The sequence below is a fragment of the Puma concolor genome, chromosome C1 (genome assembly GCF_028749965.1).
Source record: "Puma concolor isolate L17-30 chromosome C1, mPumCon1.1.hap2, whole genome shotgun sequence".
Taxonomy (NCBI): Eukaryota; Metazoa; Chordata; class Mammalia; order Carnivora; family Felidae; genus Puma; species Puma concolor.
In genome coordinates, this window is record NC_141674.1 from 17,388,524 (window position 1) to 17,509,607 (window position 121,084).

At 50.3% G+C, this 121,084-nt stretch overlaps 3 protein-coding genes, 1 long non-coding RNA gene and 2 other non-coding genes across 7 annotated transcripts in view; 2 read left to right on the forward strand and 4 right to left on the reverse strand.

Moving 5' to 3' along the window:
* Positions 1-4,193, reverse strand: part of ZNF436 (zinc finger protein 436) — an 8,119-nt gene extending 3,926 nt beyond the window's left edge. The window contains exons 1-2 of the mRNA XM_025912529.2: positions 3,282-4,193; positions 2,345-2,471 (exon numbers count right to left, since the gene is read on the reverse strand). Coding sequence (XP_025768314.1) covers positions 2,345-2,471; positions 3,282-3,314 — 160 coding nt within the window. The 5' untranslated portion in view covers positions 3,315-4,193. The remainder of the gene's footprint in view (positions 1-2,344; positions 2,472-3,281) is intronic.
* A 4,082-nt stretch (positions 4,194-8,275) lies between these two features.
* LOC112849101 (U6 spliceosomal RNA) lies at positions 8,276-8,378 on the forward strand. Its single transcript, XR_003222541.1, has one exon. It is a non-coding gene; the product is annotated as a U6 spliceosomal RNA (small nuclear RNA).
* Positions 8,379-13,955: 5,577 nt separating this feature from the next.
* Positions 13,956-51,572, reverse strand: TCEA3 (transcription elongation factor A3). 2 transcript variants are annotated; one of them, XM_086716012.1, is made up of 11 exons: positions 51,375-51,572; positions 46,001-46,063; positions 45,134-45,239; positions 44,518-44,656; positions 35,876-35,938; positions 26,450-26,613; positions 26,215-26,276; positions 22,714-22,863; positions 18,087-18,233; positions 16,300-16,371; positions 13,956-14,069 (listed from the first exon to the last, which is right to left on the reverse strand). In XM_086716012.1, exons 1-11 carry the CDS (start codon positions 51,441-51,443, stop codon positions 14,061-14,063), a joined length of 1,044 nt encoding a protein of 347 aa, XP_086572138.1. In that variant the 5' UTR covers positions 51,444-51,572; the 3' UTR covers positions 13,956-14,060. The 2 variants fall into 2 exon arrangements, with proteins under 2 accessions (XP_086572138.1, XP_086572139.1); XM_086716013.1 differs by lacking the exon at positions 46,001-46,063.
* On the forward strand, positions 18,229-24,051 carry LOC147577836 (uncharacterized). Its single transcript, XR_015254531.1, has 2 exons — positions 18,229-18,966; positions 23,219-24,051. It is a non-coding gene; the product is annotated as an uncharacterized LOC147577836 (long non-coding RNA).
* A 3,295-nt stretch (positions 51,573-54,867) lies between the features above and the next one.
* ASAP3 (ArfGAP with SH3 domain, ankyrin repeat and PH domain 3) lies at positions 54,868-104,365 on the reverse strand. The gene is given in 27 exon segments (XM_086716014.1): positions 54,868-56,217; positions 56,220-56,247; positions 57,442-57,501; positions 57,503-57,533; positions 58,059-58,287; positions 59,150-59,345; positions 59,481-59,588; positions 59,683-59,750; positions 60,343-60,458; positions 60,614-60,699; positions 61,642-61,819; positions 62,053-62,147; positions 62,375-62,508; positions 62,602-62,792; positions 62,915-62,963; positions 64,098-64,185; positions 64,500-64,569; positions 65,508-65,617; positions 65,794-65,880; positions 66,062-66,137; positions 66,609-66,694; positions 66,896-67,007; positions 73,790-73,839; positions 75,266-75,340; positions 77,707-77,852; positions 77,952-78,024; positions 104,073-104,365. Coding segments are annotated over 27 exon segments (2,715 nt in total). The 5' UTR covers positions 104,202-104,365; the 3' UTR covers positions 54,868-56,173.
* Positions 104,366-115,407: 11,042 nt separating this feature from the next.
* Positions 115,408-115,480, reverse strand: TRNAK-CUU (transfer RNA lysine (anticodon CUU)). The gene has a single exon. It is a non-coding gene; the product is annotated as a tRNA-Lys (tRNA).
* Positions 115,481-121,084: the final 5,604 nt, after the last annotated feature.

Sequence of the window (121,084 nt, forward strand, 5' to 3'; positions counted from 1 at the left end):
ATAGTAAATTCTAGACCCCGAGAAGTGACTTGCAAAAAGTTCACAGAGTAGTAAGTGGTGGGACTAAGATTCAAATCCAGGTTTGTCTGATAACAGTTCATGCTCTGAACCATTACCGTTAATGGTTCTTTATGAAAATTGTATATGCTCCTGGTGTTTTCAAAGAACCAGAACAGAAAACATAAAAGACTGTATATTAGAATGCCTAGAAGCCAAGAACCTAGATGTTTTACATGTGATCGCATTGTGTGTACGTTCTTAAACTTTCCAAGCCTTCATCATTATCATTAGATGATATTTACTATGAATCTACTGGGTTAGGATGGAAAAAACATTTTTGTCTAGCTATATCAAGTCTTAGTTGACAGGAAAAGTGACTGCCAAATGTTACTTGCTTCCTTCCAGTGGCCTTTAAAAATTTTTTTTTAATTTTTATTTATTTTTGACAGAGAGAGAGAGACAGACAGACAGAGCATGAGAGGGGGAGGGGCACAGAGAGAGAGAGACAGAATCCGAAGCCGGCTCCAGGCTCTGAGCTGTCAGCACAGAGCCCAACGCGGGGTTCGAACTCACAGACCAAGAGATCATGACCTGAGCCAAAGTTTGACGCTCAACCGACTGAGCCACCCAGGCACCCCAAGCGGCCTTTAAATGTGAATAGAGGAGGGAAGGTTGGAGAATGCACAAATGATGCCTGGCTCAGAACATCCCTGACATTACCTAAACACAGCCTTCAAATGAAAATGAAAAAGAAAATATACAACCACTATCTATAAGCAACTTTCTACCAGACACTGTTTTTCCAAGTTGTGTTACTTAGCACACTCATCAACCTAGAGGTTACTATGTATGCTGGGAGAAAAGGGTCTATGGATAAACTACTTTGGTAAATGGTGCATTCAACATCTCTTCTTAGAAATGGGCACGCCATTTAACACATTAAAGGTTCTGAAGAGTCCTGAGGTTAAGAAGCCTTGTAAATTTTAATTATTTACTAAATTTTTTTTAAATTTTTCAGAGAGAGAGAAAAAGAGGGCACATACATGAGTGGGCAAGGAGCAGAGAGAGAGGGAGACAGAGGATCTGAAGCAGACTCTGTGCTGTCAGCAGACAGACTGATGTGGGGCTCAAACTAGGGAACCATGAGATCATGAGCTGAACCGAAGCTGGACACTCAACTGACTGAGCCACCCAGGTGCCCTGTAGATATTATTTACCAATAATACTGGTATTTACCAGTATCAAACTTATTTGAGAAAAGAACTTATTTTTCTGTGTGTATGTGTGTGTGTGTGTGTGTGTGTGTGTGTGTGTGTGTGTCCGTCCTTCCATGCTTCCGTCCTTCTAACAAGTACTCCTTGGGCTGGCAGAGCCATACAAATTCACATTTCTTTAAGACTCTCACTGCTTGCTTTTGTTGGATTGGGGTGAACATTTGGATGAGAGACTGCACTACATCTAGGTAAATAAATTTTAGTTGCTTTTCTAAAGGAAAGATCCAAGAATCTTGGAACATCAGGGAGAGCCCAAGGTAAAAAGGAAACCCCTCCTATTTGCCTTTTGTCCTGGAAAAGGCTATAGAAATAAAGATTTCAAAATAAGAATTAGTCCTAATGAAGGGCAGATGACCTAGTGAACCATATATGATTGCTAAGTTCTATCAAGTCTTACTAGGAGGCAAAGTGAGTCAAAAGACTGTTCAGCTCAAGAATATACTGTTAATTCTAGTTACGCCCAGACCAAAAGATAGCTAAGAGAAGACAGGTTTACAAACCATCAAAACAATTACTTCTCTTCCTAATAGAATTTGTGATCTCGTTGAGTTCAGGATTTTTCTGGAACATTTGACACACTCAAAATTTACGATCAACTCTGAAACATCTCTAGACAGGTACCTGCTCCAGATAAATAAAGGAGCTCTGGCAAAGCTAAGGCTCTGAAGACAAAACAAACACAAAGACGTGGCTTTTGCCCTCCCATGAACCTGAGTCAGAACCCTCCTCATCTTCTAGTAAAACGACCATTTACGTGGGCATTTATATCCTGGCAAGCACCATTATGTCAGACCTGTTTGGTCAGTGATCTGTACAAACAGGCTGGAGAATGGTAGATGACTCAGGGCACAAGAAATCTGAATGTTTCTAAAATGGGCAGAAACGGTCTTTCCTTTTAGACAACATGACCTTGATGTTCCCACACTCCAAGATCTGCCTGAGGACTCAACTCAAACCAATATCTGATTCAATGCTTTAAAAATCACACAACTTGGTTGTGTTGAAAGAGCTAAGCCATTTTTGAGTCTCAAAAACGTGGGAGCGAAGAAAGGCAGAGAATCCTTACTTACCTAGTGAGACAACGTTTCCGTAATTCTCCTGCATGACATCCCTGTAAAGGTCCCTCTGTGTAGGATCCAGAGGTCTCCATTCTTCCCGAGTGAGGTACATGGCCATATCTTCAAATGTCACAGGTGCCTGAAATCACACAATGCTTCCTCATTACTGGGTATCCAGAAGGTTAATACTAATTCCTCCTTTTGAAATTAGAGACATGGCTAGAACTGTTGCGAAGGCAAAAGGTATCAAGTCTGATCTGAAGAGTCCAAAGAAGAAATAAACAGGCAAAAAAAAAAAAAAAAAGAGAGATGTGGGAGAAAAGGGATCCATTTACCAGCTGACTGCTCTGGTCCCATGGCCAGATAGTCCTGTCCACTCCAGAACTTTATCTTCTAGCGGTACTTTTCTCAGAACACACGTAGCACCTACATCCCTACATACCTTTTACTCGCTGTCCCTCTATTCCTGTAGTATGTCTCAGACTAGTGAAAATTTACAATTCTTTAAGGCCCTGTTCCAGTACAGACAGTTCTTCAGTGTCCCCTGGCCCCCTGCTCCGCTCCACTCCTCCCTTAGGCTCCTTAGAATTAATCACCCCAACTTCTTGGTTCCCACACCACAGCACTTTGTTTCTACGACAAATAAAGCTGTTATCACGTTGTATCACAGTTCAACGAATGCGTCTGTCTCCCTACAGATTGTGAGCAGGCGGGGAGGGACCGTTCCATCCATCTTTTGCCTTCCTAGGATTTAAAGGCATACAGCAGGTGTTCAATAAATGCTTGTTCGTGGCTATACTGGCCTGGTACTGAGGTTTCTCGAGGCAGAATACCGAAGCGAGCGAATTACTAATCCCAGGGAATTTCCAACAGGGATTTGCACAGCGAAGAAACGCCGGGACAAGGTGGGTAAGCAGAGGCAGGGTCCGAGAAGCCACCCCCGGCTTACCTGGGACCCAGCCATGAGCAGGGTGGCTGCCATCTCGGGCTCAAGGATTCGCCTCCCAGAAGAGAGAGCAGGAAAAGCAGCTAGCAGACAGCGCTAAAGGAGGCGAAAAGCAGGGCGTGAGGCACAGAAGATAGGCCCTGCCCACTCCCCAGGGCTGGAGTTCTGGCCGCCAGGCGGGTGGGGAGGGCCCGGGAGCCGGGCCGGGTCACTCTCCTTCCTGACCCTCGAGTGCGACCCGCCCTCTGTGTCTCCGCCACCGGAGGGTGGAGGCACTGCCGGAATTTACTAAGACAACCCCCTAGCTCGGGCCCTCCGGGGCCGGGGGTCAAGTCGATGCTGTCTCGGGGAGGAGGCTCTCAGCCCAGCCCACAGAACGCCTCCGCTCTCCCATCTCGAGGCTGGCCCTTTCCGGCAGCTATCTCAGCCAATCAGCGAGCGAAGGTTGCAAAACGCTTTGCCAATTAGATGCTGAACACTAGGCCCGCCTCTTGTAGCGTGGCTGAGCACCTCGATCACGCCTGCGCCTGCTCCCGTGGCCTGTCGGGAGTTGGAGTTCCATTCCCGCGTACAAAGGCCAGTCAGAGGCCAAAAACCAAGGAGGGAAAAGAACAAAAGGGTGAAGAAGGAAGGGCGTCCTCCTAGCCAGGGAGGAGTATCTTCCGCTTTCGTCTCTTGGAGACCACGGCCCGATTAAGCCAGAGGGATTGCCCTGCATCTCCTCACGACCTTATGCTTGTCTTGAGTCAGGCCTTAACTTCGACGTCGGGCCTAATATAGGCGCTGGCTTGTGTTGAGTTCTGCTGGGATTAGCCCTAATTTGACAGCCGGGACCTGAGAGAAAAGCGGCAGCCGCCCACTCCCCAGGGGAGACTCGGCGGCCGCGCTGGAACTTTGAGCTCCGCCCACGCACTACGTCTCCCAGCAGTGCCTGCGGCACTCTCACCCGGCTACTCAGACTACAACTCCCAGGAGGCCCCGCGCCTCCAGTGCGCTGGCTAGTGGAGTCCGCGGCTCGGCCAGGCGGTGTCCCGGCCCTTTTGCTATTAACCCTGTACGGGCAGCCAACCTTGTCCTTCTAAAGAGGGCGCCGCTTGATGGGCGGGCTGAGCTGCGTCCAGCAGAGAAGAGAAAACCCGAGGGAAATCAAAAGCGAGGGTGGAGGATAGGGCGCATAAGAAGGAGCAAGTCAAGCCCCAGGGCTGAAAAAACCCGTCCTGATCATCCCTGGGGGCTTGTCTACTAAGAGGATTTCTGACGGTTTCCTGCACGGATGGGCTCTTGGGCCTCTGAGGGCCTGAGCTGGGCGGGCCCTCAGGATGCTAGTAGTCCCTGACCCGCTGAAGGTGGGAAACCGAAAAACCAAGCTGGGAAAGAACAGACTTACCGCCTGCCCCGAAGATCCACTAGATCGCCGGCTCCAAGATCTGAGAGGCCTCAAACAGATTCCAAATCCGCAGAGTTCTCTGAGACTTCGAGTGTTTGGAAGGATTCTAGAAATCACTGGCAGATCCCGGATATCTCAGACCCGCAGGTAGATCTCAAACCCGTAGACTTGCAGGCAAAGCCCAGAGATCGTAGGCGGATCCCAAAGACTCACAGACTCTCAAGCAGCTTAGGGAAACCACACACTCATAGGCAGATCCCTGAGACCACAGCAGCTAGCCAAGAAACACCAGCAGCGGCTAAGCTGCATTCAACTGGAGTTCTTCCGAACGGAAGGACTTGCAGCCTTTCCTTTCCCCAGCCAGGATGAGAAAATTAGACAATGGAAGCCGAACATTGGGGAAAGCAGGCATTCTGCGTGGGGAAGAGCTCTGAGCTCGCTGTAGCCTTGGAGAGGGAAGTGATGGAAAAAGAATATAGCAGCTTATTAGGGACTCCCACCCTCTTCAAGTTATAAATATCCCCAGAACCTTGGCTACGTGCCCAGAAGCCTGTTGTCTCTAACTTTACAGGAGATTTCTCTGCCTGGGCTGGGAAAGGGGCTTTTCTTTTGTTTTGCAGATACATCCACCCACTGAGTGACTTGAATTCTACCCCCCCCCCCAACATGACTCCAGGCTATGCTTTTATTAGTGAGTGTCCTGTTCCCAGTGCCCAGTTATTTATGGTTAAATTACTCAAGTGTCTAAAAAGAACTAGGACCCTACCCAGCCATGAGGCAGACTCCCACTCCCACTGCTCTTCCCATCCCCAGCTGTGAGGTTAGGAATTCTTTAGATAGCTCAGAATTGTACCATCCTACCCCATCTGAAATTTATTTGGGTACCACAAAAAAAAAAAAAAAAAAAAAAAAGAAAGAAAGAAAGAAGAATTGTAGAGGATTCCCAAGAGACAATATCCATAGAGCGAAGAGGGTGGGCAGCGAGGTCAAATAGACCTGAGTTGGAATCCAGGCTGTCTATCCTCTAGATAGTCATTCAATCTCTCCAGGCCCATTTCCCTTTATGTAAAACAGGGCAATCATACCTAAGGCGGTGGTGGGCACTAAGTGAGATGGGGTAAAGCCCTCCACACAGAATGAACACTCAGATGGTAGCCGTTATTATTATTAATCCTGCCTTTGGTGGCAGGGGAGACTTCCAGAAAGGCCTTGTGGATATTTTCACCGGCTCAGAAAATCTGGGAAGTCAGACTGCTGGTGACCTTCACCCACATAGTGTTTCTGTCGGAAATCCAGAGGGAATTGGAAGTTGGGCCAGTTTGGTGGGTTCAAGCAAACTGGTGTATTGAGCCTATTAGAGCAGAGGTGTTTGAGGTTGCCAGAACCCGGCCAGTGGAGGCCTCGCTCGTGTTCTGGGAAGCTCCTGGGAGGACTTGGGCTGAGTAAACGCACATCTCTAACTGGGCCTAAGGTGAGTAGAGCGCCTGCGCCACTCAGCCCAGCAGGGCTCCCTTTTCAGCCCTTCTCTGACAGATTGCTTTGTAAACTTCCTTAGGCCTCTCTCCCCCTTGCTCCGGTGCTTTAAGTCCTTCTTTGTCCTCCCTCTGTTTCTTTTATTCCTCAGGCCTGCCTGGGGGCAGGACAACTTTCCTCTCCCAGCCCAGCTTGGCTGCTTGCCTCCTTCTGAGTGCTTTTCTCTCTCTTCACCTGGGACCCTCAAGAGGGTGGAGGAGAAGAGAGGCGAGAACAGAAGCTGCGTTTGGTGCCCTTGAGGAGGAAGGGTAGGAAAGACAGTGGGTGAGGGGTTTCCTGCTGCAGTCTTCAGCTGGACTCAGGTTGGGGTTACTGGAGAAGGAGGTGGCTTCCTGCCCCATTGTTCAGGACTTCATTGTTTCTCAGGAATACTTACTGTGCGTGAATTTTCAATAATTAACTTGCAAAGCTGTACGTGTGCCAATCATTCAGCAAACAGTGAGCACCTACTGCGTACAGAGGTGGCAGCACAGCCTATCAGCACAGAAAGGGGCCAGAAGAACCTTCTGGCCAGGGTCTCCAAATCAGGCTTTTGACACAATCTCCAAACGGGGTTTCACATTATGGCAGATCCACTGACCGGTTTGATCAAAGACCCTCCGTCTGTGTCCCTAAACTTGTTTCTCATTAACAGACCGCTAGGCCTGTGGTGCATTATAAATTATTATATTTCAATAAATCCTATCATTATCTTGTGAACAGCACAATTATGTTGTATTTTTTTGTATTCATAGAAGCATTAATTTATTAAACATGGAAAAACTTGCCTCAGTATTTGCGAACTTGTTTTGCCATCTCCTCATTTTCAAAAATACCAGGCACATCAAAAAATCAAAGTGCCCCGGGCTCCTCTTGACCCGCCCCCCACCCCCACCAGGAGCAGAGAGGAAGCCTCATCACAGCACAAGGAGCTGGGGACACGGGGACACTTGTAGTGACTAGGAGTCCCTGCAGTCCAACTGCTGTAGTACATGATGAGCAAGTCTGTGCCGAGGAGGGGGTGGACTGAGAGCAGAGGGCAGGGGAGGAGGCTTCAGAGAGGAGGTGACATCTGAGCTGGCTTGCAAAGACTGTAGGAGTCTCGGAGGTGGAGAAGAGAGGGGAGGGAAAGCATTCCAGTCTTGCAGAACAGCATGTGCGAAGTCACGGAGGCGTGAAAGGACAAAGCTTGTTCCAGGATAGCCAGGACTGTGCATGGCTAGAAGGAAGGGTGTGGAGGTGGAGTGGCAGGAGGAGGAAGCCGAGCAGGGACAGTCTCTTGTGTCCCCTTGCCTGACTGTCTCTGCCTTTGGCTGTGGATCAGCAGAGCCGGTGATGAGGTACAGATGGGGGGGTGGGGGGAGGTGGGTGCAGCCTGGGGGCTGGCCTGGGGTGAGAAGAGCAGATTGACTCTGCAGAAGGAGCGGGGAGTGGAAAGGATAGGGAAGTTCTTTAGGAACCCATGCATTTCAGCTAGTTTTCTCCCGAGAGGATCAACATTTTCCAAAAATGTAAACAATTGCATTAAAAAATGTACAACAAGCTTACTTAGCATTATTGAGCCTACTTAAAGGCATTGCGAGGCCCACAGTCACTGAACATGTCTCTATTCTGTACCAGACACTGCGGGGAGATAGGACACCGCCCTCACGGTGACTGCAGGGCTGTCGTGAGGATTACATTTGAGAATGGCTACAAAACATGGGCACAGAGAGGGCCTGGCCACACGGCGGCCATGACTGTTATGAGGGAAGTAAAACACATCACAGATGCTCTGTGAGATGAAGCCGTATTTCAAAGCAGCTTAGCGCGTGAACAAGGACCCGGGTTCAAGTCCAGATTCTGTCTCCTAGAAGCAAATTGCTCTCTGGACTTTGGTATCCTCAGTTTTGTAAAAAGAGTGTAGTAATAACAATTCAGAGAGACAGAAAGTAGAACAGTGCTTGCCAGGGCCTCAAGGAGGAGGGAATGGGGAACCGTTCAACAGGTATAGAGGTTCAGTTTTGCAAGATGAAAAACGGTCTGGAGATTGGCTGCACAACGATGTGGATGTACTTAACACTACTGAACTGTACGTACTTAAAAATGGTTCAGACGGGGGCTCACTTTGGCAGCACATATACGAAAATTGGAACAACACGGAGATTAGCATGGCCCTGTGCAAGGATGACACACAACTCCGTGAAGCAGTCCATTAGAAAAAAAAGAAAAACAACCCACCTCACACTTGTCAGAATGGCTAAAATCGGCAACACAGGAAACAACAGATGTTGGCAAGGATGTGGAGAAAGGGGAAGCCTTTTACACTGTGGGTGGGAAGGCACACTGGTGCAGCCATTCTGGAAAACAGTATGGAGGCTCCGCAAGGCATTAAAAATGGAACGACCCTACGACCAGCGACCAGTGACTGCATTGCTAGGTAGTTACCCAAAGGATACAAAAATACTGATTCGAAGGGGCACATGCACCCCAATATTTACAGCAGCATTATCCACAATAGCCAAATTATGGAAAGAGCCCAGATGTCCATCGACTGAAGAATGGACAAAGAAGATGTGGTATATTACTCAGCCGTCAAAAAGAATGAACTCTTGCCATTTGCAATGACGTGGATAGAACTATAGTGTATTATGCTAAGCGAAATAAGTCAGGGAAAGACAAACACCATATGATTTCACCCATATGTGGAATTTAAGAAACAAAAGAGATGACCATAGGGGAAAGGGGGAAAAAAGAGAGAGGGAAACAAACCACAAGAGACTCTTAACTATAGAGAACAAACAGAGGGTTGACGGAGGGAGGTGGGCGAGGGATGGGCTAAATGGGTGATGGGCATTAACTTGTGATGAGCACTGGGTGTTATGTGTAAGTGATAAATCACTAAATTCGACACCTGAAACCAGTTTTACCATGTATGTTAACTAGAATTTAAATAAAAACTTGAAAAAATGCAAAAAAAATCCCCCCAAAAGGTTAAAATTGTAAATTTGATGTTATATATATGTTATCCCAATTTTAAAAAAGAGAGTATAATAACAGTAAGCAGTTCATGGGTCTGAGGGTGAGTTGAGACAATGTAAATTACGCCCCTATTACACTAGCTAATGTTTCCTAACCAAGTACTTTGTGTCAGGTATGATCCTAATGAGTCCTCAAAACCCTCTGAACCAGGTGCCGTGATCATCACCATTTTACAGATGAAAAATGGAGGCATACATAATGTGTCCAAGATACCCAGTTAGCAAATGCTCAATAATTATTAGATATTATTGATACTGTGATACAAAGAAATCATCACCATCATCTTCATGGTAGAATGCAGTGTAATTATGACAGTCTCACAGCACTGTGCAAGTTCTGAGGAATATCCCTTGTGGCCAGGGGTTAGAGAAGACTTCACAGAAGATGTGCATCTGGGGAGGGGTGAAGTGGGTGAATAGGATTAAGAGGTACAAACTTCCAGTTATAAAATGTCACAGTGATGAAAAGTACAGCATCGGGATTATAGTCAATAACATAATGCTGTATGGTGACAGACGGTGGGTACATACTTCTCTCACTGTGATGAGCACTGAGTAATGTATGGAATTGTCAAATCACTATGCTATACACCTGAAACTAACATAACGCTGCGTGTCAACTGTACTTAAAAAAAAAAAAAAAAAGATGGGGGCACCTGGTGGCTCAGTCGGTCAAGCATCCGGCTCTCAATCTCAGCTCAGGTCTTGATCTCAGGGTTGTGAGTTCAAGCCTCGTGTCAGGCTCCACACCCAGTGTGGAGAGACGGGTGCCTTGGGTGGCTCAGTCAGCTAAGTGTCCGACTCAGTTTCAACTCAGGTCATGATCTCACAGCTTCATGGGTTCGAGCCCCTCATTGGGGTCTGCTCTGGCAGTGTGGATGGAGCCTGCTTGGGATTCTCTCTCTCGGTCTCTCTGCCCCTCCCCCACTTATGCTGTCTCTGTCTCTGTCAAAATACATAAACTTAAAAAAAAAAAACACGCATCTCAAGTGAGCCGCTGAAGATTGGTAAGATTAGGGTGAAGGTGGGGGGGGGGAGCAGTAATCAGAACAGGCATAGTTTGGAAGGTCCATCAGGTTTTCAAGGGCAAATACGTCCCTTAGGCTGGAGCAAAGGGGCAGTGGAGGTGGAAGATAAGCCACCCAAGACAGGAGACGAGCTCTGAAAGTGAAACCAAGGAGTTTGAGTTTGACGGCTTGTGGAAGTCCAGTGGAGGTGACTGGGAAAACAATGCTCAGAGCCATGCAAGGCACATGCAGGTAAGGGAAGGATGCTTTGAGTCGGGAGATCAGTAAAAGGTCTTTGCATCGGTGCAAGAAAGAGAAAACCTGAAAGACCGTGTTGCAAGCGATGGCAATAGAGACAAGGGTTGGACAAGGGAGGGACTATAGGATCCGTAACTGACAAGTAAAGAGAGCAAGGGGAAAGCGTCAGAGATGCTTCTAGGTAGTGAACCAGCTGACAAATACACAAGACAGAAGAAGGCGTTTAAGAACGTGAATATGTGAGTTCAGTTTCAGATTAATTGTATTGAGAGGGCCAGTGTACTGAGAGGAGAAATCTAGATAAATACTTAGTGACATTAAGTTTTAAGCTCCAGGAATCCAGGGCTAAAGACGGAGATTTGGTAGTCTGGATATAGTCTACGAAAGACTTCTCACCGGATATAGTCTTTGAGGGATCCTGTAACCTTCTGAAAATATCTTCTAACTTGGTCATAAGATCTTGAAAGTACTTTGTTTTCAAGGTCTCTGGGCCATAACATCACTGGTGAGACGCTCTCTCCCCCATCCCAAGCGTGTCGCCTCAGTGTTCCACCTTACCTGACCTGGTCTTCTTCCTCCTGTAAGGTAGCAATCTCCACCCCCCCCCCGACACACACCCCCAGGAAGACTTCCTGGTAGCAGAAGTTCATGCTAACTCCCTTGCCGCTCGCCCCCTCTTTGTCTCTTACATGAAGGAGGAGATGGGGTTAAATCATGAGTCCCAGCCAACAGTCTGCGCGAAGACAGCATGACAAGGAGGAACACAGCACGGCCAGTGTGGCTGGAGCACAAAGTGTGGGGGCAGGGCAGAGGCCAGCCCCGCAGGGCCTTGTGGACCCTGCCAAACGCAGTGGGGGAAAATGGAAGGTCTGGAATGGGGGTGGGGGAGTGGGGGGACTCTAACATGACCAGAGTTGCGATTCTGAAAAGCCCATTCTGGTCAGCGCAGTGGAGGGCCTGAATTGGAGCGGGTCCAGAGCAGACACAGGAAGACCAGTTGGGAGGGTACTGATGTCTGGTGATGAACACAGTCTGAGGCCTATTCATGCTTTTCTGGGTCCTTTTGTGAATGTAGATGTGTACTGTATAGATGTGCAGACTGGAGCTGACTTGTTTTTTTGCTGTTTAATCTGATTCATCTCCTTTGTAAACAGTAAGGTCATTGAGGGTGGAGATTCGGTTTTTTGTATTTTTTCCTGTGCTGTAACTCCCTGGGACACTGGGAGCACAATGGATACGGACACCGTGACTACTGAAACCCCCCCCCCAACAGTGCCACTTTAAACAGCCCAAAGTAACATTTATTGACCTGAATGTATTGATAATTGTTGCTTCTGGTTTCTAGGCATTTGGATGGAGGATTAGATCATGCAAAGAAAAATCTGGATATCTAAACCTTTACTACTCAAACTGTGTTCTATAGACCAGCAGCAACAACATCACCCGGGACATTGTTAGAAATGAAAAATCTGGGGGCGCCGGGGGGGGCTCAGTCGGTTGAGCATCCGACTTCGGCTCAGGCCATGATCTTGTGGTTCGTGAGTTCGTGCCCCGCATCAGGCTCTGTGCTGATGGCTCGGAGCCTGGAGCCCTTTTCGGTTTCTGCGTCTCCCTCTCTCTCTGCCCCTCCCCCGCTCATGCTCTGTCTCTCTCTCTGTCCCTCAACAATAAACGTTTTTAAAAATTTTTAACTAGGGGTGCCTGGGTGGCGCAGTCGGTTAAGCGTCCGACTTCAGCCAGGTCACGATCTCGCGGTCCATGAGTTCGAGCCCCGCGTCAGGCTCTGGGCTGATGGCTCGGAGCCTGGAGCCTGTTTCTGATTCTGTGTCTCCCTCTCTCTCTGCCCCTCCCCCGTTCATGCTCTGTCTCTCTCTGTCCCAAAAATAAATAAACGTTGAAAAAAAAAATTAAAAAAAAATAAATAAAAATTTTTAACTAAAAAAAAAATAAATAAATAAAAAATCTCACCCTCCCCCCAGACCGACTGAATCAGAATCTGCATTTTTAACATGATCCCCAGGGGGTTCCCATCCACACGGAACTTTCAGAAGCACCTGGCTCTGGAGGCAACACCAGCCCATACTTCCATGGGTAATATGCCTCCCTCAGGTACAGCTCTTATCACATCCTGTCGGGCATGGAAGACTGCTTATGGTTTCTTTCCCTGCCAGGCCTGGAATTCCTGGCAGGTAGGGGCTGAGCACTGTGTAGGACTCTGGGGTTTTCATAGCATTGAGCACAGTGACAGGAAGCAGAAGACCAGGGTTTTGGTCCTGGTTCTGCCACTTACAAGCTCTGTCTTTTATCTTCCGTGAGAAGACTTTCAGTCCCTCCAAAGGACCTACCCCAAATCTGGCTGTTGCAAAGCTGAAGGTGGTGGCAGATTTCCACGCACGGTTTATTTACAGGGCTCATCTATACAAGGAGGCGCTTGATGGATGGAAGGAGGAAGGCAATGAACAATCCCTGGATGATGCCAGGGCATATAAGGAGCTTGGGCTGAAGTTACTCCCAACAGCTGCTCTAACACTGAACCCAGGCAGATGGAAACCAGTGGCCTCTGCACAATGACCCTGTGAAGTAGGCACTCATGCCACTCCTACTTTTACAGGTAAGAAAGAGGCCCAGAGAGGCTAAGTGACCTTCCCAAGCTCTCATGAATTCACAGACCCCTGTACTTTGGCTATTTGAGGAAACACAGGGTCTAGGAGGCTCAGCCTGGGGCTGTCAGAAGGCCAGAGATAGCCAGAGACTGAGACCCTGGATGCGCTCACCAGACCTGCTCACAAGGTTCTTCCAGAAGGTTCCAGCTTTGCCTAAAGTTCCTATCAGCATAAAATGCAAGCCAATATCATTGCAGGAGGAGCACTCCAAGGTGCCTTGTGCCCTGTAAGCTGTGAAGAGTGCATTGCCAGGGCCCAGGCAGGCTCCAAGCCTCCAGATCTCCCAGGGACTGCAGAACTCAAAGGCATTGCTGTACCTTTCACTCAGAAAGCCTGAGCTCAAGATGATCTGCTCCCTGCCTAGAGGGACTGGGTCTGGAGTCCTTAGAGGTGCCCAAAGCCAGCATAAACAGGGTATCGCAGAGAGTCTGGGAAGAGATGAGAAGTAAAAATCTTTCTACACGGCACGGGAGTCCCATCTGCCTACACCAAACTGTGTGCGTGCTGTTCCACACATTTGTTCCCCTCTGGGGGGCTGGGGGGGGGGGTGGTGGTGGTAAGATTTGTGTCCGGTTGGTATTTTTCAATTTTGAAAAAGCTGAGAGGTTGGGATGTGAGGGAGGCGCCTCAAAGCAAAGGACTGCCAGCCCACATTCTAAGACAGGACACCTCGGGCATGAAGCCTCTAAGCTCCTGCAAGAGGTTTGTCAACACAGACTCTTAGCGTCGCACCCCAATTATGCTACCCCATTAGCGTATATTAATAACTGATTATTAACATGCAAAAGACTTCTCCCTCTGATCCCTAAGACCCCATTCAGAGTTCAGCATTTTTCTTCATCTTAATTTTTATTTTTTTCTCCAGCTAGATTGGCTTAGTGCTTTCTCTTTGTTCTTCCTCACCTTGTTCACTGAAATCCTGGCTGGCGGTTCCATCAGCAGAACTACAAAATCAAAAAGGCAGTAACATTTTAGAGCTTTCCCTGTGTCACCCAAGGAGGCCAGGGGGCAGACGGAGGGGACATGAAAAAGAAGGTAGTATCTGGAGCCGCACAGACCAGAATCCAAATCCCAGCTCTGCCATTATTAGCTGTGTGGCCTTGAACAAATCACTCGTCTGTAAAATGGGATCAGAGCGCTGGCCAATGCAAGAAGATAGCAGGTAATAAATGAGTGGAAATCTGATGCCAGGTATGTGGTGGGCTTTTAATTCATGGTCAAAAACATCGCTGTGATTACTATTAAGCCTCCCACATGGCAATGGACACTACCTGAAAATCAGAAGTCATGTAGCTACTACCTCTAGTGAGCCCTGCCTCTCCAACTAAGAGATGAGGGCGGGGAGCTGGATTCACAGCATGCAGAATGTCCTTTTCCCAACTGTAAAAATTATAAGAGCTACCATTTGTTGAGCACTTCCTCTGGGATAGGCAATATTACATCCTCACCATCACTGTATGAGGTAGACACTATATATCACTCCCATTTTTGTAGGTAAGGGAGCAATTCAGACAGGTTAAGTGACTTACTGAAACTCCCATAATACCAGTAGGTAACAAACGGACCATAATAAGAGTGGTGGTTTCTATGTGTCAGCACATATGTGCTCAGGGCTTTTTTTTTTTTTTTTTTTTTTTTTTTTTTTTTTTTTTTGGTATAGTTGTACAGGTTGTTCACTGCACAAGAGAGCCTGGCCACAGGGCAAATTGGGGCTGAAACTTAGCTCCTGCCCCGTCTGCCTAGTTCTGTATCCTGGTGCAAGGCTGGGTTCACTTGGAGGCAGAGAGACCCTTTTCCGATTTGACAAAGATACCATATGTGCTATCAGAAGCCCTGTTAATGTTGTATTTGTATTACCTTCTCTAATCCTCAAAACAGCTCTGTGGACTAGATATTAATACCCGCATTTTATAAATGACGAAATTCAGGCCTGGCAAGTTCAGGTCACTTAGCAAAGTCGCTTTGTAAGTGATAAACCTAGAATCTGAAATTGATATCAAAGCCCATGCTCTAAACCCCAAGGCCACTACACTGGCCCCATCCCTAAGTGTTCAATAAGTGAATAAAGGAAAAATACATAATCATCTGACTTTCACTTTAAAAAATAATAGCGGTTCTAATGAGGCCCCAGGGCTATCAAGGCCTTTAGTAAGGTTGCAGAAAACTCAATCGATCAGGAATTTAGAGTACTGTCTTTCAGTGCTCCAAACTGTGCCGGCTTTATGCTCGCTAAGTATTTTTCAGTGGCTCAATTTCCTCGCCTGAGAGCGAGAGGAATATTTCTCATAGTTGTTTGCAAAGCGTGTATGCATACGTGATGATCTTCGCATCAACCATGGGAGAAATGCATCACCATCACCCTTTTGCTCAGGGAGGTGCATGGCATGCTCAGGGCCACACAGTGGGTAGGGCAGAGGGGGACCTAAAACCAGGGCTCCCAACTCCCAGTCAGTCTTGGGCTCCTTGCCAAGTACCTGAGAACTTTCGGGGCACCTGCAGCCTGCCTGGTGGCCCAGGCTGCACACAGTGCACGTGCAAGTCAGACGGTACTGGAAACTGACATGAATCACATGACCACACTGAGTCTTTTCAGAAGACATGGCAGGAAGGAGCACTCTGGTAGGAGTCTTTGCTTGGTTCCCATGCCCTAAAACAAAACCTCTGCCTTGCAGGGACTGGAGCAGCCCAGATTACAGTCTTGGGTAATTTAGGGCTTTTCCAGAGCTGCCTTATGAAGGGCAGATGACCTGGGAGCACTTGGTGGCAACGCCCCCTGACAGGGCTCAGCCTTGCGTTCACCCCTGGCTGTGCTGGGCAGGGTTCAAAGGAAATTGCATCTGCGAAAGAACTCTGCAAAGAGGTGTGGCCCAAATGCAGAGTGCTATTGTTTTTCCTCCCCTCTGTGGATCTCAGGAGGCTGATTGCATCTGTGCTCAAATGACAGACTTGCCCATCCTGTGATAAAATGTGGGCGGCTGCTCCCACCCCAGCCGGGTGGCTTCCCCAACAAAAACATGCACATGCACTCTCTCCCCGCCTCCCCAGCAACCACCCGCCACTATCTCCAGCTCTGCAGGCTGGGAAGCCCCCTTCCTTGGCTGTGGGTATACTACTCCTTATGTGGGGCAGCAGCTGTGGATGACAGGGGAGGGAGAAAGTTACAGACATACAGACCTTCCAGCGATTGCCACATTCATTGCATAAGACAAAGGTAGTCATGGGCTCATCAGCACTGCGTGTCTGCACCTGAGAGAGAACAGAGCCGCTCAGGAATTCACTCCTGTGCTCTAGGACCTGCCGTAGCTCCCACTGTCTGTAGCAGAAGGTCCAAATCCCAGAGCTTGGCACCTGTTATTCCCGCCCCACTTTGGCAATTCCCTCATCACTGAGAGCAGCATATCCTTGTCTCTCCTCTCTCAGGTCCATCAGTTCACCTCTAGTGCCTCTCTGGCTCACCCAGCCCTCTGCACTTTCACTTTTGGCCTCAATCCTTCTGAACTGACCTCTCTTCTCTTGCCTCAAGGCTCAGCTCCTACAGGAATGATTCCCTGACTCACCTCTGGACACACCCTCGTGGCTGTGCTCCACTGATCAGAACTTGAGTGAGCTGGGAGCACCCTTAAAGACCATCGAGTTCGTTCCTCATTTTAGAGTTGCAAGAATTGAGGCCCAGAGAGGAACAGGAATTTGAAGATCATTGGATCACGGGGACTAGTTAATACCATGTTTTCTGGTTTCTCATCCCCTTACCCAAACCATGCAGATGCAGGCACCGGGCTTCTCGGCAAATCTGTTGAATTTCCAGATTTAACAATTGCTGTTCTGATTTTCTACAGCTGACCCTGGATGACCACGCCATGTCCCTCTGCCAACACTCGCCTGTGAATGTGATGTGAGCTGGGAGTCTGTGCGGTGGGAGGTGGTTGCCCGGCTCACGAGGGAGCCCAGCAGCGGGCCAGGAGGACCCAGCTTAGCCCAGCCTCGTTACTAGAGAGCGGTAACACCTGAAGGAGGGTAACACTGGGGTTTCTCTGTGCAGGGAGAGCTCTGCTGATGGGCCGTTTACTTCTTTCTGGTAGGGAGGTAATCACTCCACAGGAAGCACATCACTCCGCGTGGAAATGTGCTTGGAAGGAAGCAGGAGGCTTACAAAAACACCTCTGAATTCCTGAACGGGAATTCTTTGAGAGACTTCTCCCGAATGGCAAGGCCGGCTGTATTTCTGCTGCAGCCAAAGATTCCCGTGGGCAAGGCGTTCTTGCTAAATCTTGGCATGTCCAGCAGACGGAGAGATGAGTGGAGTTCTAACATGACTAGGTACAAGTTAGAATCCAGGAATATTGGTGTCCCAAGAACAGAACACGTACAACCCAGAAACGGAAGGCAGTTTTCGGGCATTAAGTCTTTCAGAGAAGGGGGTTCCCCAGCCTTCTAAATTCCCTGTGCCAGGATAGGGGTCTTCACCCTTAGGGCTTGGGGCCGAATCCCTTAAGCTTTACTGGCCAAGTTGGCCGTATCGAAGGCAGAAAAGTCTGGATCTGGGTTTAACACCATGTCTGCCACTTAGGACCACGTTGGCCATCTTGGACAGAGCTGCGGAGCTTGACCCCTGTCGGGCCTCCGTTTCCCCATGTATAAAGAGGGAGCTAAGTTTTCAATTGCTCAGTTTCTTTCCAACCATCCCATCCGTGACTCTACACGAGTCTACGCCTGGTGAGTCTGCTTCCTCCTCTTCTGGCTTCAGGGCAGGCCAGAGCCTCATAAACACGAATCTAGGCGAGTCTCCGTGCAGCAGAACATTTTCTAGAAGCCACGGCGCATCATGTTGATGTACTGAGAGGTGCCCTTCTCTCTGCAGCCTGGGGTGTTAGCCCTTTCTCCCCCGGGCTCTCCCCGAGGCTCCCTCTGGCTCCCCCCCCACAACCCCCCTCCCTGTGCCCCCACAGCCTCCTCTCCCGCACCTGGTTGTAGGTACAGTTCTTCTTCTTGCACTTGTTGCACTGGAAGAGGTCAGTGGTGGTGCCGCCAGTCTTGGCCATCTGGTGCTCACGGATAGCCTCCTGGGTCATGGCATTCCTCAATTCCCTCAGCTCATCACTGGCCATTTCCTGGAAAGAAATGAGTCTGCCCTTCAGGGATAAAGAGTCCCAGGAGCCCTGCCCCCCAACCAGTTTCTAGGGAGCCTGAACAGAGGAGAGGGGAACATGCTGGCTTGAGGACAAGGAGCTGGAGGGAGGCCTGCAGTCCTGGCCTTGGCCCAGCTGAGGAAAGGCCATTCCCAAAGAGCCCCCATTCTGCTTCGGGTGGACGGGCAAACCTGAGCGGGCTCTGAGCGGGCCACGAGCGGTAGGGCGCGTGCCGGAGAGCAGAAGGCAGATAGCTTCCAGCCCGGGGTCAACATCTTGTATACATTTCCTCAGATCTGACGCTCACCCTGCCGGCCAGGACCTCGGGTACCTGCCTAAACCTTCCTGCTTGAACTGGCTGGACCGTGACCACCTGATCTGTCATGCTCCCCTCATCCTTCCAGTTCGGACTTGACCCAGGGCCCTTGATCCAAACTGTGATCACTGCCTAGTCCATTCTGCCTGCTGGGGACCTTGACCTCAACTGTCCACGACTTGCGGCTGCTACCCTGACCCAAGTGGGACCTGAAGCTCCTGGGTGCACGAGCTTAACCGCTCACCTGCATCACAGAACATCTTTGTCTTTAAGCTCCCACAGAACAGAGTCTCCTGTCTCCCATCAGCTTACTGCAGACACTCAGTGTTTGCATTATCCTGCCTTGATCCACCTGCCTGGCCGTTCTGACTCCTCCACTCAAAGTGGAGAGAGCTCTAGGTAAGTTTGGTTTGGGGGGAGGGAGGGCCGCCGGAGCTAACGTTAAAATGAGGCCTTGGTACTGGCTAAACATTGTCATTGTTGCTGTCTATCCTGACTCCTTAAACCACGGAAAACAGAGCCGGCCCAAAGGTCAAGTGATTTTGGTGTGCCGACCACTGCGTTATCACCACTTGGGCCTCCTGATGAAATGCACATTCCTATGAATCCAAAATTCTAAGGGCGGGCCTGGGAATTTTACTAGTGCCCTCAAGTTATTCCGGTGGGTGCAGATGTTTAAGTCCTACCGTATTAAGTTCAAGGACCAGGTCCTAACCATTGGCAGGGGTATACAGGAAAACAAGTCAACCCGGGGCGATACAAGCAAAAAGCAGCTGACTTTAATTTGGAGGGACATCCAGAGCTCAATGCATGCATTCATTCAAAATGTATTGGATGTCAATTTATTGAATGCCTTTAGCTGCATTTTGTGTGCTCATGAACGGGCCTTAGCCAGAGGGGTGACCAATTTCCATAGTGTAAATACTCCTACCATGGCCGATTGGCAGCTGCTAATGCGATGTGACTGAGCGCAGAGCTGGGAATAGCTACGCATAATCACCTCTCTTGAGCTGATAAACGCTGGCCCCAGCAGACCACTGCCCCTGAGCCCTAAGGATTCAGATACCAAGGTCTGGTTCCTGTCCCCAGGCAATGCTAATCTGGTAGTGTAGCCAAGTGTTTAGACAGGATTGTAGGACAGCATATGAAGTACTTAAAGCCAAGGTATACAAAGTAGGGGGGCCGGGGGAGCCCAGAGTACGGTGGCTGACTGCTTGGGGGCAGGGGAGGCTCACTAAAGAAGACACCTTAACCAGTCTTGAAAGATAAGCAGGAGTACCCAAGGGAGATGGCAGCTATAGAGAAAGAGAACAGCAGACGCAAAAGATCAGACCGGAATAACACATCTGGGGAAGGGTGTCTGGGTGTGTTCAAGGTGAGGAGTGTGGCAGATGTGGCTGGGGGCGCGGATTGTGGAAAGAGGGTCTTGTGTGAGAGAGAACAGAGAAACACCCACTCACCAGTCCATTGGCCTATCTCTGCCCTGCCTCGCCTAGGAGGAGGCAACGTCAAGGCCACAGGGAGGAAGTACAGCGCTACGGAAAATAAGGTAGGAAGTGAGGAAAGTACGGTGGGAGAGGACACTGATCCTCGCGTGTATGCATCGTTAGAGGAGGACCCCGAATATGAACCCAACGTGTGGCGCAGCTATGACAGGTCAGGCATGGGTCTCAGTGCCGGCTGAGCAGAGAACAGACAAAACCCGTCTCCTCGTGGTGCTGACAGCAGATCCACTCACCAGCTCTAAAGAACATCTCAGAATTGACCCCATTCTGTGATGTGTCTGGGTAGAGGGGAGAAGAGAAAAGGAAGAATGAGGAAGAATCAGAGAGACACAGGATGCAGTGAGGGACACCCGTGCAGCAGGCATCCGCTGTCCCAGGCTCTTCCTGATGGCAACTCCCTGTCCCCTGAGCCACAGCACAACGGATAGCCCAACCCGGAACCGTTATTTTTCTTATTGGAGCAAAAGTGGTCTTCTATTTCTTATAGAAACTTCCTGCCTGGGGCAAAAGATGACCCCAAGATGAAGGTCTCCTCTGATTCAGCACTTGGGTTACTGGCAGGGGACAGGGTCCTTGGTGGCTGGCCCTGTGGAGGGCCTGCTAAGTTCTTGGCTTGCTCCTCTTGGTCTGGTCAGCCTCTTCTTGGGCCTGGGTTGACCACCTGATTCTCTCACTCTGTTCTAGTGAACAGTCCTTGGGTGGGGCTAGACCATCCATATGTCTGGCTTGGTCAGTTGCTGTGCTGGGACTTCTGGAGCCTGCCTTGGCCTTAACCCAGACACAGCTCCATTCTGACCTCTAGCTTCTGCGATCTTGCTGGGTTTGGCTCAAACCTGTGTCTACACCTTGCTCTTGGTTCTCCTGGGCCTGATTTCCCAATGCCTTGGATTGCCCGGAAGAGTCTCTTGATAGCATTCCTACAATGCGTACACAAAGAAGAAGAGGGACCCCAGAGGCATAGAGTGAGGGCCAGGGAGGAGGAAACACAAGGCTCGGCTTTCACGAAAAGTCCCAGCTCCTCCTCGCAAGGAAAGAGAATACACCGTAAAGCCAAGTTGCGATTTGTAACTCTGGGCATGTGTTGCTGTTTGCCTAAAAAGATCAGATATTTTGAATTAAGCAGAAAGATAATCCTGGTCTACCTGTGCCAAGCTCCCCATTTTATCGTAAAACCAGGGCCCTCTCTTATTTGAGATATTTGAGGAAGCCAACGAACAGAAAAATGTACACGCGCCCACTACATTTCACACACACACACACAGAGGCACACCCTTGCCACCAGTTTCAGAGGGTTCTCAGAGATCCTGAGGCGCACCCGGAACGCCAGGATCCCAGTGCATTTCCCCTCCCCTTGTCTAGGCCACTTGGATTGAGAGGTGCTTCAGCAGTGCAATCCGAGTGCTTGCGGGAAACCCCCTCTATCAACGCTGGCAACAGGGAGCTGCTCATACCTAAGGGTGTACAAAAGGTGTTCCCAAGGCGCGGGCTCTGAAATAAACAGATCTGGGCTCAAACTCTCATCTGTCACTAGTAAAGTTGTGTGTGGCCTCAGTTTTCTCAGCCATACAGTGGGCATAATATTTCCTCTTCCACAGCATGGTGCTGGGGGTTACACGAAATGGTCGATGAATGAGCTTATCGTATACAAATTCTGGGGAACACTCTACACATATTAACTTGAACACTTCACATATATTGACTCCTCAGTCCTTCCCGAGATAGCGATTCTTCTTATTATTCCTGTTTCGCAAATGAGAAAACTGAGGCACAGAGGGGTTAAGTAGCTTGTCTAAGACCACCCAGCTAAGTGCGAGAAGCAGAACTCAAACTCATGCACTTTGGCACAGTTCTGAAGCTGCTAAACACTGCACAGACTTCCTCGAACAGGCTTGTTTCCTTTTCCTTCCCTTAATGACCCCTTTAAGCTGGGTCAATCCTTCCCTCCTGTAAGTTCCCCTGGTGGCTCTATTGCGGCTCTTACCACCTCCGTATGTATAAATTTGAAAATACATCTGTCTCCCCACCTAGGGCTGTGCTCCATGGGGATAGGGACTGCTATTCTGGCTTGCGCCCAGAGCTGCATAATGGGATATAGAACTGAACGAGGCAGAAGAAGGAGGTAGACAACAAAGCAGTAAAGAGTGGGTGCTCTGGGGCCAGGTAGCTTGGACATTTTCTTTTTCTTAAAGATTTAATTTTTTTTCAAAGAAAACCCTACGCCCAACGCGGGGCTCGAACTCACAACCCTGAGATCAAGAGTCACTTGCTCTACCGACAGAGACAGTCAGGTGCCCCTGGCTTTGACATGTTCTAGCCGTGTGCATGGCCAACTCAGCGAACTCCTCGGAGCCTCCGCGTCCTCCTCTGTAAAATGAGGACAATAAACAACTTCTACCTAGTGTGAAGATACAATCAGCCGATGAGCCCAAAGCACTGAGCGCAGTGCTTAATTCATACGAGCTGTGTTCGCTATCCTGATGGCCCAGAAGCCTGGAAGGAAGGGGAGTCTGCAGTGGTCTGGCTGAAAAAGCCCCCCGGCTCATCTCCACTGAGTCACAAGCCGCTGCCTCTCAGGCGTGGGCCAAGCCGGCGGGGCCTGGCCTCCTGCCCCACCATGCAGAGGCCCCAGCCCCACTCTCACCTCTGCCGTCATCTTGGCAATGAGCCCAGCAGAGATGGCCCCGCTGAGCACATTCCTCCTCAGGCTGGGGTTCCTGGGGTCCTTGAGGTTGCTGATCCGGCTGCGCACCCGGTTCCGGTACTTCATGTCCGTGCTCTTGAGCTCCTGGTAGATATGTGACACAGTCAAGGGCCAGCGAGCCACTCGTGGAGGGGCACAGAAGGTTGGGGAGCCACTCCCCAAAGCCCGAGGAGCCCCAGGACCGTCGGTTCCTCTCCTTGGACTAGTACAGGGGTTGGGCACCCGTGTGGCCTCTGACTCCCACAGTGGCGATCTCGCTTAGGGCATTTGGGGTCAGCTACGCATCCCGAACGAGAGACGGTCTCTCTGGTGAGATCAGGCCACAGCAAGCACTGTGGTGTCGGGACCCCAGGGATGGGCATCCTGCGTTTGTCGAGCCTTTTGTGTGACTCAGGTGAGTCACGTGACTTCTTTGTGTCTCTGTTTCCTAATTTATAAAATACAGGGCTGTGCCGAGCATTCAGCAAGCCGTACCGCGTGATGCACCAGCCTGGTGTCTGGGACATCAAGTGCTCAACACGTAGGGGCTGTGAAGATGAGGACACTGATAAAGACATCCCCCCGTTTTGAAGGGCCTCTGGACGTTATGAGTCCGGCTACCGGAGGAAAACGTAAGATTGGGAGGCACAGGTTGAAGGCTCTAAGAGGTATTGCAATAAACACATCATTGTGTTTAACCTGGTGTTTCCAACATATTACAGGATAGAGACAGCTCCCCGCTTCCCCCCTTTCTTTCTAGGAATACCGACCACCATGCCATGGGACCCACTTTGGGAATTGCTGGTCAGAGTTACTTCTCTCATGAACAGATAAGGAAGCTAAAGGCTTAGAAAGGATGTGGGCCCTTGCTCAAGGTCACGTGGCAAATTCCCGGCAGAGACAGGGCTGGAAGCCAGACCCCCTCCTGACGGTAATGCTCTCTCCGCTCACTCAGCAGGAAGTCGCCCCTGACCACCGACCACGGTGAGTTCTCTGTCCAGACGCTGCCTCCCAGACAGGCCGCCCGCCCCCTCCTCCCTTCTCCATCCTCTGGAGGAGCGCAGGGAGCACAGCGGCGTGTTCTCCGTCTCCCACGCCAAGCAGAGTCAGGAAGGCAAGCCCTCTGCTGGGAAGAGCCACATACGAGAAAGAGACTGTGGGGACTACGGACACATGCAAACAGCTGACTTGCTACAAGCAGTGGGAGGAAAGGTGCTGTTATCTATTTTTTCCTGTTCCTGCTGTGTTCATGCTGCTTGTACAGTAACAGCCTGAAAAGAAAGAACGTGCCATAATGCATTTGAAAGTCGAAAGATTTGTTTAAAAATGTGCGTTTGGGATTCCTGGAGGCGTGCATCTGCTTGATATGGGGGGACAGGAGGGCCGGCAGCACTGTCATCAGCCTCTCCCTGACTCTGTCTCCGTTTCCTGAGATCACAGGGCAGCAGGATGAGGTGGAGCACGGGCCTGGGGGTCACTGACCCCTTCAGAGGAGCACGGCCCTACACTGCCGTGTCAGTGCAAGGTCACTCCAAAGAGAACAGACCTTTTTAGGACACAGAGCATTCAAGGCCCCGAACTTATCCTCCTCCTTACCTCCCATCTTCTTTTTTTTTTAAAAATTTTTAACGTTTATTTATTATTGAGAAAGAGAGAGACAGAGCATGAGTGGGGGAGGGGCAGAGAGAGGGGGAGACACAGAACCCGAAGCGGGCTCCAGGCTTTGAGCCGTCAGCACAGAGCCCAACGCGGGGCTTGAACTCACGGACCGCGAGATCATGACCTGAGGCGATGTCGGTCGCTTAACCAACTGAGCCACCCAGGCGCCCCCTTACCTCCCATCTTCTAAGAACAAAGGGCTCGATGCAGCTCTGATTTCCTATCCTTCAGGAGAGGGACATTCAGTGAAGGAAGAGGAGGAGGAAAGGCCAGGTGTGGAACTATGAACCGGATCGCCTACCTTTGTTTCAATTTTTTTTTAACGTTTATTATTTTTGAGAGAGAGAGAAAGACAGACAGACAGAGAGCAAGCAGTAGAGGGGCAGAGAGAGGGCGTCTACAGAATTGAAAGCAGGCTCCAGGCTCTGAGCTGTCAGCACAGAGCCTGAAGAGGGGCTCGAACTCACAGAACTCGAAATCACGACCTGAGCTGAAGTCGGCCGCTTAACCGGCTGAGTCACCCAGGTGCCCCAACCCACCTTTGTTTCAAACTGAGCCTGAAGGTAGAAGGGACCTGTCTGAAGGGACAACTGTTTGGAGGAAACAAAGACAAAGCTCAGAGATCTGATACCTGGTGCTCTATGCTCCTGGATCAACTGGGATTTATGACAATGTATCTGGTGAGGTGCTGGACAGCTCGGGACATGCCCGTTCATAATTAAATCATGGTGGAGGGGAACTCCCAGAAAATATGTCAGAGGATATAAAGGTAGGACTCAGGCAGGAAGTGGCAACAGGCAAGCTTGTTGACCATGGTCAGCCCAGACTGACCAGGGACCCTCCCCAACAGACTGAGCTCCCTAGGTAGCCCAGTCACAGTCAGAACCCCTCTCCCCTGGGGATTCTGTCCCCTTCCCTCTTTGATAGGCAAAGCTTTGTCTCTCCAGTAAAAGATAGCCCGTGCATTCATTGGGGCACATTGTCGGATTTTCTTTCCCAAGACAACAATCTTTCGGTGCAATGAGCCCACATCCCTCCAGCGGTCACCTCCTCTGTCCATACAGCCCCCCCCTCAAAAAGGGGGAGAACGGGCCATGTGCAAAGAACTCAGGACATGGAATCCAAAGGCCAAGGTTTTTAGTCAAGCTGTGACACCCAGTAGTTCTCGAGCCTCGGTTTCCTCATCCGTAAAATGGGAACAACAGCCCCTGCCTCACAGAGATTGTGACAATTGGCGGAAGTAGGAAGTATCAACTGCCCATCACGGTGCCTGGTATATAGTAGGGAATCAAAAATGGGAGCTGTTACCTTCAGAGGACGGAAGAGGGGAGAAGGCTGAGCATGAGAAACGCTGTCCTCCCCACCTGCTCTGACACTTGACATTGCAACCCAGCCATATGATGACACGACCTGTTTAGCACAGCAGTTGAACCCTCCGCTTCTAGAGTCACACTCTCTGGGTTCAAATCCCAAGTCTACCACTACTATTAGCTGTAGGAGCTTTGGCAAGTGACTTAACCTCTCTGAGCCTGTTACCTCACACTTGTAAAATGGGATTAATCGGTGAACCTACCTTGCGGGATTGTTCTCAACCTTGAACGAGGTACTGCTCATACACAGCTGAGCAAGAGGCTGGCAGGTGCAAGACTTAATAAATGGTAGCTAGAATGAAGAACTCCAGTTCAGAGGCAGAGCAGGGGGCTGGCCCCGAGCCCTTCCCCTCCCCCTCACTGTCCTGGGTCCCTTGCACTTGGGAGACCTGCTCCTGGCGTCCGGGCACCCACAGCCCTGGCACAGCTCAAGGATATGATCTTCGATTTCTGATGCCATCTTGTCACAATTGACTCCATAATCCTTGTAATCATCTAAAAGAGATTCAGGAAGCACAGGCATTAGCCAGACATGACCTTGGCAGTGGAGCCTGCCCATACAGGGGACTGTAGCATCCTGTTCCACTCCCATGGCACTGAGAAAGACCGCATCTCATTTGCCCTTGGGAGGCCCTTCCCTCCCCTGCCCCTGGCCCAGGCCCTCTCACCTTCGGCCTTCAAGGCTGCTGAGAGCATCTCCACACACTTGTCCCGCACCGAGTCCCCTGTGAGATAGCAGGGTGCCAGGAGGCAGATGGAGGGGGCAAAGGTGGGGGTCGAGGGGCTGGTGGGTGTTTTGGGGGTCTCTGCTTTCGATTTGCTGCTGTTTGATCTGAGGATGACAAACAGTAATAGACATTTTGACATCAAGCGAATAAAGCATCCACTGAGCACACTCTGGATGTTTCTGTGGGCGATCTCCCTTACTCCTCATGACAGCCCTCTGAGGTAGGTGCTATTTTTAGGCGCTTGACATGGATCATCTCATTTAATCCTCACGACACCCCCATGAGGCTGGTGCTATTCTTATCTCCATTTTCGAGTTGCACTTTAAAGTGAATTGCAGAGGTGGCTGCATTTGAAATAATTTGACTCTGGTCACACACGTGGGGGGACCAGAACTAAAACCCACCGGAGTTGAAATCCGGTGCCTAGGCTCCTAACCAACCACTCTGCTCTGCTGGTTACAGGGAAGCTTAACAGGGTTGGAAATCATACTACAGTCCATTCGATACCATGCGAGGTGCTCTATCTTCTTACTGAACCATTTACTCACTCATCCAGTAAATACTTACTAGACACTTATTCCACAGGCCTGGAGAAAGCAGACAAGTTAGGAGAGCTCCCTTCCTCAAGGAGCCGGCAGCCTCTTGAATGGTGAATTTACCACCATTGAAGAGGGCTGGCCTTACCAGGTGCCAGGCAACTTTCGGAATATTTTCTAATTTAATCTTCACAGCAGCTCTAGGAATCAGATACTCTTCTCTTCCTTGTCTGCAGATGAGGAACCGGTTACATCATTGCTACCTGAACCCAAGTCCGTCTGATTGCAAAGTCTCCACTCTTAACTCCTAAGATTCACTCACTGCCTAAGAATGATCTCATTTTGGTTTGGGCTTAAAAACCCACAAATATATACACAGGGGGCGCCTGGGTGGCTCGGTCGGTTTAGCGCCCAACTTCAGCTCAGGTCATGATCTCATGGGTCGTGAGTTCGAGCCCCGTGTTGGGCTCTGTGCTGACAGTGCAGATTCTCTCTCTGCACCTCTCCTGTTTGCTCTTTTCTCTCAAATAAATAAGCATTAAAAGGAAAACATTTGAGAATCATGAGTGGTCACTCTAACCGGATGGCTCAGACAGGCTTCCTGTCTTCCTGCTGTCAAGGAGCTGCCAACAAAGGAGGAAGCAACCCATGTGCCCAGTGACGGATGGATGGATAAGCAGAATGTAGTATATAACACAATGGAATATTACTCAGCCACAGAAAGGAGTGGAATCCATATAAAGGAATGAAATTCCAACACCTCGTACAACGTGGATGAATGTCCATGAATGGAAGACATTATAAGTGAAATAAACCAGATACAAAAGGACGAAAATATTGGGGGCGCCTGGGTGGCTCAGTCGGTTGAGCATGTGACTTCGGCTCAGTCATGATCTCAGGGCTTGTGAGTTCAAGCCCCGCACTGAGCTCACTGCTGTCAGCACGGAGCCTGCTTTGGATCTTCTGTCCCCCACCACCCACCCCCCGCCCTCTGCCCCTCCCTTGCTTGCATGCTCTCTCTCTCTCTCAAATAAAAATAAAATCTTTAAAAAAAAAAAAAAGGACAAATTTTGTATGATTCCACTTACGTGAAGTACCTGGAATAGTTAAATGCATAGAGACAGAAAGGGGAATGGTGGATGCGGGGGCTGGAGGAGGGGGAAATGGGGCGATAATGTTTAATGGGAACACAGTTTCAGTTTGGGAAGATGAGAATGTTCTGGTGATGGCTGCACAACAATGTGAATGTACTTAATACCACTATACACTTAAAAAATGGTTAAAATGAGGGGTGCCTGGGTGGCTCCGTTGGTTAAATGTCCAACTTCGGATCAGGTGATGAGCTCACAGTTCGTGGGTTTGAGCCCCTCAATTGGGCTCTGTGCTGACAGCTCGGAGCCTGGGGTCTGCTTCAGATTCTGTGTCTCCCTCTCTCTCTGCCCCTCTCCTGCTCGCTCTCTCTCTCAAAAATAAATAAACATTAAAAAAAATGTTTAATGGTTAAAATGGCTACATTTTATGGTATGTTTATTTTGACACAATAAAAAATCTGGGGCGCCTGGGTGACTCAGTTAAGTCTCTGACTTTGGCTCAGGTCATGATCTCACGATTTGTGGGTTCAAGCCCCACATCGGGCTCTGTGCTGACAGCTCAGAGCCTGGAGCCTGATTCGGATTCTGTGTCTCCCTCTCTCTCTCTGCCCCTCCCCTGCTCCCATTCTGTCTCTTTCTGTCTTTCGAAAATGAATAAACGTTAAGAATTTTTTTTAAATAATAAAATAAATCTATATAGGAACTTCACTGAGTAAGAATAACCATCAAATGTGAAATACACAACGATCACTCGTCTGTCTTACGTATTTGGTAAACCTTACTCCACTCAGCCTGATGAAACCTCTTTTCTCTTACGCTGAAAAAAAGGCTAAAATGGCACATGTTGTTACACACTATATTCTCACAATAAAAGAAAGTTAGACGAAAAGAACAAAGTGCTGACACAGGTACAGGTGAGAGGCTGGAGCGATAGTGGCACGAATTCCTCCCTTTCAGAGCTGCTTCCGCACTACCCTTGGGGTGGGGCCAGGCAGTCGAGACGCCTCCGACCGCCCTCAGGCCTCCGAGGAAAACCGGACTCATGAGAGTTGAAGAAATTTGAGTCCCTTCCTCCGCTCCAGGGTCTTACCACACCGAACTCTTGTGGAAGGTCCTCAAGGGCTGCTGCATTTCTTAATTCCAGGGAGTTCCATTCACACGGTCAGCTGGGTACCTCCCGGAGTTGTACAGAGCACAACCTGGGCAGCTGCACCAGGCAGCTCTGGAGGTATGGATGCACTTCTTACCTTCAGGAAGACGATGCTGGGCTTCTGAAAAGCCAGGCCCAAGGAATTGTGCCTGAGAGTGAGGCTGACCAAGTAGCCTAGGCTTTGCCGTGTTAAAAATATGGGGTTACGAGATCCTACATCCGACATCCTGCTGAGCCCTCTTCCACGTAGATTCTGCCAGAGACCTCTTCGTTCCTCAACCCTTGCTGTTTGCCTTGACCTTGGATGCCCTCCGTCACCACAGACACCGTTGGACCACTGGGATTCTTGTGTTCTCTGGAGCCTTGAGGTTCCTCAAAGGTGCCTCAGTGCTGCCTCAGGAGTGAGGTGGGCTGGGAAGGGAAGCCTCTGCTCTTCTAAGGTTTATATTTGGAATTCCCAAAAATTTGGTCCAAAGGGATTTCCTGGCCTTTATTTTTTAAATGCAGTTTGAACCTTTCTGTTCCAGGTCAACTTACCCTGGATTCGACCCAACCCTGCCTGACAACTGAGTGGCCTGGCAGTGGGCACAGGGGATGGGGAACGTGAGCCCCAACCTGCTGTCTGTTGGGGTCAGATTTCAGTGGGAGGGAAAGGTGTGGGGGAGGGAAGGCTGGGAAGGGTGTAAACTCTAGAGCTTAAGGGGCTGCCTGCAACCGGAACGAATCTCCCCACGCCCAACCCTAGTCCTGGCCACGGGGCTCTCACCTGCGCAGCCACAGTAGCCCTGAAGCTGGTCTCTCGACATCCTCTTGCCCCCCTTACAACCCATTTGCCACACAGAAGCCCAGGGGAACCCTTTCAAAAACTCACAGCTGATATCATAGCTCCCCGCTTCTGACCCTCTAATGGCTTCCAATCACTTTCAGTATAAAGCCAAACTCCTCACTCTGGCCTCCCAGCCCCCCACCCTGCCACATCGGCCCCTGCCTTCCTTCTGACCTAATATCATGCCACACTCCAGTTCACTGAAGCCCCCCACTGCACAGCTTCTTTCTCTTCCTTAAATACACCTGTCACTCCCACCACAGTGCCTTTGCACTGGCCGCTCCCTCCTCCTGGAAGGCTCTTCCTCCTCCAGATTGTCTTACAACTGGTCCTTTTCCCCACCAGTCAGGCCCGGCTCACATATCACATCCTCAGGAAGGCCTCCCCTGACCAGCCCAGCCCCGCAGCTTGTCCCTGCCCTGTAACTCTCTGGCGCGTGACCTGATTTCTTTCATTCATAGCACTTATCCAAGTCTATAATTAACTTGTTTGTGTGTTTATAAACACTGTCTGCCTCCATCTCCAGACGATAGATTTCAGAGTATAGGGACCCCTTTGGCCGGTTCACCACTGTTTTCCAGCACCTGGAACAGTGCTCTGGGCCAACACTTGATGAACCTTTGTTGAATGAATGAATGTGAGTTGAGGGAGTCGCCCACAAAGAGATGAAAGGCACACCCACAGGGCCTAGATAGAGCTGAATTGGGTGGGCGACAGGTCCTCTTGGAAGGCTGGTGACCCTGCCCCCTGAGATCGAGAGAGGGAGCTGAGTCAGTGCCTGTCAACTCCCACAACCCAGGCCAACTCACCTCCAGTCATGATGGAGCCCCAGATTCTTCCTGGTGCCCCTCAGTAACCTGCAAACCCCACCACCACATCCTCGGTGTCTATAGGACTCATTAGTAGGGAACCGACACAGGGGAGCCTGGCGCATGCTGCGTGGAAGGAGTCACGATAACAACAGTTTTCACTTGGGGATGCCCACACTGAGTGGCATACTTATTAAGAACAAGCTGCTCCAGAGCCACACTCCGGGGTCAAGGCCTGACACCACCCCTCTGTAGCTATGTGACCTTGGGCTAGTAATAGGGATGGCAACAGTACCCATCTCAGAAAGTTTCTGAGAGGATTAAAGCACCTAAGAGAATTCTAGTAATGCAGTGTTAGGTAATTTACATAGCTTGCACAGTAAGTGTCAGAATTATCACCAAGCATTATGCATTTATTGTGCATTTATATGGGTTAGGAACAGCGTTAAGCATTTTGTTACCACATTTATGTGTTTAAAAGTTTCTTTGGAGAGGGGCGCCTGGGTGGCGCAGTCGGTTAAGCGTCCGACTTCAGCCAGGTCACGATCTCGCGGTCCGTGAGTTCGAGCCCCGTGTCAGGCTCTGGGCTGATGGCTCAGAGCCTGGAGCCTGTTTCCGATTCTGTGTCTCCCTCTCTCTCTGCCCCTCCCCCGTTCATGCTCTGTCTCTCTCTGTCCCAAAAATAAAATAAACGTTGAAAACAAAAAATTAAAAAAAAAAAAAAAGTTTCTTTGGAGAGAGAACAGGGGAGGGGCAGAGACAGAGGGAGAGAGAGAATCTCAAGCAGGCTCCGTGCTGTCAGTACTGAGCCTGCAGCCTGGCTCGAGCTCACGAACCATGGGATCATGACCTGAGCCGAAATCAAGAGTTGGACACTGAACTGACTCAGCCATCCAGGCGCCCCTTATTACCCCATTTAATTCTTATAAGGACCTTGAAAGGGGGTCATAATTATCCCCATCTTACAGATCAACAGATTGAGGTTCAGAGAGCTGAACTGACTTGCGCAAGGTCATCCAACTAGCAAGTGGTAGAATTACACCACAAACCTAGATCTGCCTGCCTTCCAAATTCTTTTCAACACATCTCACTGTGTCCCTAAAAGGCAGAGAGTTTTCCAGAGTCCCCTTACTCAGGTTAGATTAGGCTGCTTGTTGCATACCTACTGCCCCTTCCTGGCAGGGCGCTCCCAGCCCGCGTCCCTCCCCTCCGCTAGGAGCCGGCTGGCTGGCTGGAATTCACGCGTCGGTGGCATTTCAGGCAGCCAGGCTCATTTTGCTTTCAGCGCACACGAGTGGGAACTGCGACAAATTGCAGAGAAGGCATCACTGGCGGAGGTGGGGGTGGGGCGTCGGATTTATCAACAGCTTCCTTCTGCTCCCCGGATGTGCCAGCGCCAGACCCAGTCTGTGATCTGACATCACCAAGCCCTTAGAAAAATTCTCCCGCCCCAGGTAGGAGCAGAGGCACCGGGAGGCCTGCTCATTGCTCCTGCGCGCCACCTCGAGGGCACTGCCGTTACTACACCGCCAGGCAAGCCCGACTGTTCCGCTAAAAGTCAATCCAGACACCCGGGTTCTAAGGGCAGCTGGTAAAGTGCAACCTTCCTCACTGTCACAGTGGTGCCCTTTGTGCCCCCTGATGCCCCAGCTACAGTTCCCAGAGCACCATGCTCACTTACGTTACCACACCTTCGCATGTTCCATTCCCACTGCCCGGGATACTTGGCTTGTCTACCAGGCAAACTCCTTTTTATTTTTCAGTTCTGAGCACAAATACACTTTCTTCCATGAGGTCTTCTTTGACTTCTCAAGTCATATTGAGACACTCTTCCTATGTTCCCATCGAATGTTATAGCTTTGAAAAACATTTTTTGAAAAAAAAAAAGCACTTGGAAAATAAAAACAAAGTATTTTAGTGTCTGCCTCCATGCTAAGTGATTAGCTCTATAAAGGCAGAGGTCATGAGTTTAAATCTTTGCCTGGGCTTAGAGGCCACAACTGGTGGGCTCCAGATGTGTTTTCTTTGCCCTACTGTGTCTTAGAAAAACAGGAATATGTTGTCAATATTTAAAATTGGGAGTTTCATATGAAAATTGAGATGTCCCGCTTTCCTTAAAAAATCAGAAGACATGGCACACAGAGCCTGCGTTTCCATAAAGCAACAAATAGTTGGGCTGGGCAGTGAGCGCCCCCTTCAGACAGGCAGGTGCTTTCCAGTCTGCCATGGTCTCCACTAGTCACCCACTGGGTGAACACGACCTTGACTCCCCGAGGATGCTAACTTTGCAAGGAAGTGCTCAACAAACGTGCTGGATGGGTGGATCGATGGATGGATTAAAGGGAAAGACGAAATAGAGAGGAAGAGAGTGCAGAAAACAGTCCTGGTAGTGGACAAGGTGGATTTACAAGACTCGCTTCTGTCCCTCTGGATTCCCCACCCCCAATACGGAACCAGCAGGAAATAGTGCAACTGCTCTAAAGACAAACATGGTCTGCTTGACTGACCTTCAAAAAAAGAGTGCATTATGGGAGGGAGTCAGGAGACTTCAAGGTCACCAGACAAAGTCAGGGGAGGAGTATGGAGGTATAAATCCTTATACAAACATGAACTGTTTTTATTATAACATCACACCCAGAGCTAGACTAATGATCAGTGTTTCCTTTGGGGATAGAACAATCAATCCTTCATTATGCAAGGCTGTCCTTCGTGTTCTAGGACACTTAACATCTTTGGCTCCTGCCTACAAAATGCCGCGGCACTCCTCCCTCTCTCCCATTGCAGACTGAATGTTTGTGTCCTCCATAAATTCGCATGTTGATGCCCTAACCCCCAACGTGATAGAATTTGGAGGGGAGGCCTTTGAGAAGTAATTAGGTTTAGATGAGGGTGGGGGCCCCACGATAGGATCACTGTCCTTACAAGAAGGAGGGAAATCAGAGCTCCCTGTGTGTGTGTGTGTGTGTGTGTGGTGCAGAGGCAGTGAGAAGGTGGCCGTCTGCAAGCCAGGAATAGGGCCCTCATCAGTAACTGAGTTGGCCCACACCTTGATCTTGGTCTTCCCTTCCTCCAGAATTGTGAGGGATACATGTCTGTTGCTTAAGCCACCTAGTCCATGACGTCCTGTTACAGCACCCTGAACTGAGACCCCCTCCAAGTCAGAGTGACAAAAGTGTTCCACAAGTTTCTAAATGACTCTCCACCGAGAACCACTGGTGTAGAACCAGGATGGCGCCGGAGCCTCCGTTCTTAGACCTCACTCATGGAAGACAATGCCAGGGAACCACACGACTCTTCTCTTCAGAGGCAGGATGGGGCCTCAGACACACTCCCAAGCAGCACTCACCAGAGCCTCCACTCATCAGCTGGCCCCCGGCAGCCATTTTGGAACAGAGCAAACAGCAGCCCCATCAACATCTCGGGTCTGTTTAATCTTCAGAAAGCCTTAAATGACCTAATTTTTGTGCCTCTTTTCTTTCCAGTGTCAGTCTGACTGGTCCATTAGGTCTAAAATAACGGAGCGGCTCCCCATAGCCTCCTAGGAGCCAACACCCTTACCATCCTAACCCGGTTGCCCCAGCATCCAGTATGGCCCCTGGACACTAATCATTTGCTTTGATCCACCTCTAAGCCACCTCTCCCTGCTCTGACCCCAGACCTCTCCCCAGAACACAGCTCACACTCCCTCTTTTAGCCAGTCTCTCCTTAGCAATCTCATTCAGGTTTGTGGCTTCAGATACTAGATACATGCTAATTACTCTGAAACTTAGATTTCTAGCCCAAGACATTCTTCCTGAATTCTAGCTTAGTATAACCTAACTGCCCATTCAACTTCTCCACCTAAATGACTAGGACACCCCTCAAACCCAGCGCATCCAAACCTGAGCCCTGCATCTCCCGCCGTAGCCTGATTTACACACCGTCTTCCCCGTTCCAGCTAAGGGCAATTCCGTCCTCGCAGGTGCTCAAGCGAAAAGTCTTGGAGTCATCTTGACTCTTCATATTCTCTTGTACCCCTCCCCAGTCTGTCAGAGAATCCTGCCAGCTCTCTCTTCAAAATATACCCGGAGTCCTTTACTTCTCTCCTCACTGCTGCCGTGCTGGTCCAAGCCACCATCATATCTTGCCTGATTTACTGAATGGCCCCCTGGCTGGTCTCTGCTCCTGACCTTGGCCCTGACAATCCACACTCAGTACAGCAGCCAAAGGCATGCCGGTAAGTTACCTCCTGTGGCTCCTGTGCCACTCTGTCCCCCAATTCTCCCACCTCGCTTACTTGCTCCAGCCCTGGCCCCCTCACTGCTTCTTGCCCCTGCCACACAGGGTCCTCAGCTTGGAATGACCCTGATATCTACATGGCTAATTCCTTCATCTCTTTGAAGGGTTTGCTCGTGAGGACTCTCCTGACCACCTTGATGACCATCCTTCTCAACCTCCCTCACTCTGCTGTTTTCCATAGCGCCGGTCACATATTTATTTATGTATTACCTGTCACTCCTTATTAGAACATAGGCCTCATGACCACAGCGATTTTCCTTTTGCTCACAGCTATATCCATGGACAGGAACCTAGAACAGTTCCTGGTACATAGTCACCCCTCAATAAATATTTGATGAATAAATAACTGGATGATTTATGCTATTTTGGGTAACCAAACCCAGAGATCACACTCCAGTTATAGACTTTCAAGACCCCTGTCCTCACTGGGTTCAATTTGACCTTGAGAATGTTCCCCAGGCAGTGATGGGGCAACAGTGACTGGTCAGCCACCCCAGTGAAGGAGCCCTATCTCTGATTCAGGGGCCCACTTGCTGCGTGGGTCCTAGAATTTGGAAGCAACATAATGTATGAAGTTTCCTCCTTTCTCCTGCCCTGGGCTTCCTCCATGGAAGCAGAGAGAGGGACACATGCTGAACAGAACCTCTGGGATGGAGAAACCCACGGCTTCCTTTACCTTTCCATCGATGGCCTTTTTGGAGAGGAGGTGGCTGATGACTTGGAGTCCACAGAGTCTCTCCTGAAAGAACAGAAATTGGAGATGAGATTCTCTTGAAGGCTAGCCCCACTACTGAGCTAGAGAGCTCAGAGGCTGGGGAGAAAGCTTCCGGAAGCCAGGCCTGCCGGGATGAGGATGATGGAACACACCTGGATCCCAGCTGCCTGGAGAGGAAGCTCCAGGTGGTGTGGGTTGGTGACCTGCACCTACCCTCCATCAAACGAAGCAATCAAGGGAAGGAAGCCTAGTATGTACCAGATACGTTACTGTGTTATGCCATGTATTACTAATAATTAAAAAGATTTTAGGGGTGTCTGGGTGGCTTAGTCGGTTGAGCGTCTAACTCTTGGTTTTGGCTCAAGTTGTGATCCCAGGGCCACGGGATCAAGCCCCGCTTGAGATTCTCTCTCCCTCTTCCCCTCTCCCCCATTCACGTGTGCTCTCTCTAAAAAAATAAATAAGTAAACACTTTTTAGTTTTAAGCAATCTCTATATCCAAAGTGGAGTCTGAACTCACAACCCCGAGGTCTACAGTCCCATGTTCTACAGACTGAGCCGCCCAGGTGCCCCACCCCCCTTTTTTGGTATTACTAATTATTAATAAGTAATTCTCAGCAGGCTCCCTTCCTTCTTGCTATCAGGCAGGCAGGCCTTGGCTGGCTGCAGTCCACGGACACTGGAATTCCCGGGATTGCCTATTCTCACGAGGAGCTGGATCAGCTTCAGACTCCCCTGTGGGCACCTTACTTAGGAGAAGGAGAGGAGGGGCACATGGGCCTTGGAGACAGAAGAGCTGTGTTAAAATGGCAAGTGAAAAAGGGCACAAAATTAGGTGTATACTGTTTCTAAAGTCACACAGGAAAACCAATGCCTAGGAGAAAAAAAAAATTGAAAGAAAATACAACTTTGGCTGGCTCAGTGGGTACAGCATGCGACTCGACCTCGGGGCTGTGAGTTCAAGCCCCTTGTTGGGTGTAGAGATTACTTAAAAAATAAATAAATATCAGGGTGCCTGGGTGGCTCAGTCGGTTAAGGGGTTAACTTCCGCTCAGGTCACGATCTCACGGTTTGTGCGTTTGAGCCCTGCATCAGGCTCTGTGCTGACAGCTCAGAGCCTGGAGCCTGCTTCGGATTCTGTGTCTCTTCTCTCTGTTCCTCCCCCCCGCTCGCATCCTCTTTCTCTCTTTCTCTCAAAAATAAATAAAGATAAAAACACGTCTTTAAAAAAAGAAAGAAAATACAACCAGGGTTATGTTAGGCTGATGGGACCAGAGGTGAAAATTTGTTTCTATTTTCCAAAATGCATGTAGCTACATTCTTTTTATGATGTCTAATATATTTCCCCCTTTTATTGGTTTTATATAAAAAATTTTAACATTTATTTATTTTTGAGAGAGAGAGAGACAGAGAGCGAGTGGGGGAGGGGCAGAGAGAGAGGGAGACACAGAACCCAAAGCAGGTTCCGGGCCTCCGAGCTGTCAGCACAGGGCCCGATGTGGGGCTTGAACTCACGAACTGCGAGATCATGACCTGAGACGAAGTTGGCTGCTTAACCAACTGAGCCACCCAGGTGCCCTGCTTTTATTGGCTTTATAAAATTAATCTGTCTGAAATTGGAACTCCCACTGCCCATTTCACTTACTCACACTTCCTTTTTTTTCTTTTTAAAGTAATATCTACACCCAACGTGGGGCTGCAACTCTCCACCCACAGATCAAGAGTCACATGCTCTTCTGACTGAGCCAGCCAGGTGACCCCTCTCCAGCCTTTTCCTTGTAGGTCCAATGCACACATCCCCTTCTAACATACTATGTAATTGGCTTGCTTATCACGTAGAGTATCTCACCAGCTCCCATGTAAGTTCTGCAAGCACAAAGTTGGCAGGGGAGTTTGTTCACTGTGGGGGACACTGTTGGTGCCCAGCCCACGTCCCCTCAGGCACTCACTCTCCCAGTGCACTGGGACCCCAGAGCTTCCTGCTGGGTGTCTGCCCGAGGGAGTTCTCTGTGCCAGCCAGTGCCAGGAGCAACCTTCAACCAGACACGTAGGAACTGGTGGATAAAAGCCCTAGCAACCTCAGCCCTCCATTGGGTCTGTTGCCCACCGTCACCCAGAGCTCCCAGCAGGATTTAAGCCCTGGCTGCCCGCAGCAGTAGCCTGCCCACCAACAGACCCTGGGCCGGTGTCCTTCCCTTCCTTGTCTCACTCCCTCATTCCTTGGTCTGCATTTCCTGAAACCACTTCCCAAGTAAGCCCCTTGCACTTGAATCTGTCTCAGGCTCTGCTCCTGGGGAATCCAATCTCATCTATTCACTGGGTTATCCCAAGCGAATAAGAGAGTGCCTAGCACAGAGTGGGTGCTCTATCAATATTTGTTGCCAGATAACGTGAAGTCAAACAATACAGAAATATAAAAACTAAAAGTGGGAAAAGAAAGCTCCCCCGAGGTAACAAGTATTAAGTTTAGCGTCATTCCCTGCAGTTCATTTTCCATGTGCATAAAGCCTATACAACAGTTATCGTTCTGAAAAGGGAGGCAATGACATGAGTTGCAATCCCAATCTTCTCTGAGTATAGGTTCCCTCCCCTGTCAAACGGGGAGGAAAGCATCTGCGCCCCGGGGCTGGCTGGGAAGAGGACATTTATGTCCCGACAGCAGCTTCCAGAACAAAGAAGTCCTGGGGCGCCTGAGTGGCTCAGTTGGTTAAGTGCACGACTCTTGGTTTTGGTTCAGGTCATGATCTCATGGTTTATGAGTTCAAGCCCTGCACTGGGCTCCGTGCTGACAGCATGGAGCCTGCTTGGGATTCTCTCTCTCCCTCCCTCTCTCTCTCTGCCCCTCCCCTTGCTTGCACCGTCTCTCTCTCTCTCTCAAAAGAAATAAATAAACATAAAGAAGAAGAGGAACAAAGAAGCCCTCCATGCTCCATAGTCCTAGGCTGTCTGATTTCTCGTTTTCCAGAGGGTGCAATGTTCCTGCATGGATTTACAGCTTCCTCCTCGTCCTCCAGGTGGTGTGGGAGACAGTGTATGAGGCAGCTTCAGGGGCTGGGTCTAATTATCCCGTGGACAAGACCCATCCAGCTCCAGACCTTCACCCCTGCTTAAACATGGGGGGAAGAGGTAGAGAGAGAGAGGAGAGACCCTTCTTCACACGCCCCTCCGGTCCCTCACTGAGCCCCGGAAGTTCCTCTCTGGCGTTCCTCCCCGAATGCCCATAGGGATGGACAGGTGCAGGCCAGACCGGGAAGCTGGAATTCGAAAGAAGGGAAGCCATGAGCCTCAACCTCCAAGACTCCTCCCATTCTGGCCCTTCTTCATCGCTTCATTTTGAGAGCAAATGCTCGAAATTGCTTCTTTTTTAGAGAAACATTCTGCAGTTATGGCAAATGACCGTTATGAAAAGTATTCAGGAACAAGAAAAATGCTTAGGATACAATAGGAAGGGAAATAAACAGGGAGGTCATAGTTTGTACACTTTCCCTACAGGAACGGAAAAACAATGCGTGCAAATAGCTCGGGACCGGGAGAGAAGATGTTTTGTTGATGGAAGAGGCACACTGTGGACAAATATTTTCCATTTTTCTTTTAAACGTCACCAATGTGGTTAGTGTTTACATAATAATCAGAATGAATCCTCATTAAGGAAACTAAAACAAAAAAGTTCACCAATAGAGTTGAAATTGGACCCCTGCCGACTTAATTTTCCCCACAAGGTGGGGAGACCACCTCCCCATTTCCCGCTCAGCCTCAGCGGCGGCTTCATTCACAGCGAAAAGTGAACCAGCATTAACAGCTTAACGTCCCAGGAAAGTGGTCAAGATGTTGTCAAATGGAAAATGCTGGTTACAAAACTGTCTATGTAGTGCCCTTCCAATGTACATTTATAGGTTCAAAAGATGAGAAAGATACACATCAAAATGTTAATGGTGGTTATTTCTGTTCTTTTGTGTTTGAGTTTCTAAACTTTTTTTTTTTTACTGTTTATTTTTGAGAGAGAAAGAGAGAGCAAGTGGGGAAGGGGCAGAGAGAGAGGGAGACACAGAATCCAAAGCAGGTTCAGGCTCTGAGCTGTCAGCACAGAGCCTGACGCGAAGCTTGAACTCACAAGCCATGAGATCATGACCTGAGCTGAAGTCAGATGTTCAACCAACTGAGCCACCCTAGTTTCTAAACTTTTTACAGTACACATGCCTTCCTGTTGAAATAAATATATGTAGGCAGAAAGGTTACAAAATAATATACAGAGCATACTTCCATGTTATTGATATAATAAGTCTTTTATGGGTAGTGATGACCCATACAAAAAAGTCTGGTGGCTCAGTCGGTTGAGCGTCCAACTTTGGCTCAGGTCATGATCTCACGGTCCGTGAGTTTGGGCCCCACGTCAGCTCTTGTGCTGACAGCTCAGAGCCTGGAGCCTGCTTCGGATTCTGTGTCTCCCTCTCTCTCTGCCCCTGCCCCGCTCATTCTCTCTCTCTCTCTCTCTCTCTCTCTCTCTCTCTCTCTCGCTGTCAAAAAAAAAAAACATTAAAAAAAAACTTTTTAAGTCTGGAAGGATACAAATGATTACATAAATGATATTTGTATTTAAACACATGATGATTATACATAATTATATGTGCTTGTCTCTAGACGATGGATTTTTTACTTTCTTACTTGAATTTTTAAAACTTTCTACAGTGAGCAAGTAAAAACCTATATAATAAAATAAATATAATACAAAATAGTTAAATTAAAATATTAAATATAATTAGAATGTATTACAAATAAAACATTTTATTGTTAAGAAGAAAAAACACCTGAGAAAATAATGCCTATTTTTCAGGTCACACTACTCCGTCTCAGAGACTGGGTGGGGGGGAGGGGTGTAAGTGACCAAGTCCACTTGGTCTTTAAAAAAGATCGATGTAATGATCTTTAGTGGGATTCAGGGATAGAGCAAAGGAAACACATGTGCTCAGGCTGCTATCTTTACCCAGATGTTTTCATGGCCTATTCTACAGGTTAGTCCCATATCCCATTTGGTATCCTTTCCCAATGGTCCAGCCCCTAGTCGTTCAATTTCATCCCATAAGACCCCTCTCCGTCCTGGTCCTTCATTAGCTAAGGTGCTAAGAACCACATGTGACCAGACCAGCCCGAGCGTGAACACAGGAAGTGCTGATACAGCTGGCCTAGCAATATGCAGTCAGCGTTAACTCCGCACTGGGCACCGTGGGGCTCAGGGGGTCCCTGCCAGCCAAACTTGTAGCCCCTTTGCAAAAACAGAACACGCCATATGAAAAGTTAAATGTCAGGATTTCTCCAAGTGGCACAAAATTGCAAAATGAGCAAAATGAAAGTAACAAACATAAAAAAGTTTACAGAAACATCTGACAAGTATTTCACTTTAGAAAGACCAGAGGGGCGCTTGGGTGGCCTAGTTGGTTAAGCGTCCGGCTTCGGCTCAGGTCATGATCTCACAGCTCAGGAGTTCAAGCCCCCTGTCAGGCTCTGCGCTGACGGCTCAGAGCCTGGAGCCTGCTTCAGATTCTGTGTGTGTGTGTGTGTGTGTGTGTGTGTGTGTGTGTGTGTGTCTGCCCCTCCCCCACTTGCTCTGTCTCTCTGTCTCTCTCAAAAATAAAAACACACACAAAAAAAAAAAATTTAAAAAACCCATACACCAAAATATCGAGCAATTATCTTTAGGTGGGGGGAATGTGGGTGATTTTTCCCTTACTTCTCTATATTTTCCATTATTTCCACGACAGATTTTTATCACTCTTACTTGTTTACTTTTTTAAATGCTATTATTTGTTTTGATCTCAAAAGCGATATGGGATCATTGTGAAAAGAAACCCAACAATACAGATTTTACAATTTTATTGTGCAAAGTAGACTATGAGGCTCTTCTTCATTATAATCACAGATATATTTTTGTGTTTAAAAAAATTTTTTTAATGTTTTTATTTATTTTTGAGACAGAGAGAGACAGAGCATGAGCGGGGGAGGGGCAGAGAGAGAAGGAGTCACAAATTCCAAAGCAGGCTCCAGGCTCTGAGCTGTCAACACAGAGCCCGACGCGGGGCTCAAACTCACGGACTGTGAGATCATGACCTGAGCCAAAGTCGGATGCTCAACCGACTGAGCCACCCCGGCACCCCTAAAAAAATTTTTTTAAATGCTTACTTATTTGAGAGAGGGAGAGGAGACAGAGAGTGCGCACAAGCAGGGGAGGGGCAGAGACAGAGGGAGATAAAGTATCGTAGGCAGGCTCTGCAATGTCCGCAGCGCCCATTGCGGGCCTTGAACCCACAAACTGTGAGATCATGACCTGAGCCAAAATCAAGAGTCAGACGCTTAGCCGACTGAGCCACCCAGGCACCCTGATATATTTTTGTTTTTTAAAAAATAGTTTGGGGTACCTGAGTGGCTCAGTCGGTTAAGCGTCTGACTCTTGGTTTCGGCTCAGGTCATAACCTCACAACTCGTGAGGCCGAGGTCCACATCGGGCTCTGCACTGGCGCCATGGAGTGTGCTTGGGATTCTCTGTCTCTCTCTCTCAGCTTCTCTCTCGCTTGTTTTGTCTCTCTCTTTCAAAGGTAAATTAAAAAAATCTTAAAAAAATTTTTTTTTCAGTTTCATTTTTTTTCTTCTGTAAAAATTAGTACGTATTTATTGGAAAAAATGAGAAAGACAGAAATTAACAAGAAGGAAAAAAACCTCTCAATCCTACCACCCAGATATAATCACTATTAGCATCCTAGTATATATCCTTCCCGTCTTTGTTCCTATCCATGCACACAAAATTCACTTAATTTTTTTAACTTTTTTTTTTTTAAGTAAACTCTACACCCAATGTAGGGCTCAAAGTCACGACCCCGAGATCAAGAGTCACATGCTCTTCTCACTGAGCCAGCCAGGTGCCTCTCACTTTCTTAATTTTTATAAAAATGGGATCATACTATATATACTATGTCATACACACAGATTCTCGTAATACTTAGTGAACATTTTCCCACGTCATTAAATATTTTTCTATCCAGCACTGCCTCTCCATGGGCTTTTTGAACACAGTAGGTGGTTTTTCAGTCTGTGGGATTCTTCTGTGCACGGAGGACATCTTGCCCCACAGCTGTTTTCACAACCCAAACTGGGAGTAACCTGGAGGAGGTATGTCTCCCTCTGGGTGAGATCTTCTTTCCATAGCATCATTCCCTAAAGTGTTTTCTGTGAAACACTTGTTTTATAGGATTATAATAAACATTCATTTAAAAGGGGTTCAGAGATTAAAGATGTTTCAGAAAGGACAGTAAAAAATATTACACATATATAGTGTTTATGCTTTAATCTGGTTCCTTTTTTTTTTTAGTAATGTCTACACCCAGTGTGGGGCTTGAATTCACCACCCAAGATCAAGAATTGCATGCTCTTCGACTGAGCCAGCTAGGAGCCCCTAATCTGGTTAATTCCTTAAAATGATTCCTTATAGTGGCTAGCCTGGGTCAAAGGTGTGTTCATTAAAGATGTTGATAAATCACAGATGGTGTTATCCATATTACCTACTATTATCTAGTACTACCAGAGACTGTTCAGTATCATCTAATATTGCCTTCTCATCTCTTAGGTGAACACAGGTAGACCCCCCACCCCACCCAAGGAATTAAGTGGTCCGGTCAGACAGGGAACAGGTAGGATTTATTTCTACATTGATGAAGGCTTTTATCTACTGTCACGGGTAAGGCATCTGGGTCTATCTGAAAGTCATGCAGTTTGGGGGACCCTGGCTAGGTGGGCAAGGGGGAAGGGGCACAGAGTGGAGAAAAACAACTATTCCTCTCAGCAGAGGTCTGGGGAGGTCTGACAAAGACCGGACTCCCACTGAGCCACATAACAGCTGTGTGATCTTGGGGAAGTCTCTGCTCCCCAACCTTCAGCTTCCTTGTCACGAGATGGAAATGTTGAACAAAATGTTTGTTGAACAAAGAGCCAACAAAACACCTTTCTTTCTCTATGGTTAAGTAAGCTCCTAACCCCATTTCCCTGGAACTCTGACAAGGGTGGGATGGCAGCTGTGTTTCTAGGTAACACTGTTTCTAGCAAGTGAGCCCTGGTTGGTAAATGACATGTAGACAGGAAGGGCTGTGAATGAAATATAAATAATAGGTAGAAAAGCATAGCTTTTGGGCTGCCCCAAGTACGGTGAATCTTGGAGCTGGTCATTGCCCTTGCTGGGATCCTGGCAGCTTTGTCTTCTAACCAAGACCCCCCAACATTGTGGTGTGCGTCATCACCCTGTACCTGGGGAGGCGAGTCTAGGTCTGGACACTGTGTGGTTGGTTCCCTAGTAGACGAGAAACGCCTGGGCCGACCCTGCTGGCACACTGCGTCTCCTGCCCCTGCAGCCCTCTAGGTGAGGCCAGTGCCAGGGATGGCCCGTTTGGGTCTTCTGAGTCTGTCTGATCGAGCCAAACAAGACCCACGGAGGGGCACTGCAGGAGATGAGAACAACAGCCACCTCCCAGGAGCGTGAGGATCAAATGAGTTATATACACAGAGATGCTGGCAGAGAACGTGACACATGCCGGCCTCCTTCTCTCCACCCCAGGAAAAAATACCTGTCTTTGGGATCTTCCCGTTTTTTCCTTGGTGGAGAAAGGCCTGCCTCTGGCTTCCAATCAGAACAGTTAAGCCCTTTTTCTTTCTTCGCTTTGTCTCTCTCCTCTCTTTTTTCTCCTTTGGGGGGTCCAGGGGAGTCTGGAAATGAAAGCACGACATTGTTCTCAAAGTCACCTCTGCCTCAGCAGATCCCCGCGGGATTTGGGGGAGGGAGGAGCAAAGGGCAGGGACAGGAACAGTCGCTCGTGCCTCCAACACACATGCACACACGCAAGAATACATTTATACCACATGCCATCTGTGTGCAAATCCACGCTCACACAGCGAGACAGAAAGACGTCTGCACACAAATGTGTGTTTGTAGACATGTGCTGTATACATCCACACGCAAGCACACAGAAATACATACACAGATAAGCACACGTACACAAAAACTCACACGTCTACAAATGTTGCATTTGTGTAGACAAACACGGGCATTCCCCACTTACAAGGTCACCTGTCATTTGTCAAGTCATTCAACAAACATACAGAGTGCCTGCTATACGCCAGGCATGGTCCCCTCCCAGGGACTGGGAGCAAAACACAGACAGAGTCAAACTTGTCCCCTCTCACCCAGCAGCCGCTTCCAGTTTTTGATGAGGACTTTGGCCAAAGACACCACCTCCTTGTCTGAGCAGTGCTTGCGGACCCCGTTAACGGCGACTCCAATCCTGGTTGTCTGCAAAGCGAGAGGGTCGGGGGCTGGTCTTGGCACGGACACACAGGATGGGCTGCCCTAGCTGGCAAGTCCTGCCCTGGCTTCGCACCCTCTTTCCCCAGCCCCGGCCCCAGCCTCTCCGGGGCCTCAGCCCTAACCCGTGGCTGAGGTCACAGCCCTGGTCCTGTACCTGAGGCCCTGACCTGTGGCCCTCCGTGAGGTCCGGTGCCCAAGGCCCAGCCCTGTGCACTGACGGATGACTGCAGCTTCGGTGAAAAGCTGCGGCAGTGGTGGTTTGGGCTGCTGCTGATGACCCCTCACCATTTCCACCTCCTGGTGTCTTTGAGTTCAAGCTTCAACTTAAGACACAGCTCTGGCTACTACAGCTTGGATCTGTGTTGATTTTTTTCAGGGCCAAGAGCTTCTGGTAATGCTTGGGGGCTGTGGGGGTGACACGGGGAGGATCTAAAACTGGGTGACTTTTCCTTCTCCCTGCATCACTGGCCCCTTGGATCCCACAGCCCCAGGGCCTGAGGAATTGGGGTATTCAAGGAAAGCAAACCGATCTTTCTCACAGACCCAGAGGACCCCCTCTGCGTGAAAGGTGCCCTGCCCCCATCTAAATGCCAGAGTCTCCACCCTCAGAGCTCAAGACCTCCGCTGCCCCTGGTCCTCCCCTTAGAAACTCCTCCCAGACTCCACCTTGAAGGTCTTCCCCCCGCCCCGTCTTTTACTTCCCCATCCCCAGGCACTGCCCCCGAGGCTTCCCACCCCCGCCCCACCTGGAGTAGCTGGATGGACATCTGACAGCTGTTCAGCTTCTTCAGAAGGTCGAGGGCCCCTTCCTGTGGGAGGCCACAAGGTGAGGACGGAGGACATAGGTTCTGCGCCAGGCCCCTTTCTGACATTGTGTGGTGTCGGTGGGAAAGAGGGGTGCAGGAGGTAGGGGAGATTGTCCCAGCAAACAGGATATAGGGAGACAAGTGGCTGAAGGCCAGGCAAGGGACAGAAAGAGACAGAGAGACCGAGGCAAAAGATTCTGCCCCAGACCAGCTCTCTAACGTCACCTCCCACCACCCAGCTGGCCTCTCGCCCTTCGGAACGGGGCCCAGCCCTAACCGCTCACCCTGACCCCTGCCATTCGTTCTGCTGTTCCTTCTACTGGCCATGCATGCCCATCTCGCCTCGAAGATTAATCACTTTGTGGCTACTTGTTACTGCTTCTGTGTCTGCCTCCTCATCCTCCCGCTTCCTAACTGGGAGCTTCTGCACAGTGAGGGCCATGGCTTTTTTTTTTTTTTTTTTTACAGCTTTATTGAGGTGTAAGTGACATGAAACGAACCGCACGTTTGCCGTTTGTGTATGCCCAGGGAACCACCACCACAATCAAGATAAGAACATAACCATCACCCCCCAGTTTCCTTGTGCCCCCTTGTAACCTACCCTCCCTGTACCCCAACCCAGGCCCAGGCCACCATGATTCTGTTTTCTGTCACCTAGAAGCACTTGCATTTTAAAGAATTTCATATAAAGAGTACTGCGATGGGCCTTCCCATCTGGCTTCCTCCACTCAGGGTAACTGAGATTTACCCACGTTGCTGTATAGATCGATAGCTCTTTTTATTACTGAGTTGTTTTCCATTGTAGAGACGCACCACAATTTGCTTATCCATTCACCTGTTTGTTTTAACTTAAAACGATTTTTTAAAGTTTATTTATCTAAGTGATCTCTACACCCAACATGGGGCTCGAACTCACAGCCCTGAGATCAAGAATCGCACACTCCTTCGACTGAGTCAGCCAGGCTCCGCCATCCATCCACCTGTTGATGGGACTTGGGCTAGCCTCCAGTTGGGCCTACCACAAATAAAGCTGCCAGGAACATTCATGTACAAGTCCTTGTGTGGACATACGCTCTCATTTCATTTCTCTTGGGTAAGGAGGACTGTTTTAATCTCTGAAACGTCAGGGTTTAGCACACAGCCCAGTGTTTCCTGAGTGAATGAATAAAGCAGAGAGCGGAAGGTGGGAAGGGAGGGGGTGACAGGAGAAAAGGAGCCTCAGATCTGAAAATCTGCTGGCTGCCAGGCCCTGGGCCACCCATGCCCCATTTCAGCCTTCTCTTTCCTGCACCCACTTCCTAGAGGCCAGCCCCGCCCCCTGGCCTGAGATGGGTTCCCTGGGGAGCACCAGCTGACTGTGTCCTGTATGCCCCTTGCCCTGGTCTCACTGTGTGGTTCCAGCAGCCAACGCCCGCCCTGCCAGGCTTCCTTGCCAGGACCACATCCCAAGGGGTGCCCTCTGTCAGCCCTCAGCCTCCCTTGGAACGTGGGTTAGCAATATGTTTCTGGAGGCGTGACCTGTGGATGTGCACGCCTGCGTGTAACCCTGCAGGCATGGACCACCAATGAAAGGCTTGCTCTGTGCTGGGCACCGCTCCAAGTATCTCACCTGCATTAGTTCCTTTAACTCTCACACTGGCCCTGCGAGGTAGGTACTGTTACTACTCTCATTCTTACTGAATTATTACCCCATTTTCACAGAGGAGCCACCCAAGAAACAGGGAGATTAAATAATTTGCCCAAAGTTACAAGGCATCGAGCTGGGATTCAAACTCAGGCCTTTCAGCTCTAACCTGTGTAGGTATGGACGAAAAGCTGTCTAGACGTGTGTAGTTATGGAATATCAACGTAAGTGTGGTGCCATGTTGGTCAACATTCAACACCCAGCTCTCAAAGGAAAAAAAAAAAAAAAAACCCGCCTGATTTGTAGGTCAATTTCAAGTTACCAATATGCTGTCACTGAACTAAAAGGAGGCACTGGGAAGAAATGTACACTATCATGCCGTTATACTAGGATTTCCACCATATTGATATAACAGAACCTCTAGACCATGGAGAGTGAAATGTAGTAAAATAATTAGAAGTGATGACTTTGGAGTGTGTATTACCTTTGTTTTTATTTTTTTAATTTTTAAATGTCCTTTGTTTTTAATACAATTTATTTAATTGGAAGCATATCATTTAATTTTTAAAATAATGGCTCTACACAGGGAACATAGTCAATGGTATTTTTAAATTTTTTTATGTTTTATTTTCTATTTGAGAGAGAGAGAGAGACAGAGCATGAGCAGGGGAGGGGCAGAGACAGAGAGACAGAGACAAAGACAGAATCTGAAGCAGGCTCCAGGCTCCAAGCTATCAGCACAGAGCCCGACGTGGGGCTCAAACTCACGAGCAGTGAGATCATGACGTGAGCCAAAGTTGGATCACCTTTGCCTAAGGTGCCTGACGCCTAAGCCACCAGGTGCCCCTAGTCAATGGTATTTTAACAGCATTTGTATGGTGACAGATGGTAGGTAGCCACACCCATGGTAAGCACAGCATAGCGTATAGAGTTGATGAATCACTATGTTGTACACCTGAAACCAAAGTGGCAATGCGCATCAACGCTAGTCAACTAAAAAAATAAAATAAAATAATGGCCGTATTTAACAACCAGCTTGCAAAATTCCTGAAAAAATCAACAATGGACATTAAGCGGATTCCAGCTCACCATGGGGTGTGCATCTCTGAATGTCACGCTGTACAACTGGGTCATGTTGGAGAATAGCCAGGAGCCTCAGTGCAGCCGGGCTTGCGAAGCCGTGTGCAAGAGCTGACTTGGGTGTCTGTCTGTGTACAGGGATGGGACGTGCAGCCAGCAGTATCTTTAGTCCGTGTGTAGAGCTGTGTAAATGCAGCTCGAAGCACCGTGTGTCTGTCTCTGTGGGAGATGCCTGTGGTGTGAAACTGTGGCTGTTTGCTAAGTCCGTAACTTTGCAAGTATGGGGGTAGCTGTGCTGTGCACGCGTGCGAGTCTTTCTGTAAACATACGGGTCGGTGTATCTATCATGTCAGTACCAGTGCCGCGACTCACATGCAGTTATGTGTATAGATGCTTGTCTAGCTATTGCTGTGTGTGGCTGTGCGTGTGTGTGGCTATGTTTGTTGCGTGTAATTATGTGTATGCGTAGCTGTGACTGTTTGGTGTATGTCTGAAGCTGCTCCAGTTGGTGCACACGCACAGCGTCTGACAAAAGCCCTGAGAAAGTTGCTGGGACTTCAGTAATTGGCAGTGAACCCCAGGCCTGAGCTGCAACGTGGAGGATCCGTCTTCTTACAGGAAGTGTGTCCTCCTCTCCCTAACCACTGCTGGGCGGGCCCACGTTTGCTCCCAGAGCAGTCTCCACCTCCGTCGGCCACAGGCCCAGAGCTCTGTGCCCACCCAGATGCTGCCAAGAGCCCAGGCGCAGACGTGGCTGCAGACGAGCTCTGTGCTACAGAGACCCTGTGGCCAGGCTTGCCTCTTTCCGGGAGACAGCTCTGGGTACTTCCTCAGGAATCCATCCCCCAGGGACACAGTTTCCTCTTCCCATTTCACAGAAGAGGGAATCGAGGTCCAGAGAGGGAAGCAAGAGTGGTGAGCATAGGGCCATAGAAGGAGCGAGAAGGAACTCAGGGCAGGTTGGCTTCCTCCTCAGCCAGAGCTCTACTCCCCAAAACTGCCTTTCCTCAGGTGTCCCGGCCTCCCCCACCCCGCCCCGGAGCCCAGAATCTCATGGCTCAAGTCTGGAGTCAGCAAGGGACAGGACTGTGATGTGGAATTGAGCTCAGAAGACTCGGGCTGAGCTCTGTCACCCCCAGTTGGGAAAGTGCCCTCTGACTTGAGGCTCAGTTGCACTGGTTTTGGAGGATCCCGGCATGGGGGGGCGGGTGGAGGCTGGGAATGTGTGGGTGAGGGGGTTCTCAGCACTCGGCAGGTTTCTGTGTCCGTCCTGGCTGTGCAAAAGCAGGCGTCATTCTCTAACTCTTACCCAGCACTAGTTCAAGTACTCCAGGAGGTTTTACATCTCTCCACCCTCACCACTGCCAGCAGAGGCACTCCTGCCCAGGAGACAGATATTCTCATATCTTTCTTACAGATGAGGAAACTGGTAACTCTGGCCTTTGTATGGACACCAACTCATTGTCTACACCAGGGTAGCTTGACGCTCCATGGGACTCTTCCATCTTCCCTGCTCTAAAACTTCTCTTAGGTCCATCCCTTCCCCCAAGCTCCTAGAGTCACATCTAGAATGGGCTGGAAAGGCAGGTCCTGTTCCAGCACCTGGCTATGAAAGATGGGACTGGGAGGGCCCTGGTACAGGGTGAGGTGGGGGGACAGTCCCATGGGCTACCCTCTCCTCTCTTCCCTCTCTGGGTGTGCCCAGACCCTCGCAGACCCAAGGCCAAGTTTGCTCTGGCCAGGCAACCCGGTGGCCTCCAGCTTGAGGCAAAGATCAGGGAGAGGATCAAACATTAACTTCAAGTCGGCCTGAGAGTCCAGGTACCCGCAGGTAGGGCCCTCAGTCCTGATTCCCCTCTGGGTCCGGCTCCCCCTCCCCCGGCCCCGACAGCCCAGGCCTCCAGCCCGTCCCCCCTTCCCCCCCCCCCCCCCCCCCCAGGGCGCAGCGGCTGCCCAGCACCTGTTCGGCCCCCGCCTGCCCGGGGCCCCACCCTGCGGCCAAGTTAAGGGAAAGTTGCAAATAGAACCGCTCCTGGCGCCCCAAGCTGTGAGGCTGTGGGATCGGAGGTCCCTTACTGCTCTCCTCCAGATCCGCTACCGGGGTGAGGGATAGAGGCGGCTCAGCACCCCACATCAGCTCAAGTTTCTTTGCCCCTTCTCGGGCCATCCAGGATTTTGTAAACCATCCTCCCTCCCCCGTTCCCCTTTCTCCCCCGCCCCGCTGTCGCCGCCGCTCCCCTGGCTTTGCACACGCCGCCGTGAGTCCCCGGACTCTGAAAGTCCTTTTCCAGGTCCTGGTCTCTTAGCTTGCTTTCCCGGGCCCTGCAGAAGCTACCCAGCGCCCTCGAACCCTACTTGTCCAGAGGGGCATGCACAAGTCTCGTCTTTGCGGTCCCGCAAGATCCTGCCCAGCTCCCTGGGCCGTGCACACACCCACCCTGGGGTCCCCAGCAGTCCCCAAGGGGCGCTGAGCCCTGCGTCAGCCGCGCCTCCCTCGAGTCCCGCACGCGCCTCCCGGGCGCGCCGCCAACACGCGCCCCCGGGACACCAGGCTCGCACGCGCCGCGCCTCCTGGGGGCGGGGGCTGTGGCCCAAACTCTGCAGCCTCACCGTGTTCTTCCTGGCCACCATCTTCTCCAGCTTTCTGGCGATCCTCAGCAGCTCCTCTTCCTGGCCCATGCTGGCGCACGACGCCCGGCGGGGCGAGGGGCGCCGGGGCTGCGGGAGGCGCAAAGGCCGAGGGCGCGCGCAACCGCGCGGGGCCCCAAACCCACACGACACACACGCCTGCGGGGGCGGGGCTCTCCCCCCACACCCCTCTCGGCCCGCCCGCCTCTCGACCGCAGGGGGAGGGGTGACGTGCACTAAATATAGACTTCAAGGACTCGCCCGGGCAAAGTTTGCCAGCGCCGGCGGGCCTGGCCTGCCGAGAGGGACGAGGCTTCGAGAGAGCGCCCGCCACCTGGGCCCTTCTGCCGAAGGGAGATTTGGGAAGGAGTGCTCTCTGGCAAGTGGGGAGGCCGTGGTCCCCGGACCCAGGAGGCAGTCGCGGCGCGGAGGGCGCCTGAGGGTGCCCCGGGCGCTCTAGGAGGAGTCCTGGCTCCCGCGTCGGTGCACAATCGCAGCTCAAAGCGGGACCTAGCTCCGCGCCTATGCCCAGGTGCAAGCATCTTGGTGCCCTTGGATTATATTTCGTGCACGATCGTTAAATCCAACTCTGCTGTACCCCCTGCTCACTCATTCGTGCACATGGCCTGGGGACACGCGTGTATCCAGGCCCTCTGTTTCTATTTTGTTTGTTGCAGTGAGGTTTTTGCATTTCTAACAAGCTCCCTGGAGCGCAACGGGCGGAGCGGCCTCCAGGACTGCTCTCTGAGTAGCAAGGGTTTGGGAGATACTTAGATACACCCGGCTTTGAGAAATCCTGACCCAGGTGCGTGGATGCCCTTTATTCAGGGTCAGGCCACTGCCTCCCTACTGGGATTGGGTCTGGAAGGGTCATCTCGGGTGAAGGGAAGGAAGCAGAATTGTGCCCCCACAGCTGTGCACACATCTGGATTCCAGTGGAGGGACCTTCCAAGTATCCCCAGCAGACCCAGGAAAAGTCCTAAACTAGTGAGCTTAATTGACACAAAGTGATCCTTGTGCGGGAGAGAGGCTTTAAGGGACCTGAGAGGGAATCATGAAAAGTGGTTCATAGTGTGTACAGAGTAGGGCACTGTGGCATGGGGTGTTCAGTGACATCTCCAGACTTTCTTGAGAAAACTCTAGAGAACCCTGACCCAGCCTTGGTCACAACTCATGGGCTTCTGACTGCTGCTGTGTGGCCTGGGACTTCGGTAGGAACGGGCAGGTTTTTCTTTCATTCAACAAATGCTTTTTGAGTGTCCAAGCAACAAACAAGACAGACTAGTCCCAGCAAGTTTGAGATTGAGTCTATGGGCAAGAGAAAGCCTAAGCACATTTGGACACAATCAATTCCATATGATCACAACTGGGGCGAGGGTCAGGAAGAAGGGGAGGATACTTGAAGAACACATTTGAGGGGAACTGCACCAGTTGAGGTGTCATCTGCTCTGAAGCAGTGAAGTTTAAACTTTGGGCAGAAGTGCAGGGTGGGAGTTGAGAGGAGGAGGAAGGGAGTGTTTGTGTAAGAGATGGAGAGACATTCATTCATTCAATGTGTATTTATTGAGCACCTGCTATGTGCCAGGCAGTTCTAGCCCTGAGCATCCAGAGAGGAACAAGACAGTCCTCCTGGAGTTCTGAACATGCAAAGCTTAGCGATGGGGGTGTGCTTGGCATGTCAGGGTTGGAGGAACTGAAAAATTGCTGGGGCTGTAGCACAGAGGTAGGGTGGGGGCAAACGGGGCAGGAAGCCAGAGGTGGGTGGGGTCTGACTACATTAGCAATGTGGACCACTTTGAGGTTAGACTTTTATCAGTTTGGTATGTGGGACAGTCTCTTGGCCAATTCCCAACCAACCTCTGGGTTGAAGGGACAGCCATCTAGTTATTTAGGATTACCCTTTTTTTTTTTTAAGTTTATTTATTTATCGAGAGAGAGAACAAGCAGGAGAAGGGCAGAAAGAGAGGGGGACAGAGGATCGGAAGCGGGTTCCGTGATGACAGCAGAGAGCCAGCACAGAGCCCTATGCAGGGCTTGACCTCATGAACCGCGAGGTCACGACCTGAGCCCAAGTCTGACGCTTAACGGACTGAGCCACCCAGGCGCCCCAGGATTGCCTTTTTAAAACTTTTTTTTTCAACGTTTTTTATTTATTTTTGGGACAGAGAGAGACAGAGCATGAACGGGGGAGGGGCAGAGAGAGAGGGAGACACAGAATCGGAAACAGGCTCCAGGCTCCGAGCCATCAGCCCAGAGCCTGACGCGGGGCTCGAACTCACGGACCGCGAGATCGTGACCTGGCTGAAGTCGGACGCTTAACCGACTGCGCCACCCAGGCGCCCCAGGATTGCCTTTCTAAAAACAACATTTGATTTTCCTCAAACTTCCACACAGTTCCCACCCTGAGTTGTATGACATCAAAAGAAGCCAAGATTACTACATCATCGGGACTCAAAGGACCCTAAGAAAACATCAAGTGCAACCTTTTCATTGTATGGGTGGGAAGCCTGAGGCTTAGAGGAGCCCAGGGTTGCACTGCTCAGCCATATTAGACACTGTCGGTACCCACCATATTCCCTCTGTCTACCTATCCTCACTTGGAGGTCGCAGCAGGCAATTCCTGGACGCACATCCAACACTTTCCCACGTGCCCTGAATGAGGGTTCAGAGCAGGCTTGGGAATGGACACCCCCCAGGAAGGACCCCGCAACCAGTGAGAGACCAGACTTGGTGGTAAACACACCAATATTTTCACTTTCAGTGGGACAACTTGAAGACATGTTCTTATATATTTATTTACTTTTTAAGTAATCTCTATGCCCAACACGGGCCTCGAACTCTCGGCCCTGAGATCAAGAGTCACACACTCCACTGATCGAGCCAGCCAGGCGCCTGAAGATATGTTCTAATCAATACAGTCCCCAAGATAAGTCCTAGTTGTTCCCGGTGGTAGCCCCTCATTAATACAACTTCTACTGCGTTTGACCTACGGTTCCACTCCCTACTTCCTTATTATGTTTCCTAGGGTCACCTTACAATAAACTATTGGTCCCCAAAGCTTTTGTCTCAGGGAAGGTCAAATTGAGACAAGGGCTGTGGCAGACCTCAACTACGAGTCTCCTGACTCCCCGTCCAACAGGCTTTCTCTGAACAAGTGTTTCTTAACCTGGGCACCACTAGCATTCTGGATGGGATAATGCATTGTTGTGGGGCTGACCTGTATATTGCAGGATGGTGACCAGTATCTCTGACCTCTAGCCACTAGATGCCAGCAGCGCCTTCCAGTTGGGAACAGTCAAAAAAAAAAAAAAAAAAAAAAAAGTCTCTGCATTGCCAAACGTCCCTTGGGGCAAAATCATCCCTGTTCTACACCAGGCCCAGCTCCCTTAGCAGGTCCAGAGAAAGAGTTCCAGGCCCTAGAATTCCCACCCCCTTCCCTAATGCTCTTCAGATCACATAAATGAAACCACCGGAATTTAATAAAACAAAAATCTTTTATTAGAGATGAGTGAAATAACAAGTCTGAGATGAACAAAACCAGACACTGGAGGCTCAGAAGACAACCCTGTTCCTGTGGGATCCCAGACCAGTCAGGTCTCCATCCAGGGTAAACAGTTCAGCCTCCTGGGCCAGACTGCTTCGTTGGCCATTGGCACCCTCCAGCCTCTTCTGTTTGGCCTGGCCCATCCTTGCCAGGGCCTCATGCCCAGTGCCCATAAAGCTGTTAGAGATTGATGATGGCTTAAGTGTACCTGTTTTCTAACATGGGGCTGAAAGTCATGGTGGAATTTCTGGCAAGGGGAAGGAGAAACTTTATTTCCTGCTCTCCCTTCCTATTATTTTCCTTCCTCCTTTCTTAGCTCTTTCCTCCCCCAAGACTGGAAGGCTCCTGAGTTGACCGAAGAAAAAGGAGAGAAGTAAAGATCGATCACCTCCGACCATTCCTTTTCTTCCTGCTAAATCAAGGAGAGTAGGCAAATGGGGGTTACTCCTAGTGTACCTCCCAGCTGGGGAATATAACAGAGGTGCCCGGGAAGGCTGCGCTGTCCCTTGAAAGGAGTACTCTTCAGAGTATTTACTTAACAGCCAGTTCATCATGAGCACTGGCCAAGCAGAAGGCACGCAAGCTATAGACAACTGCAGGGTCTCATCGGTGTAAGCCAGCCGACTGTCTGCCCCTGGGCCGAGGACCATCCCCTGGGATCTAGCCCTGCCCATTCCCAAGCCCAGCCTTGGGGACCAGCTTCCCAGCAAGGGACCACATCTGCAAGACCCTTGTCTTACTTGTGTGACATCTGGACATAGAGAGAAACTCAGGAAAGGAGTCCTAGACTAATGAATGTCCAAGAAGGCAGCCCTTTGTCTGGTAGAATCCCTGGTCTGGACATGAAGCATGAGGGTAAGCCGGTCTTACTCTTACGGAGCCCCCAGACTGATAGAAGAAGCAGAGGTCTGGTCTGATGAGAGACTGAGAATTCTCAAGATGGAGAGTAGCTCAAGAATCTCAGACCCAGCCCTCTGGCTCCCTGGCCTCTGGGCAGTGGTGGGATAGAGGGGAAGGAGCCACCATTAGCCCTAACATGGAAGGGCCCAGTGTCCTGGGCAAGGGGTATGGGTCCACGGCAGGGAGGAAGGCCAGCCACGGAGGCACAAGGGACAGAGACAGCAAGACCCAAGGGAATGGACGCCTCAGTTCCCCAGTCTTGCGGGTTCGAGTCCTAGCTCTGAACACTGGGGCCCAAACATGGGGGTAGTTCAGGCATGCAAAGGCCAGCAAGGAGCTAGTCTTGCAAAAGCTGCGCAGAGTTTCCAGGAGAACCCCCCTTCTTGAGCCCTCTCCTTCAGTGAAGCCAACCTGGGGATAGAAGAATGAAAATTGATAGTTTCTAAGTACCTATATTATATATTTTTAAAATTTTTTAATGTTTATTTATTTTTGAGAGACAGAGAGCGAGAGAGCGTGCAAGTGGGGCAGCGGCAGGGGCAGAGGGAGACACAGAATCCTAGGCAGACTCCGGGCTCTGAGTATCAGCACAGAGCCTGACGCAGGGCTCGAACTCATGAACCGCAAGATCATGACCTTTGCTGAAGTTGGACACTTAACCAACTGAGTCGCCCAGGTGCCCCGTCTAAGTACTTTTATTATATACCAGCTGTTTATCTCACTCAGTTTCACCACCATCCTGTCATGGATAGATGAAATTATCCCCATTTAACAGACAATGAAACTGAGGCTTAAAGAAGTGAAGCCACTTTTCCAAGGCCTCCACACTCTGAAGCCTGGCCTCTTCTTAGCATGCACGTCTCAACGACAAGTATCGGCTAAATGCTGGGTGACAGATACCTGGTTGTGGACACAGATTTGTGTCTGGTGCCTGACTTTGATACAGTGAGGGTGGCAATTCCTCAGAGAGACCCGGTTCCTGCCCCTGCTGCCTCCCGCTCCCAGCACTGACACCCACGACCACCCCTGAGGAATCCCCGGGGGAACAAGGAACAAACAGTTTTATTCTCAGCCCAACTGGCTCTGTCCTGTGCCCACTCCCAGTTCCTCAACTAACTATGGGTAGCTGAGAGAGGCTTCGTGATCCAGCAGAGAGAAGTCGGATTAAGGATGAGAGCCCTTGCCTGGTCCCTGTCACATGCCTCTGTGCCTGGGAGTTGGCAGTCTCAGCAGATTCCTACAAGGGGACAGTCGGGCACACTGAAGACTGGTACACAGCCACCCTAATCCTGCCTCATCTGCAGGGAGGTGAGACCTTCTCTGAGCCTCCAGCCTGGGTGACAGGGGTTCGCTCAGCCTCCCCGGAGAGAAGCCAGGGCTTGGGCATCACCACCTCTGCCATCCCTCAAGGCCTGGGCTCTCCCCAGCTGCATGTGTCCTGGGCTGTGGTGGGAAGGGCAGGCACTGACCAAACTGCGGCCACCTGCTCTCATATGTACCCCAGTCATGGGGAGAGGTCCCCCACCCCAACCACCTCCCGTTGACCCCCTTGGCCTCCCACGTGTCCTGCCACCGCCCCTCAAACCATGGTCCCAGAGCTCATACCAGCGTGTTCCTTCTGCACAGAGGCTGTCTGGCTGAGGGACAGTCTTCCAGGCTCCGGCCCACCCCGCCGGTAGGAGCGGGTGCTCTCGGAGCTGGAAGGCAGGGAAAGGCCAATGTGACCTCACACTGAGAGCCCCTTAGTGTGGGGGAAAAGAGCTCAGGTATAGGCTGGGGCCTAAGCAGGTGGGTAGAGAACCCCTCGAGGCCCCCAGGCTTAGAACTGACTCCCGAGGGCTCTGGAGATTTCCCCGTACCTACCCCCCAGACTGCAAACTGAAAGGGCTTGTTTCCAGGGAAGGGAGGACTGGATCCTGCGCTGGAGGTGGGAACACAGCAGAGATCCCACTGAGAGCCTCTAGACTCCGGCCTCTAGACAGGAGGGACTAAGCCTTCACTTGGCCTCCAGCAGTCTGGGTCTCAGGCTCCTTCCCAGACTCAGGAGCAGGTGTGTGAGGGGCAGGGGGCCCACTCACCCTCCACTCAAGGGCTAGCATTCTGTGTTAGTCATGGGCCTCAGAGCAGGGAGGTATCCCAGGCCTTAGGTAGGCACCACTGACAGGTGGGGAAATACATGATGTGCAGAGGGATGGGGGAGACTTGCCCAGCAGGGCCCTCACCTGAACTTGACCGGGGGATACATCTCCGTGGGGGTGGTTCCAGATGTCAGGCTGGGGCGGGAGGGGCCCGGGGGCTCCCAGAGGCCCTCCTCAGAGCTCGGTGGGGGGGTTTGGCTGGGACCTCCAGCTTCCCCAGGGCTTGAGAGGCTGGAAGGGGTGGAGGCTGGACTGCCCAGGCTCTCAGGGGCCCCAGAAGGCTCTAAGCTCAGGCTGGGGACTTCGGAACGATCTAGAATCAGAAATGATAAAGCCTGTCTTTATCACTTACTCTGTTCTCAATTCAAAGCAGTCCTTGGCCTCAAGGATCTATGGCTGTCCCCACTCCCAGATGCCACCCACCTCCCCGGCGGTCCCCTTCAGCTCCTCCCCCCCATGCCCAGTCTCATTTGCTATGATGGCCAGGCCACACTGATGCAGTTTTGGCTTCTACCCCTCCTGCCCCTCAGTCTGGACTCTTCTGCTCATTCCCCAGGCTCAACGCAGATGCTACCCAGACAGGATGCCTTCCTCAACCACTCCCCAGTCCCAACAGGACACGCTCCCTCCCTCCCCTGAGCTCCCAGAACAAGGCTGTTCGTTCTTTCAACAAACAGTTCTTGAGAAGAGCCAGGTGCTGTGCTAGGCGCAGGAGAAATACTAGTCAACGGAACACTCCTGTCGTCTTGAGATTTACATTCTTTGTGGGGGGTGGGGGGGCGGGGATTTACGTTCTATACCATTGTGTCTATTATTGTAATGAACTGCATTCCAGCTTCTATCTCCCCCACTAGACTGTGTCTCAGTAGCTCCCCAAATACTGGAGACACAGTGGATGGTCAATAAATGCTTCTCTCTCTTTTTATTTAAGGAAAGCATTGAAGAATTTGGAATAAGACAGACCTGGGTTTGAATCCCACATCGGGGACGTATTAGCTGTGGGATTTGGGGGATGCTACTCCACATCTCTGCCCCTTTACCTGTAAGGGGGACGTGATGACCTCTGCCTGACAAGAGACTGTGAGGGTGATATGAGCTCACACACGCACCCTTAACTCAATGCGCTGGTGACAGTGAATGGTATGATGAGCATTTTCCTGGGCAGCCAGTCATACCTCCACTGGTATGTCCCACACGCCCTTGGACCATGGTCCGAGAAGGGTTTTTGACCGGCAAGGGCGGGGGGCAGGCCTCACTCTCGCTCTGAGGGGCAGCTGGTCCCAGGGTGGCGATGGCCTCGTACGTCTTGTTGCTGAGGTCGACCCTCCCACTGGCCCAGCGGGTCTGGGCTGGGGGCTTCAGAGGGCAGCGCTGCAGGGGCAAAGGTATGGGAGAAAGGATGGTGTGGTTCCTCCAGTTCAGCCCTGCCCCTCCCCACAGCAGGTCCGATCTGGCTCTTTCCATCTGCTCTCTCACGAAGGCCCGAGAGATGGGGTGAGGACCCACCTTCTCTTCTTCCTCCTCGTCACTGTCGGAGCCAGGCTCTGTGGAGAGTCCCCAGGAGTAGTCCACGTGCAGAGGGAAGGCGAGAGTCCCCGCCTGGGCCTTCTCCAGCTGCCGAAAACAAAGCCTTGGCAGTTCAGAGGGTCAGGGGCTCAGCAGAGAAAGAGGAAGGGTCAGGGGCTTCCCCTCCTTTCCTAGACCTCACCAGCTCCTCACACTCCTTGTGCTGCTTCTTCCTGGCTATGTCCAGAGCTGTCTCTCCTGCCTCGTTCACTGTGAGGGGTAAAGTTAGGGGTCAGGGTCAAAAGACATTATAGATTAGAGGTTAAGATGGGCCTCTGGAATCAGACTGCGTTTGAATCTCGGCTCTGCTACTTCCTGGCTGTGTGATCTTGGGCAAGTCACTTAGCCTCTCTGGGCCTTGATTTGCTCATCTACAAAATGAGTAGAATGCTCATACCTTTCTGATGAGGTTGTTGCGAGGCTCTTGTGCCAAGAGCACTTGGCACCTTACCAGGCACATGTTAAACAGTAAATAGTGACTACTATAATCACTATTATTTGAACTCAGCTAATATTCATTTGCTTAAATACTTTCAGACACATTCTCTTTATCTTCTCAGCAGTTCTACTTGGTCTGTGGTATTATACCCATTTTGCACATGAGGAAGCTGAGGTTCAACAGATGAATAGACAGATCCCAAGGTCACAGAGGTGGTCAGAGGCAAGCTGGGATTAGGACCCAAGTCTGTCTGCAAAGCCCACGCTTGTTACCAGTGCTCTCCATCTGGGAAGAAGGCAGGAAGTGCCACACGAGGGTTAGTAAGGAACCGGGAGTCTGGTAGAGGAGGCGTCGGGGCCCCACCTGTGCCAACCGAAGCTCTCCCTTTCAGCAGCAGCTTGAGGCAGTCGGGCTGATTGTAGAGAGCAGCGCAGTGCAGGGGACTGTTCCCGTCAGCAGCCTTGGTGTCCAGGTGACCTCTGGGGGTGGGGGGCCGGGGAGGAAGGAAGGGGAACAGACAGGCAAAGGGGTCAAAGTCAGGGGGGGAAAAGAGGGAAGGGGGAAGGGGAACGGAGAAGAGAAAGGAACAAGGGGGAATATGAGGAGGTGGGCAGATGGGCAGGGAGGTTCTCACCCATTTTGGATGATGAAATCCACCAGGGGCAGGGAGGCCTGGGTGGCGACTCTGATAGCCAAGTGCAGGGCAAGTTCTCCAGGTGCCTGGGTACACAGCCACACCTCTGAGTTTCCCCCAGTTCACCTGCCCCCAATCCAGTATCACCCTCCTGAACTCTCGCTGCCCTGGACACCTCCCGACATAAAGCTGCCAGGACCCTGAGAGAGGAGACCACAGGGATGGAACGTGCTTGGGAGGGAGGTGAGAGACCATTCGTCCGCTGCTTCCTTCATTGGCTCTGCCTCCTCTTACCCCCACTAACGGGTGCTTCCCAGCCTTGGTTCTTAGCCCTGGGCTCTCTCTGCTCCTCTCTCACTGGCCCCTTGAGACCTCAGCTAACCTCACACTTTCAGCCATATCACTCTTGTGTAGGCTGTTCCAAATTCTTACCTCACCTAAGTGCTGCACCCTCGCTGCCCACTGGGAAGCCCCACCCACAAAGACATGACATTCGATTTTTTTCACGTACAGTCAGCAACTCCTGTCAATTTATCCATTCACATGTCTCTGATACCCTTCCCCTCTGACTCACCCCCTCCCGGCTCACTGGAGTCGCCAGTGCAATAGCCTTCCCTGATCTACTCTGACGCACCCTTACCCATTTCCAAGGCTAGTCGAGGAAACAGAAAGATACTAATATTCACTGCACACATATTATATGCCTGGCCCTTTATATACACATAACTTAATTCTCACTTCTACCCTGTGGGTGCTATCATCAACTCATTTTACAAATGAGAAAACGAGACTCAGAGAAGTTAAGTAACCTGATCTAGATCACACAGCTTGGAAAAGCCAGACAGCCAGGAGTCTGGCCCAGGTCTGCTCGACTGAAGTGCTCGGTCCCATTTACCCCTCTGCCGGGTGGGATTTGAGCAGATGTCAGAGGCGGGGCAGGGGGTGAGGGGAATAGCTGATCCTGGAGAAAGGCTGGGGAGTATGAGAGAGCAGGTGGGGTCTAAGTGGCCCTTGGAGGTGGTTCTCACCTGGCCGTCAGGCCCAGGCAGCAGCTGTCCAAAGTCCTGCCCGTTAGCGAAGGCCTCTAGTACTGACAGGAGGTCCCGGTTGCAAATGGCCGTCCTCAGTCTCTGAGGCTCGGGTGCGGACCGGCGGGCAAACCTGTGTTCCACGTACTTGGCCACAATATAGTCCCTACGCGAGCTCCTGCCGAAGTCAACCACAACCTCAGAGCAAGGGCCGTTTCCACCCAGCTGACCCCTGGAACCCTCCCACAGGAGATACGGATCTCCTTTTCCCCAGAACCATGCCCTAGACCTTCCAGATCTGAGGCTCCCTTCACCCCAGACTTCTGGTCCAAGATCCTCCTGAGACCACGGGAGCTGGAAAAGCAGAATCCCCAGCCAGGACGTCCCCCCTCCACCGGATAATCCCCTTACATGTCACTCTCAGCGGAGGGCTTAGGGCCTCCATGTGAGGGCAGCTGGGCCTCCATAACCTCATTGAAGCGAGTGTTTCCGATGTTCAAGGCCAGCTGGGGTCGCAGGAAAGTGGTGGGGGTAAGACCGGTGGTTAGGACAGCGCCCCCTGGAGGACTGAGCCTCCGGAAGCCCCCCCCCCCCACATCACCCCCTTCCCAGCCCGTCAGGATCCTGCCCCACCTCTCCAGGGCCCACAATCTCAGGTTGAGCCAGTGGACCCAGTCCAGCCTCCGACCAGGCCCCGCCCCCAATGTCACCGCTGGCCCCGCCCCACCCTCACCAGCAGCTCGGAGGGGCCCAGCAGGTCCAAGGTGAGGGACTGCATGCGCGAGAAGCGCACACCCAGCTCGCGGTGGACGCCGGAGCACTGGATGCAGGTGAGCACGCCCAGGTTGGTGCTGAGCCACGTGGGGTCTGCAAGGTGGAGAAGCTTGAGCCTGGCGGTGGGGGCCCCTCCCCCCCTCCCCTCCCCTGCCCCCTCCCTCCCTGCCCCGTCCACTGGCTGACCTGCAGCTCCGCAGTCGCAGCACTGGCCATTTCCGGGCCTGCTCTTCACCTCCGCGATGAGCAGCTTCGTGAGGTCCTGGGGCTCCCCATCCAGCCCAGCGCCCCCCCAGGGCCCCGGGCCGCCGCTGGGCTCCCCGAGGAAGGCACTGCTCAAGGCCTCGTCCTTGCTGTTCTGTAGCACTGACACCCACCTGCGGAGAGCATGCCGGGGGGGCCCGGGAGTGACACCCGCAGGGGTGGGATCCCCAGAGGCTGGGAGGTACCTGGGGCTCCGCTGACCCCACCCCCAGGCTGGCCGTGGGGAGTCACTCACGCCTCACACTCATGTTCATCCTCTGCCTGGAAGTGGTATGTCCTGTTGTCTGTGGGGAGACCGACGTGTGTCTGGTCCACAGAAATCCTGTGGACCTTCCCTGGGCCCAGGGAGCCCTCAACCAAACAGCTGGGCCCGGGTGGGGGGACGGGGGCGCTTTTGTCCCTGAAGAGCCAGGCTCTGCAGAGCTGGGGTGGGGAGGGTAATGACAGTGGCCAGTAGCACAGGCAGTTTCTCAGAAGTCACAACAAGAAGCCTCTGTGTGAAACCCCAGTTACGGGGTCCAGGGAACAAGACCCCACCCAGCTCAGAGGCAGAGTATCCTCCGAACCTACTGCCATCACCCCACTTGGGCCCTCAGCCTCCTCCTGTCTGGTCTCCTTGCTCCCCAACTCCCCCTTCCCCCAACCTGTACCGGCTGCCAGATTGTTGTGCCCAAGGTTCCAATCTAATCATGACACCCCCTGCTCCAGGACACCCCGTGGCTCCCTATTACCAGGAAATCAGGCCGAAACCTTTAAGAGGCATTTCCCGGGTCTCATCTCCCAACGCTCTCCTCTGTGAACCCTACACTCTGGCCAGACTGGTCAGATCCATTGTCCTGCCCCCATGTCTTTCATCATGCCAGTCCCGTCCCCTGAAATGTCTGCCCCCAAACTCTGTGTTGTGTGTTCTTCAAGGCTGCACTCAAATGCTCTCTGGCCCAAACAGCCTTTCCTGATTCCTCACAGCAGGGCAGGGCTTCCGCTCCCTAATCTTTGACAGTGCTGTATCTGCACCTCTCTTCTGGATACATCCCTGCCAGAGAGAGCTCCCTAGGATGAGATCTGGGTCTTTCTCAGCCTGCACTGGTCCCCATGTAAAGCCTGGCATCAAAGCCTCCAAAGGATGGAGACTGAAACTTCTAAAGAAATGATAATTTTGAAAGCCCAATTACCCCAATCCATTCAAATATACTTTGCAGAAATAATCGTATTTAATGTGGGATGTGGGTACATTTTAATGTTTAATGGGATGTGGGGTGTACCCTCTAAAAAGAGCATCCAGGGCCTAAGGAGTCTGATGGTCGCAGCAGACACACGTGGGATTGGACAGAGACCCCTAACTGAAGCCTCCTGGGAGCTGACAGGTCTCTTCGAGAAGCCCTAGGCAGTTGTTGGGAGAGGAGACAGGGACTACTCACGGGTCACCAGGTCAAAGCACTTTTTCTCCTCAGCATTTGGCCTCACTTGGCACGTCAGCAGGGTCAGCTTCACGGGGGGCCTGTTTATCTGTGGGAATTGGGGGACAGAGGATTTACATGTTACCCTCTGGGCCTCCCAAATCCTTAGGCCTCTATTTCCCAATCTGTTAAATGGCTATAATAGTCCTGTTCCAGTTCACATCTCCTCTCTCCCAGCACCTCATGGATTGTGGAGTGTGGGCCAAGACCACGTTGGGAGCTTTCAATCCCATCCTTCCTCCCACAGGGGGTCTCCAGCCACCTGGATCCAGGTTTGGGGGCCAGTGCTAGAGGGAGGGCTTGTTCTGACCAGTGAAGAGAGCACCTATTGAGCCCTGAGACCCCCTCTCCTCCAGGCCTCACCGTGCTGTGTGAGATGGTCAGGCAGCCGTACTTGACTCCACACTTCCTTTTCTGCCAGACTCTTCGAATTCTAGAGCCCAGAGGGACAGAGAGACACTGACCCAAGGCTCACGCCCAACTCCCCCGTATCAGAAAACACAGCCCTGGACCAGGTCTCCAGCCCCACCTGTATGACCTCCAGCCACACCTCTTCACCTCTTCCATCCCCTGACTCCTACACCCCTCACTTTCTGGGGCTCCCTTCTGATGGAGGAGACCTAGTCCTGCCCTGAGGAAGCTCCCAGTCTGATGGGGGAAACACAGCCCCCATTCTCTGGGAATCCTTATTCTAAAGGGGAACATGTGACCCTGGCCCTCTGAGAGCTTCTAGTCTGATGAAGGAGACACTTCTCCCAACCCTTAGGGAGCTCCTAGTCTGACAGGAGCATCAGGCCCTTGACCACACCGATGCATTATGATTAAGGATAAAGCAAGATAGATATTGAGACCCCCAAGACAGAAATTAGCAAACCCACAATCCAAAGCTACTTAGTACTTCTTTAAGAGGTGAATATTAATTGGTATAACAAAGCTATTCTTCTCTGATAAAAGCTGATTAGTAAACAGAAACATGAATACATCCCCCGGAGCCTTTGCCTTTCACAGACTGATTTTTTTTTTTTTTTTTACACCAGGGAGCAAGGCACAGTCAACGCTTTCATTTCCAGGCATATTCCGTATATTAGAGAGGTTAAGGGTGAAGGCACGGGGACAGCGTAGGGCCTAATAAGTGTTCAGTAAGGGCTAGCTGCTACTATTATTCTTTTTCAAGTTAAGAACAACCAGTAAGTTCCAGCAGGAGTTCATGTGCCTAGGATTCTGAAGATATTGCACTGCTAGAGCGGAGGGTGCTGGAACCCTCAGAGTCTATGCAAATGATGAGAACAGTCCCCCGGGGCGGCTCCCCCAACCATTGTTTACTGGCCGTGTGGCTTTGGGCAAGTTACTTGAGCTCTCTGAGTGACTTACCCGTCACTTTTCTTGTACAGAAAGCCCACCTTCTCCGTCCCAAACTGCTTGTTGCCTTGGTGCTGATGGATGCTGTAGCCACCTCCTGAGTTCTTCCGGCTCAGATTCTCCTGTTCCTCGGACACGCAAAGGACACCTTAGGGCGTCTGGGAAGAGCCTCACTGCGCAGGGGTCTCACTCAGGGAGACTTCTCAAGGGCCCCTTGAAGTGGGATCTTCCTTCTCTCCCTCCCTCCACGGCCGACCTTGGGAGAAGGCATTCATGTGGGCATGACTGAGGGGCTGACCTCTCTGCTCTCAAGCTGCAGTGTCCCTCGGAGGGAGTCCCGGAGCTGGGTCAGCTTCTGTAGCTCCTCCTCCTGGGCTTGACGCAGCTATGGGACAGAAGGCAGGACCCCGCTGTCAGCCCACAGATGTGCCGGGTGCACAGCCCGGACCAAGACTTGCAGGGCACCAGCCTTGCTCTCTGGGCAGGGGCCAGCTCTTCCACACCCCCAGATTCTCCCGGGAAGACAGAGGACTTGACCGTGTGCCCAAGGGTGAGGCCCGACTTACTGCATGTACAGAGGCTGCCAGCTTCTCGATGAAGGGGGACAGGCTCTGAGCGGCCTTCCAGCCATCTTGGAAAAAGCTAAGAGGCGTGAGGCCAAACGGGGGACAAGAAAGGCGGGGAGAATGAGGGAGGCAGGAAGGGTGAGAGAAGGTGCTCCAAGGATCACAGGGCCCCTGGGGGCAGTACAGCCTGCCTGTCAGGAGCAAGCTCTCTGGAGTCAAAGTTGTCTGGGTCCAGATCCCGCGTGCCAGCTGCGTGATGTTAGTAAATCTGAGCTGCAGTTTTCTGAGGACGAATGGGGGTTTCTCCTGGCTCACGGGGCTGTTGGGGGACTGAGTGAGCGCAAACGTGTAAAAGTACCTAGTGCCTGATACATGGGGAGCCCCCAGTAAAGAGGAGCCCTAGAAAGCATTCCCTAGAAAGGCACAGGCGGAGTCCTCGAGGGCCTGCCAGATCCTGGGGATGGGCCTTGTTTTGTGTTGTCTGAAGGGTTAATGGTGAGGGCCACGGGGTGGGGGTGGGGGTGAGGACAAGGGAGAAGAAACCTACTTGTGCTGGGCGTGGAAGAACTTGATGAGGCTCTGCAGGAAATCAGGACCCTGCTTCATCTGGCTCTCCCCGGCTCTCAGCAGATACTGGGGAAAGAGCAGGGCTAAGTGTGCAGCGTGTGCAGAAGCTGAATCCTGGGGGCAAGGGGCTGCTGTCGCCACCCCGGGCTAACCTTGGCCATGACTGAACCTCGGTGATATCTCAAGTGCCATCTGGATAGGACCCCGGGGGTTCAGGAGGCGAAGAGACACATCCCAACCTCCCCTCACCCCTGCAGCGCCCCTTACCTCACACATGTGCAGCTGGAAGACGCGCCGTTCTCTCTGTGTGTCCTGGGCCACCTCCCCAGGGCTCCCTCCTGTCACTCTGGCCCGGTCCCTTTCCTTCTCCAGCCTGGCCCTAGGCCCCAAGGAAAGAGAGGCCCGAACAACTCTTGCCATAGCCCCTTTCACGACCCACCACCTCCACATGCCCCTCTCTGCAACGGGCACACGAGAGTGAGGGGGCCCTCCTGGGTGCCAGCTGTGTGGTAGGGCTGGGGTACAATGGTGAACAAGGAGGATCCAGGTGGGGGAGAAAGACGTGAATCAAATCGCAGCCGCGAAGACTAAAATGGGGGATCCGACCTCGCCCGGCTGCTCAGGGAGTGCTGTTTGAGGTGAGATCTGAAAGGCTGAGAGGTTGCCTTGGAGGAAGCTAGGAGCATCAGACCACGTGGTAGCCGGAGGCAGGGGGCATCAGGGCTCAGGGACGGAGATGGAGAGGAAGGGGCTCCAGGTGAGGCACAGAGGGGCCAGATCACGCGGGGCCTAATTCAGATCATTGCTCCCAAGAGCGATGGGAAGGAGCTGAAGGCTTTTATGCAGGAAGGCGACAGGCTTAGATTAGGGCCAGGTGGGGTTTGGGGTGACCAGTCTGATTTTGCTGGAAGGATCAGTGGCTCAGAGGATCAGTAGGTACCTTCATACTTCTGAACCATGGAGCTTCCCATCTAAAGCTTAGAAAACCTTTGTCCTTTTCTTTGTGAGCAAAGACAGCTTGTAGCTAAGAGTAACCTGGGCCTTCCCCCTACAGATCTCAAGGGTTGGCTGTTTTCCCTCTTTGGGGGTGGCTGGATCTGTTTGTAAATGATTTCCTGGAAATCCCACGCCCATCAGACCACCCACTCTCAGCCGGGAGAGTTTCCACATCTGGGGCTGGGCACATGTAACCACAAATCCTCTGTAAAGGAGATGTCTTGCTTGTCAGTTTTGCTTCCAAGTAGGTACCAGCCCTGAGCAAAGATGACAACTGTGGGATACATTACAAGTATCACTACCCCTCCCCAAGCCTCAGTCTCCTCAGCTGGGAAATGGGGATCCTTATCTGTACCCAGAGGAGACAAAGTATGCAGAAGACTCAGCACACGGACGACCCTACAGCTATTATTATCATAGGTCCCTCCAGGCCTCGGTTTTCCTGTCTGTAAACTAGGGAAGCAAAGGCCTAGGCAGAGTCCTCAGGTCCATTCTGGCCTTAAAGTTCCAGGCCCTACTGAGGTCAGTGTTTACACGCAGGATCTGTCCCTGGAGACCTGTTGAGCCATTCCTCAACCGTGGAACTACGGATGTTCTGACCAGATAATTCCTTGATATGGAGCCGTTCAGTAGATGCAGGATGTTTAGCGGCACCCCTGACCTCTACCCACTAGATGCCAGTAGCACCTCCCAGTTGCGACAGCCAGAAATGTCTACTGGGGGGGGGGTGCCCCTGAGTGAGCCCCACTACTCCAGAGTGGGGGTCTGTAGGTTTAAAAATTTTTTTTCTCGGGAGTGGTTATTTTTCCTTCCCCTAAAGCTTTATGATACCCCGAGAGGGAGTCTGTGGCAGGCTGGTGGAGTTAGGGTGGGGACTGACCCTGTGAACTGGGCCGGGGGGGGGGGAGGGGGTCATGGCAGATGCTATTTCAGGGGATCAGAAGATGAGCAGCAGGGAGGGGCAATGGCTAAGGCTGTGGTGTGCCCGCAGTGAGCCTGGCAGCTTGCTAAGAGGGCAGGAGACAAAGCAGGCAGAGCGGCTGGGAGGGGTGGGGGCATCTCCCATGCACACTGCTAACCTCATCTTTCACTAGTAAAAGTGAAAAATAAGCTAGATGGCTATCAGTGGGAAATAGATACATTATGCTCTGGCCATCTGTAGGAATACTATGCGGCCGTTAAAAAGGATAAGGAAGATCTATTCGTACTGGCATGGAAAGACGTCTGCTCAAGGGTAAATGGGCGAAAAGGAAGCACAACATGGGACAGTGGCTAGAAATATGTGTTCTAGATTTGAATAGCAGCTCTCTCACTTAACCTTTATAAATCTAAGCTTTATTTGTTTGTTTTTAGCACGGGGTACTTCCTTATTTATTTAATATTTTTCGTACAGGCTCTAGTGGAGATTAAAGGACAGAGGCTAGTTAGCTCAGGATAGAGACAAGCTGTAAAGTGTAAATGGCTTCACAAATTACCACAGCTCTGTCCGTGCCTCAGCTAAGGTAATCTACAGAGCCATACCCTACCAGGTCTGACATGACCTCAGACTACTAGCTGGGGACTTGCTTTTTATTCCACCACACCCTTCCCAGAAAAGAGCAACTCCTATTCCCTCCCTGTCCTCAAAGGATCACCAATGTTGTAGAAGCATTTCCCATGCTGGGAATATTTTATTTCCTTTGAATGGAGTTGCAGCGGAAGGAGTGAAATGAATATTGAGTGAAAAGCAGCGAAATGCTAGTTACTGAGAAGACCAAGGGAACTGAAGAAGGGGACTTTGGGGAGCAGTGTAGCATTCAGACGGGAGCAGGCACTCCCGGTGGAGTGAGGGGGTCAGTGAGGAGGATGGAGGAGAGGAAAGGAATCAAAACGAACCATGCACCCGCTGACCTGATGCCTTGGAATCGCCTCTCCTGTGATGCCTCCCCCTACCACCCTTCCCTCCACCCGATCGAAACCACCTGTCTCGTCTGCCGCCTCAATGCCGACACTATTCTTACGGCACCGTCGCTTTGTATCTTCATTATTTATCCACCCACCTCTCGCTTACGAACCAGTGGGATCCACTAGGGCAGGGATTGGGGTGGCACTCTCTTCCTTATTTCTTACCTATAAATTGGGGATAATAACAGCCCCTTTCCCTGCCAAGGGGAATAAATACATCAGATAACAGATGTAAAGAGCTTATCATGGTACCTAAGGTAAAAGAAGCTTATAAGTAAGTATACGTACCAGCTGCTATTATTACTAATTATTATTTTTAAGCACTGATATTGTGTTGGGCACTCTGCTAGACTCTTCACATGCTAAAGTGATAACCCCAGGAGGCAGGAATCATCACCCCCATTTTATAGGTGAGGAGCCTGAGGCTGAGACAAGTCACATGTCCAAACCTCTCAGCTAGTAACTGCTGGAGCTAGGATTTGAATGCAGCATCTGGATTCAAGCCACCATCCAGTTTGTCGGATGCTCGAGGCTTGGGGACGGCACTGGTAACCAACGCTGTGTCCCAGATTTGCCCCATCCCTCCTTCCCTGTCTGGTTCCCTCTGCTGGTGACAGGCACAGTGTCTCTCTTTTTTTTTTTTCCTTCTTTAAAAAAAATTGTATTTATTTTATTAACTTTAAAATTTTAATTCCAGTGTGGTTAACGCATGGTGTTCTATTAGTTTCAGGTGTGTAACACACTGTTCGACAGTTCTAGACATTACTCTCTGCTCATCACCGTAAGTGCACTCATTAAGCCCCATCACCTAGTTCACCCACGCCCACGGTGTCTTTTCTGATAGGTCACAGTCAGAGACTGTTTCACAGAAGATGAAGCTGAGACCCAGAGGAGGGAAGGGACTGTCCAAGAGCCCAAGCTGGCCAGGGGAAATGCTAGGAGCAGAGGCCTGGGGTCCTGCCTGTCAGCCCCTTGCTGTGTCACTCTGATCGCAGTTCTGGCTCAGAAAGATGGCTGATAAATACTTGTGGAACCACAGCACCAGGTGCTTCATATGCACTGTGTTTATTTCATCTCCACACCAACCCTGCAAGGGTGTCACTGGCCCCATTTCTCAGATGAGGAAAGAGACTTGCACAGGGAACACCCTAGAAAAACTAGGTCCCTGCCCAAGGGATGCCTTTCTTCGCAGCTCCAGGTGGACAGGGGAGCCCTCCTCCTATGTGAACAACCAGGAAGTGAGGCTCCTGGTGGTATCCAACAGGCGCTATTCTGGGCCCTTCCAGCTGCTGCCCAGACTGGTTTGGTAAGCATGAGGTGGAAATTACAGTAACTCACAGCGCACCAATATCTAGCTATACCTGAAGCCCTCATAAAAAGGAGCATAACAGACGCCTGTGCCAGGACAGGTAGCTCAGCCAGGAGACCGCGGAGCAGGGCAGAAGGAGCACTGGGTTCTAGTCCAGGCCCTGTTGATTACTCACTGAACAACCCTCACCAAGCCCCTCTCCCGATCAATTACACAGTCTTTTCTTTAAACGAAACCTTGCAGGCAAGACCAATACGTAAATCTGGTACGGGGCGCCTGACTGTGGCTCAGTCCGTGGAGCATGCGACTCTTGATCTCAGGGTTGTGAGTTTGAGCCCCATGTGAGGTGTAGAGATTACTTACAAACAAAATCATATACAAAAACATATGTATATGTATGTATATGTAAATCTGGTAAAAGCAGAGCTGGCTGGAGATGGTCAGCAGGGTGGGGCTTACTCCTTCCACTTGGTAGGTGATGCCCTGCAAGGCTGAGGGCTTAGTCAAGGGAACTCAAGAAGACGCAGACCATGTGGTGGCCCCACATCAAATTGCTAGGAAGACTGCCTGCGTGGCCACGCCCCTCTCTGGGCCTCTAAAGAGAGCAGATGGCCACGCCCACCACAGCTCCCACCCCCACCCCCACCCCCCGGGGGTGGCGGGGGGGGGGGGGGGGGGGGAGGGCCTACAGGCACAACAGCAGTAGAGACCTGAGCGCTGCTGGAGTGGGGAGTCCTGGCCTTCCTTCCGCCTCCCTGGGGCTGGAGGAACAATAAAGCTCCAGGATCTCCTTCTTAGAATTGAACCTACAGAAGTAATGATTCTGGGAGAGAGCAAACATTTAGTTCCAAGGATGCTTCCCCAAAGACAGGGGCGGAAGAAATACATTACGGATCATGCGTATGTTGAAACACAGTGTGCCCATTTAAGTGACGATGTATATGAATATGCAATGATGTGGAAAGACGGTCATGATGTATTTTAAGTTTTATTTTTATTTTCTTATTTATTTTGAGAGAGAGAGAGAAAGCATGAGTAGGGGTGGGGCAAAGAGAGAGGAAGCGAGAGAGAATCCCAAGCAGGCTCCGCACCGTCGGTGCAGACAGAGCCTGATGCAGGACCGAACTCATAGGCCGTGAGATCATGACCTGAGCGGAAGTCAGAGGTTTAATGACTGAGCTACCCAGGCGCCCGGGTCACAATGTATTTTTAAGTAAAGAAAACTCAATATGATTATTATGTTCTCAGTCTTGTAAAAAAATATTTCTTTATATATAGGAAAATGACTAGAAAGTTGTTAATACTCTGGTCTTGGAAATTAAGCTTTTCCGGGGCTCCTGGTGGCTCAGTCCGTTAAGCATCCAACTCCTGATTTCCGTCAGGTCATGATCTCATGGTTTGTGAGTCTGACCCCCTTGTCTGGCTCTGTGCTGACAGCACAGAACCTGCTTGGGATTCTCTCTCCCTCTTTCTCTTTCTCTCTCTCTCAAAATAAATAAGCTTTTTTTTTTTTTTTAAAGAATTTTCCTCTTGGTCTTTGGTAGTTTCCCCTCCTCCCACTTTTTTAAGTGACAAAACCAGAGCATCCGCCCATACTATGTAAAAACACTCAAATAACAGGGGCGCCTGGGTGGCTCAGTCTGTTGGGCGACCGACTTCGGCTCAGGTCATGATCTCGCGGTCCGTGAGTTCGAGCCCCGCGTCGGGCTCTGTGCTGACAGCTCAGAGCCTGGAGCCTGTTTCAGATTCTGTGTCTCCCTCTCTCTGACCCTCCCCCATTCATGCTCTGTCTCTCTGTCTCAAAAATAAATAAACGTTAAAAAAAAAATTAAAAAAAAAAAACACTCAAATAACAGAAGTACTAGCTGTTCCCCACAGGGCCCTCATCCTCTCCTAAGGATAATTAAAGTGTTTTCTTCTTTCCTCCTCATTTCCTGAGTTATTCACAATGGACACATACTGCTTTTGCAAAATGCAAGAGAAGACAACAGTTTACAAATAGTAAACAGAGCTCTGAGGTACGGCGGGCCTGGCCGGGCCCTGGCAGAGTCCTATAGACAGGGCCCGAGGAGTCTCTGCTCTGGGGGGGGATTGGCTCCTTCTGTCCCCATGATGGGCCAGTAGCCAGTGAGAGGTCTGGGAGGTGCGCACAAGAGGCGTGAGTCTGACACTGACTCCCTTTCCTCCTCTATGTCCGACTAAACGCTTACAAATAACCACCTGGTGTTGCAGAAAGAGGATGAAGGGGCGGGAACCCCAGCTCCGCCTCCGCCTCACCGTGTGGCCTTAGGCAGGCGACTTAACCTGTCTGAGCCTCCAATTCCTCCTGACGCTTGGGATGCTAACACCTCCCGCACAGGCTGGGTGGTTGTGGAGACTTACTGGCATGCAGCCTTTCCCTCTCTCTGCCCACTTCTGGCACCACTGAGCAGATGGGTCTCTGAGAGCAGGATCTCGAGGACCCTTCACAACTGCCCCCCTTTGGTGGTCCTGCAGTCCAGCCCCCAGACTCCTGTCAGGCCTGGGCATAGATCACCTCCTATAAATGCCTCCAGAGAGTGAGATGGCGGGTGCCTGGGTGGCTCAGTCAGTTAAGCTGAACCAACTTCGGTTCAGGTCACGATCTCACAGTTCGTGAGTTCGAACCCCGCGTCAGGCCTTGTGTGTCCAGGCTCAGAGCCTGGGGCCTGCTGCAGATTCTGTGTCTCCCTCTCTCTCTGACCCTCCCTGGCTCACACTCCCTCTATCTCAAAAATAAATAAACATTAAAAAAAAAAAATGTTAGAGAGTGAGAAGCCATGCGCTTTTGGGTGACATGTCCTGGCAGCACTGAGGTTCTCCCCCTGTCCAGCCTCCTTCTGCAACACAAGATTCGCTCCCCTGGGCAAACCACCCTGACCACAGCCACTTACATTTTGGCTTCGTAGTCTTTCCACGCCTTCTCCAGCTGCTTTTTGGAATCCTGTGGTTTAAAAAGAACAATTTGCCCAGGGGCGCCTGGGTTGCGCAGTCAGTTAGGCGACTGACTCTTCTCGATTTCAGCTCAGGTCACAATCTCACGGTTTGTGAGTTTGGAGCCCCGTGTGGGGGAGCCTGCTTGGAATGCTCTCTCACTGCCCCTCCCCCACTTACACATGGGAGTGTGCGTGCACACACACACACACACACACACACACACTCTCTCTCTCTCTCTCTCTCTCTCTCTCTCAAAATAAAAAACTAAACTAAAAAAAAAAAAAAAAAAAAAAAAGAACAATTTGCCCAAAGGGGCACTTGGGGGCTGGAATCAACAGTACGCTTTGCTACCTTTAGGAGGACCCTGTGCTTTCGCGCTCCCCTATGCTGCTCAGAGCCATACTCCAACCAACCCCTGCCCCCATAGCCCTTACTGTAAACCTCACCCCCCGAAACGAGACCCGACCAGCACCATTTCTCAGGACTGAGCCCCTTCTCCCACCTGACCTTTTCCTATAGCTGCTAAGAATCAGCTGGGTTTGGCGGGCCTTGGTCTGAGGTACGGGAAGAATTTTGAGTCCTCTTTCTCAGAAGGCAGAGATCGCCATGAGAATGAGGAAGTTGGAAGTCAGACTCCTCCCCTAACTTTATCCCACCCTTTCTTGTGCCTGGAACCAGATCGTCCTCTCCACAGGAAGGGTACACGTAGAGGGACACACGCACAGAGAGGCTGAGGAGTCTACTCAGGGCCACACAGCAAGCCCGTGAGACCTGGCTGATCTCTGGCCTGGTTTGCCTGGGCCTCATCCAGCTGGAGTGCTCACACCCTCCAGAACTGTCCCCGTCAGCCAAGTAAAAAAGCTGCCTGGCTGGTTTGGGCAGTTCCCAGGCTGGTGGCCGGCCTAAGGCAAGAGGGAAGTCTCTGGAAGGAGGACAGCTTCTCCCCCGGGCCTTCTGGGGCAGACTTCTCAGGGAGATTATTCTGTCGCTTTCTTTGAGTTCTGCTCTGCCTGGAGGCTAGCGCTGCCAGGTGCAGAGAGCAGCCAACTCTGGAGTCGGCAGCCCCAGATCCCACCCTGGCTCCTCGGACGAGCCAGGTGACCTGTCAACAGGTTACCAAACTCCCTGGGCCTCGATCTCCTCAACTGCAGAACAGGGACGGCAGTACCCACAGAACCCACCTCCGTAGGGTTGTTGTCAGAATTGCCTGACCCGTTTCCCGTAAGGGCCCCGGCAGACAACAGTTCAGCCATCCCAGACTGACCCCAAAGCCAGGTCTTCCCGCCCCTCCGAGGGTCAGCACTCCCACAGTGACAGCCTCACCTGACCTCCGGCTTCAGCCCAGCCCTGTCTGCCCTTCGGTCCCCTGCCCACCTCTTTCTTACTCCATCCCATCACCTCTGGGCACCTCCACTCCCCGAATGGAAACTCACCTGTCGCCCGTCCCTCAGTTGCCCCTTCAATAGACTGTCCAGGGGGAATGAGACAATGTTGTTCAGATTCTGAACCTGGAAAAAGCAGAGACCCCCATCCCCCATCTTGGGTGACCATCTGTCGAGCTCCAAGGGGCTACAGGGCACAAGGAAGGGTCAGAGGGCAAAGGAGGGCCCTGGGGTGAGGGTGGGGGGCAGAAGGGGTGGCAGAGCCGGCCCCTGAAAGTGCTGTTTCCCCTTTCCACGGTCAGCCCATCTCCATTCCTTTGCCACGAGCACCCTCCCCTCGCCCCTCTGACTCTGAAATGGCCATCTGCTGTTTGTGTCTGGCCAGCTCCTCTCCCCCTGTCATGTGGGGAACCCTTTCCCCTGTGGTCACGTGAGGTAAACACAGGAGTCAGAGCTGACCAGAGCACCCCATCCTTGGGCAATAGGGATTGGCTCAGGTGCGCAATTCGAGCTGGCCAATCAGGATCCTTCCTGGAACTTTCTGCCAGAGTCCTGGGAGAAACACTGGGTCTTTCTTCTGGTGAGACTGTGAATCTGGGTCTGCTGGGCCATCCTGCCCACTGAGCAGACACAGAGAGAAACTATCTAAGAGAAAGAGAAGAAGCCTAAAGCCAGTTGCATACCTGGATTTCCCATTACAGGGGCCAATGAATTCTCTTTATAACAAATCCTAGTTTGAAAAAAATTTTTTAATGTTTATTTTTTTATTTTTTATTTTTGAGAGAGAGAGGGAAAGACAAAGTATGAGCAGGGGAGGGGCAGAAAGAGAGGGAGACACAGACTCTGAAGCAGGCTCCAGGCTCTGAACTGTCAGCACAGAGCCCGACACGGGACTCGAACTCACGAACTGCGAGATCATGACCTGAGCCGAAGTCAGACACTTAGCCGACTGAGCCACCCAGGCGCCCCTAAAAAATCCTGGTTTGAATTGAGTTTCTATCATTTGGCAACCCAAATTGCCTGTCTGATATTTTAGTTCACCTTTCAAAGTATAGCTTGGGTCTCCCCTCCTCCAGGAAGCCTTCCTGATTGCTCCTCCCCATGGTCTACGCTGACCTTCCCCTTTCTGAACCATGGCAGCCTCTGACCCAACTCGCTGGGTCCTCGAGTTTGTGCCAAGCTACTGGTAATGCTTGGTGTCGTCCCACATCTCAGCTCCTGTCTCTCCCACTAGACTATGTCTCTCTAAGGCGTTAGCCTCTTCCCTGTGTCACCAGCCCCTCGTACGATGCCCAGCACAGAGTAGACCCTCAGCAAAGCTTAGTTTGACTGAAAACAGCAGGAGGAGAGGTCAAGACAAAAGAGGTCACTAATTCAGTTGAACTCAAACACTGAAGCCCTACATACGGGACAGTGTGTGAGGCAGTGCTACGCAGAGAGGTACAATCATGACAGGTGGCAATATTATCTATCACTAACTGCGCGCTTACTCTGGGGTAGGCACTTAACTTGCGTAACCTCATTATAACTCTGTGAGGTGGGTACCATTATGAGCACAATTTTACAGACGGGGCCCAGGCAGAGTGAGTGACTTGGCCAGGGACACCCACCCAGAGAGCCACAGAGCAGGGTCCGAGTCTAAGCCTGAGGTCTGGGGGCTCAACCACCGAGCAAACTGCGTCTCAGAGATGATGCAGCCAGGGCCTGGGCAAGGGAGGGACTGGAGCCATGACAGCCAGTCCCAAAGCCATGGAGCCTGGGGAGCGACGGGCTTTCCTGAGGTGCTACAGCCAGGCTTGAGTTCAGACACTGGAGCCGGACAACCTGGGTTCAACTCCGTCAGCGTGAACTCGGGCCAGGTGCTTAACCTCGTGCCCTAGTTTCCTAACCCGTAAAGCGGGGAAGACAGTAAAACCAAACCCACGGAGCTGTGCTCCAGGATTGGATGAGTTAACCCACGTGAGGCACCGAGAACCGTGCCTTTCAGGGGAACAGCTTCTATCTTGGACCACGTGCAGGAGCCGAGAGGCTTGTTGAGGGGAGGTCATTCCCAGGCTTTGTGGACACAGCAGATGCAGTTGGGAAAGCAGAGGGCAAAGAGGGTTATGGGGAGGCAGTGGTACAAAGGCAGGAACCCCAGGCTCTGCCCTCCCTTCTCCCGAACCTCCTCCAGGAAGCCCTCTCTTCGTGGGGCTCTTCCCCTCTGTGAGGCCCATCTGCTGCTGGGTACTCGCACAGAAGAGAAAGAGGAGGGCAAGGTCAGAGGGAAGGCGGGAAAGAGAAGACATGGGGGGAAAGTCAGAGGAGAAGAGGAACGCAAATGGTAGGTCAGAACCGGAAAGGGAACTGGGTCTCTGGTCAAGGTCAGGGGAGACTGGAGGTCAAGGGCAACCCCAGAGAAGGGTGGAACCTTTCTCAGTCAGGTTCTTCAGCCCACTTGATGTACCCTGAGCCTAGGCTAAGGGCTGGGTGAGAAAGGAACAGGGCCTCACCAGGTTCTTGAAAAGTGCAGCCACCTCGCGGGTGAACACGGCCAAGTTCAGGAAGCCGGTGGACAGCTCATGACTGTTTTGGGACAAGTGGCTGTTGCCCAAGGACTCTACAGCCTCTCGGTACTGCTCCTCATTCTCCACGTGGCCTGTGGAGGTAGAGAGAAAGGCAGAGTTCGTTCCATGCTAGGGCTGGGCCTGGGGAAGGGGCTCCTTGGCCAGGCTGGGCGTCAAGCAGGCTCACTCACCAAGGCCGGAGCTGTGGATCGCCCGCACAGCTTTCTTTATTCTCTGCAGGATGGCCTGGTCTCCTTCTAGGATCTGGAAGCAAATGTGGATAGAGTTCAGGGATGCCCAGCCGGGAGGAGTGCCGGACTCCATGATCCTACCCTCGAAACACACGTATAACGTTTCTTCCCCGGGGTCCCCCTGCACCCCCCACCAAACATAAATAGACCACCCTCTTCCACCCAGACCACATGGGAAACACAGATCGGTCACACCACTCCAGAAGACCACAGACTTTTCTCCCCAACTCCAGTGCAGGCCAGCTAAACACAGTGATTGCAAGGCATGTGGCACAGTGGGGACAGCCAGACCTAGATTGGAACCCTGACTCTGGCACTACCTACTGCGTCAATCTAAACAAACCTGTTAACTTCTCTGAGCCTTGGGTACCTTGTCTGCAAAATGGAGATGATACTATAGACTCCTGGAGGTGCTGAGCAAATGGATTGGTTTTACAGATATATACAAAACGCTTGGGGCGCCTGGGTGGCTCAGCTGGCTTAGCATCCGACTCTTGATTTCGGCTCAGGTCAGGATCTCGTGGTTCGTGGGATGGAGTCCCACATCGGGCTCTGTGTTGTACACGCAAAACGCTTAGCAAAAGACCAGAGGAGAGAATGTGGACATCTCTGTATTCTCGAAGACAAATCCCAGGCTCAGGAAGCAGAAGGGGCCGCACTAGACCCCAACTGGAAAGAACTGGTGGGACAACCATCTCTGTGGGTTGCAGAACAGACAGCAGACTGTGGGGAAGGCCAGGAGATGTGATGGTGAGAAGTAGGACTCGCGTGCCTTGGGCAGGGGTGGGGCTCGGCTCAGCTCAGATCAAAACCTCCCAGGCACACTTCTCTTTCAGTTGGGGTACAGAAGCCCCAACCCCATGGAGCCCTTATGAAATGCTTCGTTAAGCTGGAAATTATAGAATGTTAGGGCTGAGAAGGGCTGATAGAACCACAGATGAGGAAACTGAGGCCAAGAGAGGGGAGCGCCTTGCCCGGAGTCAAACAGTGGGTCAGGAGCAGAGCTGGGTTTCCAGGGGCTGCTCCAGTACCATGGTTCACCCACACACGCAACCACACGCCGCAGCCCCACCCTGACCCCAGCCCCACCTCTTTTGTCCCGTGACCAAAAAAGGGATCAGAGTTTATTTTCAAAGAGTTACCTTCAACGTGACCAGGGTTAGCAAACACATTTGGCATAGTATCTCCAAAGATTCTAAGTGATACTCACAGGAGGACATGCACAGGGCCAACCTCAGGGGCAATGTGGGGTGTTCCCCGAAGCCTCTGGCATGTAGGGAGCCTCTAGAGGGAGGGGGGTCTGGATTTGAAGCTCAGCTCCCCTGCCCAGGTGCTGTGTGACCTCGAGCAAGTTGCCTATTTGCTCTGAGCTTCCTGATTAGCTATCTGGGAAATGGAGGAAATCCTGAGTATGAACATCATGTGTGGGACCAATGGAGGCTCATCCCAGGGATGAAGAAAAGAGTCAAGGATTTAGGGAGATGGGGGGAGAGGAGGCCATATTTGTTTTTGTTTTTTTTTATTTTTTTTTCAAACGTTTATTATTTATTTTTGGGACAGAGAGAGACAGAGCATGAACGGGGGAGGGGCAGAGAGAGAGGGAGACACAGAATCGGAAACAAGCTCCAGGCTCCGAGCCATCAGCCCAGAGCCCGACGCGGAGCTCGAACTCACGAACCGCGAGATCGTGACCTGGCTGAAGTCGGGCGCTTAACCGACTGCGCCACCCAGGCGCCCCAGAGGAGGCCATATTTGAATCAGCTAAAGAACTAAGACATTCTACTGGAGAAACAAAGACGAGGGGGAGGACAGGGACATCACTACAGTTCCCAAAGACCTAGGTGAGGGAATATGCGTTCGCCAAAGCCCTCGATCCCCACCTCGAGACTTGAAAGGGAAAGCTAAGAGATGATTAATTTAAGGAGCTGTGACTTTACTCCAAAAGACAGCGTAGGTTAAAGATATGAACAAATTCCAAAGAGATTTAGAAAACTCCCTAGAAGGCAGATCCATGTGCTTAGCATACAGAAAATACCCAATAATTGTTTACCTAAATGAATGACGTTTTGCAAAGTCCTGGGACATGCACCTGAGAAGTCTGTGTCCGTGATACTTTTCGGAGAGTCTCCCCATCCCACAACACAGATTCTCTGAAAACTGCCCTCCTCCCCTCTAGCGGTGGGCCCTTGTCACCTTGTTTGTTTTAGCCACAGTTGACTGGACTAGGGTGGACACTTGACCCAAGCTGGCCCAATCAGCTTCTCTCTCCAAGGAATTCGGAATCAGGCTCTGGGAAGTTAGCTAACTGATCTGAAGTACTGAAGCTGGGACATCTTTCCCACCATGTGCAAAGAGAAAAGAACAAAGCAGACGTACAAAAGAAGCAACCGAGACCCATGCGGCCACAGAAAAGCACTAGAAAAATGCTGCTCTGGTTTCTGGCACCTCTCCCGATCCCGCACCCTGAGAGGCTCCTCTACACTTCCTGTCCTTGGGTCTTCATGAAATATCCCCAAATCCATCCAACAAATTCCCCTAAGTGCTTAAGCTGGTTTGAGAGGATCTCTCTTCCCTACAGAGACTGCTGGTTGGCTCCCAGCGTCCATTCTCTCGTCTTCCTTAGCAAAAAGAACCCTGACTTTTCCGACGGCCACTCGGCCACTCGCAATAGAGACATTTCCCAGCCTACCTTGCAGGTGAATATGGTCATATGACGAAGTGCTGACCTATGTAATACAATGGAGATTTCACTTGTTAGCTTTCAGAAAGTATTCTTAAAAGGAAGGGGGAGCCCCTGGGTGGCTCAGTTGGTTGAGTGTCTGACTCTTGATTTCGGCTCAGGTCATGATCCCAGGGTTGTGGGATCGAGTCCCACATCGGACTCTGTGGTGACAGCACAGCGCCTACTTATGATTCTCTCTCTCCCCCTCTCTCTGCACCTCACCCCCTCAAAACGAATGGATTAAAAAAAGGAGGGGAAGGACTACACACCTATTAAAAATGGCCCAAACCCAAAACAATGACAACACCAAATGCTGATGAGGATGTGGAGAAACAGAACTCTCTTTCACTGCTGGTGGGAAGGCAAAACGTTACAGCCACTTTGGTAGACAGCTTGGCAGTTTGTTACCAAACTAAACATATTCTTACCATACAACCCAGCAACTGCACTCCTTGGTATTTACCCAAATGAACTGAAAGTCTATTGCCACATAAAAACTTGCACATGGATGTTTACAGCAGCTTTATCCATAACTGCTAAAACTTGCAGACAATGGCATATTGTTTAGCACTAAAAAGGAGCTCCCAAGTCACAAAGGACGCAAAAGAACCTTAAATATATATTTCTGACTGGCTCAGTTGGTGGAGCACGTGACTATGGATCTCAGGGTTGTGAGTTCGAGTCCCATGATGGGTGTAGAGATGACTTAAAACTAAATTTTTTTTAAAAGATGTATATATATATTACTGAGTGAAAAAAGCCAATCTGAAAAAATTGCATAGTGATACCAACTATGGGATGTTCTGGAATAGGCCAAAGTGTGGAAACGATCAAAAGATCAGTCGTTGCCAGGGGAAGAAGGGATAAACAGGTGGAGCACAAGGGACTTTTAGAGCAGTGAAACGATTCTGCATGGGCCTGCTCGTGGATACGGTCACTATGCATTTGTCAAAACTCATAAAATGTACAATACCAAGAGTGAACCTTAACATAACCTATGGATTTGGGGTGATAACGACGTGTCAGTGTAGGCTCACTGATTATAACAAATATGCCACTCCGGTGTGGGATAGTGATAGTGTGGGAGGTTACTGGTGGAGTAGAAGGTATATAGGAACTCTGTACTTTCCACTCAATTTTGCTGGGAAGCTAACAGTGCTCTAAAAAATAAAGTGTTTTTTTAAACAAAGAGGGGGAAAAAAAGAAAAGGATAAAAGGAAGAGAGGGAGGGGTACCCTCTGTCATAACTTTCTCTTGGCTGGAATGCATTTGTGATGTCTAGAGCTCAGGCAGCCATCTTGGACCACGACGTAGAGGCCACCTGTTATGGACGGTGGAGCAAGAAAGTAGTAGCCTTGTCCTGGTGATTGAGGAACCACCCTATCAGGCCTGGGCCACTTATTTGTAAACATTTATAAAAGAAATAAATGTCTATCTTATTTTAGCCACATTATGCGGGGTATGTTGTCATTTGTGACTGAAGCTAACTCCCACTTGCCTACGGGTAGGCAAGCCACCCTAATGACCAATAAACTATCACTTGATGCCCTTGTCAGACATATCTCAGGAAATGGCTTCCTGGCAAGATACCATTTCTGCCCCTACTGCTCTTAGCAACGAAGGTTCACATAGCTATTCATTCATTCATTCATTCACTCACTCACTCACTAGTTACTGTGTGCCTGCATTCACACTCTGTGTAAAAGACACAGACTTTGGGGCACCTGGGTGGGTCAGTTGGTTAAGCGTCCGACTTCAGCTCAGGTCATGATCTCACAGTCCGTGAGTTCAAGCCCTGTGTCGGGCTCCGTGCTGACAGCTCAGAGCCTGGAGCCTGCTTCGGATTCTGTGACTCCTTCTCTCTCTGCCCCTCCACCTCTCACGCTCTGTCTCTCTCTCAAAAATAAGTCAACATTAAAAAAAAAAAAAAAAAAAAAAGACTCAGCTCTCAGGGACATCACCATCTAAGGGGCAAAGAGCCAAGTAAACAGACACCTGCAATGTGACTATGGCTATAATGTAAGGTGGACAAGGCACTCGGGAGCCCAGGAGAAGGACAGCCGTGTCTGCTTAGGAAGAACAGAGAAAGTCTTATTCGGTGATGCTTGACTATGGGCCCGGGACAGGCAGGAAAGAGACTAAGACTGCACGGTGAGGTGCTGTGGGGAGTGCGTGATATAAATGGTAGGATTGCTGGAGGAGGAAGGCTTGCCCTGGGAAGAATCGGAAAGGAGAGGAACATTGTTCATTCATTCATTCATTCATTCATTCATTCCAACAAGCACCTACTGGTGCCTATTTTAGCCAGGCATGGCCCTTTCCTTCAAGAGGCTCCCAGACACATAACCACGCAAGTACCTGAAGTGGGCACAAAGAGGGGAGAGTTCTGATCACCCTTTTCCCAAGAAAATATTTGCACACCACTCATACTAGGGTATCAACGGCTGATAACAACTACCCTCTATGATATAATGGGGCAAAGACTTAAGCTAAAGAAATACAGTTGTGTTTGTTTTTTTGAGAGGGAGAACGGGTGGAGGGGCAGAGAGAGAGAGAGAGAGAGAGAGAGAGAGAGAGAGAGAGGATATCCCAAGCGTGCTCCACACTCAGCACAGAGCCCGACACGGGGCTCAGTCTCTTGCTCCTGAGATCATGACCTAAGCCTAAATCAAGAGTTGGACACTTAACCGACTGGGCCACTCAGGCACCCCTAGAACTATAGTTTTAAGGAGGAGATTCTGATCATAGCCTGGGGATGGGAAGATATCTGGGGAAAGGCACAGAGGTTTCCAGATCTCCTGTAATGACCCTACCATAGCACAATAAGTCGCAAGCTGAGATTCTAACCCCATTCTCCTTAAAACTATCTCCCTGGGCGATACTAGAACAGCAGTGCTCCAAACGTCCTCTTCTTTAAAGTAGGAAAATGATATCATACGGGGAGAAAATCCATCCTCTCCTTAACTCACAGAGTCACTGGTGAGGCTTGTATGAGATCGCAGACATGGCAGCACGTGCCAAGCCCTGAGGCATTTGGAAAATATGAGTACGATCCTTACTGTGGTTTGTTTTCTGCCTCTGTATGAGGTCAGCCCTCCTTCTCTGTGTCGAAGACTGGCTAGGTTAGAAAAAACAAAAATCAGCCTCTGGATTCAGGTGGGTCCATTTAATCCTCAAAGTGGGGTCTCTGAACCAGCAGCATCAGCACCACCTGGGACCTTGGTAGAGATGCAAATTCTTCGGCTGAATCAGGAAATCTAGGGGAGGGGCTCAGCGATTTATGCTTTAACAAGCCCTGCAGGTGAATCTGATGCATGCTAAAGTTTGGGAATCAGATTCTATCAGAGACACAGTAAATCATCACTGCTAAAAGTATGAGGCTGGCCCCAAACTATCTAGCTTTGAATTCCAGCTCCACTAGGCACCTGCTGTGTGACTTCTCCATGCCTCAGTGTCCCCATTCATGAAATGAGATTGATAATAGTTTCTCCTGCATAAGGTTGTTGGAGACATGAAATGAATCCACATAGTAAAGTGCTCAGAACCTATTATTTCATAGCTAATAATGTTACTTATTCCAAAATGAACCTGAATTGGTTTGGAATTTCTCAATCTTCCTTGAGCTAATTAAAGGTCTTCTCCCCACCCTGCCATGATCCTGCTCAACAAGATGTGGGAATGACAGGTGCAGAGGGGCCACAGTGGAGCCTCTGCCACGAGGCAGTCATATACAAGATGCCACATGTTCTGAATACACATTTCTTGTCACCTTCCCAGCCACCCATTGAGGTAGGCATCGCCACTGGCATCTTATAGATGAAGCTGGTGGAGGAAGGAACAAGTCCAGGTATGTTCTGGTCCCATAATTCTGAACGGTGGTAGAGCTGTAATTTAAAACCGGGTCTGGCCAAATCCAGGGCTCATGTTCCTTCCATACCACCAAGCTGCCCCGCAGAGGTTAAGGGACATGGCTCCTTTGATATCAAGACCGGATCTGCCTCTGAATCTGAACCCCAACTCAAGAACCTCTGCCATATCCTCTCACCATTCCCCAAACAGGGATGGGGCAGGGAGAGACCTGTGCCAAGAAAATAAGGTTGACGGTGGTGCTCCAACTACAAATATCCCAAGGGCTATCCTACTGAAGAGAATATAGACTTGTTCAAATTGGACCTGAGGGTTCCCAGGACTGAGCAGTGGAATTTAAGGAGACAGAAACAAATTTCAGCTCAAACAGAGGAAGGCGTTCCTAAGGAAGACTAAGTGGTGAGCTCCCCACCACTTGAAGTATTCAAGGACTTCAGGTGGCAGAGCATGACTCGGGCACTGGATTTGGGATCAGTAGTGATGGCTATTTAGATTTCTCTGAAATGGCTCCAAAGCCTGGGCAGGCATCAGGCAGGGGCAGGGGAGACGAGACATAAGACCATCAGGGACGTGACTAAACTTGGAAAACCGACTAGAGTCCTTTGGTCAGCCTTGCCTGGCTGGCCCGAGACAAAGCCTGAATTCCAGCTGGTGGCCCTGCCCTTTGTGCCCCTACTTCCCCCAATGCCACTGCCCCCACCGTGCGCGTGCACACACACACACACACACACACACGCACACGCACACAGTGCTCTGGCTCGCTGATCCGTGTTCTCTGCAGGGAAAAGACCACAGATGGCAGCACTAGGGCCATGCCCAGCTGCCCTGCTTGGAAGGGCCTTCTGCTTGCCCCCCTCCTGGGTCAGGATTCATCAATAGGACCCATTCTTCATTCCTGTGATTTCCCAGAGCCAGCTGTGGTAACCATGACGACTCAGCCAAGGGAGCAGAGCAGCAAAAGCTCAGGCCTTGGGAGCTGCCGATTACATTTCACCATTAGACATTCACTCTTTTGGACTATTATAATATGGGACATAGGCACCACTTTTGTGGCACCATTAATCAATCACAGTGTTTTTCCCACTGGAAAACCTGGATTCAGTTTATCATTCTGTTAAGACTGCTCTTTTTTTGTTTGTTTGTTTTGCTTTGTTTTAAGACGGCTCTTTAGGTAACAATGAAACTAGAGTTAGCACAGGAGATGAAAACCATTTTCCATCTTTGCTTTGGGCCATGACCTTGTCCCCCAGAGGACTAAGTCATGGAATATTAGAGATAATCTAACATTACCTTCTCATCTTACAGACTGCACAGTGAAGACTCGGATGAGTTTCTTGCCCCGGGTCTCACCAGAAATGCAAACAAACTAAGGAAAGCACGCAAACCAACACTTTCACGGGGCTTTACAGTTTATAAAGCAGTTTGACATCCATCCTCTACGATTCCCAGCTTCCCAGCGGGGCAGTTGTTGCATTGTTCCCATCTGGCTGAAGAGTCAGTGAAGCTCAGGGAGGTGAAGGAAGTGGCCTGGGCTCACACAGCCACAAAGTGGAAGAAATGAAGCTGGCACCCAAATCATTAGACTCTAACCCCCTTGTTCATGTCTAGTCTCTGGACCCCAGACCCGTGACATCCACAGAGTCATCCACAGACCCGTGACATCCACAGAGTCAGACCCTACAAAGCCACACGTCCAAGAAGCACCCTAGACCAATAAAAACAGTCTCACAGATTAGCGCGACCACATTCCACACCTGCATGCAGCTGTTATGATCAATAGGACACAAAAAAGCTTTAAAAGCACTCTTGAGGGTCAGCTGGACAGCTCAGTTGGTTAAGGGTCCAACTCTTGATTTCAGCTCAGGTCACGATCTCACAGTTGGTGAGTCGGAGCCCTGCATCGGGCCGCACTGGCAGCACAGAGCCTGCTTAGGATTCTCTCTCTCCCTCTCTCTCTGCCCCATCCCTGCTCTCTCTCTCTCTCTAAATAAATAAAACATTAACATAAAATAAAATAAAATAACATAGCATAACATAACATAACATAACATAACATAACATAACATAACATAACATAACATAACATAACATAACATAAAAGCATTCTTGAATTCATGGTAACTTTCAGTCCTTTTCCAAATTTCTCAAGCAATACTAAAAGTATGACTTTGTGGGAAGGTCAATGAAACTTTGACATTAAAAACGGATCACTCAAATCAACAGTTAAGCATCCGACTCTTGGTTTCAGCTCAGGTCATGATCTCACGGCTGGCGGGATTGAGCCCCATGTCAGGCTCTGCGCTGACAGTGTGGAGCCCGCTTGGGATTCTCTCTCTCCCTCTCTCTCTGCCCCTACTCTGCTTGTTCTAAGTAAATAAATAAACTTAATAAAAAAAATGTCTTGGGGCGCCTGGGTGGCGCAGTCGGTTAAGCGTCCGACTTCAGCCAGGTCACGATCTTGCGGTCCGTGAGTTCGAGCCCTGCGTCAGGCTCTGGGCTGATGGCTCAGAGCCTGGAGCCTGTTTCCGATTCTGTGTCTCCCTCTCTCTCTGCCCCTCCCCCGTTCATGCTCTGTCTCTCTCTGTCCCAAAATAAATAAACGTTGAAAAAAAAAAATTAAAAAAAAAAAATGTCTTAAAAAAGGGGTCCCCCTGTGAGGGGGCAGAATCTTGGCTCCTTTAAGCCTTGATGTCCACAAAGAAGATTAAATTATATGTGCTACATATTAAACGTGAAAATGAAAATACTATGTTTTAATGAGCAAGCCAAGTTACACTTATAATATTTATGAAATGATAAATAAGATGCAAAAAAACAAAAGCCACCAAAAAACCCAGAAAAGGCCTTAGGGCTTCTCATTCCTACATCCAACTACCAATGTACAGGAAACACAGATGGAGACATTCATGACCCCACACCTGGGGAATGCAGCAGTGAGCACAGAGCGCGTGAAACTACAGAACAAGCCGCTGGTTTCTCTAACAAGGGGATCGTAGAAAACGAAACCACAAATGATGGAGGACAAATCATAAGAGACTCAAAACACACACTGACCAAAGGCAATACTTGGGCCTTACTTTGCTTTTTAAACTTTTTTAGAATTTCAGCAAATGCTTGGCATTTGCTTCAAAACTGAGAGTCGGGGAAGCAGGTGGGGATGAGGTCGGGGCAGGACCGGGTCACAGGTAAATGGAGGCCGTTCACCATCGTGTTCTGTCTCCGTGACAATTCTAAATTCTCCATAATCAGGGAAAAGCGAGAGCTAGTAGATGAAAAAACAAGATCGGCAAAATATTCATAGTTGTTGAAACTGGGCGAGTCTACTTTTGGGTTATGTTTGAAGATTTCTACAGTACTGAGTTAATACAAGAAGACAAGGGGTTCGAGGCACCTGAATGGCTCAGTCTATGATCTTAGGGTTCGTGAGTTCAAGCCCCACATCAGACTCTGCACAGACAGCGCTGAGCCTGCTTGGGATTCTCTCTCTCCATCTTTCTCTGCCCCTCCCGTGCTCTCCTGAGCGTGCACACACGCTCTCTCTCTCTCCCTCTCTCTCTCAAAATAAACAAATAACCATTAAAAAAAAAAAAAAGACAAGGGGTTCTTATATTCAGAAAGGTAGGGGACCACTGCACTAAGTTACTGAAACTAGCCTTTGACACCCTAGGTGCACAGAACTGACCCCTTTCAATGGACAGCTGTCTGGGCATAGCTTTCGACAAGGGGGTTGGGATGTGAGAGTGGGTTTGGAGACGTTGGCCTGAGGGAGGCCAGGGGCCTGGGGCCCAGGGCCAATGGAGGGCAAGGATCAGGCAGAAGGGTCTTTGAGAGGCAGGCAGGAAGGGGTAAAGGCTGACCTTCTGGCTCGAGGCAGCCTCCACACTCCATGGCCTGATTACAAAAGGGCACACAGTGGAAAAAGCGCATGATGTGAAGGGAGGAGGCCTGGGTTCTATTCCAGACCCAATTTCTCACCCGCTCCGAGACCCTGAGCAAGTCCCCAGCGTCTTCGGGAGTAGGCTCTCCACCTGCAAAGTGGGAACGACAGTCACTGCTGCTCCAGTCCCCTCCCACTGAGAATGGAGTCATAAAGACTGGGGAAGTTTATAGCCCATGCAAACGTGAGCGGTCCTCTTCATGTCAGGCTCCAATGGTTTGCTTTTTCTCATCCACCTGCCCAACCACCAGATCCAGAGAAAAGAGGGGAGCCCCACTGGGCCCTTCCTGGGTGGTCTGCAAGGAAGGGAAAGGGTGGGGTTGAGAAGTATTTGCAGCGTCCCCACCTCGGGGCAAGCCCCGCTCAGCTCCACGCTCTGGACGCTCAAATCTACAAACCCGCCCTCTCCACCCAGCGGGGCAGAGGGAACAGCTGCGATGAGGTCTCTCACGGTCACTGGCACATAGAAGGAGCTCGTTTGCACACACCGAGCACCTACCTGCCTGTACCCAAAGCCCTGTGTGGGTGCTGGGGAGAGAGGGACATCAGCTCAGGCCCTGCCCTCGACGACCCCGGTGTGGGAGATACGCCACGATCGCTAACAGCTGAAGAGGCACTTGGCGAACGCAGAGCAGAAGAGGAGTCCGTGTGGGGACACAGAACGGAGCAGCCACAGCCACCCTACACTGAGATGAAGTGATGCTTCACCAGGGCCTCGAAAACAAGGAGACGTCAGTGGAACAAAGAGAGGCGGGGGGAAGACGATTCTAACAGACGGGAGGTACCTGGCAAAGTCCATGGAAGGCACGCTTCCCACATTTGGGGACCAGCCAGGAGCTTCCCGAAGCAGCACTTACCAGGCTGGGATGTGGTGAGCAGTGAGGCCCAGGGCCGAGCAGGGCCCAGAGTGACCCACTGGGAGGCCACGCTTGCAGTGAGAGTTGAGCAGATGCTCCTATCACTACTGCACGCCAGGCTTGTTGTGACAGACTTTGGGTTTTTTTTAACTTTATTTACTAAGTAATCTCTACCCCCAGCGTGGGGTTCAAACTCACGACCCCGAGCTCACGTGTTGCACGATCTACTACATGACATACTTTGTACCAGTTCACGTAATCCTCTCAACAACCCAGGAGGTTTTACGGATGAGGAAAAAGTGAGGCCCCGGGAAGTTCTGGCTTTTGCCCAGGCTCGCACAACTAGTGAGTAGAGGAACCTAGACGTACACCAAGGGCATCAGGCTCCAGAGTCCAAACTTTTTTTTTTAACATTTATTCATTTTTGAGAGAGAGACACAGTGCGAGCCGGGGAGGAGCAGAGAGAGAGGGAGACACGGAATCCGAAGCGGGCTCCAGGCTCTGAGCTGTCAGCACAGAGCCCGACCTGGGGCTCGAACTCACAAACCGCGAGATCATGACCTGAGCCGAAGTCAGACGCTCAACCGAATGAGCCACCCAGGCGCCTCCAGAGTCCGAACTTTTAACCAAAGCCCTCGGTTTTATCCCACAAGTAATGGGGATCACTTGCAGGGCTCTGGACAAGAGAGGAGGGACTTGGTAAATTCTCACGGTAGAAAGATCAGCTCTAGGACTTGGCTGCAGACCAGTGCCCAAGCGCAAGAAAGGGGTACAGACGCGTCCCCCAGGCACGACATGGTGATGGGGAACACGGCCTGACCCAGCGCAAAGCAGATCACACAACGGGAAGGACTTGGATGCCAAGGTCCCAGAATGAGTCTACTTACTTACTTACTTATTTATTTATTTATTTATTTATTTATTTATTTATTTATTTATTTATTTTCAACGTTTTTATTTATTTTTGGGACAGAGAGAGACAGAGCATGAACGGGGGAGGGGCAGAGAGAGAGGGAGACACAGAATCGGAAACAGGCTCCAGGCTCCGAGCCACCAGCCCAGAGCCCGACGCGGGGCTCGAACTCACGGACCGCGAGATCGTGACCTGGCTGAAGTCAGACGCTTAACCGACTGCGCCACCCAGGCACCCCATGAGTCTACTTATTAACATGAATCCAACCACCCCCCTGCTTACTGAGGGAGCACTTCGGGGCACACACTTTATTTTTACCTCATGTATCCCTCCCAGCAACACTGTGAGGTAGCTATTATCCTTCCCATTTTACAGATGAGGCAACAGAGGCTGGGGTAGGTTGGTCAGCTGGCTCAAGGTCACGTAGGTAGCTCTAGGAAGCGTAGAGCCTTTAGCTTCCAGAATCTTCTCCCACTATCCCACACTACAGCCAACCACGAGGGAAGTCCCAGCTGGCGGAACCTGTTCTCTCTGTAAGGAGTACTGCGGCCATATTTTGTCTAATGGTGGATGCCAGGCATCTTGAGAGGCGACACAGAAACATGCTGAGGGAAGGCAGAGGGACTGAATTTTAGGTGTGCCTCTGCCACTAGCCCCTCTGAGCAAGTTTCTTCCTCTTGTGCCTCAGTCTCCCCATCTGTACACCTTACAGCTGGCAGACTCGGCTGCTAAATCCCCTTCCAGGTCAGTGCTCTGGGACTCAGAGTCCTGTTAATCATACCTCGAGAGGCCGCTCCAACCTCAGCCACCAGCAAGAGCACATCTCCAAATGGTTTTCATCTGGATAGGCAAGGCCGCCGCCCCCCAGGGCCCAAGAGTCGGTGGGGGGGGGGGGGCAGTCAGAAGGAGGTGCCAGAGAGCAGGGCAGGGCTCTTCCCAGCTGCGCTCCTGCACTGGCTAAGCTGCAAAGTCTGGGGCCAGCCCCCGGTCTACCCCTGCCCCTGGTGTGACCTTGTTCAGTCTCCTTTCCTCCCAGGCTGACTCCTCAACTCTCATCTGGAGTCTGGAATGAAGGGGTTGGGCGGGATGCGGAAGGCTCCTGCCAGCTCTGACATTTATTATTTCAGGGTCCCTCGGCCTCTTGCTGCTTTCCTTCCTGCGCTGCTGGAGCCCATGACCAGCCGTGGGCCCCCTCAGTTGGGCCCCTGCAGATGTCTCCCCAGCCAGGGAAGCTGCTAGGCCTCACTGGCTGCCCCTTGCAGGGTGTTGGGAAGTGGGGAGGGGGGGGGTTGCAGGAAGGGAGCCGCACCCTCGACGTAAGCCGAGGCCCCTGAAAACCCCAAGTTTCCTGGCTGGGATTTTCCTCGGGAGACTGCTCGGCAGTGATGAGCTAAGAGATCAAGAACTCGGCCGGACCGACCGCCTTAGATTCCCGTCTGGCTCCTGGCTCCAAGCCCTGAATTCCACCCAACTCTGCGGACAGCCTGGCCTGCCCTCCTGGATAGAGGAGGAGAGGGTCCCCTGCCTCCCATTCTCTGGGTTCCCTTACTGGCCTGGATGAATCCCTCCCTGTGCCCGACTGGATGTCCGTCATTAATCCCGTAAACCCCAGTCCTACCCAGCTCTGCGCTGTCCTCAACACGCCAGGCTGTTCCCAGCCGCCAGGCCTCTGCTCATGCTGTTCCAGCCGCCTGGAGAGTCCCCCACCCCCAATCCATTCTATCGAGTAAACACTTAGTCCTTCCTGACTCCACTTACAGTTCACCACCTCCCTACCTCAACAGAACCGGCCCTTCCAGAACGCATCCCTCCTGCCTTTATGCCACGCTATGCCCACTACACGTGTTTATCAGGACATTCATGGCCCTTATGTACCACGCACATCTGACTTCCCTGTGGGGCTCAAAACTCTATAAAAGGGCAGGGACTGGCTCATCTGCCTTTGCATCCACAGCACCCAGCACAGGACCCGGCACATGGGTAGCAACAAACGTTTGTGGAAAGAATGAATGAGTGAATGAGTGACTATTAGCAAGGCCCTATGGGAATGCAGAAAAAGCAGCAGGGGTTAAGGACTCCAGCTTTTACAGCACACTGTTCTGAGGTCCAAATTCTGTTTCCAATAGTCTTAGCTCTGTGACCTAGAGCAAGTGACTTAGTTTCTCAGAGCCTCTATTTCTCCATCTGTCAAATGGGATAAGAACAGCATCTATTTCACAGGATTGAATGCAGTCAGGCATTCCAGCACCTAGCCCAGCACCCTGCATATAGGGAGGGCTGCAGGGTAGCTATCCTGACCCAGCGAACACCTTCTCTGTGCTCCTGGGCCCTGTGACCCAAATCCCCAGGCTGGCCAGGGGAGTCTTCTGCAGCACTTAAAAAATAAGGGTACCAGGGGCGCCTGGGCAGCTCAGTCCGTTAAGCATCCGGCTTCTGATTTCAGCTCAGGTCTCGATCTCACGGTTGGTAGGTTCGAGCCCCACATCAGGCTCTGTGCTGACAGCAGAAGGCTGCTTGGGATTCTCTTCCCCCTCTCTCTTTGCCCCTCCCCTGCTCTCTCTCTCTCTCTCTCTCTCTCAAAATAAATAAACCTAAAAAAAAAAGAAAGGTACCAGAGCCTCACTTCAGAACTGTTAAATCAGAGTCAGGCATGACCCGTGGAGTAAGAGGTCAAGCACTCCCAAGTGCCAAGCCCAAATCCTGGCTTTGCCACTTACTGCTAGTAGAGTTACCAGACTCAGCAAACATACAGGACATGCAGTTATATTTGAATTTCAGATAATCAGTGAATAACTTTTTAGCACAAGTGTGTCCCAGATATTGCGCGGGGATCCTGTATGTTATTTGGCAATCCTGTTTACTAAGCTATTTCCTCCCTGTGCCTTTGTTTCCTTATGGGGATTACACAAATTATACACGGGAAATGCTTATAGCACTGCCTGGTGTCTGTTTCTATTTCCATAACTTTTAAAGCAACCCAGATGACACAGAAGAACCTTGCAAACATTACGCTGAAAGAAGCCAGACACGGGGCCATATGTTGTAGGATTCCACTGATATAGAGAGAGAGAGCACGAGTAAGGGATGAGCAGAGGGCGAGAGAGGATCCGAAGTGGGCTCCGTGCTGACAGCACAGAGCCTGAACTCAACAAACCTCGAGATCATGACCTGAGCCGAATACTTAACCAACCGAGCCACCCAGGTGTCCCAACCTGAGTGCTTTAAAATGGTTCATATGGTGAATTTCATCTCGACTTCAAGAGATCTACCTAGGGGCGCCTGGGTGGCTCAGTCAGTTGAGCGTCCGACTTCGGTTCAGGTCATGGTCTCGCGGTTCGTGGGTTCGAGCCCCGCGTCGGGCTCCGTGCTGACAAACAGCTCGGAGCCTGGAGCCTGCTTCGGATTCTGTGTGTGTCTCTCTCTCCCCCTCCACTGCTCATGCTCTGCCTCTCTCTCTCAAAAATAAATAAATGTTAAAAAAAAAAAAAAAAAAAAAGATTAAAAAAAAAAAGAAATCTACCTAAAAGCAACCCAGGTTGTAATGTACAGTTAGGACTGAGACTCAGGTAGGCTCTTGATAAACATTTCATGATGAAATGAACGGATGGGAGACAGCAAAGGGCAGAGCTAAGGGGAGAACCTGCCTTGTCCAGAACTGGGCTCAGCTCTTTACTCCTGGACACCTGCAGGGGACGTGAGATTCCTCTTTCTATCCTGGTGTCAGGACAGCACAATTTTAACACTCACTCATAGTAATGGCTTCACCCCTGTTGCTATGATCCCATTTTCTCCATGTGGTTCCTGATCTCCTTAGCTATCCCATGTGCAGGTGATATTGTGTTTTTAGTAAAAGAGAATTTTCAAAGGTTAAGTATCTGTTATGTACCCGGGATATGCTGGATGCTTTATATGTAATCTCCTCAAAGAACCCCACAAGATAGTTATTATCATGCATGATTTACAGAGGGGGAAACTGAGATTCAGAAAGGTTAATTCATTTGCCTGAGGTCACACAACCAACAGCAATTCAAACCCAGGATTGTCTGACCTCAGTCACTGGACTCTCTCCATAGACCTCAGCCACATCTCTGTATGCCGTGGGTTGTCAGTCATCCTTTCATGGGTGTAAGTCCTTCTCCTTTCCAGACGGGGCCCTTGTCTTGTCATCTCCATGCCCCTAGAACCTGCCATCCCACCTATGCTCACAGGAGGTGTTGGATAAGTTCAATAACCTTAAGTGGGCAGGTCACAGCTAACCACAACAGTTTTTGCCCAGTGCTCATCAGTCTCCCGGGGAATTTCTGAACGGCTCACTTGCCCAGGCCCCACCCCCCGGGAGGAGATTTTCATAAAGTACATCTGGGTAGAGGGGCGCCTGGGTGGCTCAGTCGGTTAAGCGGCCGACTTCGGCTCAGGTCATGATCTCGCAGTCCGTGAGTTCGAGCCCCGCGTCGGGCTCTGGGCTGACAGCTCAGAGCCTGGAGCCTGTTTCAGATTCTGTGTCTCCCTCTCTCTGACCCTCCCCCGTTCATGCTCTGTCTCTGTCTCAAAAATAAATAAACGTTAAAAAAAATTAAAAAAAAAAAAACATCTGGGTAGAGGCTACAGCATCCAAATTTCTTAAAAGCTCAGTTAAGGTCAAAAGCCAGCTGAGTTAGAGAACTTTAGCGGCTCTTCCCAGCTCAGCCTCCTATACCCTCCACCGTGAGGCCCCGTCCCTGACCCCAGTGAGGCCCAGGCACAGTGTTCCCATGGTAGAGGGAGCCCAGGGCCCTGCCTCTGAGTCTGGGGCATTCACTGTGCCTCCACGGGCCTCACTGCCTCAGGTGCTCTGAGCCCAGGCACTAGGCCCATCAAAAGGATTTTCTAGCTAGGCACCTGAGTGGCTTAGTTGGTTATGCGTCCGACTCCAGCTCAGGTCATGATCTTGTGGTTCCATGTGTTCGAGCCCTACATTGGGCTCTCTGCTGCTGGCGTGGAGCCCATTTCGAATCCTCTGTCTCCTTCTCTGCCCTTCCCCCGCTCGCACACACATGCTCTGTCTCTCTCTCAAAAATAAATAAGCGTTTAAAAAGTTAAGGAAAAAAAAAAAAAGGATCTTCTAGCAACAATGCCTGTCTGAGGTCTAGACTACCAAGTTGCCTCCGGGGAAAGAATTTTCCTTCTGCCATGATCTGCGGTTCCAGTTTCTGTCCTCAAACCTACTTGTGTCACCTCAGTGGCCAAAAACAGCTGAACACCAGGCAAGGAAGTGAACACTGAAGACCGAAATTTAGAGAGGGGAGGAGACTCCACAAAGCTGGGCGTGAGGCTGACACCCTGGGAAAGACCTTCTGCTCTTGTGCAGAGGCAGATACAGAAAGAGGTTGGGTTCAGGTGGGGTTCAACCAAGAGGTTGGGTTCCAAGCCCATCCTGAAAGACCCTCTTGGTGCACGTCCCTAGCCATCATCCCATGTCTCTGTTCCCCAGCTCAGGAGAACTTCTCATCTGCCCCCTCCTCAAATCAGTCCACGCCAGCGTCGAGGTGAAAACAGCACTAATCCTGTTTGGAACCTGTTCATCAACAACCTCCGTGTTGCTAACCTTGGGTTGCACCTGCCATTTTCTTATTTTGCCTCTGGACATCTAGGCAGCGTCTGACTGAGCTGAGCATTGGTCCCTCCTTGAAATCTTCCTTTCCTGGCTTCTGGGGCCCTGAGTTCCCTGCTTCCCCCCTGGCAGTTCCTTTTCAGCCCCCTTCGTTAACTACCCTTCCCCTCCCAATCTCTGGGCCGTAGAGCTCCCCAGAGCTTGGACCTGGGCCCTCTTCATCCCTCTCCGTGGGTGACTTTATCCACTGCTCAGCTTTAAACACCAGCGAATGTAACGTAAGCATCCGTGGACTGCCTGTGCGAGCATCTCCTGGGGTGCTGGTTAAAATGCAGATTCCCAGGCACCCTCCTGCATGCTTGGCAAACCTGCTGAGGGCATTTGCCATGTTTTTGCCAGTAAGGCATCTGAATTTCCTTCCTCCACCTAAAAAACGACTTGCTGTGCAAGTCTTGGTAGAGCTCGCGTCCTACAAAAGCTGACCGGATGAAATTCTTGCTTTTCCAGACTCTCTTGCAGCTAGGGTACAGGTGTATGAGTTAGTCTTGGCCAAGCAGGCACTGGGATCCCAATCAGGAGGAGAGAGTGGAAGATCCGCGCTGATGCTGGTGGCAACAGCAACAAAGGAGCCCCCTCTCCAGGGACAGTGGCAGTAACAAGCTGTGACACTTAGCGCATGGCAACAGTGTCCTCGCCAAACTGGCTCATTGGAATGATTTTGGCGGAGATCCTGCCTGCCGCCTCACCCCAGCTTCCCAGAAATTCTGCGAACTACTGAGCATTCCCTTTCAGGGAACAACTTTTTTATGTGAATCAGCTCAGGTTGGTTTCTGTTACTTGCAATAAGAAGCCTAAGAAAGACACAGCTACTGAATTGGACCCTCTGGGAATGGTATCGGGTGATTCTCACATAGATGCAAGCTTGAAACTCGCTCTCTCAACCCTGACAATCTCCAGTGTGTATCTCCAGCCCACTCCTTTCATCTCCAAACTCATATATCTAAAACGCCTTCTTGACATCTCCACTTGGATGTCTCAAAGACCTGTAAGATGTACAAACAGAATTCCTGACTTTCCCCCCAAAACAGTTTCTCTCCCAGAGCTCCCCTTCCTAGGAAAAAGTAAATGGCACTCTTCCATTGGGAATCTGGAAACCTTTCTTTTTTTATTATTTTTTTTCTATTTTTCTTAATGTTTATTCATTTTTTGAGAGAGAGAGAGCACGCACGAGCAGGGGAGGGTCAGAGAGAGAGAGAGACACAGAATCTGAAGCAGGTTCCAGGCTCTGAGCTGTCAGCACAGAGCCCATTGTGGGGCTCGAACTCACGAACCGTGAGATCATGCCCTGAGCCAAAGCCAGACGCTCAACTGACTGAGCCACCCAGGCACCCCGGGAACCTTTCTTGACCACCCCCTACATGCACTCTATCAGCAAATCTTGGTGTTACTACTTATAAAATACTTCTAAAATCTGTCCACTTTTTTCCTCCACCAATCGTGACACTATCCACACCGCCGTCATCTCTTCCCCAAACAGCCGCAACAGCCTCCTTGGGTCTTCCCCTGCTCCCTCCAGTCTAGTCTCTACACAGCAGCTGATATGATCTTTCTAGAACAGAAATTGGGTCATGCTGCTGGCCTGCAAAAGAGATAAAATCCACACTTGCTATCAGGGCCTACAAGCTTGAGTATGATCTAGCCCCTGCCTGCCTTCCCAGACCCATCTGGTCTTGCCCTTCCCATCTGCCCATTGCTATGCTTCTACCCTCTGACCTCCTTCAGTGTCACAGATACTTTAGGTTCCTTCCTGCCTCAGGGCCTTTGCTTAAGCTCTTCCCTCCATCTGGAGCACCCTCACACCACTATTCTCTATTAATGTTCCTTTTTAGTTTTCTTCTTTGACTTATTTGTTAGCCAACCAATATTTTCTGAGCACCTACTATGGTGTTATGGTAAATACTAGGGGTATAGTGGTGAGATTAAATTCTATTCTCATGGAAGTCAAAATCCAGTGAGAAACCAGATTTTATTTTTTTATTAAAAAAATTTAATGTTTATTTGTTTATTTTGAGAGAGAGAGACAGACAGACAGTGTGAGTGGGGGAGGGGCAGAGAGAGAGGGAGAGAGAGAATCCCAAGCAGGCTCCACGCTGTCAGCACAGAGCCTGATGTGGGGCTTGAACTCATGAAACCGTGAGATCATGACCTGAGCCAAGATCAGAGTTGGACACTTAACCAACAGAGCCACCCAGGTGCCCCAAGAAACCAAATTTTAATAAATGATTATACAAATAAATACAAAATATACCTATGAGGTGTGCTGCAAAGGAGAGAGATCCAGTGCTATCAGGAGAATTGAGCTTGAGTAAAAGCAGAGAAACAAATTAGGAGGCCACTGCAGCACGCCAGGGGAGAGGAGGCGGTGGTCTGGACTAGGGTGGGGATGTAGGGAAGTGGGTGGGCTCCAGAGATGCTTATGGAACTTGTGATCCTTGGTGATGAAGGATGTATGTGGAGGTACAAGGTTTCTGGCCGGCGTAACAGAACAGAGGGAGGTACCACTCACACAGGAGGGGATACCGGAAGGGCCAGCCTGTGGGGAAAGTCACGAGTGTGGTTTTGGACATACTGAGATGTCTAAGTGAAACAGCCAAGTGGGCACCTGAACATGAGGGTCTGGGCTGGATATACAGATGTGTGAGTCGCCTAAAGATGAGAGAGGGCTGAAGCCATGGATGTGGATGAGATGGGCTAGGGAGGGGCTAGGACCTCGGACCTGAGCCGTCATGCCACTTATCACAATGTGCAATTATTTATTTGTTTGTTAATCCGTTGACTACCTGTCTTCCCCAGAAGACCATAAGCTCAACAGGGCAAAGACCTACATCTCTTTTCATAAGCAACGTGTGTACCCAGTGCCTAATACAGGGCCCGCGATGGAACAGTCCCCAGGTACTTCACTGGCCGCTGTGTCCCTCAGCAGGGCTGGCCTCATCCATTCCCTGGACAACATGATTGGGTCCATTGGTCGCCACTGTCCAACAAAAAGCCCAAGTGACGAACTGGCCTTCACGGCCTTCTGAGTCATGCTACACCCTTTAGCCCTCTGTCTTTTTAAGTCCACTAACCCTGAGCTTTCCAAACTGGGGTTCATCTGCCCCTGGATAACCAAGTAGGCAGAAAACAAGATGAGCATAGTGCCTCTCCCTGGATCTTCGATTGTGCCAAACGAAGTACCATTGCCATGGATACATGGGGGGTGGGGACTCTCCAGGCTCTGCCCCTCTTCTCTGAGAAGTGTTCTTTCCACACTACAAGTCTCTGTAGACACGCATACACGGCCTGAGTCTATCTTCTCATGACCTCTGCTGACGAAACCAGGGGTGGAAACCCACTTCTAGAACCAATCCAGAAGCTGAGCTGGGCCGTCAAGCTCTCCACCAGGAACGGGGAAGTGGGACACAAGACTGGCTTGGTCACCTTCAGAGGCTAGACCACTGAGGTCACATGGGTGTGGGGGCTGAAGCCACCTGTCTTCCCCAGAAGACTGTGTGATACCCTTCGGGGCCTGTGTGATGACAAGTGACCAAAAGCAGTGTTCAGATGTGCAGAAAGAAAGAGAGGCAAGAGAACCAAAATGATGTTCTGACAGTTTCCCGGCCTCCAGTGAGGCCCTGGCGAGGTCCACGTTTACTTATACCTCTTCAGTCCCATGAGGCACCTCTGAGTCCTTAAAACAAATTTCCCTTCAACAGAAACAGCTTGAGAGGCCTTATGTTTCCTGCAAACAAACAATCGCTAAGATTGCATAATTTTAATTACTTTTTGTCAAACAAAGACACGTGATGGAGCACCATGTAAAAGTCACAAGGGTATTAAGAATCAGCAATGAGGGGGCCCCTGGGTGGCTCAGTCGGTTGAGTGTACAACTTGGTTTCAGCTCAGGTCATGATCCCAGGGTCGTGGGATCGAGCCCTGCTTCGGGCTCTGCACTGATCATGGAGCCTGCTTAAGACTCTCTCTCTCTCTTTCTCTCTCTCTCTCTCTCTCTCTTTCTTTCTCTCTCTCTCTTTCTCTCCCTCTCTCTCTCTCTCTCTCCCCTGCCCCATCCTCTCACTCTCTCTCTCAAATAAATAAAATGAAAAAAAATTTAAAAGAAAAAAAAAAAAAGAATCAGCAATGTTCTTTCTAGAACAAAATTCCAAAAAAGCAAAAGTCACAAAGGAAAAGACAGATCTGACTCCAATAAAACTGAAAACTATGTAATATAAGACATGATACTTGGAACCTGCTTGGGATTCTGTGTCTCCCTCTCTCTCCCCCACTCACGCTCTGCATCTCTCTCTCTCTCAAAAAAAAAAAACAAAAAACAAAAGACATGATACTAATTGAGGTAAACATTCCTCGTAACCACCATCCCCTTACAATAATGTGTTTTCTCTGAGGACGTACGTTGAGAAACACACACATTTCCACAGCAATTACCTCCGGGGAGGGATAAGGATTGTGAGGCGTGGTCAGAGGTGACTTTTGCCTTTTCTGTTATCTTTTTAAATTTTTTAATTAAAAATGATTATGTTCTTATAACACTATATGTTAACTATACTGGAATTAAAAATTTTAACTTCATAAAAATGCTGTCCTTTGTGCAATTGAAACTCCCTTAACCTTCAAATAAACACATGCAACACAAGTCTTGGCAGATCTATTTGCGGAAGACTGCTTTATCCAAGATCTAATAGGAAAAATAAGTTCACTAGTAGTTTGAGATGCACAATATAGCATGAGTTCTCAGCACTGGTCAAAACAGTTTACTTGGTTCCTGAATATGCTTTCTTTCCACCAGTCTCCAAATTCACTCACTTATGCTCTCCACTGAATGATGGAGTTCTTCCATCCTTCAACACCCATCTGGAAGTCACCTCCTCCAGGAAGCTCTCCCTGACGACACCTCACTGTTCTCTAGCTCCCCACCCCACTGGCCTCTGTACCTTTCTCTGGGCATTCAGGATAGACTCCTGGGATTCCTACTGATCTCCCTAAGATAGGCTACATCTCCCCAATCAGCCAGCAAACCAGGGTAGCATCTTTATGTCCCTGGTGCCTAGCCCAGAGATGGCACGGGGAACCGGACAGAGAACAGACTCAGAGTCAGACAGACCCACCATGTGACACGAGACAACTGCCTTAACCTTCTCGGGCCCACTTTCACCTGTGGTATTGTGACCACCAATAAGATGATGGCTGTAAAGGGGCCCCGAACAGGAAAGTGGTTGACAGAATGATCATCTGTCTTAACACTCCCTCACATTTGTATAGTGTTTCACAATTAAAAACAAAAAACTTTTGGGGCGCCGGGGTGGCTCAGTCGGTTGAACATCTGACTTCAGCTCAGGTCATGATCTAACGGTTCATGAGTTCAAGCCCTGTATCGGGCTCACTACGGTCAGCGCAGAGCTCACTTTGGATCCTCTGTCCCCCTCTCTCTCTGCCCCGCTCCTGCTCGAGCTCTCTCTCTCAAAAAGAAATGAACGTTAAAAAACAAAACAAAACTTTAACAACCTAGAGAGGTAAACAAGGAGGGATTATTAACCCATTTTAAGGGTGGGATAACTGAGGCTCAGAGAAGTTACATAGGGAGGACAGGCAGTTGGGCTTTAGAAGGAAATAGAATCGGAGCAGGGGTTAGAATATTTGGGTGCCAATGCCAATTCTTTCATTACCTAGATATGGGAGCTTAGACGAGTCTCTTGTACTCTCTGGACATCAGTTTCCCCAACTTCAATGAGAGTTCCTAGGCGATTTCTATCTTAAAGGGTTGCTCAATGCTGACATTCCAGTTTTCAGTGGCCTGCCCAGGGTCCTTCCTAGTTGGACTGCAAAAAAAGGGGCTGCAAGTCTCAGGAAAGAGTCTCCAGTTACTCCCAGGAAACCAGCGGGGACTGGAAGCCTTGCTTTAAGAATCTGTTACATTTTAATTCAGCCAAAGGGAACCTCAAGCCTGGGTGTGGGTTAGTCATGCCCAGGATGGGGGTAGGGGTGGAATGGGGGGGGGCGATGGAGTGGAGGGTGGAGGTGGGCAGATGCCCGCATCAAACTGCATGTAACTATAAACATGAATGCAAAATCAAACAGGAAACCTCAGCAGAGTCCAATCCAAAGGTCAGATTCTAACCTTTTTGGACACCGAAATGCTGAAGAGAAAAGCTGTGTTTGGGTGCCCCAGCCTCCCTGCTGCAAAAACAAATGCTTGCAGGAAACCAATTTGACAATAAACTATATAGTTGAAAAAAAATAATAAATAAATAAATAATAAAAACAAACAAAACAAAAATGCTTGCATGCATCAAACCAAAGTCCTGAAGGCAAAGGAGGCCAGATTTTTGTCCGGCCTGAACCGGGGCAAAGCTGAGCTCTGACCAGAGCCCATTACAGCCTCCAGACCCCTTCCAAGAGTTTCCCCCCCACCCCTCACGACCTCCGGCCCAGCACACACAAGTGCTGACACACACCGAGCCAGGCAAGGCCAGATGCACAGGGATAAATGGGCATTTCTGTCCCTGGAGAAAGGTTCATAGTACAGCCCCTTCTCCTGCTCCAGCTCAGATTTAACATTTTAATGAAGAACCCAGAGAGGAGGGAGAGCTGTGAAAGCCCTAAGGGTACCAATGGCACTTAAGTCTTCCAAGTCTTGACACGGGAGGCTGTGAAGACAAACTTCAGGAAGGTCTCTCCCCTCGAGATGACAGTTTCCCTGTGAACTTCCCAGAAAAACAGAATCCACATTCATAGGCAGTGGACTCTAAGTTACTGGTTCTGCCCAAGGAAAGAAGCCAAAAAGTCACTGGCTTCTTCTTATTTTAATTAAAGCCTGTGACCCTACTAGGTACAGAGCACTAGGTGAGGCTCTGCGAGAGAAATGAGGACAAAAGGGACCCAGTCACTGTCTAAAAAGGTCCATCAATTAACCTGATAGCCATTCCATTCATCGAGACGCATGCTTTATACACACTGACTCATGTAATACCAGAGCCCTGTGAGGTAAACATTATCATCCCATTTTATAGATGCCAAAAGCGAGGCTCAAAGAGATCAGGTCACATACCCAAGCTCGCACAACTGGCAAACTGCAGGGCCAGAATTTGCAGGTCTGCCTCCTGCAAAATCAATGCCCTTTCCACAATCCTCTATCACCCCTGCAAAGAGATGCACGCGGATTCTGGGATAGGAGTTCAGCCTGCCAGGGAGAGGAGGAGAAGGAGATATTCCTCAAGACATTGGCCCAGGGTATTATGAACTATTGAGCTTTGTATCTGCCACACAGTAGGTGCTCAATACTCTTAAGGTGAAGGATGGCAGATGAGAGCCCCTGCTGAGGTCCAAAATGCCATCCAGTTTGGGGCATCCTCTGAAAGGGAACTGCAAAACTACATTATTCTCCCTTGGCCCAAAGCCACAGGGTGTCTGCCCTAGAATAGTCCCTGCAGAGGAGGCCCAGGAAAGTGCAGCAAGCAGGTCCAGAAAGAGGAAGGAACTCCAGAAGGACGGGAATGGGGTGGGGCAGCCTGCAAGGGCGAAAGAAAAGGCCTGGGACGCGTTGCTGGGAAAGACAAAGAGGAAAGGGGAGGGGAGGGGAGGCTACAAACTTGCCAACAGCCTGGCCAAGGTGAACCCCGGCTCCTGGCGCCTTCTCATTCGCATTCATTCCACAAGCGCCGGCCAAATCTCAGAACCAGCAGCCAGGAGGAGGTGGCCTCCCTGCAGCCGGGGAGAAGTTCAGGACTGAGGCGGGAAGGCCTCTTTCCCAGAAGGGGAGTGACTGGGGGAACGAATCTGTGGGGCTCCAAAGATGAAAACGCAAACAGATGCAGTGAGGCGCTGAGCAAACACGAGACGGGACCGACCAACAAGAGCACTGGGGTTATGACCCTGACCTGTGAAGTCCTTCATCGAGTTGAACTCAAGCCCCCCCCCCCCAAACGGTCCCCCTCGGGCCCTCCCGCGGACTCAACGGGGAGGGCGCAGATGTTTGAGATGCACTCGATTCTCACAGATCTAGAGAGGGGTCAGGTTTCCGGGGAGGGGTAAGGGCCATCGAAGCGCCGGTCACGCCGGTGAAGGTCAAGGAGAGGCCCTGCCGGGACCCCCGACTCCGCCCGCCCAGGGCCCCCTCACCTCCTCCCGCGCCAGTGCAGCCCCCCGGCACCGGAGCATCTTGGCGGTAAAGGCGGCGGCCCCGGCCGGGGAGCTGAGGTCCTCCGCGGTGACGGCCAAGAACTCCGCGACGCTGAGCTGCTCGGGCATGGCGGGCGCGGGGTGGGGGCGCCGGGACTGCCGGAGCGGGGCGCGGGGGGCGCTCGCTGCACCGCGCTGGGCCGACCTCACAGCCAGCCGCGAGCACCTTCGGGGCCTCCGCACGCCCCGCCCCCTCCGCACCGCCCCGCCCCGCCCCCGACTGCCTCCGACCGGCACCGCCGGTTCGCCTCGCGTCCTGGGAGCCCGGAGCTTCCCCACCCCGCCCGCCTTTCGGCTCCGCCCCCGGCCTTCCAGCCTCTCCCCACCGACCTTAACCAGGACAGCGCGGCCCTAGCCCCTCACTGGGATCCCCAGCCCCTACCCCGGCCCCTCACTAGCCTCCCCAATCCCTCTCCCAGGCCTCCTAGATCCAGAGCTCCGCCCCTGGCTCACTGCCCCGCCCCCGGCCCCTGGCCGGGCTCCACAGCCCCGCCTCCAGGCCTATTAGCCCTAGAGCTCCGCCTCTTGCCGGGCTCCCTAGTCCCTCCCCCAGACCTCACAGCCCCTGAGAGCTCGGTTCCTGACTCACTGCCCCGCCCCCGGCCCCCCGCCGGGCTCCCCAGCCCCGCCTCCAGGCCGCCTGGCCCAGGAGCTCCGCCCCTCGCCCGGCTCCTCGGCCCCGCCCCCAGGCCACCCAGGCCTATAACTCCGCCCCTAACTCACTAACCCCGCCCCAGCCTCCCTGGAAGCTCAGCCGCATCTGTCTCCCGGCCCCTCTGCAGCTACTCCCCCTTTCATCCCTCTCTTGGGCCTCCCAAGTTGCCTCCCTCCCACCCCCTCCGCGTCCCCCCCTTCGTGAGCCTTTCATCTACCTCTCCTCTCCTATGGGTTCGTTCCCAGCCCCCTTGACCTCGCCCCTTCAGCCTTACCCCGACTCAGGCCCCCATCTCTCCCCCCAGGCCCACCCGGTCTCGGCGCCCCCCTTCCGCTCCCAATTGCACCATCCCTCCCTTGCTTCGTACACTCAGCTCTCAGCCTCGGCTCTGAGCCGCACCTCCCTCCCCCCCCTTCCCCCCCCCCCCCCCCCCCCCCCCCCCCCCGCCTTGGTTTTTGGCCCCTGCGGAGTCTGTGTGGCTCGGTGCCTTTGGGTAGCTGTGTGATTTGGGGGAAAGTACATTCCTTCTTGGAACCTCAGTTTGTCTGCAAGGGAGAAGCCTGCTGCCCACTTAACGGTGATGTTGCGAGGAAAGAGCCTAACCCATGCGTGTACCCAGTAAGCGCTCTGCAACCCGCTCCCCCTGATCCTCTCGCTGCACCCTCATTCTTCCTGGGCTCAGTATGGTGCCTTCCACTCCGGAACCCAGCTCACTGTCCTGACCAGGCTGAAGACTGCCACTCCTCCCCCACTATTAACCCTTGCCTGTTAGAAACCATCTATGTCCTTGGGTGGATGAGAGATGAGGTTCAGAAATCTACTTAGGTTTCGTTCTGGAGCCTGAAGTCCTACGGAAAAGATTTCTTCAGGTAAAAAATCGGGGAAGCAATATTGGCTTTGGAATTTGATAGATCTAAGTTCCAATCCTGGTGCTGCTGTTGACCAGCTGTGTGCAGCTGAGCAAATGGCTTGCTTCTCTAAACCTGAATTTTCTACTCTTCAAATGGTCTAATAATATTTTACTCCACAAGGCGAGTGAAAGTATTACATGCTTTACCTGGGGGGAGGGGGACTACAAAGATATACACTAAGATATTACCTGCTGAGGACATTATGAGTAATTTTTCTTCTTTGGCTAATCTGTATATCCTAACTTTTCTGTAAGAAGCATATGCTACTTGCGTAATAGAATTTAAAGTTGAAACAATGTGTACAGTCTGGTGGAGGAGATAGGACAAATATGCTGTGAAATACAACTCTTATTCACCCCCAGTCACCTTTCAACTCACTCCAGTCAGTTTTCAGCCAGAACTCCTACAGAGTTATTTCAAGGTCAACTAGGATCTCTCTCTTAAAATGCAACAGGCCCTTTTCTTAACTTCTAGGAGCATTTTGTACTGTTAGCCACGCTGTCCTTCTTGAAACACTTTTTTCTTTTGAATTCTGAGACAATTATTTTCCATGGTGGTCTTTCTCCCTCTCTGGTTGTTCCATCTCAGGGCCCTTTCTAAGATGGTCTTCCTCTGCATGTATCTTAACTGCTGGGATCTTTGGGAGCTCTCTGCTAGACCCTTTGTTCTTCTCACTCTACCCAGGCTTCCTGGATACTTTTGTCCATCCCTACCAGCTTCCTTCACACCATTAATGTTGACGCCTTCTGTGTTAGTTTCCTATTGCTGCTGCTGTAACAAATCGCTGCAAACAACACACATTTGTTCTCTTACAGTTCAGGAGGTCAAAACTCTGAAATGAGTTTCGTTGGGCTGAAACCAAAGTACAGCAAGGCCGCACTCCCTCCGGAGGCTCTAGGTGGGCATCCATTTCTTTGTGTTTCCCAGTTTCTAGAACTGCGTTTCTCATATCCTTTGGCCTCTAGCGGACTTCCTCCATCTTCAAGGCATCTTGTCTCTGTGTCATATCCTATTGCTTTCTTTTCTATGGTCAGATCTCCCTCAGTCTCCATTTTATAAGCACATTTGTGATTATATTTAGGGCCCGTCCAGATAATCCAGGATGATTTCTCCAGCTCAGGATCGTTAAATTAACCACGTCTGCAAAATTCCTTCTGGCATAGGAGATAACATTTACAGGTTCCAGGAATTAGGACCTGGATATCTTTGGGGGCTATTACTGAGCCCACCACATCTTCCAAGTCTCTCTCTCCACGTTGGACCCTTTTCTGGCTTAAGATCTATGCATCCAACTGCCTATGGGATGGTTTCACATGCTTATATCACAGGCAGACCTCTCAAACTCTACATGTCTAAAACTGAACTTGCCATCTTGTAACCTGCCCTCAGATCTGGCTTCTTCTCTGTCCCTGTCTTAGTGGAAGTTACCACCATGCACCCCCTCGGGGTCATCCTCCCTGTCTCCTTCCACCAATTTCCACTCAATCAAGTCTTATCACTGCCTCGTAATGTCTCACACATGTGGCCACCTTCTCTGGGCTAACCCCAGTCCAGTCCATACCACCTCTTATCTCCTCACGGGTCTGCCTGCCCCCAGTCTTACAGGTCTGATCTGATACTGCCCTGCTTAGAGCTCTTCAGTGGTCCCATTGCTGTCTGGATGAAGTCCAGCTTTTTTTTTGCATGGCTAGCTGCTCCTGCCTTATCTCTCACCACCCCATCCCTGATATGAGCTGAGCCCTCTTGATATTCTTCCTGCTGACACATAACACCCCCTGACCTCCTTTCAACAGCCCAAATTCAATGTCACTTCCTTCAGGAAGCCTTCCCCAATGTCCTTCTAGGCACTCCTACAGACCCTGGTATCCCCTGCTACAGCAGTTCTCACTGTGGACTGTAACCACCTGTTTGCTGATCTGGGCCTCTGGCCTACCTATTTATTTATCCAGAACTTACTATGTACCAGTCACAATGCCAAGGACTATATAAGTAATAGTTAACTCAATACTCCCAACAACCCAGTGAGGAGGTAACATTATTCTTGCTATCTCTGTGTTACAGGTGGGAAAGCTAAAGCTTAGAGAGGTTAATTGGTATAAAATCAGAATGAACAAGTAATATAACCAAGATTCCAACCCAACCCAGGTCTGCATGAGTTTGTTTTTTGTTTTGTTTTATTATTAATCACCAAACTATGTTACCTAACTTGAAAACATTGCCTCTTGGGGGTGCTTGGGTGGCTCAGTCGATTAAGCGCCCGACTCTTGGTTTTGACTCAGGTCATGATCTCATGGTTGGTGAGATGGAGCCCTACATGGGGCTCCATGCCGACAGCATGGCGCCTGCTTGGGTTGCTCTCTCTCCCGCTCTCTCTGTCCCTCCCATTCTCATGCGCTCTCTCGCGCTATCTCAAAATAAATAAATAAAACTTAAAAATATACGATGGAATACTGTCGTAATATCTTTCAGGCTAACAAATTCCTTCCTGTTTTGTGAAGCAACTACTTCAAATGTCAAACCCTCTATCAGATACTCAAACTGAGAGACACGTGCTACTATGGTGGCCCCCTTTCTGAAGCATAAGTTTTATTTCAAGACTTTGGGGAGAAAACGAAATAACAAACATTAAGTAAATTACAGCATTTGGGGGAAAATAAGACAAACCCAGGGCCGTGTCAGCATAAATTACACAATTTGGGGGAATTTCCAGAGAAAACACGTGCCTTCAAGGAAATTTCCAGTTGCTTCAAGTTGTTTACCAGACCACCCTACATAAACACTCACTTTACTAGGACTATTCAAGGGAAGCGTTTGAGGCACACTCCTTATGAAATAGCGGTCTCAAGGTTCCTGGACCAGCCTGTGCAAATCTGACTCTCCGGAATGTACTCGTTCACTCAACATTCATCAAGCAATTCTAGCTGTATTCCTGAGTGGAAAATGAGGAATGGGGAAGCTGTGGCTACAATGATGGGCAAGATATGGAGCAGTTCTCAAGGAACTTGTACTCAAATAATCAGAAGATGCACCTTGTAAAGGCCCTTGAAGAGGTGCTCTGAGAATTAGGGGTGGGGGAGGGGAAAAGAGAGACTTTCCACGTGTGGCTCAGGGAAGCTGGGGAGGCTTCAGAGAAGAAAGGGCACCTGAGCTGAGCCCCGAAGGATCTGAGGGAGCTGGGGACAGAATGAGCAAAGACAGGGAAGGAAGACAATACAGAAAATCCACTCCCATCAGCACAGACACTTGCCTCAACAGCTCACATGATAAAACGTTTCCTCTTAACTTCTCCCTCCAGCCACTGCCCCATTTCTCTGCTCCCCTTTGCAGCTGAAGTCATTGAAAGTCACTGCTGTATTCACCGTATCCAATTCCTCTCCTCCAATATTTTTCTTTCCGGTAAAATAACTTCGATCGATTTCGGGTCGCAGGCAAATTGCATCTATCAACGGGAGAACCCAGGATATTGCTGGGATTGAGTGGTGGGGAGGGTGAGAGACGAGCTCAGGGAGGCCCAGAAGCATGCGCCACGGAGCCACAGGGGACAGAGGTAGGAGTTCTGGAAAGAGGCCTGAACTTCAATATTCTCTTACGTTCCCTCTGATCAGAATCTTGCCCCCACCAGCCACTGCAGCTGCTCTCGTTAAAGTCACTGCTACACGCCTTATATTGCTGAGCCCAGTGGTCAATGCTCAGTTCTCACCCTGTGTGGCCTCCAGCAGCTTCCTTGTGCCTTCTTATGCTACTTTCTTCCTTTGGCCTTCAGGACACCACACTGTCTTGATTTTCTTCCTCCCTCACTGGTGACTTCTTCTTGATCTCCTATGTATGTCAGTTCTTCCTGTTCTTTCTGGTTTCTTAACACTGAGGACCCTGGTCCTTGGTCACCTCCTCTCCTATGTGTGCTTAGGCCCTTGATGATCCCACCTCGTCCCATGACTTTAAATACCATTTAGATCCTGATGATTCCCAAACTTGTAACGCCAGCCTGGGCCTCTCTCCTGAACTTCAGCCTCTTCTATCCATCTGCCTCCTTGAAGATCCTGGAAGTCAGATGGGGCATCTTGAACTTAACGTATCTAAAGCTGAACTTTAGATTTCCCTCCCCAAACCTCCTTCCCCACATCGAGACATCTGTTGGATCTATACCCAAAATCGATTCCAAATCCACCACTCCTCATCACTTCACTGCTACCAGCCTGATTTAAGCCATATCATCTCGTGCCTGGATTACTTCAGGAACCTTCTGATTGGTCTCTCAGCTTCCACCCTTGCTCCTCTATAGTCTACTCTCAACAGAGAAACAAGTGATCCTTTAAAATATCATGTCAGAGGGGCACCTGGGTGGCGCAGTCGGTTGAGCGTCCGACTTCAGCCAGGTCACGATCTCGCGGTCCGTGGGTTCGAGCCCCGCGTCGGGCTCTGGGCTGATGGCTCAGAGCCTGGAGCCTGTTTCCAATTCTGTGTCTCCCTCTCTCTCTGCCCCTCCCCTGTTCATGCTCTGTCTCTCTCTGTCCCAAAAATAAATAAACGTTGAAAAAAAAAATTAAAAAAAAAAAATTTTTAAATATCATGTCAGAATACAAAATGTCATGTAATTTCACTGCTTAAAACCCTCTAATGGCTCCCCATTTCACTCAGACTAAAAGCCAAGTTTCCACATGGCCTGCAAGTCCCTGTATAAGCCTGTCTCACTCTGACTCCATCTATGCTTACTCTTCCCCTTGTTCTCCACCTCTGTTCCAGGCACACTGACTTCCTTGTTCTTTGAATATAGTAGGCACACTCTTGCCACAGGACCTTTGCACTGGCTGCTCCCCCTGCCTAGAATGCTCTTTCCACAGATATGCACGTGGTCAACTCCTTCACTTTTTTCCAGTCTTAGCTCAACTGTCACCACCTTGATGATGCTTATCCTGATCATCTGATCTAAAACTGCAACCACCTGTCTCTTGCCATACTCTCCGTCACCCTTACCCTGCTCTATTTTTTCCTATTTAGCATTTACGCCTTTTAACATGCTGCTTTTCTTATTTGTCTTATTTGTTTATTGTTTGCTCCCTCCATTAGAATATAAGTTCTCTGAAAGGAGGGACTTCCTTTCCTTATTAGGGCTTGGTTATGTACCCAGGCTTTGGAACCAGACTGCCTGGGTTTGAATCCTGGCTTTGCTATCTACCTTGGGTAAATTGTTTAACCTCTGTGGGCCTCAGTTTCCTCATCTGTAATAGGGGGGAATAATGGTATCTCCCTCATAATGTTATAGAAATGATTAAATGAGGTGCTGGATGGAAAGGATTTGGCAATGTTAACTATTGTCCCCACATCTGGTCCATAGTAGGCATGCAGTAAATATTTGCTGGATTCAGTAGGTGTTATTATTCCTGTTTACTGATGCCCAAAATTACACCAGTGAGTGGCAGGGACAGGATTAGAATCCAGGTTTATCTAATGTCAAAATCCCTGTTTCTTCTACTGCTCTACAATCTACCTTCTGAAGATTCGAGGCTGAGCTCCAGGGAGTAGAGAATTCACATTGCACGTCGTGGGATGAGATGAGACCAAAGACCAGAAGTGAAAATGAGGATTGCCGAGGGAAAATGGATGCAAAAGGGACTCCCCCCCGCCCCCCGCCTCAAGATCAAGTCTGCACTCTTTTGCAAGACCACAAGCCCCTTCCCCTCTAGCCACATCTGCTTCTTCAATCCTCTCTTTCAGGAGAAGAAAACTGACCTCTGCCCAATTCCTAAGGCCAGCAGACCGCCACCTCTCTGGGCTCTTACTTTTCCCTGCACTATTCTTTGCCCGGCCATTTCCTCTTGATCCTCATGACCCAGATGTCACAGATATCACCGCCTTAGGAAGCCTTCCCTGAGGCCGTGAGATGGTTTGGTGCCCTTCCCATAGGCTCCCGAGCTTTCTCATTACGTTTCATGTTTCCTTGTTTTCCCCTCACTTCCCGCGTGTGCACGTGTGTGTGTGTGTGTGTGTGTGTGTGTGTGTGTGTGTGGACCCACTCCCACCCTTTGCCAGACTGTGAGCTCCATGATCCTGTGGTTTCAAGTTGTGCAAGATCTTTCCTACCCAGGAGTCCCGCGAGAGACTGGAAAGCACTCAAGAATCAAAGCAGCTGCTCTCCAGGGCCAAATGGTCTTCATTTACGTATCCTCAGTTTGAGCTGACAGTAGAGACTAATCTTAGACTCTCAACACGTAAACTCCCTTGGGAGAGAGAGAGTTGGGGAGCCCCAGTCTGGATCAGAAGCTCACAAGACTCCATGTTGTACAACCCCAGGGTTGTGAATTGTAGTCTACATCATGGCGCCCCTTAGAGTGGGGCAGTATACAGCCTGCACAGCTGGAAAGCTGGATAAAGTAGCCCCGGATGCCCGTTAGGGTGAGCCAGGCTGCCTGCGAGCTGTGGGGGCCCACCAACACCCACAGAGTCCAAGCATAGCTGCAGGAACCTATCCCTGTGCACCCAGGGGCAATTTTCAGAGAAGGGTATGGACTAACCACACATACAAAAGTCTGTAGTTGTCATTAGAGTCCCAAAGGGTCCCCAAACCCACAAAAGGTTGAAAGCTCCTAAAGAAATATTTTGTGAGCACGTAAAAATATTCATATTAGAAGCGTATGTGTGGGAATTCATCTGCACAGTCGATCACCGCCACTGTGCCTGAGAAGGAGGCTTGGGATGGGGCGGGTCTCCCAGGACATGAACTGACAATGAAAATAGTGATAACGTGGGGCGCCTGGGTGGCTCAGTTGGTTAAGCGTCCGACGTCAGCTCAGGTCACAATCTCACGGTCCGTGAGTTCGAGCCCCGCGTCAGGCTCTGGGCTGATGGCTCAGAGCCTGGAGCCTGCTTCCAGTTCTGTGTCTCCCTCTCTCTCTGCCCCTCCCCAGTTCATGCTCTGTCTCTCTCTGTCCCAAAAATAAATAAATAAACGTTAAAAAAAAAATTAAAAAAAAAGAAAATAGTGATAACGAGGTTTAGACTTGCTTCGTATAGGTAATGAGTTAAGTCTGTTACATACGTGCCATAACCCATAGAACACTCTCAAAGGTAGGTACTGTTATTATCCCCATTTTACAGAGCAGGAAATAAAACCGAGAGAAGTGAGGGACTTACCTGGGACGAGGAGACAAACACAAGCAATCTGGCTGTGAACCTGGGCGTCAGTCTTCCATGGCCTAGTTGAAAGCAGATCCAAGGCAGGGGGGAGGGGGTTTGTGCCGAGAAGTTCGAGTTTGACTTTGCCGAGTTCCTCATTAGAAGGGGAGGACATCCCGGGGTCCAGGGCCCTCCAACAGTGTGCCCCTGCTCCAGCCAGGAAAGGCCCTCAGCACCTTTGGCTGAAGCCCTTCCGGGCACCCCCAAGTGAAAGCTGTCACCGGGGTCTAAAGTCCTCTCAAGCCTGGTGGGTACAAGCTTTGGAGACAGGCCTGGGCTTCAGTGCTGGCTGCGCTCCTTATTCATTCTGGCAAGCCTCGGTTTCTCCACATGGAAAATGGAGATAATAATGCCTATGTCATGGGGCTGTTGTGAGGATTAAAGGGAGCATGTTCGTGAAGTATGCACTGTAAGCACTCAGAAAATGGTGACGGATGTTATTGTCTTTGGTTGAAAAAAAGAAGACAGTTTTCTGCAGTCTTCTGAAGGTTTATCCCATCGCTCTGGAGGTCAGAAGCCTCAAATGGGTCCCACTGGGCTAAAATCAAGGTGTTGGCAAGACTGGGTTCCTTCTGGAGGCCCTGGTCATTGGATGCCCTGCCTTTCCAGCTTCTAGAGGCCGCCCGCATTCCTGGCTCGTGGCCCCTTCCTCCGTCCCCAGAGGCAGCGGTGCAACATCTTGAAATCTCTCACTCACTCTGGCTCTGACTTTCCTCCTTCTGTCACTTATGAGGACCCTGTGATTATACTGGGCCCACCTGGATAATCCAGAACAAGCTCCCCATCTCAAGGTCAGCTGATTATCAGCCTCAATTCCGCCTGCAAGCTTCATTTCCCCTCGCCATGTAACACAACACAATCACAGGCTCTGGGGACTAGAACATGGACATCTTCGGGGACCATTATTTTGCCTGCTACAGTGGGTGAGCAGGAAAATGCTGCGAAACACTGGAACTTTGCACTGAGCGTACCTCTGTTCAAAAACCTACCACGGCCCCCCACTGCCTCCAGGATAAGGGCCAGGCCCTTCAGCCTTGCCTGCAAAGCTTTTCATGAACTGACCTCTATCCCACTTACGAACAGGCACTCTCTGGCCTCCGTGCCTCTGCTCTGCCTGAAAGGCTTTTTCTTCCATTTATTTATTTATTTAAAAAATTTTTTTAATGTTTCTTCATTTTTGAGAGAAAAAGCACGAGTGGGGGAGGGGCAGAGAGAGAGAGAAGGAGACACAGAATCCGAAGCAGGCTCCAGGCTCTGAGCTCTCACCGCAAAGCCCGACACAGGCGGGGCTTAGACCCACGAACCGTGAGATCATGACCTGAGCCGAAGTCGGACGCTTAACTGATTGAGCCGCCCAGGTGCCCCGTTTCTTCCATTTATAATCCTTAAAGTCCTTCCATTCATCGTGGCCAGGCTCGCATGTCATCTCTTTCATGAAACCTTTTCAGAAGCCCCAGAACTCTCTCCCTCCCCCTGGCTCTATCCTAAAATGTCTTGACCGGAGTTATTTGGCTTGTCCCACTCCGGTTGGTCCCCATCTGACTGCGGGCAGGTGAGGCTCAGGGACCACTATAGCAATGGTCTGTGGGTCTCACGCTTGAGATTCACACAGAATCACCTGGAGGGCTTGCTAAGACACAGGCTGCTGGGTCCAACATCACGGTTTCGGATTCAGTAGTTCTGCATGGAGCCTGGTAATCTGCATTTCTAACAAGTGCCCAGGTGATCCTGCTGCAGCTGGTCTGGGGAACACTCTTTGAGGACCACAGGCACAGAAGTCGAGGTGCTGGCGTGAGGCTTGACTTGGACTCAGATCTCAGCTCTGCCTCTCACTGTGTGACTTTAGATACATCCCCTGCCCTCTCTGAGCTGCTTTCTCATCTCTGAAAGGATTCATTCTTCCCACCTCCTGCCCCACTGGGTTGAAGTAAAGAGGACCAGGCTTAGGACAGCACCAGGCGCCCTGCTGGTGCTGACTCAATGGCCTAGAGCTCTACCTCTGCCAATTGCCCTCTCCCTGTGTTTTGACTTCCTAGTGGCTGCTCAATAGAAACTTGGGTATTAGTTTCAGGGAAAACTGCTGACTTGAATTCTGATGCAAAATGCTGGCAAACTGAGAAGAGCTAAAACAGCCAAGCTGGGTATGTCTGGTCAGCGGAATGCTAATTACCTTCACACCGCGAGCATTTTCCCTCTGCGCCTCAGGACCACACGGTGCAATAACGATCATGTGTATCGTCGCAACGGACAGCAGATCAGCTGTTGCAAGTTTATGGTCATTTATCCAGCAAGTGGTTCCCCAGCACCTCTAAGGAGCCTGCCTGGGGGTGACTGGCTTGTCTCAGGGGGATGCACTGCCCGGGGAAGAAGACTCCTTGTGGCCAGGACACTGCCTTCCAGCTTCCCCTCAGGACCTGTTCCCTTAGAACACCAAACACACACACACACACACACACACACACACACACACACCATGCTTCCTTTGCTGCTCCTGGAGCAAGGTGGGTTTTTGTTTTGTTTTTTTAAGTAGGCTCCATGCCCAACATGGGGTTTGAACTCACGACCCTGAGATCAAGAGTCTCATGCTCTACCAACTGAGCCAGCCAGGCACTCCGTGGAGCAAGGTGTCTTTTCACAACTTACATTTGCAGGACACAAGTCACGTTCTTCATGGGCAAAAGGCTGTGTCTTTGCTTTACAAGCATCTAGCATTGTACACAGAAAGGAAACATCCAAGGTTAGAATGGAACCCCCATAATGACCGTTAGGAGCCTGGGTCACCAGGTGGTTAAGATCATGAGCCTAGGAGCTTGGCTGACCTTATTCCAGCCCCATGCCATCACCGGGGCTGGGATTAGGGTGAAGCAGATGAGGGGCCCCTCTTCCTCCCCCTAAACTGCCTCACCCATCACAGCCTGTCCACCACTTCTGGCTGTGTGACCTCAGGCAAGTAACTTCACCTCTCTGAGCCTCACTGGGGATCATACCTATTCTATAAGGTTTTATGGAGATTAAATAAAACTTGGTTCCTAATGGTCTCAAAAAAGGGAGACCAAATTTTCCTAAATTTGGCATTTGGCAGAGTGGCCACCAGAGGGCAGTGGTCCCCATGTTGGAAATAAAATAACCTGCCTGGTGATTAGTGATCCCTTTGAAGGAACACACACACGCACACGCACACGCACACAAACACGCACACATGTTCGCGCACATGCGTGTGAGTGCATGCACCAGGAGAGATGTGTGCTTTGATTGGGTCAACACAGCCCCACTGGCCAGCAGATACACTGGGCATCCTGCTGGTCACCCATGGCTGTGGTCACTTGAAGATTGACATAAAACTGACACCAGTGAATTAAGATTTACTAGGACACTGCATCCTACTCCCCTAGGATTAATGGAAGGATCAAGAGGCAAACAAAATGTATGAATATATATAACAAAATAGTATTGTCACACTGCTGAGCCTTGTTAGAAATTCTCCTTTAGAATCCCCAGGGAGGTCTGGTCTTCTCTCTTTGCTGTAATCTAGAACCCTTCAGGTGCCTCAAGAGCTGTGCTGCAGACACACCTGCCAGGCCGTGTGCATCCATGGAAAGCAGAAGCCAATTCTTGACAAGAAACAGTAGTTAGGATCCCACCCTGGCACAGGGTAGATGCTCAGTAAATGTCTGATAAATGACCCTCGTCTAAGGACAGCACAGGAGTCGACTGCATTGGGTTGGGGGCAGTCAGATCCTGGCTTTTTTCTCCCTCTTGTCTTATTGCTTTGTCCCGGTTCACCAGGAAGATGTTGATTTGTAACAGGGATAGTAGGTATCTTGTTTCTAAGGTTTTACCATTAAATATGATATTTGCTATAAAATAGTAACTCCTGGGGCGCCTGGGTGGCGCAGTCGGTTAAGCGTCCGACTTCAGCCAGGTCACGATCTCGCGGTCCGTGAGTTCGAGCCCCGCGTCGGGCTCTGGGCTGATGGCTCAGAGCCTGGAGCCTGTTTCCGATTCTGTGTCTCCCTCTCTCTCTGCCCCTCCCCCGTTCATGCTCTGTCTCTCTCTGTCCCAAAAATAAAAAAAAATAAAAAAATAAAAAAATAAAAAAGTAAAATAGTAACTCCTGGGTCTTGTCATGTATCAGGTTTTTAATAATCATAAATGAGTGTTGAATTTTTCAAGTGCTTTTCTCATATCTGTGGAGATAGTTACATGGTTTTTTCCTTTAATTGGTTAATGTAGAGGAGCATATACATTGCTCTCTTTCCTTTTTTGCGGGCAGGCATTTACGTTACGCACTTGTATCAAAACAGTAACCAGTACTTAATAGGCACCCAAATATTTAATGAATGAATAAACGAGGAACAACAGATTCTTGGGGAAACTTCCCTAATGTAGCATTTCTTAATTTTTTATTATTTGAGAGAGAGAGAGAGAGAGAGAGAGAGAGAGAGAGAGAGAGAATCCCAAGCAGTCTCCACATTTAACATAGAGACTGATGTGGGGCTTGATAGCATGACCCTGGGATCATGCCCTAAGCTGAAATCAAGAATCAGACAACCAACTGAGCCACCCAGGCACCCCACTAGCATTTCTATCTTGCATTCTGCACATGAAAACAGCTTGGAGGTTTGCAGCAAATGTGCAGATAATGTGTTTGCACTCCTGGGATCAGTCTAACTTGGCTATTATTTTTTTTAAAGGCTCTATTTAATTGGCTAATTTTTGTTTAGCATTTGTGTCTCTATGTTTAAAAGAATTCCCCCTGCAATTTTCTTTTCTTGTATCGTCCTTTTCTGGTTTGGAGATCTAGGTTATCCTACCTATAAAAAAAAAAAAAATTGGATGACTTCCCTTTGTCTTGTTCTCTGAAATATGTACAGGTTCAAGATCAGGGTTCAATACAACTTGCCTGTATGGGCGCCTAGGTGGCTCAGTCGGTTAAGCACGTGACTCTTGGTTTTGGCTCAGGTCATGGTTCGTGAGTTTGAGTCCCACATCGGGCTCCATGCTGACAGTGCTCTCTCTCCCTCTCTCTCTGCCCCTCCCCCACTCACTCTATCTCTCTCAGAGTAATTAATGAATGAATTAATTTAAAAACTCTAAAAATGAAAAAAAAACCCTACCTATTAATCCATCTGGCTCTGGCATCAGTTTGGAGTCAGAAACTCTTGAACATCAATCCAAGTTAGTTAATGATTTCTATTTCTTTTTGAGTCAATTTGGGTAAATTTATTATTTTCTAGAAACTTCTCCCTTTCACATACATTTTCAGCCTTGCCTCTCATTGGTTGCATTACCTGGAAACTATTTTTTTTAAACAACTTTATTGAGGTATAGTTTACATAATATAAAATTCACCTGAGGTGCCTGGGTCACTCAGTTGGTTAAATGTCCAATTCTTGATTTTGGCTCCGTTCATGATCTCGTGGTTAAGAGACTGAGCCCTGTATCAGGCTCCATGCTGGGCATGAAGACTGTTTAAGATTCTGTCAACCTCTGTCTCTTCCCTGCTCGGGCTCGCGCGCTCTCTCTCTCTCTCTGTCTCTCTCTCAAAAAAATTTTTTTTAGGGGCGCCTGGGTGGCGCAGTCAGTTAAGCGTCCGACTTCAGCCAGGTCACGATCTCGCGGTCCGTGAGTTCGAGCCCCGCGTCGGGCTCTGGGCTGATGGCTCAGAGCCTGGAGCCTGTTTCCGATTCTGTGTCTCCCTCTCTCTCTGCCCCTCCCCCGTTCATGCTCTGTCTCTCTCTGTCCCAAAAATAAATAAACGTTGAAAAAAAAAATTTAAAAAAAAAATTAAAAAAAAATGTTTTTTAACCTATTTCAGGTGTACAATGAAATGATTTCTAGAAATTTTATCAAGTAACTACAACCATTACCATAAATCAGCTTTAGAACATTTTCATGCCCCCAGTAAGATCCCTATGTCCTTTTGTAAAATAATAGCTTTATTGAGTTATAACTCATATGCCATACAATTCACCTACTGAAAGTATACAATTCCGTGGTTTTTAGGATATTTATAGTTGTATGTCCATCACCACGTAAATTTCAGAGTGTTTTCATTACTCCCTCCCAATAAAACCCTGTACCCATTAGCAGTCACCCCCCCTTCCCCTTCTTCTAAAGTCTTAAGCAACCACTAAGTTACCCTCAGTCTCTATAGATTTACCTATTCTGGGCATTTCATATAAATGAAACCATATAATATGTGGCCATTTGTGTGTGGTTTCGTTCACTTATCATGTTTTCAAGGTTCATCCATGTTGTAGCACATGTCAGTATGTCATGTCTTTTCATTGCATGTATTCATTCATTGCATACATTCCGTTATATGGATATACTATCGTTTATTTGTCCATTCATCAGTGGAGAGACATTTGGGTTGTTTCACTCTTGGGCTATTGTAAATAATGCTGCTACAAACATTTGTGTGGTTTTTGTGTGGCCATACATATGTGTTCATTTCTCTTGGGTATATACCTAGAAGTGAAATTACTTGGGCTGCATGGTAGTTCTATGTTTAGTTTTCTGAGAAATTGCCAAACTGTTTTCAAAGTGGCTGTTGTATTTTACATTCCCACTAGCAGTATACAAGGGCTCCAAGTTCTCCACAGCACTTTTAAAAAACAATTTTTAATGTTTATTCATTTATCTATTTATTTATTTGATGTTTATTTATTTTTGAGAGAGAGACAAAGCATGAGTGAGGGAGGGGCAGAGAGAGAGGGAGACAGAATCTGAAGCAGGCTCCAGGCTCTGAGCTGTCAGCCCAGAACTAGACACGGGGCTCGAACTCACCAACCATGAGATCATGACCTGAGCCCAAGTCAGAAGCCCAGCCAACTGAGCCACCCAGGTGCCCCAGTGTTTATTTATTTTTGAAGGAGAGGGAGACAGAGCACGACAAAGGAGGGGCAGAGAAAGAGGGAGACACAGAGTCCAAAGCGGGCTCCAGGCTCTGAGTTGTTAGCACAAAGCCCAACGTGGGGCTTGAACTCACGAGCCATGAGATCATGACCTGAGCCAAACTCAGCAGCTTAACCGACTGAGCCACCCAGGCGCCCCTCCACAGCACTTTTTATTGTCTTGCTGATTATCGCCATCCTAGTAGATAAAAGGCGATTATCTTGTCATTTTAAGATATTTATTTTAAGTGATTTCTACACCCAATGTGGGGCCTGAACTTACAACCCTGAGATCAAGAGTCTTACACTCTACTGACTGAACCAGCCAGGTGCCCCGATATCAATATCTCACAGTTTTGATTTGCATTTCCCTGATGGGTGGCTAATGTTGCTGAGATCTTTTCATGTGCTTTTTGGCCATTTGTATAACTTCTTTGGAGAAATGCTTATTCATAGCCTTTGACCTTTTTTTAATTGGGTTATTTATATTTTTACTATTGAGCTGTCTTTTCATTTATTTGGGTATTCTTTAATTTCTTCCAACAATGCATTGTAGTTTCCAGAATATAAGTTTTGCCCTTCTTAGTATTAACCTTATTCTTCATTTCATTTTACGTGAGTGGGGAAGAGGCAGAGAGAGATGGAGAGAGAATTCTAAGCTGGCTGCATGCTGCCAGCACATGGCCTGATGCGGAGCTCGAACTCACAAAGCCACAAGATCATGGCCTGAGCCGAAACCAAGAGTCAAAAGCTTAACCAACCGAGCCACCCAGGCACCCCTTGTTAACCTTATTCTTAACTATTTTATTATTTTTGATGCTATTATAATTTAAATTGTTTACTTAATTTCATTTTTTGGGTTTTTCATTGCTAGTACATAAAATTACAACTGGTTGTTGTATGTTGATTTTATATCCTACAACCTTACCGAACTCATTTATTAGTTTTATATTTTTTAATGGATTCCTTAGGATTTTCTATATACAAGATCATGTTATCTGCAAATAGAGCTAGTTTTTCTTACTTCCCACCTGCATGACTTTTATTTAATTTTCTTGCCTAATTGCCCTGGTTAGAACCTCCAGTATAATGCTGGATAGAAACAGAGGGAGTAGATCTCCTTATCTTGTTTCTGATCTAGGAGAGAAAGCATTCAGTATTTCACAATTGAGTACGATGCTAGCTGTGGATTTTTCATAGATGCCGTTTATCAGGTTGAGAAAGTTCCCTTCTATCCTTAGTTTGTTGAGGTTTCTTTTTAAGTTTTTTTTTTTTAATTCTAGTATAGTTATTATATTAGTTTCAGTGTAGGAG

Excerpts from the sequence above, each read along its gene's own strand:
- TCEA3 (XM_086716012.1), bottom strand. The coding sequence starts at position 51,443 with ATGGGCCAGGAAGAGGAGCTGCTGAGGATCGCCAGAAAGCTGGAGAAG. Across the intron at positions 46,064-51,374 it reads TGGTGGCCAGGAAGAACACG|GAAGGGGCCCTCGACCTTCT; the intron begins GTGAGGCTGCAG and ends GGCCTCCCACAG. Across the intron at positions 45,240-46,000 it reads TGTCCATCCAGCTACTCCAG|ACAACCAGGATTGGAGTCGC; the intron begins GTGGGGCGGGGG and ends CTCGCTTTGCAG.